At 50.2% G+C, this 104,489-nt stretch overlaps 1 protein-coding gene and 2 long non-coding RNA genes across 5 annotated transcripts; 1 reads left to right on the top strand and 2 right to left on the bottom strand.

Moving 5' to 3' along the window:
• Positions 1 to 10,758: 10,758 nt before the first annotated feature.
• LOC106150161 lies at positions 10,759 to 18,279 on the bottom strand. The gene is made up of 3 exons (XR_001236808.1): positions 17,857 to 18,279; positions 14,470 to 14,620; positions 10,759 to 11,532 (listed from the first exon to the last, which is right to left on the bottom strand). It is a non-coding gene; the product is annotated as an uncharacterized LOC106150161 (long non-coding RNA).
• A 17,200-nt stretch (positions 18,280 to 35,479) lies between these two features.
• Susd6 (sushi domain containing 6) lies at positions 35,480 to 88,576 on the top strand. Of its 3 annotated transcripts, none has more exons than XM_013521965.1 (6): positions 35,480 to 35,628; positions 40,662 to 40,853; positions 79,748 to 79,945; positions 80,899 to 81,037; positions 83,726 to 84,147; positions 85,889 to 88,576. In XM_013521965.1, exons 2-6 carry the CDS (start codon positions 40,733 to 40,735, stop codon positions 85,912 to 85,914), a joined length of 906 nt encoding a protein of 301 aa, XP_013377419.1. In that variant the 5' UTR covers positions 35,480 to 35,628; positions 40,662 to 40,732; the 3' UTR covers positions 85,915 to 88,576. The 3 variants fall into 3 exon arrangements, with proteins under 3 accessions (XP_013377419.1, XP_013377421.1, XP_013377420.1); XM_013521967.1 differs by lacking the exon at positions 35,480 to 35,628 and adding an exon at positions 40,282 to 40,389; XM_013521966.1 differs by lacking the exon at positions 35,480 to 35,628 and adding an exon at positions 40,455 to 40,540.
• Positions 60,111 to 65,304, bottom strand: LOC106150160. Its single transcript, XR_001236807.1, has 3 exons — positions 65,216 to 65,304; positions 64,173 to 64,255; positions 60,111 to 60,807 (listed from the first exon to the last, which is right to left on the bottom strand). It is a non-coding gene; the product is annotated as an uncharacterized LOC106150160 (long non-coding RNA).
• Positions 88,577 to 104,489: the final 15,913 nt, after the last annotated feature.

The following is a 104,489-nucleotide window of genomic DNA, read 5'->3' as shown; positions in this document are numbered from 1 at the left end:
AGCCGCTTCCTGTTTTTTCTTTTTCGCTTTTGCGTGTGCATATGGGCTCTGTACGCCCGGGTTTTAGCGACCCCGCGGAGGAGGGAGCGACTCTTCGCGTGCTGCGGCGCTGCAGCTACTGAAGTGCGAAGAGTGGCCTGTAACGGGATCGGGAGGGCAGGTGGCTTGGGGGCCGGGGGGACCCGGGGGAGGAGAAGCGTCAAAGCCCAGTCTTTGGCTGGCGGGAGGGAAGTTCTGATCTCCAGCACGGAGGCCTAGTGCTGTGGTTGCCGCAGAGCGTTCTCTCTGCAGGCGGTGTGCTGGGCTTCGTTGCTTTTGCAAATTGGGGTTGCGTGTGCCCTCCGCAAAGGTTCGGGAAGACGACCCAGTTCAGTTAAACTTAGGAGCTTACCGCCTTTTTAGATCCAGGGCATGGGGTGTCTTTCCACCCGACGCAGTAAATTCATTTCTTTCTGTTTAAATCTTCTTGGCTAAAAAAATACGTATGAATGGTGCGCGCATACACACACACACACACACACACACACATACACGTTTTCTGTTTTAGGAATTCCACACCCAAATTGTCACCATCTAGTGGAGGCTAGTAGAGACATGCCTTTGGCACAGACTTCTGAGTTTTCTGAGCTTTGCACTTTTAGGTAGCTGCAGTTCACCCAGAAACGAACATTTTCTCAGTTAGCGGAGGTATTTCTTCACTTCAGTAAAGCAGTAATTCGGTAAAGCAACGATAATACCACTAATGTGGAAGAGCTCTGGAGGACTGTGTCCTTCGTGTAGCGTTTTCCTTTTTGATACCACTTCGTAGCCCACAAACTTTTGGGGTAGATATTGCTATCCTCATTTTTCCAATTGAGTCCAGAGCTAGAGAAGTTAAATAACTTGTCCGAAGTCATGAAGGTATATTCTGGAATCTTTCTAGACCCTCCTCAAAGTACTTCTCAGTTTGTGAGTACCCCCTCCTTCTCTCTCCAGGACACACATTTAGGGTATGTTTGTAGAATGCTCACTTACTCATTCACTTTTTCATTGAGCTCACAAGTATTTCTGTGATACAGAATATATGCCTGACATTTGAGACACTGCAGTGGATGACAGAACCACGCTGTCTTTCCACGGAGCCCACAAAGTCAGTTTACTTTGGTTTATGTTGTTAGCTTTCGGTAGGGGCCTTTTGCTACTTAAGGAGCTTTGCCCAGTAAGTTCAGCAGGACAGTTTTGGTGTGAAGCCTGGAGATGGGATTCCTCTATCTTTTTAGACACCTCACAGAAATGGAATATGGAACAAGTCTTCACCTCCTCCTGCTCAGGACCAGGCTGTGAGTCTCAGTGCTCGAAACCCTGGGTGCAGACTCACGGTCCGATAGCGCAATTTGGCTTACGTGCTGAGGCTTGCCTTCTCCAAGCCCGGCACTTGGGCCCATTGAAAGGGGAAGACAGGTTGGAGGAGGTGTTAGAGGTGCAGGCTGGCAAGCCGGAGACCTCAGCGCTGCGCCTGTTTCCTGGCTGGTCTCCACAGTGTGGCGATTGAACTTGTGCTCTTATGTAATGGTGCCTCTCCTAGCAGGGGATTTCCTCCTCGGCTGTTGCTGGGGCAACAGTTCCTGCTGCTCTGCTTGCCCTCCACACACATGCAGCATGCCCCCTCCAAAGGTGGTAATTCATCTGGCTTGTAAGTCAGACCTCTTTCAGAGTGGATTGCTGTTAAGCATTGTTTCACTCCCTTGATGCCTGTCCATCCCCCAGATAAAAACGTGGCTTTTGTTTCAAACCCTCCCTTGTGCTGTCTTGCCTTATGCTTACCTCTGCTGACAACTCCTGGTTACTGCTGGTACTGTGTCTTCTGTGGGCTCGGAGAACTAGTGTCTTAAAGTTATGGTCCCCATTTCAGTACCAACTGGGAGAATGAAGCAGCGAGAGAAGGCCAGAGAGCACAGGTGCTTGCCTTTCCCCTCCGGTCCCGCATTTACCAGGGGACAGTTCACAAGAAGCAGTGGCAGGGCCGCAGAGCCAACTTGCAGGTCCATGGGGCTGGTTGCATAACTGCAGTGCACGGAGCATTTTATTGAGCTCCTGGGTTGACAGGCGGTTTCCTAGCTGATGCTGACAGGCGGAATTCATTTTCCTGCTTCTGTGTGACTGGATTCTAAGACATCCTTGTTTGGGGCACATTCCCGCAAGCAGTGGGAAGATGATAAGGAGCAGGTAAGGGGGAGGGCTCCGTGGGTTTGAAAGCAGACATTGCTCTGTCGCAGGCTGAGTGTTGAGCATTAGGACTTTGTGTAGCACTGAGGCAAGCGCATATGTGACAGGAGACTCCTGCTTTCTCCTCAGAGTGATCTCTGTGCAGGAGTCACTATCTTAATCGGTCCTTTTGTTGCCGTGACAAAGTGTCAGAAACAGGATAATTTATAAAGAAGAAACAGGGTAATTTAGTTTGTCTTAGTTTTGGAGGCTGTGATTTCTGAGAGGCTTGGTCCTGCATGCTGTGTCATACCATGGTACAGGGCATCACATGGTGAGGTGGTACCCAGGTCACCTTCCTCTTGTGAAGCCACTAGCGCTGTCAGGGCCTGTACCCTCATGAACTCATCTAGTCCTGTTTACGTACGTCCCTCCACCTGCTGGCCCCACCTCCAGAGAATATTAACATAGGAGTTGGAGGATTAGGTTTCCAACATATGAACGCTTAGGGGACATTTTCAACCCCTTGCACTTATAGATCCTATTACGGTGAGAAGTTTCATGTAGTGGGATGATGTTTTATTTATTGTTTGTTTGTTTGTTTGTTTTTTCGGTGCCGGGAATCGAACTCACGACCTCGCCCTTGCCAGGCAGGCGCTGTGCTGCTGAGCTAAATCCCCAGCCCCTGGGATGATGTTTTAAAAGTTCGTGTTTTGTTTTGTTTTGTTTTTCTTTTTTGTTTTTTTTCCGGTACCTGGAATCGAACTCACAACCTCGCGCTTGCCAGGCAGGCGCTGTGCTGCTGAGCTAAATCCCCAGCCCCCAAAAGATCGTGTTCTTCAGCTATGTTCCCACATCCCTATTTTAGTACCAAAAGTGACTTGGGAAGTAGAGCAGTGGGAAGCGCTATCTGTATTATGGGAAGGCTGTTTCTCTGCTGATGTTGGATGGAGAATGCTTTGGGGCTGGCGCTGGAGGCTTTGTGATGCGTGCTTGAAGCCCTTGAGATGCGTAGGAGACACAGGAAGCAGGCAGGCAGGCAGGAAAGCCTTGGGGTGCTTGTCCTTGAGCGGGAGATCTGCTCACTGCATTCTGGCTGAGATTCAAGGTTGTGGCCATTGTTTGCTGGGATGATTGTTAAGTTCCTGAGTGTTGCTGTAGAAAACCTATTCTGTGAGAAAGTAGTCTAGCAGGCACCTGTGTTCTTCGTCTTAGCGTGCTGGTGTCTGCTTGTGACATTGTCCTTTTTAGTGTTTGGGGCCTGGAAACCAGCAGGGCTCCTGCATTTGCTGTGTCATCCCTTGCTTCTCACCTGGGTATGGAAGCCTCCACTTTGCTGGTGGACCTAGCAGTGGCGCAGAGCTGGGTCACTGAAGCCCTGAGAGGCCAAGGGTGTTACTGTCAAGACCAGGGGACAGTGGAGTCTCTGTTAAGATACTGGGTCTGGTGACAGCAGGAAGTGCAGCAACTGTAATGGGAAACCCAGATTTCACAGACTGTGGTGTTGTCTGTGATGTCTTCTCCCTCCCTGCCTCTTACATCTCAATAAAGAAGCATAGCCACCCTGGAAACATCTGAAGGCTGAATGCCAAGAATTCATGCTGCACTCCCGAAACAGGATATTACTGAAGCGTTTTCTCAAGCAGAAACAGATGTAGTGCCCCGTTGCTGTGGCTGGTGTTAGTAGTACCTTAAAATCACCTTATAGCAGGGAACCTTCGTGTATCCCTTCCCACACACGGGAACAAAAGTATTTTTATGCAGAGCCATTGCTTGACTTGGGAAAGTCAGCCTGGGATTCCTGATGACAGGAAAGAGTCTCAGTGGGTTTGCAGACTACAGAGGTGGTGACTGACAGTTCTTTACTACTCAGACGAGGCTCTTCTTCGGTGAAAAATGAAATGATTCAAGATTCTTTGCTTCTGCATTTGGAGCTTAGAAACAAAACCTCAGAGAAGCAACATAAATATGGTTTCTTTCCTAGCCTCCTCTTTCTTACCATTCGTTCTTTAAGGGAGAGAAAACATGTGTCTAATCTTTCCAGATCCAGCCTACTGCCAGCGGTGACTTGCCTTTACCCACAGAAGTTTAGGATCCAAGTGTGGACTGCCCTTTGTGCAGACTGTCCTTGCTGAACTTTTCTTTGGCTAGACGAGACTTCGGCTTCTGACGAAGCCAGTAAAATGAAACTGGCTTCTGGGAATGGGATAGGAGGCTGTTTATCCAATTCTTCCTTCTTTGGATTGTTCTTGGTTGATCTCAGTAAACTAAGTGGGTGGAAGTTTGAGGAGGAGAACAAGATGGTTTTGCTTATTTTACATTTTAAATTGTAGTTGTATGAGCAAACCATGTGAAGGATTGATTTTTTAAAAAAATTTTTTGGTCTTTTTTTGAGATGGGGTCTTGCTATATATTGCAGGCTGGCTTTGAACTCCTGTTAGTCCTCCTGCTTCAGCCTCCTGAGTGTGGCTGTAAGGGGACTTTTTTCAAAGTTGCCAATCCAGTGGGATGAGATTATGGAAACCTTGAGAGATAAAAAAAAAAAAAAATTCCATGATTCTGTTGCCTATCAGAAACATCCTTTCTGTGTATTTTTTTCATTATTTAGTCATAATCCTTGTACATTCAATTTTTCCTTTTTTTCGCCTAGCATTATACCATATTTTCCTATGATATACTCTACATTTTTAATGGCTTTCCAGTATTCCATGGAATAGATGACCTATGATTTAAATCTTTCCTTCTGTATCTGCACTAAGAGTTTGCCCAAGGAGGACTTTTTTTTAAGAAATGGCTTTGTTGATGGCAATTTACATAGTAGTGTATTGACAGTTGAGTAACTTCTCCATAGTCAAAGTTTTTTTTTTTTTTTTGGAGACAGGGTCTCACTGTGCAGCCCAGGCTGGCCTTGAACTCACTATGCAGCCCAGGCTGGCCTAGAATACGCATCAGTCCTCCTGCCTCAGCCTCCCAAGTACTGGGATTGTAGGCATGTGCTACCAAGCCCAGCAGTCCAATTTTCAAATATCTTCATCGTCCCCAAAAGAAACCTATTGCCAATCACATTACCCAACCCTAGGTCGCTGCCAGTTTACTTTCTTTCTCCCCGTGTGTACTTGCCTGTTTGGAGCTTTCATGTTAATGGAATCGTATGATATGTGGTTGTTAGTGACTGGCTTTGTTTACTTAGCATAATGTTTATTTTGTAGCATGTATCTATATTTTATTTTTTATTGTTGAATAATATTGTTATATAGACAGAACTGTATTTTATTTATCAGCAAATAGACATTTTGGTTGTTGCATTTTTTAGAGTAGGAATGATACTGCCAAGAGCACCCTTGTGTAAGTTTTAGTGGACATGTTTTTATTTCTCATGGAGATATTTTAAAGGCTGAATTCATGTTTCTGCTTTGGAGTTAACATTCTTTTGGTTACGCAGCTTGAGGAAGAACAATGTTCTAGCAAAGTCTCTTGGTTCTTTGGTGTTGAGGCTATTGCCCTGAATCAAGAAAAGATTCTACCAAAACAAAACAAATGACCTCAAACTCAGCATTAGTTTCCCTAACTTGGTGCAGGATTTCACACTTCCATGAGAGTGGGCAGAGGCACTAGTGCTTGAATTTGGTGTACATGTATCCTGCTTCAAAAAAGAATTCTCATTGTGTAGTTGTAGTTCTGAATCCTGTCACTAGAGAGAACTTTACTGTGCAGCCCAGCGAGCCTTCCTTATCAAGTGTAACTTATGGTTCTTACAGCTTTCCTTGTGAAAACCTTCACGCCAGGGTTCTGTGCACCTGCTTCTGCGAGGCTGGGGACCAACCAGCAGGTAGCGGGGAGGGAGAGAGGCTCTGAGGACAGGGCAGGTACGGCTGTCCTTAGAACAGCCACACTTAGAACAGCTTTCCCAGGGCTTTCCCAGGTGGACTTTGAGTACACCCAGCGTTAAAAATACAGATCAGCTCTGACACCAGAAGGTGCAGATGGTGCTGCGGAGAGTGCCATTTCCGTTACAGGGTCTGCCCCTGGGTGGTTCTACCCGGAGCCAGCCACCTTACAGGAATAGTGCACCGGCCTGTCTGCTTCTGCCCTTGCCCTGATTGGAACTCCATTTGTGATCACCAGCTGACTTTGCTTTCTGTGCCCCTAGATCCCCATTAAAAGCTCTTGAAAGCACACATATACAGGTCCCCAACTCATTTTATCAGAGTCAGGATGACTGCATCTCAGAAACATGGGATAGGGCACATCCCTTGTACTATCTGAGTCCAACAAGATAGACAGAAATAAGGAAGTTGGGATTATCTTCCTGGAGATGTGCGTTCCTCTGTTAGGAATCAAGCCCAAGATTGGTCCTTCCAGAAAGTTCCCTCCTGTGTGTGTGAATGTGTATAAGTGTAGACACACACACACACACACACACACACACTTTGGCCTTTTTTCCTGCTAACATTCACTGCCAAGAATTTTGGGATTTGGAACTGGCCCTGCCTATTAATGCATATTCTGTTCCCAAGTCCTAGGAGTTTTAAAAGACAGTGAGGTGAGATAAGACACTTATTCTGAAGGTTCAGATTCTTGATGTAGGTATCTGGATGGTACCAAAGCTCCTTGTACAGCAAAGCAAGTATGTGAAGAGGGACTTGTAGGCTTATGAAATGTTAGAGTTGGATGGATGAGACTTTGGGAATCAGTTTTTTTTTCTGAGACAGGGTCTTGGTTGGTCTCAAACTTGGGACCTACCTTCAGTTTCCCAGGCGCTGGGATGACAGGCATGTGCCAGCATACCTTCTACCTCCTCGTTTTGCAGAAAAGAGAAATGAGAAATGGATGCTCAGCCCTCACTTGCCTGAGTGATGAAAAGCCTGGTGGAGTGTTTCTCTTCTTCCGGGCTGGTCTCAGGGAAGGGGACTGGGAGCCCAGCAGGGGCTCATGTGGTTCAGATTATTCTAAACGAACTCCTGTTTCTTCTGACTGGTTTTGAGTCAAATTGAGGTTACAAAGAGATGAGCTTTTAAGGTCAGTTTGTCTGAGGGAGAACTGTTCTTAAAGTATGTGTGTTCCTGTGTGGGCTGAGCCTTTTATCTCTGTGCTTTGCTTCCTTGCACTTTGAAAATGCCACCAGACCCCGGATGTGTTCTGTTATTTTTCCCTTTGGGTCTCCCTTGCCTAGGTGGCACAGTGGCAGCTGTCAGCCGCCTAGATTTAGATATGATAGGATTGCTTGAAGATTGAGAATCAACTGTCTGGGTGAGCCGATTCTGCCCCCGCCCCGACTCCCACTTCCGCCTCACCACACCCCACCCTATTAGCAGACCAGAGCCCTTCACCGCTGTGGGTCTGACTTCCTCAGGCCTGTTTTAGGTGGAGTCAGCCACTCACTCACATGCATACTGTACACACGCTTCTAAGTGTGTCTGCCCAGCCAGGAAGGAGACTGGGCCCATGTGCTGGCTCTCCTGGTCCTGGAGAGCCAGTGAGTGGAGACGTGTTGAGGGGCACGGTTGCTGTCTGCATGCTCAGGATGTTTGCAGAGCATTAGGAGCAGTATGTCTGCTGGTCACACCTTTATCAATCCTTGACTTCCCACCGCCTCCAGGTAGAAACTGCCGTGGGAAGGCAGCTACCTCCTTGTTTCAGCCTGGTGGGGAATTTTGCTTATTACACAGCAGGATATCGAGAAAAACAGGCTCTGGGTTTCACGAGAGTTCATTGGTCCATCCTTTCCCCCTTACGTGCACCTTCACGTCTTAATTTGTGAGCTGGTAATCTGGCTGGGCTGTGACAGCGGGCTGGTGGGAGGCAGATAGATGGCTTCTTCAGAAACCGGAAGGAAGTACAGTACATCTGGTCATCTGTTTGGCAGAATACCCGTGCTGGGTGCTGGGCACACAGTGTGACAACACGACGGGCACGGAACTTGTCCACGTGGAGTCAGCAGTGTGAGGGACTCCTGAGGGCCATTTGAGGCGGCACCGGAGGACTGTGTTGGGTCCAGGGGTCTCTTAGCCTGAGCCTCTGGCTTTTCAGTGACTTCTGTGTTCCAAGCCCGCAGTCATCCCAGCCGGGCAGGAGCTGAGCTGGAGGCTGGCGCGCTCCCCTGGCCTCGCTAACGGGAAAGCGACTTGTCTTTCTTTGTAGAGTGAGCTAGAGCTAGGAGTTTGGTCTGGTGTAAGTCCAGCTTTACTTAATGAATGAGCTGTTAATCTGGGGATGTGGGGCTGGGGATTTAGCTCAGCGGCAAAGCGCCTGCCTTGCAAGCGCAAGGTCGTGAGTTCGGTTCCCGGTACCGGAGAAAAACCAAAAAAAAAAAAATCTGGGGATGTTTTCAGATTCTGCAAAGTTCTGTTTTGTTTGTTTGTTTGTTTTGGTACCGGGAATTGAACTCAGGACCTTGTGCTTGCCAGGCAAGTGCTTGTGCCACTGAGCTATATCCCCGGCCCTCAGATTCTGAAATGTCTTTTTTTTATTTGTTTTTTTGAGACAGGGTCTCACTGTGTAGTTCAGGCTGGTCTTGAACTTGCAGTGATCCTCCTAGCTCAGCCTCTTTTCATTTTAACTAAGAAAAGTAGGTGAGTTTAACAGTAAAAATTGGGAGAAGGGAATAGAAAGAACAGGATAAGTTATGTAAATTCCTTAGGGAATCTTTTTCCCTTCTCCCATTTCCCCTAAGCCTCAGTTTTAGATAAAAATATTGTTTGGTGAGATCTTCTTTCTGGATACTGCTATCTGTGACCTTATAACCTCTGAGGCGGTGGAGGTCCTACATTCTGAAGAGACGTAAGTCCCTGTTTATTTAGCTGTATGACTAGCCGTCCGTATGCAGGCCCAGAGTCCAGGCTGACATCAGAATTTCCCCAAGGTCAGCGACTGTCTCATCCACTTCTGGGTACCCCCTTTTCAGTCACTTGATTGGTGGATAAGTGATTGGCCCGGTATAGAAGACTGTAAAATAAAAAGTGTGGGAGGGCAGGGTGGCTTTGAGGCCATGAACCCCCCCTGACAACAAGGAACGAAACTCTGAAAATGGAGACATTTGGAGTAAGGCCTGGTTTGAGTGAAAAGCTGTAAAAAGTTGTTAACGTTGACCAGGTTCAGTCCTGGCTGGAGGCAGAGAGTGAAGAAAGCTCAGGAGCCGTGGCGCTCAGGGCTGAGGATAGAGGGGCATTTGGAAGTGGTCCAGAATGTTTCGGCAGAGCGAGCCAGAAACAAACTAGTCTCTTAAGTGCTATGATTGAAGACTAGGAGGGCAGCCTTGCTAATTCTCAGGTGTGGGTCTTTGTTTCCAGCACTGTTTTATTGTAAAGCCTCGGGAAGCGTCAGCCATTCCCGACAGCTGACTTAGACACCTGCCTCTGCGGGGTGCAGAAATAGCTTGGGGTCCAGTGTGAGTCCAGGTGCAGGCCAGTAGTGGTTAACACAGGCTGACTCACTTTGCTCTTTCTTCTCCCGAACTGAGCACTTCTGGTAACAGTTTTTTGTTGCTTCTGGAATTACATGCTATTGGGGGTCGTTCAGGTGATAGCCTGTGTGTGCTTTTTTAAAAGCCCATCTTTGGAAGAAGGACTGCTCGTTACAATACCGATGCGCTTTTCTAGGATGGCACACGAGCAGCCTGAACCGGCTTCAGAGTCTTTGGTGGTGGTGTCATCTGTGAAGAGGGGGGAGTAGTGGAAGGTGATACTCAGGTGACAAGGTGAAGAGTTTTCAAGTAAAGCATTAGAGCTCATTTGGTGATTGAACAATGTTTGTGTGTGTGTTGTTTTGTGGTGCTAGGGATTGGACCCAGGGCCTTGTGCCTGTTAGGCCAGCACCGTATCGCAGAGCTGTATCTGCACCCAAATTGAACAAGTTACTTATTGGAGGCCCTTTCCCGTGTCGCTGTCTACCCACAGGGATTGTTTTGCACCACATAGTTAAACACTTAATTATGCATTTTAAACGTGGTTCTCCAGTGCTTTGGTTAGTCTTTTCTCCTCACAGATTTCAAAACCCTGGAGGATGGTGCAAAGTTTCTGTGTTTAATATGCGGGCTGGGTGTCCATGTTAATAGCAACAAAAGCTTTTTTCATTTTACGAAGTACTTTCATATAAAACATCTGATGTAAAACTGTTGGCCCTGTGGACCTTGGGTTCTGAATCCTTAGATTCAACCAGACTTGGGTTGAAAAGTTTTTTGGGAAAAATAGTGTCTAGACTAAACATGTGCAGACGTTTTCTCTTGCCCTTACTCCCTGAACAGTATAACAGCAGTTATTTGTGTAGCACTTAGACTTACATCGTATTAGGGCTTAGAAGTAATTAGAGATGATTGAGTGTGTGTGGGATGATGTGTGTAGGTTGTGTACAAATACTGTGTCATTTTATATAAGGGACTTGAACATCCAAGGATTTTATTATCCGTGGGAGTCCTGAACTGGTCCTGTGTATACCAAGGGGAGACTGCACAGTGAGGAAGGTTTTTATTTTACTTTTATTTTATTTTAGTCTTTTTGAGACAGGGTTTAGCTATCCAGTCCAGGCTGGCCTTGAACTCACAGCAATCCTCCTGCCTCAGCCTCCTGAATGCTGGGATTATAGGTGTGCGTCACCATGCCCAGTGGGGAAGATTTTTAGTTCCATTTTACAAGTAGGAAAGATGAGACCTTGGCAACCAGTAGGCATTTAGTAGCACCTGCTGTACTTGTAAATCAGGGACGCTAACTCAGCTGGGACTCCAACCCTACTTTGGTAACTCACGTTGGGAAGTGGGAGAATCACTGGGCGATTATGGACCTGATAACGTTTTTTACTGAGGAGTAGCAGTGTGGTTGCAGCAGCTCCTTTCCTGTGCCCTCACCCCCCACCTCAGCAGAGGTACCCCAAGGTAGTATGTTAGTGTGTTTCAGTCTGGATGGGACAAAAAGATACAAACGTGTTCACAGTTTGAAAGGATAGCCTTCAGTCCTAAGGAAGAGTGTTCTGTACAGAATAAGGGGCTTTAGTTTTTGGAGGAGGGAGAGGCAATGGGGACAAAACCCTGCTATCTTGAAATCTGGTAAAACAGTAAAACGCCAGAACTTCTGAGGCTGTGCCGTGGGGACGTGAGCCCTGCATCTCCCCTGAGGTGGGCGCTGTTGGGATCTTCGTCTCACCGTCCCGTGGGTGTGTTCTGACTGGAGCAGCAGTGCTGGGGGAGAGCCCACCTGAAATGCCGTTTCCACAGGAAACGGTCTTTACGGTCCTTACCCCAGAGTTTGTGGAGGCTCCCAGGGAAGCGTCCCTTCCCCCTGTTCTGTCACAGGGAGTGCAGCGTTTCCTGTAGGCCAGGCTTCTCTTCCCTGTTGTTTTCTCAGAGCTTAGGATGATCTGTGGGGGCAGGGAGAGGTTAGAAGTGGCGGTCCTGCCTTCTGCAGGGCTGCGTGGAGCTGAAGGGATAGCAGTGGTGCTGATGTGCGTGGCGCAGGCTGTGTTTGGATACTGGTTTTCCCACTTCCTCAGGAGGGCGGAGGGTGAGACTGGCTGTGGACCAGACGCGGTTTCCCCTTTGCGGTGTGCGGTGGAAGTGGGCCGTTTTCGGGCTGAATGGTTGCTGGGAGGCAGTGGAGAGTGGTAGGCTTTGGAGGCCGGGACCTGGCTTCAGTCTCAGCTCTGCCCCTCAGCAGCTCTGTGCTCGTAAGCAAGTTTACCACTCTGATCCTCAGTTTTACCGTTTGTGAATGGAAGTGTTAACTTTGCCTATCTCTAGAAGGGTAGTTGCCGAAGGATTAATGATTACCGGGTGAGAAGCTCTGAGAGCAAAGGAAAAGGGAACTGTAACTTCTTAAACCTTCTTTTTATGCCATTCAAATTGTTCACTGTTGGTGTGTGAACTTCAGTAATTTATTAAAATTATATTTAAGGGTGCCCCCTTATGGAATCATCATGAAAGCCAAACGATGGGATATTTAAAACAGGAGGCTCAATCCTGGCAACTAGAAGATACTGAGATAGCAGTTTGGGGGAGAAGTGCTGTTAAGTGGGGTGTGGTGGTGGACATCTGTTATCCCGGCTCTCTGGGACCCTGGGGCAGGAGGACTGCAAGTTTGAGCCCAGCCCTGGCAGTGTAGTGACTTTTTGAGGCCCTGTTTCAGAATAAAAAAATTAAAAGAAGGGTTGAGGCTGTAGCTCAGGTACAGAGCCCCTTGGTTCAATCCCCACTCTTGTCAGTTTGAGCTTTCCGTCTGGATGCAGGACAGAGCTAAGTCTGTGGGCCAAAGACTTAAAAGTGGGTGTCTCCAGCCCAAAGTGAGGGATCACAGTGTGTCTAGCACACCCAGTGAGTGCTGAGGATTAGATGAGGTGAGACACGTCATGCCCTTCACCTGGTACCTGGGACACAGTAAGTGCTTAGTAAATAAGCTGTTACCCTCAAGACTGTGCTTGAATTGAGGTGGGGTTGTATCTACTTTTACATTTAATGGACATGCTGCTATAAACAGTGGTATGCCTGTACTCTGTCATTGTAGTACAATGTCCACACAATTCATAATAGCTAAATCTTGGAAGCAGCCTAGATGTCCATCAACAGATGAATAGACAAAGAAAATGTATGTCTGATTCATTTCACTTAACATTAAGTTTTCAGCTGTATCCATTTTCCTACAAGGACTTAAATTTATCCTTCTTGATAGCAGCATAGTATTCATTATGTAAAAATACCATATGCTTTCTCTCACGTGAGAAATATAAAGTATGAATAAAGAGCAAAACAAATTATACAGAAAGAAACAAGGAGATAGATACACTACAGCTGGGCAGGGGACTGAGAGATGGAGGGGGGGAGAGGAGTGGGAGAAGGTGATGTGGAAAACAGTGAAGATGGGTGGCCTATACAGACTGGACACCCACCGTGAGAGCGGTCCTGTATCACAGGCATGGACTAGTAAGTAAATTTTAAAAAGGTCACTGACAGCAGGTGTGGTAGTCCCAGCACTCAGGAGGCTGAGGCAGGAGGATCGTTGTAAGTTCGAGGCCAGCCTGGGCTACAAAGTGAGCTCAAGGCCAGTCTGCACTGCATAGTGAGACCCTGTCGCAAAAAGACAAAAACCAAAACCAAAAAAAAAAAAAAAAAAAGTTGACTGACAGAGGCCCAGTGACTGGGTGGCTTTCCTACGGCCAGGTGTTGGGTTACAGCAGACGCTGTGTGGCCTCAGTCTGCACTGGCTCTGCCCAGTGGGCGGTGGCAAACCCGGACAAGCGGCAGGTGGGCACACAGGAGCGCCGGCCAGGCTGCAGACTTGCAGGGCGGCAGGGCACCGCTGCTCGGCGCAGCAGGGCTGCCGAGGGGCAGTGTGTCTGGTGCGGCCAAGGCCAGCCTTGAGCCTCATGCTTTCCCGTTTCCAGGCCAGGTGGACCACACCCCGAGGGACCGAGGGTGGGGCTTGCCCCTGCTCTCTGTCTTCTGTGTCCTCCTGGGGTGGGAGGTGGCAGCTCTGCGCTGCTGCCCTTGTGGCTCAGTTCTCAGCGCGTTCAAGTCTGGCCGGCTCTGTGACGCGGCTCCCCTTGGAGACCACCCTGACCAGCACGCTGTGTGGTTCTGTGTGCTCCTCCCGTACCGGGCGGGTCTGCGCAGCACCCGCACCTTCCCCGTGCACTTGGGCCACGATGTCCAGGCTGCTGCCATGTCTCTTTGTGTGTTTGGGAGACTGAAAGGTGGAGCTGAAGCCATTCTTAGTGGGAAGTAAGTTCTGAGCTTTGCTATAGGCTTCACTTCTTTCTATTCACATCTTGAGAGGAAAAAAGTCTTGAATAATTTCAGCCAGTTACTGCTTCCCGAAAGCAAGAGCTTCTTGTCCCCAGACTCAGTTCTCATGCCTGAGCTGATTAAGTCCTAAGTTTCCCACCTTGGGTGTTTTTTTTTTTTTTTTCCCCAAATTAAAAAAAAAATGGTTTGAGGCAGGGTCTTGCTATGCCGTGTTGTTTTTTTTTGTTTGTTTGTTTGTTTTCCCAAATAAAAAAAATATTGTTTGAGGCAGGGTCTTTCTATGCCGTCCAGGCTGGCCTTGAACTCACTGTGTAGCCCAGGCTGGCCTAGAACTCAAGGTAATCCTCCTGCCTCAGCCTCCTGAGGCTGGGATTACAGGTGTGAGCCAACACGCCTGGCCCACCTTTGGTTTTTACAGTATACTTCTCACCATTGCTCTTTACATTTTCTTACCACGCATTTCCACATTTGGCCCCTTTCCTGCCTTCTTCGTAGGGGTCGTGAAGTGCTTACCAATTGGGGACAGATGCAGGCAATGAAATGCTAAGAAGGTAACTCACCACAGTTTGTGTAGTGGTCTGAAAGAAAGTGCCTGCGTGTTTGTGTAGACTCTTGCACTTGATAGTTTTTGTAGTTCATTTCACTGTGGAGTTATTTCATCTCCTTGTGGTGGTGGGTACTAGGTTCCCAGTCAGTTATTCTCAGCAAGATCTGAAAGACACAAGAGGGTTACTTTTGAGGCACCCACTTTTTCATACTTTATACTAAGGAGGTGACCTGACCTCTCTAGAAAAGTGTGTTCTCAATCCTGATGGCTTGGCTCTTACGAGTATCTTAGCTCCTTCATAGACGGGATCTTCTTACTCTTAGCTAACTGCCAGGTGTGGTGGTGCATGCCTATAATCCCGGCACCCTGGGAAGGCTGAGGCAAGGATGATCACACATCTAAGCCCAGCCTGGGCAATTTAGAAACTTAGAGAGACCCCGTGTCAAAATATCAAAATAAAAAATTTTAAAAAGGGGCTTAGGATGTATTTTGGCGTGAAGGCTCTGAGTACTGAAAACAGACAAGTGGAAAAGCCATCCGCCTGGCCTGTTGGTGACAGTCCCTTTAAAACAGTTATTGAGGACCTTCACTACATTTCTCTAGTGTTCTTTAAGTTCTTGAAAATAGTCTTGCTTAAGTTGATTATGATTTTAAGGGGGGGGCGACTAAAAGTTTTAGTGAAAGTGCTCATAAGAGAAGCGAGTTTTAGTTCATTTCAGAGCTAATCATTAATTTACAGGAACAGCTTCAGGACACCAGGGAGAGAGAGGCATGGCACACGGCCTGGTAGCTGTCAGCAAGGACTCCCCCTTTGGGGAACCAGACTGGCCCTAGTCTATGTAAAGCTGAGCTTGGGCCTTATCAGAAACGAAGCAGATGGTATTTCTAGTAAAACTGGCAGATGTTCTTGGTGTCAGAATTAATTAAACATTTTTTACATGTAAATGTGGGACTCTGGGGTTTCTTGCTTCTGGTTGTGGGTGGAGGGGCTGCCCTTACCTGGCAGGGGCTTTGTCACTCTGAACTGTTTTATCATCCCTTCCGATTTCTTTCTGTGTCCAGGTGAGTCATTTGTAGGGGCAGGTGCACAATGACCATCACTAGTGTGAATTGGTGTCAGCTACAGTACATTTGATGAGGGCGGTCCTGGTTTGGGTCACTCCTTCGGGTTAAGATTTTGGGATTTAGCAGGTGTGACACCCAAAAGAGTGCTATGGCTGAGTAGAAGAAAGCTAAATCCCCTGGGGCATGGGACAGGGCGGGAAGTTATTCAGTGTGTGGTACTGTGCTAGGTGCTCCACTGAGGTGGGCTGGTCTTCACTTCGTAGAATGAGATACCAAGCTCTGTAACACTAAGTGCTGTAATTTACTGCGTTGGAGCTAGAACCAAAGTTGGACTGATTCCAGGGTCTGTTTCCTTCCTGGCAGACAGAACCTGCGGATTGGAAAGTTGGGGTGGGGCTGAGGGGGTGAGAGGGCGAGAGAACAGATGCCTGGAGGAGAAAGGAGAGAGGGGAGTGGGAGCTGCCGCCGAGGGTGTTGGGAATGGCAGGCCTGGGAAGGGTGTGGAAGGGAAGGGTCAGGAAGAACATGCTCAAGTGGGAGAGAAGAGGCCGCGGCGTCTCTGAGGAGCGCAGTGCTGGACGCTGGCACCTCTTCCCTGGGGGAAGCTTCCTAGGGTTTGCTTGGGGCCGAGAGGACCAGATAGCCTCTGTGTTTAGGCAGGTGGCAGTTGGGGCCCCACAGGAAGCCTTTTAATCCCTGGTATTTATAGACTGGCCTGTGCTCTGCTGAAAGGCAACGCACATTTCAGTTAGCAAGGCAGCATATCTGCCTTTGAAGTGCCGCATTTATGGCTCCCCACTTGGCCCAGCTGGAGGGCCTGGGAATGCCAGTGCATTACCCTGACTCCCTGTTGCCTCGGAGGTCGTGCGGGGACAGTTCAGACATTTCCCTCTACGTGACCTCTGGCCCGCTGGCTGTTCCCTTTCCTCAGGGGTGGGCTGGAATCAGGCCGGAAAAGGTGGCCCTCTTGTCTCTGTGCAAGTTGGCCACGAGTGTCCAGAAATTGTGATTATGGTTTGTTCCCCAGCCTTTCTGTCTTTTTTGGTACCAGGAATAGAACTCAGGACCTCACGATTGCCAGGCAGGCACTGCACACTGAGCTAAATCCCAGTCCCCAGCCTCTCACTCCGACGCTAGGGTTGCTCTGCTTAGAGCTTGACCAACCCTGCAGTCAGTCCAGTTGAACGAGCACTTCCTTGTTGAGCATCTGTTAGTGTGTATGTGTTGGGGTGGTGTGCGGAGACCACAGAGGCAGGTCTCTGACCTGCTGTGCGAGACTGTTAAGTAATGGCTCCTATGGTCCGGCTAGTTCCTTTTCATTAGAGCAAGAAATGTCCATAAACTTAGAATCGCTCTACTTAATGGTTATGGTGAGGCTTGAATGTAGTCATAATGAATTGAGACTGCTGCGAAAAGTATAAAGCTCTAGATTCAGATAAAATGTTCTTAAAAGATAAGCCTGACAATAAATGCTAATATGTGTGGAATACTTGCTGTGTCAGACACTGTTTAGTGTTTTGTATGCATTAATTTATTTAATTTTCACAGTAACTTTGAAGTAGGTTGCTTATTTGTACCCATTTTTCAGTTAGAAGAGGATTTAAAAGTTTGCCTAGGCTGGCACAGCTGGTGCGGTGCAGAGCCAGCCGGGCTGAACTCTTGGCTACGTGCTGGCCCTTGTAAGAACTTCCCGGAGGTCAGGTTATTCAGGTGGTCCCACCCCAGGGGGAGACAGCAGCCAAGGACTTACCCTCAGGGACCAGGAAGGAGCAGAGAAAGGTCAGGCTGTTGCCCGAGGAAGCGTCAGCATTTCTGCACAACTTAATTAAATTATTAAAATGACTTCCGAGCTTGGAGCCATCTTTCTTGGAGAATAATACAATTAAAATAATTTAAGCCAAAAAGGAAGGACAGAATTAGCGAGCTCACATATGTGAGTGGACACTTAGCGATGTTCATTAGAGCACGGAGAGGCACAACGGTAAAGTAAGTGTTCCTTACTCAGTTTATAAACAAGCGCAGAGAATATGCTTTGTGTTTGGACTCAGCTTATTAAAGCTGGGTGTGGTGGCACACGTCTGTAATGCCAGCTACTCAGGAGGCCACGGAGGTGGCTAGGAAGTGTGAGGGCACTGTGGGCAATGCGGTGGTACGCTGTCTCAGAAAATAAAGTAAAAAGGGCGGAGGGTGTAACTCTGATAAAGCACTTGTCCAGCATGCAAATGGGCCTGGAGTTTCAATCCTCAGCACCAAAAAACCCCCAAACATCAACAACAAAATAAAAAACTCAGCCCCCCAAAACAAAAACAAACAAAACAACACCAGTAGTACCCACCTTTTAATATGAGGTGAGGATCAAATCAAATATTAAATCAAAATGCTGGGGTCTGTGCCCATAGAGAAAGCACTGGAACGCCAGTTTATAATATTGGTGGTGTTACTCTCACCCCGAGGTTTCATGTTCTGGAGTGTGAGGGATCCTGCTCTGCGCCGTGGAGGCTGCTCATGGCTCTCAGTGTGGATGCTTGTGGGTTTCCTCTCTCCTCCCTCGCTAATCACAACTGGGAAGGCTCTGGCTAGAAGGGGAAATTGGTTGCGTAAGGAGAGCACTTCCCTCATTGCTTTCAAAACGTAGTGTTTCCTTCTCGTTTTCTCTTCCCAGAATAAGCGCTGCCAGTAAAATGGTAGCACAGGGCTCTTGAGATGTGTTTATCCTGGGGTGATGGACAGAGGAATTGTCAGCGCCTTTTCCCCTTATCTTCCCACGATCCCTCCACCACCTTGCAGATGGGAGTTACAGGAAATCACAGCTAGCATTAAGAACCACTGGCAGATGGGAAGGATGGAATGTGTAACTCCTATTCCCAGAAACAGGCAGTAGGGTTGAGCTTTTGGTTGAGCTTTCCAGCTCTTGAACTAAAGCCTTCCCTGAAGGTAATAGTACCACCTGGGACTAGAAATCTGAATGTTCGTCTCTGTTCAACATTCTTTCTGAGCCCTTACTGTCTAGTCAGTGACCAGCCTCTGCCACCTTCTGCAGGCTTCTGTCACCACCATCCTGCCTCAGCCTTGTCTTATATGGACTTCCAGCTACTTCAGTCTCCCTTTCATAAGGTGCTTGTGGTGGGTTAACTAATGGTCAGCTTTATACCACCCAGCCGAACTGAGTCGGTGCGGGGTGTGGAAGGCCTGCCTGAGGACTGTGGCCAGCAGCATGAAAGGAGATGGAGTGCTGTTGATCCTCCTGGAGAAGCTTGTCATGATGGTTTTCTTTTTCTTCTTCTTTTTTTTTTTTTTCCGGTACTGGGGATCGAACTCATGACCTTGCGCTTGCCAGGCATATGAACTTGGCTGTTCTCATCGTCAGAGGAGGAGCTCCGGTCCTTGCTGTCACTGAGGATGCCTGGGATTCTCTTTGGGGGAACTCTGATCCTTACTTTAAGCATCACTTCCTGGCTCCAGTGCAGATGCCCCAGCCTGCTGGCAGAAGTCCTTCATCCCGCTGGCACAGACTTTCTGGCTTCCACCGCTGACCTTTGGTCCTTCCCAGTGCAGATCCTTGGTACAGAACTTGCATGAGAGCTTGTCATGGGCTCTACGCCTCCAGCTAGACTTGTGAGGATATTGCCATGGAATCCAGGCCCTCAGCTGGATTCCTTGGGTCTCCAGTGCCTGGACCGATCTCCTATACTCTTCTGATTTGACTCTTTGGGTGAATATTGTAAAATAATCCTATAAATTATGTGTCCTGTATTAATTCTATTCCCTTGCAGACTCTGACTATAACAGTGCTTATCTCTGGGCGACTAGGCAAGAGAAGAAAGCTGTCTGTGCCAGGGACTAGGCAGGAGACGGCCGTTCCTTCTCACGATAGGGTCTCCTGGAGGGCCTTGAGTAAATGCTATGGGATTAGATCAGTTGGGTTTCCGGCTTAAGAACATTTTTAGGTCCCCACTAACTATTGACCTAAGGCTGAATTCTCTGACTGCTTTTCATGGCTGTACAAATTGGCCTTACCTTCAAGATTCAGTTGAATAGTTAATATTCTCTACACAACCAGACCCAGCTAGATGGCAGAAACCAGGGAAACTGATTGTAAGAACTGTCCCTTGCCCTGAATGATTTTAAACAGCATTTATTTTCTCTTCTTACCTGCTCCTTGGCCTCCCTCCACCCCCATTCTAGCATACATACTTCAGCATTCCTGCCCTAGAAGGAAAGTTCCCTCCTGTATATTCCCTTTTCCTTCCCTGTACTTTTCAGCCCTGCAGGTTTTTTTTTTTTTTTTTTTTTTTTTTTTTTGGTACCGGCAATAGAACTCAGGACCTTGCACTTGCCAGGCAAGTGCTTGTGCCACTGAGCTGTATGCCCAGTCCTCAGATCTCCCTTTCTGTTTTAAGGCCCTCTTTGATTATCTTGGCTCAGATCAATTTTTTTGATCTGTTTTTTCACTGCTTTGTAGCTTATGTTTCTGCATGACGATATTCACATAAAATACTGAAGTAAGTGCTCCTGTCTTATTGGGCAACTTGGTGGTTTGCTGTCTGGATGTGCACCCTCCCCAGCTCTACAAAAGGTTCCTGGTGGGCTGGGGACTGTGCCTTTGTGCAGTTTGCAAGGGTGTGTGTGTAGAAGACTGTTAGGAGATAGGGAAAGACAAGACTGACAAAGGCGAACCATCAGAGAGGAGAGGGACTGTGATTCCTAGCGGGATCGTAAGTGTCCGAGAGCAGATGAGGGGCTGGGGATGGGGCTGGGAGCTTTCCAGTAGTTTCAGGACTCTGGGAACAAACACCTGAGAGAAATTGAAAGGGCATACAGGCTCTGTTCTTTTTTGAGACAGGTTCTCACTGTGCAGCCCAGGCTGGCCTCAAACTTGTGGTGAACCCCCCTGTCTGAGCCTCCTGAGTGCAGTGTGTGCCTGCACCACCATGCCCTGCTGAAAGGGCAGACAGGGATAGATTTGTGCTTTGGAATTCATTCTGCTATGCATTGTCCTAGAAGTTGGCAGGTGTTCACTGAAACATGTATTCATCACTATATGGTGATTGAGTTCTTGGGGAATGGTGGTGAGGCGAATTGCTCCTGATCTGGAGTGTTGGCTCACTCCAGAAGAAGGCATGAAATGTGCCTGCCACAGGGAAGCTGATGGCTTAAGTGAATGGACAGTCGGGGCAGCAGTGAGCGGACCTGTCAGTTTGAGATTTGCTTTGTATGTATTGCTGACATTTGATTTTTTACAGCTGGGGATGTAGCTCAGTGGTACAGTCCTTGCCTTGTACGCACAAGGTCCTGGGTCGATCCCCAGCACCACCAAAGACATTTGATTTTTCTGGGGAACATAGGCTTTTTTTTTTTTTTTTTCTGAAACAAGATCTCACTATGTAGTTCTGGCTGGCCCTTGAACTTGAAGCAGTCCTCCTGCCTCAGCCTCCTGAGGACTGGAATTACAAGCATGCACCACCATGTGTGGCCGGAGTTGAGGATATGAATGTGTTCTCCAAATAGAAACATCTTTGCTTTGTCACCGATGGGGCTTAAAAGCTTATGTTGCATCTTTTTCTTTGAATAATAGAATCTTGAACAAAATTAAAGGCAGTGTCCTACACTTCTGACTGAGAGAAGAATTTTAAGTGTCATTGACGTTTCCTCATCCTCTTGATTTCTCAGATCCACGTAGGCCTGTGGATCATGCTGGTAACTTCTGTGGGCTGGGGCCACTTTCTGCCAGCTGCCATTCCTTGGCCTCTAGTTTAAATTTAGGGGTGCATCTAAGTTTATGGGAATTCTAGGTGGAAAGTGTGGCTGCAAAATCTATTTAATTGAAACTATAATTTGTATGAAAATAAAACCAATTGGAATTTTCTTCCCACAAACTCCAAGACACCTCTGTATCTTTTATTTTTGGACTTTGAGGTGGCTTCCCCACTCCTGTTGTATGAGAGAGAGATAAACCAGTGGGTAATTTCCCAGATTCCCTAGCCTTTGAAAAAGGCTGCTGCTTTTGCAAAGTAGTAAGTGTAGGCGCCTGGCCACCTGTCTCAGATTTCTACCATTCTGTTCGCATCTAGCAGGTATGGTGGCCTCAGTGTGCCTAAAAGATACTGACTTAAATTTGCCCAAATGTTGCAGCAGTTTACAAGGTTCAGTCCCTGATGGTGGTAGTGGTGATGGATACTCAGTAGCAGGTACACTACATTATAAGTGTGTTATTCCTAAGGATCTGAGGAAGAAGATTGCCATCTCGCTTTGTGTGTGAGGGTTTCAGTGTCATTGGGAAGGAAGCCACTCTGGAGTGGAGAGGAGTCATCTGCCCGATGCTGCACTGTAGAGAAGTACTTCGCTTGGAATTGTTTTGTGGGAAATAGAGTGTGTTGCTTCCTTTGAGAAGCCTTAGTAACAAGATAGTGGGTCCTCAGAAACGAATGGGTGGCCTCTTTTTCTACCCCTTAGCATGCCCTCCTGTATTTACAGTTGCTTTCCCGCTAGAGATCATCTCTTTCAAAAAGGAGAGTGAAAGGGGAAGGGAAAAAAGTAGTTCTCTGGAAACAAGGACTGCTTTTGCCTTTCAGGAGGGCAAGTTGTGAGGGGTGGCTGTTTGGGGAGGAAGAAGTGTGGACGTAGAGTCATCAGACCCACACCACCACGCAGAGGTTTCTTGGGTCTCAGGTTCTGCTTGTGACCCCTTTTACACAGCACTGAACACAGCTTTTCGGCTCGAGCGAAGGCAGTTATGCCAGCAGGCTGCTTTCTTGCCCTGAACACTCCCAGCTGGTGTCAGCCAGCTTTGCAAAAGGTCTTTCCCTTTAAACTTTTTGTAGTGTGGACGATTAAACCCAGGGCTTCTTGCATGCTAGGCAAATGGTCTACCACCGAGCCACACCCCCACCCTCACAGTCAGCCTTTGGGGTTGTGCTGAGTGTGCAGTCCCAGGCAGCATATGAGGGCTCTTCGGACAGCAAGGGTTTTTGACCAGTAGGATGTTCTCATCACACCCTTGCTTCAAGGTCTCAGAGCTGATGATGCCGAGACAGTAAGTGGTTGGTTAAATGGTTCTAGCACTGGTGCCCCTTAGCCTCTTTTTGGAGTTTTAATCAGCGGGCACTGTGTTAGGGGCAGAGGAGGAATTCTGCTTTGGCAGTTCAGTAACTGCACCTTCTATTTAGATTCTGTAGAGAGTTGCACTCAGAGAGCGAATGAATGCTCTCCTCCACTCTGCACACACTCTGATCCAGAGTGGGCGGCGGGCTGAGGGCTGGGGTGCACGGTAGAGCAAATGCTGCTGAAGGCAGGATCACGATGACAGCACAGGCCCCTAGGCCTTGACGTGCCAGAGTGTGGACCCTGGCAGGTGACCTGTCCTCAGAGGGCAGGCTGAGGGAGAGGCTAGCACCTTCTCTGAAGGGACTGCTTCTTACACCTAGGTTAGTGTGGTCAGGCAGAGGAGGGGGTGCTCCCGGGGAACCGGGTGGGGGATCTTAAGTAAGCCTGCCTGGGTTGGCACACCTCGGGTTTCTACACTGGCCAGTGATTTGCCTCCGCTCTCAGGAGGGCCCTTCATTTCCAAGGGGGTCTTATTTCCACTAATGCTGTAACATACACAGCCTACCGAGGTTCTGCCACATATGCCGTCTGCCTCTTTTCCAGAAGAGGGAGGTGGGCGCTCCTTCTGCCATGAGCCGCTTCTGCCACTGCTCTGGAGTTCCTAGAGGTCAATACTGCTGACTTCTTTATCTGGCAGGAGCCTGAGGGAGCCATTCCTTCGTCACTGAGAACAGACCTGGCTCATTAGTAGCAGTCGTGGGGCTGCCACTGTGTCCTAGACGGCTCGGTGAGCAGTCAGATTCTAACTGGGCGGTAAGTGAGGGGATGTGATTGAGTGGAGGAGAACGGGCTGCTGGCTTGGCCATTCACAAGCCCTGTGTTCCTGGGAATGTGATGAACCCTCGTAGGTCAGAGTTTCTCTCTTAGAATGGGTAGACTGGACTTTACAGGACGACCACCTGTTCCTTTGGGCGGTAAAGGTTAGGATCCCACGAAAAACAGGAGTCTGCTCCTGGTGAAGGTAACTGGATGCAGCAAAGGTCGGAACAGTTCTCAGCTCTCTTTAGCCCCTAGCTTTGCCATGTGCTGATTTTTCTTGTAATGATTCCCCTGTTCCTCATTTCTTACATCTTTCTTCTCTGCCAGGCTAACGCCTTCCTAAAGCCAGGGCCAGTTTAGGCTGCTGCAGCTTCCATGCTGGTGTGCGTGTCCCTCCTCGATGCCACTCTGTCTGCCTGTGTCCAGCACTTCCCCTCTCTTTTACCATCCGTTTCCTTCTTTGTCCTGACCTTACCATGGGCTTTCTGAGGGCAGATTGTCCACTGTCACCAGTTTCTGTAGTTGCTGGAACAGTGTCATAAGTGTTGAATGAGTGAATCTTTGCTGGGCCAGCACGCTGCAGTGCTCTCTGGGAGCTGGGTTGGGTCCTCCAGCCCCAGCTTCTCTCCCTACCCAGGCTTTCTGAATAATGCCAAGCATTGTTTTGAGCTGCACCTCACTGGGGCAAAGCAGTGGATGAAGTTCCCATCCCTACTTTCAGACTCTTGTCAGTGGCCGTGGGCCTGGACTCTGGCTGCTGCTCTCCATCTCCAGCCCTGAAGGAGCGGCCTGCGGTGCATTGTTGTTCTCTGCCAGCTGCCTGGGGCTGGGCCATCTGCTGCTTGTGATGTAAGACCTGAGCAGGGGAGGGAGTGTGGGTAAAGCAGCAGCCTCATCTCCATCAGGGCCCTGATTGCAGCCCCCTCCCGCTCAGCTGTCCCCTGCCCCAGTGCTGTATTGGGCTTCATGTTGGCCAGGTCTTGGTTTTGTTCTAGCTGCTGCCTCCCACCACTCTGCTAGGAGAACCCTGGCTGCATTTTTGTTTACCCTGTGTGTGTGCTTTGCCCTTTTGCCCGTGCCAGCAAGAACCCTTATGTAATAAAAGACCGTGACAGGAGTGGTGGGGGACCCTTTAGAAAAGAAACTTTGGACCTGTCTTGATCTCTGTTCAGATGCAAACAGTGAGCCTCTTCCTGTCAGAGTCAGAGTGTGTACCTTTGGGTTCACCAGAGCTGTTTTCCATCCCTCCTGGGGAAATCTTTGAACAGCAGGAGTGGGCTGAGCCACTCACTTGAAAAGAGCTGTAATTTAGTTTGTGCTTCTCGCTCATCTGTCTCTGGCATTGTGTAGATGTAGGAAAGATGCACAGGGGGAGAGTAACCTGCCTGCAAGACTTTCGGTAACTTTGGGTGTGGGGGTTCCATGCTTGTGTGTGTGTGCGTATGTGTATTGTATAAGTAGGTAGGATTAGGGGAGAGTGTGGACTTAATACTTGGTCAGAGAGATTGCCATAAGGAGGGTAGGTGACAGGTTAGTGTAGAGGACTTCATATTTTAAAGTGCAGGGCCTGGGCCTGCTGGTATCTGCAGAACCTGCTTCTCCCCTCACTGTCTTTCTTTGTCGTTATTGTTTGAGTCAGTCTTGTTGTACAGCCTACGCTGCCCTTGAACTTACAGCAGTCTTCCTGCCTCAGCCTCTTGAGTGCTGGGGTTAAAGGTATGCACCATCGTGCCTGGCTTCCTGGGTCCCTTTTAACCTGAGCTCTTGACTTTTCTTGGTTCAGATTAGTTTCCACAGTGTAAGAATTTCTGTCCTTCACAGTAGGGTGTGCATGCATACAAGACTGAATCCTTACCCCTACTCCGGTTCACTGTAAATAGATAGACCAAACCTAGCATTTGTAAAATAAGTTTAGACGTGGAAGAACTCTTACATTATCTTTCCTTTTATTTTATTTGGAGGAAATGGACTCAGAAAAGTTCTGTGGCATGTCCGGAATCATAGCCAGGGGCAGAGCTTTCATGCTTAAGCCCCTCTGTCCGAGAGAATGTGAGCGCAAGTTAGGATGATAAGGGGATCAGAATGTTGGTTTGGGGATCTGGTTGTAGGACTGAAGAGTTTCCAGTGGTGTGAAGGCATTTCAGAGTATGAGACTGATCTGACATCTCTGTTGCCCGGCCAGACATAGTCCAGGGTTCTCAGCTGCAGCACTGTTGATATTTTAGGCCAAGTAATTTATTGGGGAGCCTGTCTTGTGCATGATACAATTTTAGCACTATCCCTGGTCCTGCTCATGGGATACCAGCAGTGCTCCCATCACCCGTGCCCCTGTTACGACCGCCCAAATTACCTTCAGGCTTTCCATAAGGGGAAACCACACCAACATGCGTGGGACAGATGCATTGCCACCTTCATAGCATGGAGTGTTGTAGAATGCCAGGCTAGTTAGTTCTGAAGGGTATGGTACTGGGCTAGGGTATTCGATGAGGAGGGAATTTTGCTGTCTTGGGTTGGGTTGCATAGCTAAGAATTACTTAACTCTCACTTACATCTTAAGTTATTCTTACATGCTTCTGCTTGAAGAGCATTCTTCCATTCTGAAAAAAAATTGATCTGAATTTGCAGAGGGCAGTCAGGCACATCCGCCAGCATCAGCACTTGAAGGGCAAGGGGCCCACTCACACCATACACGGCGGTCTCCCGCATTCCTTGCTTTCCACTTTTCACTAGGTTTTATTCTGTGATGGAGTGAATCTTCCTAGACTTCTCCTGTCTCTTTTCCAGTGTGTTAAGCATTATTGCTCTAAGATTGCACATGGTTGCCCTCTGTAATGTTCTGTGGACATAGGTAAATACTTTGTCCATGTTCACCCTCCCGAGGATACTGTACTTGCAGATATTTTTAGGACTACTGAGTTCCCACTTCGTGTGCAGTGGTAACGTCTCCTTAAAAATATTTCAGGATACAGAAAGGGTGAGTGACCGAACAGCCTCCATCGACTCCTGGTTTGTGTTAGTTCTCACAGTAAGTCTGCTGTAATTCTTTCTCCCACTGTGTGCAGAATGGCCTTTTAACCCCCACAGCTGAGTTTCAGATTTTCTTTTTATCACTGGTTTTCAGTGTTCTGATGTCCCTTGTATATTGTTGTTGTTGTTGTTGTTTTGAGACAATCTCACAATATAGTTCAGGCTGGTGTTGAAGTCACTATGTAGCCCAAGCTGGCCTGAAATTCATGGTGGTCCCTTTCCCTCAGCCTCCCAAGTGCTAGGATTACAGGCGTGTGTCACCACACCCTGTTCTGTATGCTATGTTTTCATGTTCACTAGTTTTTTTCTTCTGCATTGTTTAATCTGCTATCTTGCATACTTTGCATTTCATGTATTTTTATTTTTCTTCCTAGAAGTTTAGCTTGAATTTTTGTCTCCTATTTATACTCGTGCCCTCTTCCTCTAATACAGATAGAGTATATTTGCAGCAGATTTTAATGTGTTCGTCTACTAGTTCTATCATCTATGGACTTTCTTGGACTGTTCCTATTGTTGGATTGATCTAATTGTGGGCATTGTTTCTCTTCCCATCCAATTATTAACCAGGCTGGACCCTGCTTAGCTTCTGAGATCAGTGGGCATTATTTCTCTGCATGCAACAAATTGTTAATTTTTGACTGGAAGCCAGACCTGGAGTTTTACCTTGCTACATGCTAAACATTTTGTTTCCTCTAAACATGTACTTTGTTCTTAGAAGCAGTTCATTTACTTGGAAACAGTTTGGTCTTTTCAAGGTTCACTGTTATGCTTGCTTGGGGGCCTGTCCAGGACAGTCTTTGGTCTAGAGCTAAGATGCTTTCGCTCTAAGGCAAAGAGTGTGCCACTTTGGGTGGTGGGAGCATGAGCTATTTTGGCTTTGAGTGAACTCTGGGACTGTGATACCCTAGCCTTGCTAGTTTCTTCATGGGCATCCACAGAGCAATACTCAGACCAAAACTCAAAGGGATCCTCTCTCTCTTTTTTTTTTTTTTTTTTTTTGAGAGAGGGTCTCTCTAGGTAGCTCTGGCTGAACTTGAACTCACTATGTAGCTCTGGCTGTCCTTGGACTCACAGAGATCCTCCTGCCTCAGCCTCCCAAGTGCTGGGAGTATTTCCAGCCATGAGTGCTGGAAATACAGGCATGCAGCACCATGCCTGGCGGTGGAGCCTTTTCTCTTTGAAACTCCAGCCTCTCTGGAGTTACTCTGCCCTGCTAAGATCTCAGTTACCTGGCCCTGTAAATTCTGGCCACCTTGGTCTCTCAGCTTCCCAGTCAACGCAAGAAGATTGCTGAATTCTCAGGTCTGTCCTCCCTATCCTGTGCCGTGGGAAGTTGAGTTTGAATTCTTACGAAATGCAGAACTCACTTTGTTTTCCCCATTTCTCAAGTATCATTGCCCTGCGTTGCCTGTTGTGCAGTGTCTGAAAACTATGATGCGTATGCTCTGCTTGGCTTTTTGATTGTTTAAGGAGGAAGAGTGAATGTAATCCCTGATTCTCCATCCTGACTGCAGGTCAGAGTGCCTCAGACTGTCACCTCAGGCCAATTTCTAACCCTGGATGGTGGTTTGCTCCTGTTTTCACTTGTTAAACATGGATCCATTTAGACAGATTTTGAGAATTCAGCCAGGTTCAGATGATGTCCATTAAGCAGTCATTGAACACTCGCTATGTCCAAAAGAACAGTATATCTCATGTTGTAGGTGTGGTATAATTTGTAATTTTCACCTGTGTCTGATGCTGTACATTCTAACCAAAGTACTGGGTGTGTGTGCTGTAGATATTATCCTGGCACGAGTCTGACACACGAGCCTTCTTGACGCCTTCTTCCTACCTGTACCTACTGATCGTGGTCCCATGAAACCCAGGCCATCAGCTGAACTAACTAGTCACAGTGGACGAGTGAACAGCAGGTGCTTGGCTGTCTGCCTGCCCATGAGTCAGGTCCAGTCAGCCCTTGGAGGGCGGGAGAGAGCACCGAGTCTGTGTGCGGTGGGCCCTTTGGTCTCACCTGCCCTTACTCTGTGTCAGTTACTGTATTAAACTTTTCAAAAATGTGAGCCCTTGACTGCGATCTTTTTCTGTTTCTGTTTCTGTTTCTGTTTCTTTTCTTTTCCTTTTTTTTTGAGACAGGGGCTCACTGTGTAGTTCAGGCTGGTCTTAAACTCACTATGTACTCCAGCCTGGCCTTGGACTCACAGTGATCTTCCTGCCTCAGCCTCCTGAGTGCTGGGATTATAGGCATGAGCCACAAGCCTGGCTGACTCTACAATACTGTGAAATAGATACAGTTACTCCAGGTTTACATGTGACAAAGCAGAGACTCAGTAAAGCAGTGAAGCCAGGGCCCGAAGAGAAATGGGTGGCAGTCAGTATCTGAACTCCTGTTTGATTCTGAAACCCACACACTCTCTATTAGACCACAGTGACTGACCCTGTAATTACCTGCTTCACTTCCCGCTCCCGGGTTCCAGTTTACCTTCCTGTTTTGTCTTGGACACATTGGCTGTCTGTCTGCCATGACTTTTTCTTGTCTGCTGCCTATTGTAGTTACTTGTGTGTGTTCCTTCTACACATACGCAGTATACAGAAGTCTGTTTGTTGACTCTAAGGGCATGTGCTTTTTCCTCCTGTACTGCTGATGGAATCTGATACTTGCAGGTACTCGGTATATATGTTGAATGGTCAGTGAGTTCTTAAGGCAGTGCTTCATGAGCTTGGTCTGGAGGGAAATACCAAATTCATTATTTTGTGATGTTTTCCTCCCTTGTTGGTTCTTGTTTAGCACAATCCCTCTTAACACCTTCCAGGATATTAGTGGACTTCATGAAGTTCTTCTTCGGTGCCTCTGCCTGAACCCTTGACAAACTTGAGATTCCCTTTGGAGTCCTTACTTGAAGATTTAAGAGTCTCCTTGATGTGAATCTGTGTAGTGAGATTCCTGCTCATTCCTCTATCAGGGCCTCATGCGGCGGCAGCGGGAGAGTGGGAGCTTCTGTGGGCTTCGGTGCAGAGGTCAGGGGTCACTGAAGTGCAGGGCCTGGGACTAACACCAGGAAGGAGTAGCTGGCGAGTTCCTCCTTGTTGCTTTTGCCTGGACTTCACAGTCCATCCTCAAGAGCTCACAAGAAGTTGGGTAACTTGCGAGGAAGAATACAGGAGAAACGATGGTTTGGTTGTAACTTGGAGGCTTACTGGGGCTCAGTCACACAGGAGCACATTTGAGCCAGAAGACGGTCTAGTTTGGTTTGGGGGTGTACCTGATTGGTGGGTGAGCTGAACCTTGATAGGTAGGAGGTAAGGAACATGTTTATAAACTCCTAAACCTGAATCTCAGGGTAAGTGCTCAGGTGACACTTGAATAGGAGCGCAGGGAGTGGTGCAAACTGGGGCCTGAGCTAGAATGTTGTATCTGACCGTGTGATACCCTGAACTGCCTTGGAGCCCTGTAGAGTCCCTGCCAGCAAGAACTCACCAGATGCGGCCACCCGGTCTTGAACTCCCGAGCCCTCCTAGAGTGATTTTTTCTTTCCGAGGCAGGGTCTCGTTCTGTAGGGCAGGCGGACCTTGGACTCACTATGTAGCCCAGATTGGCTGGACCTCCTGCAGGCATGCCGAGTGCTGGGATTGCAGGTATGCACCACCACGCCTGGTTCCCAGGGTGAATTTTATTAAACAGTTTTTTATCTGTTAAGTTGATCATATGCTTTTGCTTTGTTATTTCTATAGCGTTTTTGTAACATTTGCCACATCACACACAGTGAAATGAATGAATGAATGAAAGAAAAGTTTATTGTTTCATCTGAGTGTAATTATGGTTCAGTACCTCACCTTGGTAAAGCTGAATACTCCCGATTGCATTCTGACTTTTGGGAAGGGCATTTGATCTCTGGGCACATTAGCATTATATTAAGAAGACGCCTTTTAAAACAAAAACACTTGACAGGATTGGTTATTATTGGAAATGTGTGGGTTGCCACTGTACTGTGCTTTTAGGGCTGCCCTAAGGAGATGCTGGGAAAACCCTTTATATAGTTAAAGGTAAAGTGGGTGAAGCAAGGTTGTGCTCACCCAGGAAGATGTTTTTATTTTTCAGATTTCTATTAGTATGTGTTTGCAGTGTATGATTACATTCGTTGTGGGAAGTTGCTATATGTGTATGACACATCTAAATTCTTTTTACCCCTTTCCCCAAATTTCTTGGCCAGGAGAATATTGGCAGTTTGGTGTGCTGTGGATGAACTTGCTACACTGCTGTAGATTGAATACAAGGAATAGGCAAAATATTTTCACTGGAGAGAGTAGTTTGACCCATTTTTCTCACTGTGGATTTCCTCATCATATCCTGCTGTTTCTAACGTAAAGATTGAGGATACAAATATGTTTAAGTGTCATACTTTACTCAATTTGTCTTCCTTTTCTTATCCAGCTCCCTAAGAGAGAGAGAGAGAGAAACACAGAAACAGGGAGAGAAACAGAGAGAGAGGGAAAGACTGACCGACCGACTGACTAAGAGTCACAGGATTTGGAACCTGAAAGCTCCTTTGAGTAGATATCATTGGTCCCAACCTTGTGTTTTCAGTGGTGATGAAAATAATAATAATGGCTGTGATGACTGTAGTAATAAACTGCCATTTTTCATGACTCATTGTCCCCAGCATTATGCTAAGCGTTTGTGTACCCTTTCCCATGTAATACTTAAAAAAAAAAAAAACCCGTGAAATAGGTACTATTGGTGTCATTCTACAGTTACGGAAACTGAGTCCATAAAGGTTTGGGTAACTTCGTTGGGATTAAGAGTATGCTGAAGCAGCTGTTGTGTAGCGATAAGCATTTTGCTTGCTGAAGGTCAGTTTTTCTAGTGAGATGAGACAGAATCCAAGTCTCTTGACCTTGAACTCAGTTGCACACAAGGTTTTTGTTTTACCCTGAGGAATTTGTTCTTTGTGGTCATTTTTCTCATTTCTTGCTCTCTACCCCTTTTAATTTTAGTGAAATTGAAATAGAGAGAAGGGTGGTTTAAGGTTGGGGTTTTTGGTGAGTTTTTAAAGTTTATTTTTAAATAGGCAGCCATCCCAGACTGACTGGGAATGTAGCAGAAGGCCTGAGAACCAGGAAGTGACACAGACCTGTTTATACCATCCCACTTGGGGGCCTTTGGAAAGTGATTCTCAGAGATGGTAAGAAGTAAACACAACTGCAGCAGCCATGTCCCTTGGATTTGCTATTTTTGACCTGGAGGAGGTGCTTCCTACACAGCTCTAAGTATTCTAAAAGCCAGAACTTGGCTCCTAAACATCCCATTGGGCGACGGTAGACAGACAGATACTTATTTCTTGTCACCAGGAAGCAACACTTAGTGTCCTAGGCAGACAGAAGGACCACATGACCCCTCCACTGCCATCCTTTTAGGCAAATTGTTCTTCTCTATATCTGTCTTTGTCAGTAACTCTGCATGTAAAACACTTTCCTGGGAGCTCACGAATGTGTGTCTAAGTTTAGGGGGTGCAGTGCAGCTCAGAGCTTCCTCTTTCTCTTCTCCTTCGCCTCCTATCAGAAATGTTTGTTTCGTGTCTCAGTTGTGTTCTTATAGCACTTTTTAAAGTCCTTCTGGGACCTGGTACCAGTTTTGTTTATGGATAAACATGTAATTTCTCTCCAGTGCCTGTGAACTCCTTGAGCGTAAGGACTGTGCCCCACTGCATCTTTCTCATCGCCCAAACCTTGCATAGAAGACAGCCAGTAAATATTTGCTGAACTGTAGTACAGCCGTGGGCACACAGAGCCCTGAGAAGGCAGATAGCAAACTGGCTTCCCAGACTTCATTTGCAAAGTGGGTACTGAAGCCTGTTCTACTCCGCTCTGCTAGGAACCCAGCAGAGGGTGTGACGGCCTCATCAGATGCATCTCTGGGGCCTGGAGACCAATTACAGTGGCTTCTGCCAAGCCTCGGTTTTTGCTGCCTGCTTAGGATGGGAGGATTTATACCCTTTTACCTCTTGTTCCGCATCTGCTGCTGCTGTGCCATTTTGTGTTTTCTGCACAAATTACGTCTTCTGGATTTATCTTTTCTCCCTCTTAAGTATTTATGAAGCGCTGTGGGGCACAGAAACAGAGGTAGTGGCCTCTGCAGGCACTGGTCACCTGTGATAACCGCGGGGTGTGCGCGGGTGTGCTTGGGTGTCCCATCTGCGGCCCCAGGAGTGATGCTGTGGCTTCAGTTTCCCAGACTGGTGGGCTGAAGAGGTGAGTTTTCCCAGAAAAGATGGGGCTGAGCTTGACCTTTCATTTGGGAAGCAGATTTGCTGGAGACTCAGCAGGGAAGCTGGGGGAGGAAAGACTTCAGGATCCCTTCAGTGAAATGGGCCAGTAACACCTATCCGTTGAGGTGTAGTGAGTGTTGGTGTGTGGATGTATTCCGTTGTTCCCTCAGACACTAACACTGCTTTGTCATAGTCACAAAAAAGTGTTGAATTCTTGGTGTGAGGAGGGTAGTGGTAACTAAGTGTCTTACATATTTTTGACTGAGCCAGGTGTGGTGGTGCACCTCTGCGCTGAGGCAGGAGGATCGCTGTGACTTCAAGGCCAGCCTGGGCTACGAAGGCCACCCTGAACTACATAGTCATGTCTCAAAAAACAACACCACCAATCATGCAAAAAAAAAGGAGTTTGTTGGGATAGAAACTGGGAAGTTCGCTCTCTTCACTTGCGTGCTCTTTTGTGTAAACTGACCTTGTGTGTTGATCCTAGTCTCAGGGGTGTTGCCAAGCCACCTGCAGATGTGCCCTTTGGGAGTCTTAGTGGGGGCACGCCTGCCGCAGCCCCCTGGGAGGGGAACAGGCCTTTGCCAGCACTAACCAACTGCCCAGATCATCCTGTTGTGTGTTTTCTCTTTTTTACCTCACAGTAACCCAGTGACATGGGTATCGTGTATTCAGTTCACAAATGGGAACTGAAAATAACTTGCCCTGGACTACCCAACTACTACCTAGACAGACCAGAGACGCTGGCCCAGTCTGCCAGGCCTTTCCAAGGCCCCAGCCTCCCTGAGTGCTTTAGTGATACTGCGTCCTTTTACTGATGAGGAAACAGAGATGGGCTGTGAAATGTTTGTCATAGATCAGCCCAGCAGTCGGCGATGAGGATGGGCCTGGGAGGTGGGTTCTTGCCTGCAGGTCCGAAATTTATGGCGGGCTGAGTTCCTGCTCAGAGGCTCTGTGCCGCCTTGTTCCTTACTCCTGGCTTGAGTCTGCCTTGTTTTCTTTGCTGCTTTTGTTCTCTCTGCATCTTTTCTCTTTCTCCCTGGGCTTCTGCAGCTCTACAGAGACCCTTGTATGTGTGTGGAGGCTGGGTGTTTGTTAGACATTTGTTATTTTTGGACAGTACTTCAGGAACACTGTGTACGGATGGCCCATACAAATGTGCTGATGATTGATTAAGCTCCAAATGGCAAATGGACTCTCCTGGGTATGCTGCAATGCAGCAGGAGAGATGCTAGGGATTGCTATTGGAGGGTGAGGCGAACAGGGCTGCTCATGTAGAGCAAGAGGGTAGACTTACATTTCCCCCTCCCAGTCAGAACTTCGTCGGGCTCACCTTTTCTAAGGAAGTACTTTAGGGCCCATCCAATTCCTGAGACTGTTCCAGATTCCTGAGAACCGAAAGGGCATTTGGGGATCACCCAGGTCTACCCTAGGGCACCAGGAAAACTGGGTGACTCGCCTGAGGCCAAACCTACTGTTCAGTGGGGAGCAGGGTCCAAGTCTGTCTCGTGTGTTCGGGTCCTTATTCTACTGTCAGTTTTTAGAAGAGAGGTGTTGGGGAGTGGCAGAGAAGGCTTGAGGAGGACGTGGTAGTGTGTCTGCCGGTGTTCCTGCAGTCTGGGGATTGGGATGTAACGTTGGAGTGGGGTGATGGCCAGAGAGTGCTGTGAGCAATTCTGTGGGAGCAAGAAACAGTGTAGCAATTCAGGGAAACCTCTGGACCCCTGCAGTGGCTGCTTAGGTGGTTTAGGAGGAAAGCTAAGGTGTAAGGTTTATGATCTGGAGGAAGCAGAATGTCAGCAGTTGTTTGTATGAGTGCCTTTTGGACTAGGAGCTAGAGATTGAACAGCACTAAGTAATGTTCTGCCACAGCTGTCAGTTCCAGCAGAAGAAATTGTGACTTGAAGCTCTCAGGTGTCTGTGGCACAATGGAAATAGAAGTTAATAAGATCGGAGGGTTCCGTTCATCCACGGGGGGAGAAATAGAAGGCATCTGCAAAGTTAATTAATCTACTTTCTTAGCAGGGGATAGGACAGACTTTTGGTGTACAGCCTGATCATTTCAGGGTGAGCGGGAGTAAAGGGTGGGGAGTACTGAAGGAAAGGGAGCGAGCGGTGCTGGAGGGTCTGGGTAGCTCCCACCTCGGTGCCCACTTCTCTTAGGACCCCCCTCTGGGGAACTTTGGACTTGCCCTGCTGGAATGTCATTGACGTGAAGTTCTGGTCACACCTGGGAACTGGTCCTGGTGCTGTCCATCGCATGGGGCTTGGGGAAGCCAGTCGAGCGAAGGAGTAAATGTCTTGTTCTCAGCTCTCACCGTCTGCTTGCTGGACCAGTGTGAGGCAACGAAAGGACTTAAGTTGGTTTTCTTTTCCCAGTCCCTCTCCTAACTAATGGGAAATGAGCTGTGGTTTGGGAGATGACTTGTCCTAACACTGTGTGAACGGAGGCTCTCTTTACCTACCTCGCGCTGGGAAACCAAGCTCACCTGAGTTACTGCCTCTTGCCTTCACAGAGGGGAGCTCAGCGGGACACAGCCCGCACCTCCACTGGGGTTTCCTGTAGGAGTAGGCCCCAAGGCAGCCAGAAACATGGGCTTAGGAGATCTGGGCCTGGGCTGCCTAGCAACAGGGTTCTGGGCTGGCCCACCTCCAACTTCCTTCCCAGGCCAGGAGCCAGTTAAAGGTGACTCTGGGGCACCTTTAATCTTAACAGGCTCCTGGGGTAACCTGGAAACATCTACGGCAACAAGGGAGTAAACCATGTGAACCTGGCTTAACTTGCAGATTCTCCATCTTGGCTTGTGGCTGAGACTGTAAACAGAAGCCGGTGTCTTTCTAGTTTTCCTGAACATTTCCTTGTCTTTTGTCCCCTCTGCGCCTCACGAGAACCTAGTGAGGGTGTCAGAGCGAGCAACAACTCACTTTACAAAGGAGGAAGTAGGGGAGATGAGGTAAGTGGCTCCAGGGTTGGAGCCGTGGCTCAAAGGCAGTGACCATCAGGTGCAGCATCAAGCGCTGGGTGTTCTGGGGTCACAGGTGGTGCTGCCGGTCTAGTTGTGGAGTCGCTTGTATTACCCACTGTTAGGCACAGCGGTCATTCCCAAGGAAGAAAACCAAAAGGGTGAGTGCAGGTTTTCCTTTCTCTTCACCTCGTAGTTTGGAGGGGAAACGCCAGCTGTTTTAGGAAGGCATGGGTTACATGAAAGTGTGCAAGCTGCGGAGAACCCTGTGGATGTGATAGACTTTAGAGTCATTTTCAGAAATGAAAATAGAAACTAGAGAACCTTTATATGACCAGCCGGCTGGCTGGTGACAGAAGTGGGGCTCAGCCAGCCCCGGCCCTCCTGTCTGCTCACCTAGAAGTTAACATACATTCCTGTGAGGGCAGATGAATGCTAGCTTTGAAAATGAGGCTTAAATCCAGTTTTTAAAAAATCAGAGTGTGCGATCACTAACATACCAAAAGGATTCTTAAATGAAAGGGATGTTCCTTTCTGAACCAAGTTGGAACCTCATTATTTCTCTAGAGATAATGAATACTCAGTCTTAATTTGTTCTATTTGTTCTGAAATGTGTTTCTTTTTCCTTGATGTGCTAAAGCCATAATTGGAGGATTTTGCTTTTTTAAAAAATTTGATATTGAAAGCACATCACCTCTTAAAATGATAGAGTGTGACCCTTCTTCCACAGGAGCTGGTGTCTGCTATTCTGGCTGATACTCCGGGGCTTTGGGAGTTGGCTTTCCTCTGTGTTATTCTGAGGCCAACTTTGCACGTACTCTGTTGCCTGCCCTTTATTTCTCTCTCTCTTCGCAAAGCCCCGCTTTATCACCCCATCCGTTCTGTACTTGGCCAGGTTTTAGGCTCAGTGGAATTGGCTCAGGTGGCAGCTTCAGCAGTAAGAGAGGAGCCAGCTGTTTCTTTAAAAACAAAAACAAAGCAAAGCAAATCAGGAGCTTACATACATGTACATCATCTACTTTCGAGTTCCGTACTGGCTCCTCATCCTTGGCAAACATCTGTGGCCTGCCCGTCAGGTACCAGGGCCTGTGCTAGCTGTTAAGAGATTCCAATTCACAGTAGCTAAGAACTCTGTCCTGTAAGATGAGACACTTAAAAACAAAATAGGTTACTGTATCTATAGATATAGTAACCTATTTTTTTAAACTGTCTATAGATACAGTAACTTTTTTTTTTAAATAACCTGTTAAAGGTGCAGTCATTAGCAAAGGAGGAAGGGCGGGAGCATGCAGGAAATGTCAAGAAAAGACTCCTCCTCATGATGACCCTTGGGTAGAGCGCTTAAAGAGACTGCCTTCCTGGGAGAGGAAGCAATCAGGGTGTTTACTGAGTGTCAGTTTGTTGAGGGAGGGGATAGGCTGTCTATGGGAAAGACTTGCTACACTATCTTGATTTCATTATTTGTCTATATGAATAGCTAATGTGGGTACAAAGGACAATGTCCAAAGGGATTAAAAGGAAACACATGTTGTGGAAACTTTTTTCTCCTCTGTTAACCATTCATTTGCCCTCCTTGAAGGCAGTGGTTAGTTACCAGTTTCTTAAGCATCATTCCAGATGGATTTTCAGGTCATACAGGTGTCTTTGTGTGTGCACATCTGTGTGTGTGTGTGTGTGTTTGTGTGACCTTTAAAAACAAGCATGCAGTTAGGTGTGGTGACACACGCCTGCAATCCCCATTACTCTTAAGACAGTGCTGACAGACCTTCTAGAGCTTTGAGTGAAACAAACAGCCCACAGCAGCACACATACTCCGGGTTCGCCTCCACTGCTCTAGGCGGGTGAGGCCAGAGGATAGAGAGTTTGAGTTCAGGCCCAGCCTGGGCAACTTAGTGACTTAATGAGACCCTATCTCAGAATGAAAAATAAAAAAAGGATTGAGGCTGTAGCTCACTGTGAAGGCCCTGGGTTCCATTCTCAGTCTCCACCCCACAACTCCTCCAAGAAACCCAAGCATTCAAATGGTTTTCTTCCTGTACCAGTTTTAGCAGTTGTTCCATGCTGGCACAGATTGAAAAACCCTGTCTTTTTAAAAGCACTGCCTAATATTCTAAACCCCTGTTGGATTTACTTTAACTTGCTTATCCAGACTCCCTTTGATGAATGTTTTGCCTTTACAAACATTGTACTGAGTATCCTGCATATATCTCATGGCTTTGCATACAAGATTTTTTGTTTTTCGTCTGAAACAGTGTCTCATTATGCAGTTCAGGCTGGCCTTGAACTCATTTTATAGCCCAGGCTACAAACCTCAACAGTGATCCTCCTGCCTCAGCTTCCCAAGTGCTGGGATTACAGGCATACACCACCATGCCCTGCGGCTGCATATGTGATTTCTGAGGACAGATTCTAGACATTGAATAGATAGAACAGGTAATATGTACAACTTGGGGACAGAAATTATTGAGTTTTCCTCTAAAGAGATATACATTTATTAGATAATACGAAATTTAAGATTGTAGGGGCCGGGGATTTAGCTCAGCGGCACAGGCACCTGCCTGGCAAGCACAAGGTCTTGAGTTTGATTCCCAGTACCAAAAAAAAAAAAGATTCTTTATCATTTGGGCACCAGTTCCCTACCCCCACCAATTCACTACAACCCCTGCCTGAGTGATCTGCCTAATAAATTTGGTCTTGTAACTTCCCTGCTTATCCTCGTAAGTACAACCTGGTTTTCAGGATAGCTGTTTAACTCCCTGGCATAGCCTGTCCCCAGCCTCCTTCTATTTGATGCCACCTTTTTTCCCTTCCTTTTCTCTCTCCCTCCCTCCCTCCCTTCCCACTGTTTTTAGACCTGGATACATCCTACACATCCTTCAGGATTCAGTTTAGCATTGCTTCCTCTGACAGTCTCTCCTGACTACTTGCATGTGTGCATGGAAAGCCTAAGCATCATCTCATCCATTCACCGGTTAAATATGTGCTGGGCACGAGCTGTCATGTGGCACATGCAGATGGCATTCTTCATGATCCAGTGTTGCTGCCTTGAGGGTTACCTGGTGTGGCTGCATCTGAAACAACAGTACAGCAGGACCCACTTCAGTCTGTTGCTAGCCATCTGGAGCATGAGCACATCCTTTAATTTCTTTGAACTTCAGTTTTGGCATCTGTCAATAAGAGGGTGGAGCTTGATGAGCTTGGAGATTGCTGCTGCTTGGGTTTCATTGGTAATTAAAACAGCAGCAGCAGCCATGCATGGTGGCACACATCTGTAATCCCGTCACTCTGGGAAGCTGAGGCAGTAGGAGTGTAAATTCAAGCCCAGTCTGAGCAGTTCAGCAACTCAGTGAGACCCTGTCTCAAAATAATAAACAAACTCATTGCAAAGCCCTGTATTCAATCCCCAGTTCCACCAAAACCGAACACAAAGCAACAGGGGTTACTGAGGACCTAGAGAGGGCCAAGCACTTCGCTAAGCCCTCTGAACCTAAACGGCACGTCAGCCCTACGGACAGTATGATTACTAACCTTACAGCATAGGTGGGAAGCTGAGGCCGAGAGGTTCTGTGGCAAGGCCACAGTGGGGGAAACATTTAAATCCAGGCATTTGGGCTACCATGCTCGGCTATGTGAATGTATATGCATTACATACACACAATTTTATGTACTCTCTGAGTCACTCATAGACAACCCTAGACCTCTCCGCAAACCACCCTTTGAGCTCCAGGGGCTCAAGTTGGAGTCTCAGTTTGAGCTGGGGGCAGAATATGTTGCATCCACAGTAATTTGAGGGAAGGAGATGAGGACCAGTGGCTAGGTCCGTCCTTGCTCCTGGCTGATGATTTTTGAAGCCGCTCGTAGCTGCGTCTCTGGGCTGAGAGAACTCTCTTGTTGTTTGCAGTTGCCCTCCCTAGAAGGGACATGGGCCTGTGTCAGGAATTCAGATGCAGATTAAAATCGTGTCTGGTTAATGTCTGGCAGGGTCTCAGGGGCATCCTTTGTTAGACTTGAGGAAGGCAGGCTCTGTTATCTATGCACATAAAACTTTATTAATAGGGAAGGGAGGGTATGGAATTTTAAAAAAGGAAGTAATTTTATTTGGAGTACCTGTTATAAACTGTATGAACAACTGGCAAATGAAATCAGATACGTAGCTTAAATATAATAGATCCACATTGTAATGTGTCATCTACCCGGCTTCTTCCCGAAAGGCACATAGAAAATAATTCTTAAAGTCTTGATCTCTCATTGTTTTTAGTTTTTAAAGACGTTAGCTTCTACCCTTCGGAAATCTCTTTGAAGCTAGCTGGGTGGCAGGGCTCATTAGCAAGTGTAGCCTGTTCTCTGCCCCCGTCCGTGTCAGGGACGGCCCACAGAATGTGGTCGCTCTGGTCACAGGTGTGTCGGACAAGCCTGGATTAATCAGGCCATTTCTGAGATTCATTGCTGTGGAGTCAGATCCTTAGCTGCTCCTCCAGCCTCTGGCAAGTTAGCAGCTGGCTGGGGCCGCGGGGCTCCTCCTGCTGCATTCCTTCTCTAGGCGGTGTATTTCTGCCTCTAAGACACGTGCTCATATTCATATCCCTTCGCCCTGCCTTGGTTCCTTGTTCTGAGCTCAGGTGGTAAAGGCAGAGTCCGACTTGGGTATACAGCTCTGTGTCAGCGGCTGCCTCTCCGGTGGAGCCTCTGAGGCCGGGGTGGGGTAGAGCTGGGCGGTCTTTGAAAGCTCCGTCGTGCCCAGCTGATGTCCAGGTGCGCTTGAGTTGGCTCCTGGCTGCATCACAGGCGTCTGGCTCCTGGACAGGATGCTGACGGCAGCTAGCTGCTGGCCTTGGCCTTTCCCCAGAAGGAGCTGAAAAACCATTGCTGTGCTTGGCTCCTCCTGGCAGCAAGGATTTTGTTGGTAGAATTTTCAACTTTGTATGGGGTTGTGGCTTCTTTACCAAAATGCTTGCTTTTAATTAAGTTCTGGCCTAAGTTTTCACTTACTAAAGTCCTTTTTAAAATTTTTTTTTTTGTTTTAGGTGCTGGCTTTAAGATTCTTACCTCTGGATTTTAAATTTTGTCTTTTTAATAAAACTTGGACGGATAAAAGATGTGCCATGGCAGGATAGCACCAAAGAGCAACTCAGCATTGGTTGTGGCCTCCGTGGGACATGGAATGTTCCTTCCTCTGGTGATCCTTAGCACGCTGCTTGGAGACGGACTTGCTTCAGGTAAGTCCCAGCCTGCCTTCTGCATGTGGGGTGGAAAGGACTTCATACCGTTGTTTCCTCCTGAACCTGCGGTAGGGGACCCTTTCTGGAAGGTTGTTGCTGGGAGAGCAGGAGTGTGGGCTGGGGGCTCGTGCTGTAGTGTGTAGCAGCCTGTGGTATTTAACAGCCTCTCTCACAGCAGAGGGAGTGTTGGAACCTGCTGGTGACAGCATTATCTCCCTTTCCGAGCCAGCATCATCGCCAGGCAGGACAGGGAGTAGAATCAGGGAAGGAGGCAACTGTGGACTCGAACTGCCTCTGTCAGAGCTGAGTCCTGTGCTGGCTCTGTGACCTTGAGCCGGTTGCTATGTTGCTGTGAGCCCTAAGCCTCAGCTGCAGAGTGGGATAATCATGGCGCCCACCTCGTGGGGTGATTGTGAGGGTTGCCAAGGGAACACAGTAAGCACTCAGTGGCTTACTCTTTCTGTTGGGTCTCGTCTTTTCATTCTTCTTCTCACAGTATGTAGTTGGGGTATTGTGATAGACACCTGGTAACTATGGACACAATCTTGAACAAGCTACGTATCCGTTCTGTGGCACAGGTTCTCCTGCCTGTGAAGTGAAGGCATTCACCTGGATAATCTACAAGGCCACTTGTAGCTTCTTCAGTCTATACTTTCATGATTGTAAGGACTTTTTGTTTCCGGAGGTACTAGGGATTGAATGCAGGGTCTTCTCACTAAGCTACATCCCCAACCCTTTTTTATTTTTTATTTCGAGATAGAATCTCATTAAAATGCCACGTTGCCCGGGCTGGAATGTTCTGCCTCATCCTTTCAGAGTGTTGGGATTACCAGTGTGTGTCACCGCACTGAGTGAATGATTGTCACGACTTCTGGTTGAAGGTGATGAGCTGGAGGATCCCTAACTGGAAAGTAGCCATGAGCCATTTTGATTTTGTGTGGTCCTTGTTGCCTTCAGTAATGCTCTGGAGACCCCCCCTAGTTTCTCCTCCTGCCCTGGCATCCTGTTTAGGAAGGGCGTATTTGGATGTGTCCGTGGGCCTCTGGGTAATGTGCCAGAGCCTTCCTCTGTATCTCTTGAGTCCTCCTGTCACTGAGCCTGATAGTAGTGGTTCCCCTAGCAGGCTTCGTTAGGAAGATACATATGGCCGTTTCCTTGGCCAGTGCACACTCCCTAGGGAGGGATCTCAGTGCTAGATTGTGAAAGGGGCCTTTGGTGGTGCTGGTGTAAAGTCTCCACAGCTCAGTCCTGTCCTCTTACTGACTTCTATCAGCTTCTACCACCTGCTTACCAAGCATATACAAGCAAGAGTACAAGCTCATCTGATTTTATTTTTTTCTTCTGAATTATTGGGAGAAACAATTGATTTTTTTTATGTTGCTGTTCCATCATAGCCCTCCCCAATCATACACATACCTCTTCTTTTCTGCTGCTCTCCATCCACCCTGTTATGACACTAAACCCCAGCTTTTCCTCCCTAGCCCGGGGAACCCGGGCACAACTCCAGCGCCGTGGTGGTGGAGACCCCGCAGTAAAGGCATCTTGCTTATACTGAGGTTTCAAGAGACAAGAAAAGCAGATTCTACCAGTGTGTGACAAAATGAAGCAGGGCGCCCACTTTACTGGGTCACCCTAAGCCAGAGGAGACCTCCAGAGTTGGCAGTTACAAAGCCACGAGTACCGAGACTGTCTTGCTCACCACTGTCTTACCGCGGGGGCAGAAGGTGGCGAACTGTGTCCTGTGGGCTGAATCCTGCCTGCCATCTGCTTTTGTGTGGCCTGTGTGCTAAACATTTATATTTTTAGAAAATATCAGAGGAAACCATTCCATGACATGTAGAAGTTATATGAAATTCAAAGACAAAGTTTGATTGGAACGTAGCAGTGCGCATTCTGCTATCTGGCTCCTTTTGTGCTACAGTGCAGTGGCAAAGTTGAGTGGGTGTGGCAAAGACTGTGTGGCCTGCTAACCCTAAAATATTTGAGGTTTAAAATATTTAGCTTCGGAGGCTGGGGATTTAGCTCAGCAGCACAGTGCCTGCCTGGCAAACGCAAGGTCGTGAGTTCGATTCCCAGTACCGGGAAAAAGAAAAAAAAAAATTTAGCTTCTTATCCCCACTCCCACCCCACCTCCCATGCTCAGTAGGTGTGTGCAGGAATGGAGCAACTGTCCAAGCAGGACGGAAGGAAGAGCTTGTCAGAGCCAGGCCAGACTTCAAGTGTACTTCCTGTACGCTTGCCCAGGATCGTGCCGCTAGCAGCAGGGCCGGGACCAGAACCTGGCCTGCTTCTGGCACACCACTGTGACCTGCCTCTTGCGGGCTTCTCTGGGGAAGCTGCCCTGGCCTGTTACGCAGCAGCATTAGTGGCGGGCATCAGAAGTCTTTATCCTTGTTGGCTTCGTTAAGCCATGCTGTATCCCCCCACCCTCTTTTTTGTTGGCTCCGGGCTTCCCTCCTTCCATTCTCCACCCCATTTTCCATCTCCCACATCTTCCCAACTTTCCACCCAAGGTCTGAAATCAATTACGAGATTCCAGACTGGCTGGATAAAGGGATTATTATTCCCCAATATGGAAAAATGTGTCTGTTCGTAGTGTGGGCTCGGGCTGGGATGGGAAAGTTGGCTCTGTCGCATCTCCGCCTCCACTGCAAAGAATCCTCCTTCCCCTGCCATCCCAGGCCCTGAGCCCCCCGGCACCCAATAGAACATGCATCCTGGCAGGGAGCAGAGTGTGGGCAGGAAGAGGGCTTTCGCCGTGACTTGGATCCAGTGCCCCAAGTTACTGCTGATGTTTTCCCCCTCCCTGGAGTGGCTTCTGGGCGAGTGAGCAGGTGCCCACTGTGTGGCCTGAAACCCACAGCACACCTGTGTGGCTGTGCCCCCGTGAGCAGCACGCCAAGCCAGCTTGCCCGGAGACCTAGACTCAGATGCCCCACAGCCCAGTGGAGGTGGTTCTGCTCAGGAAAAGCCCCTTCCTCCCCTTCCTCCCCTTCCTCCCCTTCCTCCCCTTCCTCCCCTTCCTCCCCTTCCTGCATTTCTTTCTAGTTCTCGGAGTTGCTCTTTAACAGCCATTCTAGAGACTTGTTTTTTTGTTTTTTTTATCTTTAGAGACAGGGTGTCAATATGTAGTTCAGGCTGGTCTTGAACTTACTTTCTAGCCCAGGCTGGCTTGAACTCACAGTGATCTCTGTCTCAGCCTCCCAAGTGCTGGGATTACAGGTTTGTGGCACTGTGCCTGGCCACAGACATTTTTTAGGTAGGGTACTTGTAAAACACACAGCCTTGTTAGCCAGTGGGCTCTGGTAGATCCTAGACATGCTTGTATGTCATGTGCCTTTGTGACTGGGGATTCCCCTGGGCCATAGCTACACAGACATCTTCCAGGGGCAGTTTGTATGTATAGTCTATGGGAATAAATACCACAGTCCTGCTACAATCTCAGGTTGAGTAGGAAAAAAAATGTATGAAGAAGCGCTTGATAGTTCTGGGGTAGATTGACATTTGGGATACAGTTTTTATACTGGTTTCTCTTATCTACAGCTTAGTATTTGGAGTTGTAGCAGAGAAGGTATTAGGAAGGCACTGACCAAGGGTCCAGGTCCAGCTTTCCTATGGTCTTTCCTTCAAAGGGGGAGAATTATTGAAAAGAGTTCTTTTTAGGAGTGGCAAAAGGAAGCATATCTTATTCTTTACACCCTGTCACACCATGCAGTGGGAAGAACAGAATTAAAAATAAATGTCTGCACATACTACCCAATTTGCCTTTCTTGGATAGAGAGAGATTAGGATCCCGCTTGTGTGGCAGCCTCTCGTGGGTCTCAGCCTTGTCCTTCTGCCTAGATCTTAAGAAACCTGCTGTCTGACCTCAGGCAGATCGTTTGACCTTGTCATGTCCTGCATAAAACAGAACAATTATCCGTAAGAATGTTAGGTTGGTGGTGGTGTGTGGACTAACAAAAATGATTGGAGGGTGCTTGGCGTAGAAAACATGTGGTGTAATTTGCAGAAAACAACAGCAGAGTCGTGTGCGACCTGCTGTTGAGTCACTGCAGGGAGGCTTCACGCGGATGCCGTTCTTCACTGTAATGAAAGCAGAGCTGAGGACGCGTAGCCCCTGGCTGGGCTTGGGAGCGCTCAGAGGCGGCCTTTCTGTGGTGCGGTGTGGATGAGGGGTGCGCTGGCTGCTGTCCTCAATTTGACCAGGGGGAGGGCTGCTGACTTTAGGGGTCCCCTGTGCCTTCCAGAGTGCTCATGTTTGCACAGTGTCATGACTCCAACCCAGCTGGCTTGCTGACTCATATAAAAAGCATTTGCTTTGCATTTTCTCTTTCCTGAGCGTGTTTACTGAACAAAGTAGGTATTTTCTTTGTAATTTCTTCCCTTAAATGCTGTGGTGACACACTGGGCCATGGTAAACATCACTGCCACCTAATGCAATGTTAAAGTAGCAGGGAGAGCAGCCGCCTACATCTCTGCACAACAGAGCAAGAGAGCCAGGCGCTTAGCTTTCGTCTAAAGCTGGAAAATGCACCCAGGTTCCCTGGGTGATGACGTAGCTTTGGCCCTTACATTGCCATGGCGGAGAGATGTTGGCAGGCAGCCCTGGCTCACCTCACCATTTCTGAAGGGGCCTAGTGTCAGAGAACGTACGCCGAGCTGAGGGGAGAGGACAGCAAGCTGACACATGGGAAGCATCACTCATGTGTCACATGCTGCCCTGTTGCCCTGAATAAAGCTGTCATAACACACGGGCTAGCTGGTTGTAAACCATTTTATGAAAGAGAAACTGAGTCAGAGAGATGCTAGTTTACTTGGAGATGTGACTGTCAGTGGCGGAGCTGGCTGGGATTTGTGTCCAGTGTGTCTGACTCTGTAGCCCCTGGCCTTCGCTGAAACCACACTGCCCGTGTGGAGAAGCAGGCGTCTCACAGGGTCATTTCTTGTGTTTCCTGACGGCAGTGCTCAGATCCCTTCAGGGGATATTCTGACGGAAGTAAAAAGGGTGTTTGTGTTCTCGCCCCACAGACGAAAAGGACAAGGAGTCATCTCTGGGTTACCGTGTTTCCCCTGTGGTTATTTCTGTTACTACCCACCGTGGCACTTGGTTACTTGGTTCCAGTTTGGCCACAAGGCTTGCCAAGGCAGTTCTATTCTTAGGAAGGGACAATAGGGAGCATAGCAAAGTGTTTGTTAAACGAGGATGTAGTTCCCAAAAGATTGACAGAGCAGCTTCCTGTCAGCTGTGCAGCGTGCTTAGGAAAGTGATGTCATCCCTCCACGGGGTCATTACCTGTGACTGTAAGAGGAGCTGGGGTTGTGGTAGGAGGCTGCACAGGTCATTGTAGGTCTTGTTGAATCCTGCTGTCAGAGAAGGACATAAATCACCGTCTACAGACTAATTGCTGTGCTGTGTTTAGAACACTATAAGCACATGGTATTCTTCTTGCACTGTAACTTTTAAACAAAAGGGACTTAAAATTTACCAAGCTGCGTATTAGCTGGGTCGTGGTCGGGTTAAAACCCTCCTCAAACGCAAATTCCACCTGCCGAGCAGTGCTGTCCTGGTGTCCTGGCCTAACTTGGCTGCTTGGAGGCTCCTCTTCCCTGCTCAACTCTTTCAGCAAAAGGGAGTCACAGAGTGTTAATAAGGATGTCAGAGTTTTACTTAGGGTCTTCAATGAGTCTGACGAGGTTTCCAGATGAGCTTTGTGCATTGCCTCTTAGCCCTAGGCGACGGGACGCTCCTCTTCGGTGTCTCTCAGAAGTGGGAGCTGCGAGAGGGTATGAGCAGCCCTTGTGTTTCGGGCGGCTGTGCTGCTTTGGTTGGCTGCCAGAGCTGAGCCCAGGTCAGGAGGGACCTTGGTCTTCTTGTAGCTGTGGGGCAGCATTTAGAGACAGCCTTTCGTGGTGCGTGGTGAGCGAGCGATGCTGAGTTCATCAGCCTCGCCTTGACCCACCGTGGAAATCTGAATTCTGAATTCATTGAGTGATCAGGATGAGGGTAGAACTTTTCTTTTTCTCAGAAGGATTGTCCTTAGAATTTCTTCGCTGGATGTTTCTTGTTCAGCACAGTGAGAGGCAATTCATGTATTCCTTAAAACAGCAAATACTACCTGCCGCTCTCATGGAGCCGCCAGGATCGCCCGTGTGGCTTAGTATTATGTCTGGCTGTCACTGTGTTTTACCTCCGTCTTATTTTTGAGAGGAGCAACATATAGTGTGTTTAAGAGCATAAAGTCTAGAGCCGGTGGCTTGGGCTTGAGTACCGCCTCTGTTCTTTGCACCTTTACATTGTTACATTGGGTAATTTTCATGAACTCACGCTGTATTTCCCCTGAATGGTCCTCACTTTCTAAGATCATTATGAGAACTAAAATAGCATGTATAAGGCATTTGGAACATTGCCTGGCACACACAGAAGTGATTCCATGTTGCAAGATCAGATTCTAGCACCAGTTGAAACCATTCTGTACTTCTGGTTTTTGTGATGCCACAGCTGATTGGTTCAGGAAGAGGAAGGTAGGCTAGGGGATGCTCCTTTTTCCTTTTCTGTGTCTTAGAACTCAGTAGTTTGCCCCTGAAAATTCATGTAGTTTCCCAAAGTCTCCGAATTTTCAAAAATCACAGGGAGAAAAGAGTACCCCTTTGAGATGTTGCTGTGAGGGTGTCAGTGAGGTGATCTCACAGTAAGCCACTGTCCTCAGCAAGGCTGTCTCATTGACGTTTCAGAGCTGCTGTTAGCAACTTTGGGAGTCACTTTTGAAAGCCTTAAATACTAAATTTGAGAATGCCGAGGACCTCTTTTAAAAAAAAGACACTTTATTTCATCACCACAATGATATGATTGAAGGATTACATTTTAAAAGATTCCGAAACACATGTAGGAGAACTCAACATTGGAATTAAATTTTTAAAAAAATCTCTTACGTTCTCGCCTCTCCTTTGCTCTCATGACGCTGAGATTGCTGCCGAGCGTGTGGCGCTTGATGGGCTAAGAGCGGCCTGTCGGTGTCTCCTGAGCGCGGGACGAGGCACAGAGGAGCTTGGGGGCGGGTGGAGAAGAGTGGTGGGTCTTACAGTTAACCGCACTGCTCTGGAGGCTGGCTTACCAAGAACTCAGCCGGGACTTGAGCCAGCGTGCCCCTGCTAAGGCTCCTTGATGACCACGCACAGTTGCGCAGACTTGCTGATCTGTGGCCTGTGGAGTTACTGGAGACTTGAGGAGGCTGGGTGGCTCTTGTTACACCCCTCGCACGGGAGCCCTTTAGGTCTCTGAGCCTTGATGTCTTCAGTTCATGTATCTCCCAGCCGTAGTGCTCAGTTCCTGACCTTCACCCTTGGTTGTGTGTGTTTTCCCATAAGCTCATTGAAGGTACAGAAGGTGGAGAGCATTGCTCCTCGGTTGTAATCGGGCCTGTAATTAATTGTCCTAGGTGGACCCACAGGCATTCTTGGGAAAATGCGCCCCAGGAGGTGTTACTGCATGAAAGGATCATACAGAATTAGGCTTGTCCTCTATAAGAATACGCGGGACCAAGGCGGGCTCCCAAGAGCAGTATCTGTGTGTGGGGTCTCCCTTCTGATTTGTGGTTGTCGAAGCACACGTGAAAATGTCTTCAGGTGCAGTGATACAGGAGATGGGGCTTTTCTGCAGGGAAACGGAGGGTCCAGACAGGCTAGCAGAGCGCCTCTCAGAGTCTGAGAGAATCTTGGGACCCAGCGTGAGTCTCCTTGCTGGTAAGGAGAAGGAGAAGATAGGCCTGCATTGCTCCCAGGAGTGAAGATCGAGTGGAAGAGGGTGTAGGTCTGCACTGTGCGGGTGCTGAGCTTACCCGACGTTAGCGAGCGTCGGGGACCTGCAGCTGGGTGAGCCTGGCTTCCCTTCCTCACCTGCTGCCTTGGAGCCACAGCCTCCTTTTCAGAACTCTGATCCTTTGGCCTCGGTGTCTGAAGGTCAAGGTCACTAGGAGTCCTTATTTCCCCTTCCTTGAACATTCGCGCCTTTACGCCCATTCCCCTCCTGCCTGTCCTAGTCTTCCTGTTGCTAGAACCTGCCCTGGCACGCTCCCCACCCCCACCCAGTGCTTCTTTCTTTTTAGTCCGTAGTTGCCGCCTCTGTGAAGCGACACCTGTTCTTCACGACTACAGTTAATAGGGGCCAGGGAAGGAGGGGAGCCTTTGTATATGCTTGGTGAGTGGGATTAACAGGAACTCTTCTCTTTGAGAGGATGTTAGAGAAGTTTTCCTAGAAGCAGGATTCTAATGCCTGGGATCTCAACTCTTTGATTTGAAACAATTGTACAGCTTGCTAAGATTTCTAAGAATGCCAGTTTTGAGAAACCCGAGCCCTGTGTTCTGTGGCTGGTGACACGCATACCTGATAGGCTTGCTCCAAATCTTAATGACGCGAAGTTGCCAGGGCTGTTGTTAGTCATACTGGCTTTGGTATTTTCACAATCAGCATCACGTTCTTTAGCAAGAAAACGTTGACGTAAACTTTACGTCAAAAAGACAGCAGGAGGTGTGTAATGATACGAAGGATTTTGAGGGGATCCATTGCTTGACTGGCTCTTGATGGAAATATTTGCAGGTATTTGGTCCTCCGATCGGTCTGAGACCAGAGGGCAACAGCAGCCGTGAATAGCGCTGTGCCCTTGGGAGAGGACAGAGCTCCTGGATTAACACTTTTTGCTCCACAAGTACTTTGGGAGCTCCTGATGAGTGCCAGGGCCATGGCACTGCCGAACTATAGCAGTTCCACCTGCGATGCGCTGTGATCAGAGAAGTCCGTGCCCCGTGCTGGAGTGCACATAGGAGGAGCTCCTGACTGTGGTTGGGGTGGTCGTGGAAGGCTGTTCTCCTTTCCGTGAAGAAGGGAAGCTGCATGGAAACCTGAAAGCCTGCAGAACTTAGTGGGCAGAAGAGGCAAATGGCATAGGAAGGTTAGGGATGCAGTTTCTTGGGCTAGACTGGCAAATTCTGCCAAGAACACACTGAATAATTTTGGGGAACTTTCCCAAGCTCTGTGTCCCCCTCCTGTCTATCTGTACCCTTGGGACAGTAACACAACGCACAGCATTGCAGTGAAGCTCAAGTGTTACTGAGGTTGTCACCACGCTTACTTCACTGCATCCCACCGAGGCCGGGCGGGCACAGCTGGCATGGAGCGGGGGGTAGGCTGGTGCAGTTTCGGCTGTCACCTAGGCCCCTTCTTCCCTTCCGTGGAAACTGCGAATCCAGTGCACTGTACCCCTGAACTCACTTGCTCCTTGCCTCGGTGAGGATACATCGTCTCCTCCACTTCGGTGGAGTGTGTTTGGAAGCTGGGGTTTCCAGACAGCAACATGCAGCTTAGCTGAGCCCGAGAATGCAGGGGTGCAGGCTGAGGCTCACCAAGAGCAGAGTGTGGGGAGGCACCCAGAGAGGCAGGGTGCTGCTGGTGGAAGCAGCTTCCCTCTCAAGCAGAATTGTCCAGAGTTGAGGAGGAGGAGGACAAGCTCTGCTGGAGTGTCTGTGGGATCAAAGCGGACAAGAAAAAGCAAACACGAGTTAATGGGTCAGGGAGTTGAATAAATCTAAATAGGGGAGTCAGGAAGGTTGAAGGGGGGAGGATGTTAATTTTAAGTACAAGTTGTGGGAGAAGATTGAGGATGAGAAAAATGGCAAGCTCCTATTCGCTTGTGGGACAGGAAGAGGGGTCAGGTAAGCTGGGTCCATGGCTCGCACCCCGCCTGGTCCCTTGCTGCCTCAGCCCTGCCAGCCTGTGGGAGGCCTGTCTGACAGGAGCCGCTTACACCCGTGATGTCCTGTGCTGGTCCCGAGGGGCTTCGCTGCGGTCACAGACTCCGCGGGGTGTCTGGAGGGTGTGGAAGGTTCTGGACAGAGGAAGGGAGGAGAGTGAAGGAGCAGCTGGCAGTGGGGCCCCGAGGCTGGGTGCCAGGATCCATGGCCTTGAATTAGCTGGGGTGACTGGAGGAGCGGGGGTGAGGACTGTGATCTGGTGTGTTCTGGCTGGAGAGAACTGTGGGGACTTGCAGCGCAGATGGATCTCAGGTTTCCTTAGAGCGGCTTTTCAGCAAAGGACCCATTCTTTGCGTCATTGTTCTGTCTTGTTGTTAGAGAGTTTAGTCTTTGAAGTTCAGTCGGCCCCTCTCCCTGGCATTCAGGAAATCTGTTGCCAGTGGTGGCGCTCTGGCTTTGTGGGGAAATAGGCAATATTGTAACGGGATTAAATGCGACAGTGTATGAAAAGGTGCAGGTTAAACAATAAAATGTATTCCAAAGAAAGAGACTACTACAATGCTGTTTTTTTGTTTTCAGTCGGTAGCTCTTTTCTGAATTACTCAAAGCACTTAGCAGTAGTTGGCACTTAACGCTAAGGTTAATCTGCCAGCCATCCTTGGGTGGAAGGCTGGCATTTAGTAGCCCCTTCTGTATACAAAATTAAACCAAATTTCCTAACAGAGCCCAAGTCTTGGGCGACTCCGCAGCTCAAACCTCTGGAGTCTGTATCTACTGGTTGGTCTTGCAGGATGTGATGATTTCCAGTTTCTGGGAGTAAAGAAGGTAAGAGGAGAACAAAAAGATCACTGCAGTGAATTTGTTTTCATGGACAACCGGTCATGTCAGAGAAAGGTGTCCCAGTCAGAATGAGCAGGAAGTCCGACTTCCATGTCCCTTTGAGGAACCATAGAGTTCCCTTTGCAGTGAGACCCGCCAGAGGCTGGAGAAGCGGAAGGTGACAAGTCCCAGGGTGCAGAGAACAGGGAAGGCACTGAGACTTCTTGACTCTGGTGGGCTGTGCTTGGCAGTCCTTGAGAGGCCAGATCCGGGCCTTAGTGCCGCTCCCTGGCGCACACGGTGGAAACCCTCTGTCCCGCTGAGGTGCACCGGGAGGTGTCAGGAGCCTGCAGCAGCCTCCGTGGGGTTACTACAGAACCTCCTGAGTGTCTGGCCCACTTTTGCTGCAAAACAAGCATTTAGTTCTCTTTGGAGGTTGCGGTTTGGGCTGTTCACTTTCATGCCAACTTCTAGTCAGAGAATCTTAGGCCCAGCAGCCTGCCTGTGACCTCTCTGGAGCTTGGTCTCACCAGCCTGGAGCTGCTGTGGACAACCCCGTTTTGTTCTCATAACCGCATGTGGCTCCTATCTTGTAGGGTGGTGTGCAAGGACCAGACCAGCCAGGTCCTCAGGACATCAGAACATTTCTTCAAGGCCATCCTTTGTGTGCCTCTGCTCAAAGCTCAAAGGGCAGGCTGGGCGTGGTGGCTGAGGCAGGAGGATCACCGTGAGTTTGAGGCCAGATTGGGCTACATAATGAGTTCAAGGTCAGCCTGAACTCTATGTAGTGAGACCCTGTCTCAAAGGAAAAAAAAAAAAAAGGCTTAAATGGCACCCTTTAATCATCTTGTGTGTTCCTTTGAATGAAGACTTGAACCCTGGAAGCAGGAGCAGGATGTACTGAGTGAGGAAGCTGATCCTCCTTCAGGTGTGCCATCAAGAGGCCAGTTAATGAGGGAACCAACAGGTCGGGCCCTCTGGTATTCGCACCAGTGGGTCAGATTTGAGTGTGCATCGGAATCCCTCAGAGGGCTTGTTAAATACAGACTGCCATCCTTCTTCCCCATAGGTTCTGATGTAGTAGGTCTTGGATGAAGTTTGAAAGTTTACATTTCTATTTTTGCCAAGTTCCTCTGTCAGGAGCTTGGTAGGAATGCAACAGTAGCAGCTGCCGGTTTGGGAACCACACTTTCGAGAACCACCAATTTATAACCCACACAAACCTGTCCGATGCTTTTCAGAGCGCATTTTGGTAAGATGGGGACAGAGGGTAGGGAGATCCTGAATCGCTGGAGAGGGAGTTGGTTCAGAAATAGGGCGCTAGCCAGGTTGGTGGTGCACACCTGTGGTGCCAGCACTCTGGGGGTCGGGGGTAGGAGGAGTGCAAGTGTGAGCCCAACACGGGCAACTTCACAAATCCCTGACTGAAAATAGAAAGGATTGGGGAATAAAGCTTAGTGCAGGACCCCTGGGCTCGGTCCAGAGCTGAGCGGCGTGGGGCGAGGTGGGGAGCGAGAGGTGGGCCGACCAGGAAGAGGCTGAGTGATTAAGGCAGGTCCTGGCAAGTCTGTCCCTTATCTTGAGGCTGGTCTGGTCCTTGCAGACTGTCCCACAGAGAGAGTAGTGAGCGCCTGGTGTGGTCCCCTTGGGCATCTCCTTTCACTGTTCCGCTTTCCTAGGTAGCAAGGAGCTGTGAAAGTGTGCCGTAGGGGTCTGTCTTCATCTTGAGTTCTGCAGTGTGAAGAGCAGGAGTGTAAGCTGGGGTCCTGGGCATCAGCCCAGTGAACTCCTCATTCTTCTAACCATGGGTTCATTAAAGCTAAGGCCACTTCCTTGCCCAGGGGCAGGAACTTCTGCTTGCTTGTTACTTGCTTTAAATTTTTTGTATGAAAACTTCTCTTGATCAGCAGTACTGAATCCGAATCCCATCCAAAGACTTGCCAAAAATGAAGACTAGTTGTGCTGCTTCTCTAACACCTACTGCAGCACGTGCTTGTCATGTCCCGTTCCTGTACTTGAGACCGTCACCCTCCACTTGCAGTCAGGCTGTCTGACCGGCCCTGATTTCCAGCATGCCCAGGCTTGGTATTTGTCATTCTCCACTGCTTGGCGTAATACTTGGTTCATGGTAGGCCTGGGTAATGCATTGGTACAGTAGGAGGCTGTATCCAAGCACCTCCTTTCCTGCAGTTTCTCCCTAACTTGGTGCAGTTGCCTTCCTTGGCCCTCTATCTTTCTCTGTATTTAATTTCACGAATCTGGCCAAATTGGCCATGTGTACAATGTGTTAGGGGCTGGGGCACACACACAGAGTGGTCGCCAGAGATACTGCGGAAGCCACCTGTGTGAGGGGGTCCCCCTCCAGGGTCTCAGACTGCTTACCCCCTTCTGTCTTCTTAATCCAAGGTAGCTCTGAGTTACAGAGTGTTGTGTCGTAGAGTTTACTGTTCTGCAGGTTGAGTTTGAGCCCGTTTTCTGCCCTTATTTCTCACTGGAGCCTGACAGTGTTTGTATTAGGGAGTTAAGGGACTCTTGGCTTGGGAGAAGTAGCACAGTCTGCTCAGAACCATTGTCTTTCCAGCCTGTGTCTGAAGGACAAAAGGGAGACTCGTCTTTGGTTACTTGTCGCTTCCTGGCCTCTCTGACTTAGACGGGGCACTTTCAGGCAGCTCCGTCACTGACTGGCCCAAGGTCTCTGTTGAAACAGGGAAAGGCTGAAGTTGATTTAATTCATTTTTCCTAAAATCACCAGCCTTTTGATGATTTCATTAATTTCCTCCCTTCTGAACACTCCTGTTAGTAATAATTGGAAATCCCTTCTGTTTTTAATTTCCTCCACCATGCCGCTTTAATCTGAGACAGCTGGGTACTGTTCTCTGCCCTTTCATTTACTGGAAGAATGGTTTCAACTTGATTTTAATGACTGGCTTTGGCAGTGTTGCCAGAGGCTGAGACTGCTGCTGTGCTTGAATTCACACCTACCTGGAGCCTCTTGCTCACTTTGCTCCTGCAGTTCTTGGTGGTGAATCCCCTGAGGATGCTGTCTTGTTCCAGGCAGTATTATCTGCAAACTTTCCACGGCTCATTTTCCTCGCTCAGTACTGGTGGTCTCCTGGCCTGTACTTGGGACCTCCTCCTGACCTGGGTAGTACGGAGGCTTGAGCGGGTGAGACTGCAGTAGAGAGATGGCTACAAAGAGGCCTTGAGACCTGTAGTCGCCAGGCACGTTTTCTGTGTGTTTTCATGGTTGCAAGTCCTGTGATTTGCCTTTCTTCACTCTGAACAGGAATGAAAAATAACCACGTTTAAAGGCCAGAGAAATAACATGAGACTTAGCTATCCACTGTTGACAGTTGAAGATACATAACTCATTTTATTGTATATTTCATTATATTGTTGTCCTCACAATATACCAATCACAGTCCCCAAAAGACAAAGCTGAGATTTGAACCCAGGTCTTCCTCTTGCAAATCAAATGCTGCCTTACGCCATTTTCTTTAATATTCACCCACTTAGATGTTACAGCCCCTTACATGTGCACTGGGTCCCCTGCCAGGAAGGAGGGCTTTACAGGCTAATTGGAGGACATAAATGACAAAGTGCATCTTAGTTCCCCTGCAGTGGTTCGGATACTATATAACTTCATCTAGGAAGCTTCCAGAAGGAACTAGGACTTAACTGGGCCTTGATGGGAAGGCAGGATCCAAACTAAGGAAGAGCTGGGAATAAGAGTTTTGAGTAGTATTTGACATCTGGAGACTCTGGAATACAGAAAAGGTGCTGAGGTTCTGTTCCTTCATCAGAATTATGAAATCCACCTCCTCTGAGCCGATGCCATGCTCCAGTCCTGTGAAGAAACATTCAGCAGATCTGGAGTGGAGCCAGCAACCTTTCTTTAATAGTTAGCAATGTGAAATAATCTCCTAGCCCCTTATTTCTCTAAGGGTACAAATGGCCTATATTCCTGTCAGACAGAGAAGCTATGTGGTCAGCTGCCCCCGTCACGCTGCGGCAGGTGGTGAGGGTGGCCTGTACCGAGAAACTGTACCTCGGAGGCATGCTCGTGCCTTGAGTGTCGTAGGAAGCCCGTGGGACCTAAAGTCTGTGTTTTGACGTTGACATCCAGTCCTGAGGCCTAGCCAGGTGTAGGAGGGAGCTGAGGAGGATCAGTGGGAGTGGGTAAGGAGGGTGTGTGTTGACCTGAACGACAGCAGCGGGCTGGGTCTGGCTGCCAGCTTGACTTCAAGGCAGGTGGTGGCTCACTGAGACCAAGTGCCTTCAAACAAAGCTCTGGCCTGCTCAGAGCGCTCAGGTTACTCTGTTAAGAAAACAGTTTTTACAGGTCCTGTTGGGTGATGTAGGTTTCAGATGGGTGCAGTTTAGGGTGGATACAGGAACTCTTGGTGGATGTTCTCTCATAGGGTTTGGCACGGTCCGTGAATCTTGCTGTTGCCGTCTGTACTTTGGGATCAAGTGGGTCCTAGGATGGTTGTGAACATTAGGTGACAGTACCAAGTTATCAAATGCCTGGTCAAGAAATGATAGGCCTTAGTTTTGGGGTACTGTAAAATACTGTAGATGAAAAGAACATTTAAGTGGATATTATGTTCCAGGTAATTGCCGCTTGAAATCTGTTACCTCATTTTCAGCTTTTCAAAGAAAATTTATAAACATTTAAAAAGTACAGAGACTGTAGCCAGATGCAGTGGTATGTGGCTATGGCTGAGGTACAGGGATCGCTTGAGCCCAGGAGTTGAAATCCAGCATGGCAAGACCCTGGCTCAAAACAACAAAACAGAGAGACTAACATATGATACCTGGGCACCTGCCCACCCAGATTTAATATTTTGGCATATTTGCTTCAGGTCTTTTGCCCCATAGATAAATAGGATCCTAAGTTGGCGTGTGACTTCCGATGTATTTATGTTTTCATATACTTACATATTTCTAAGCAATGCAGTAATACTTTAGTTCACAAATACTTCTGTTTGGGAACAGTTTGTTTTGTGAACAGAAGTGTTTGGCAAAATCTTGCTTCCATTCAAGAACTCCACGTCAGGCGATGAACACAGCGGCGGCCGTCTTCCCCCTCCGACGTGTGGTCGTGGCTCCCTCTGGTTGGGATCGCGGTCGCAGACAGACCTGTGCGTGCGTGCTGTGAAGCTTTTTTGTGTGCTGTTCAGCGCATACCGTACTGTACAGTACTGCTCAATCCACGATGGCTCCGAAGAAAGTGCACAGCGAGCATGGTGGTAAAAAGAAAGTGCAGAGCGGGTAATAAAGGTGACAAGAACGTGCAGAGCGAGAGCGGTGAGGAGGTTTTGAAGAAAATAAGCGTTGAATTAAAGAAGAAAGTGGTAGAAAAGCACGAGTGTGGTATTTGCGACTGGCCTGGCCGTGGAGTATAAGATGGTGAAGCTGACAACCTACTATATGGAAGAATAAAGACGGCGTCAGAGGAGCTGATGTGGCAGAGGAGTAACGGTGTTAACGAAGCTGAGGACGCTGCTGGAAGAGGTGGGAAACTTCTGTTAGGGTGGGCGGATGAGAAACAGCTGGCAGGTGGTAGTGTCAGTGAAGCTGTGATCTGTGAAAAAGCTGGGACATTGTGCAGTGATGTACTGCAAGGGCACCCCTCTGCAAGTGCAGCAAATGATGAATTTAAAGTCAGTAGAGGGTGGTTTGACAACAAACCACCACAAGAAAAATGGCCTCCACAGTGTGATAAGACGTGAGACTTTCAGTTCTGACAAAGCTGCTGCAGAAATCTATAAGAAAGAGTCCACAGAACTCACGAAAGTAGAAAGGTGTGTTGCTTTTAAGTACTCAGTTGTGACAAAACAGGGCTCTTCTGGAAGAAGATGCTGAACAGAACCCATGTCATGTAGGAGAAAAAGGCACTGCCAGGCCGCAAGCCCTGAAGGACAGGTGAACTGTTTCGCTGTGTGCAAACACAAGCTCCGATCTGAAGATTAAGCCACTGCTGGCGTACCGCTGCCAGACCCTCGTGCGTGCAAGGAGCAGGATGCCAACAAGGCCATTCTGCCTGTCACGTGGAGGGACAGTGCGAAAGCTTGGGTGACAAGACATTCGTCATGAGGTGCATGAGGTGTTTGTGCCCACTGTTAAGGATTATCTTTGTCGCAGCCAGCTGCCTGAAAGGTGCCTTGTGCTGGTGGACATTGCCCCGGCACACCCTCCAGCCTTGGTGGATGATACGGACTCTTGAGTATGACTTTACGGAGGTCAGGTTGCTCCCCACCAGCATGATACCTCTTCTGCAGCCCAGGGGCCAGCAAGCGTTCTGCAGTTTCAAGGAGCTGCACAAGGGCCAGAGATACAGCTCAGGGGTGCAAGTGCCTACCTGGCAAGCCCAATGTCCTGAGTTCGATTCCTGGTACAAAAAAAAAAAAAAGGCGCTGTACACAAAGACATTCTTCACCAGGTGTTTTAATGTCATCGAAGAGATATGCTTGACTGTGAAAGAGTTCTGGAAGAAACATTTCAGCGTCCTCCACTGCATCAGCCTCATTGAGAAGGCCTGGGAAGGTGTCACCTGAAACTCAGCTGGAGGAAACTGTGGCCAGAATGTGTCACTGAATGTGTCTTTGAAGGGTCTGATGCTCAAGGAGTGGAGGAGATAGTGTCCATGGGCGAGAGTATGGGTGTGGACATCTATGGTGCAGGCAGAGGAGCTTGTTGAGGACCGTAGGAGGAGGTGATTGTGGAAGAGTGAGCAGCAGAAACAGAAGACGCTTGGTAAGAAACATTCCGCTGAAGAAGAGGAAGACAGGGAGGAGGTGATGAGCAGTTATGTGATGAAATGCACTGTGGAAAAATGGGATAAAGATTTCATCGAGAAGCACCACCCCCACATGACTGTCAGGAATAGAGTGTTGACTCTGATAAATAATAACATGGTCTCTCATTTGCAGAGGGTTGTGCAGTGTCAGCAAAACGAGTGACATTAGACAGATTTTTGGTCAAAATTGACCCTGCAGATAAGAGACAAAGAAGGGAGGAAACCCTGCAGGAACACTCCCCATGTCCTTATGGAGGGGGACACTCGCTCCTCCCCACACACCTTTCTGTCCTCGGTGCAAGAAGTTCCTTCAGGCAAGGTTAGTGTCTTTTCTCTCATCCTGTACTGTATGTTGCTTCATAGTCTTGTGGGCACAAAAATACATGGTTCAGAATGGATCAATCTTATTTATGTTGAACCTTATGGCGAAATTTGATTCGGTTCATGACCATTTTGGTTTGCAACCAGAATCATGGAATGAATTCAGTTTGTGAACTGAGATACCACCATATAGGATAGTGTGTGTGTGTGTGTGTGTGTGTGTGTGTGTGTGTGTGTGTGTATGTTCGAGACAGGGCCTTGCTATGCAGTCCAGCCTGGCCTTGAACTCACTATGTAGCCTAGGCTGGACTCATACTTGCAGCAATCCTCTTGCCTCAGCCTCCTGAGTGCTGGGATTACAGGCGCATGCCACCACACCGGCCATTTTGTGTGTTTTAAAATGTAGTAAACATTCATAGTGTCCTTTATTTACTCAATAATTGTTTTTGGTATTTAGCCATGTTAATATGTTTAGTTTACAGTGTAGCATTCTGGAACACTAATATATAACTCATATTATACTGTAATTAATAGCTAAGTTATCATGTCCAATTATAATTAATTACAGTTGTATAAATAATAAAATAAATGGGTAGACATTCTTTCTTTGGTGGGTCTTTAGGCAACTCCACAATTTCACCATTACAAACACTTCAGGAACATCTTGTACATGCTTCATAAGGATGTGTGCAGGACTTCCCTGGCCTATCCCTACCAGCACATACTTGGAGACGCACAAGTCCAACTTTCCGCATATTGCCAAATAATTCTCCAAAGTAGTTGTGCCATTTTAGGCTATTACTAATATATAAGAAAAGTCTTAATTTTACACATGCTTTATAACAGCTAGCGTTGTTAGATATTGATTTTTACCAATCTGATGGACATGAAATATAATCTCCATGGGACTTCAGTTTTGAATTTCCTTGGTTATCGTCTCCCATTTTGTAGATTGTTTTAGCTTTTTGTGTGGCAGTTTTTCTCATTGGTTCTTGAGATCCTATCAGGATTGATGGGGTTGGAACTGTTTTCATGTTAACAGTAATCTTTCCTGAGTGTGTAGTTTAATATGCAGAAGCTGCCTGGTGGTGGTTATGGTCTCGCCAACGTTAATAGTAATGAGTTTGTTATTTTTCAAGTGAATTTATAAATATTTAAAACTTTCAGCTTTATTTTCAAATGTGATTCTATTGATAGATGTAACACACAGACAGAGTTCTTCGGAGGTCTTTAATAATTTGTTTTTAAGAGTTGTGGGCTGTGTTAGCTCCTGGGCTCCAGTGATTTTCTTGTATCAGTCTCCAGAGTAACTAGGACTGTGGGTCCTCTCCACTGTAGCTGGCTTTAGATGTGTGTGTGTGTGTGTGTGTGTGTCAGTATGTGTATATACACACGCATGCGCACACACACACGCTTCGGCTCTTTCGGGAATTTTAATAGTTCTTCTTCATGCAGAAGGACCTGTGAACAATGAGTTTGAAAACCACTGCTGCTTTGTAGTGCTAATTTTATATTTTTTCCTTTCTAGAATGTTTCTTTTATGTTGTTTAAAATGCTTTTTCCAAAAAAAAAAAAAAAACAATTAAAATGCCTTTTCCTCTCGAAATTTCATAAAGATAGGCTGTTACATTTTCTTCTAGAAGTTTTGGAATGTATGTTTATGATTGTCACCTGCCATTTTCCAGGTCCTTCAGCCAGTAGGAATGGCATTTGTTTTGTCCCATTTTGTTTTGCTTTTATTGTGCTGGTGATGGAGCCTGGGGCCTTGTAAAGGCTAGGCAAAGGCTCCACCACTGAGCTAATCCCGCAATTCGTTTTTAAATGTTACGCCTTTTAAAAAACCACTTATGTGGCCTAAATGGAACATTTGTCCTATAGCCTCAAAATAACTTCCGGTGGGGGTGGGGGAAGGGTCAGCAAGACCCCCTCTGTTCAGGACAGTCTCCTGGTGCTTTCAGGTCGTTGGTTTGGTGTCTTGTCCAGAGGCGCAGAGCTCAGCAGCGACAGGGATCGTGGGTGTAAACCGCCTCACCAAAGCCCCGTTCTTCACACGCTTGAGCAGAGAACCAGCTGGTTAACTGCAGCCAAGGGCATAAGTGGCAGCCCCCTCAGACAGAGCCGCTGCTCGCAGCCGCAGCCTTCATTTCTGTCCTGATGCTCCTGTGTCCAGTCTCCACTCTTCTTTTTCTCTCCACAAGTCTGTCTTCTCCCATACTGCCGGTGTAACTCGGATGGTGCGCACCTGTGACCCCAGCACTCGGGAAGCTGAGGCAGGGGGAGCACAAGTTTGAAGCCACCCTAGGCAAGGGATGTGGCTCAGTGTGAAGGCTCTGGGTTCCATCCCCAGAGGTATAACACTGAAGAGGGCGCAGGGAAGGAGGGAGGAAGGCAGAGACAGGCACTCAGGCGCGCAAACACACCTCACTGTCAGACTTAGGTAATGTCCTCCTCTGTACTGCTTCCCTGTCCTAGCCTTTGTCGAGGAATTGGTCCAGGCATCGAGTTTGCTGTCTTTGTGCACTGTGCCCCGTGCTCCCAGATCGTTACTCACGCTGTTCCCTCCAGTGCACACGTTTCTCCCCACCCCGCTGCTGTGGAGCCGCTTTTGTCAGTCAGACCCCATGACACTCAACAAGTCTGGATTTTGAGAGGATGGTTTCCTTAGTCTCCCCCCTGACTCAGCGCTTCCCATTAACACAAAACCTCCCAGTGAATTTCTGTGGGTCTTAGTTTCACTTGTGGCTTTGTTAGAGGAAGAAAACTGGTACGTCTCCACCCCTTCCCTCCAGATTCCTTCCCCACAAATTCCGTTCACAGGGCTGTCCTCTGTCTCTTGTAGCCGTTTCTTTAGTTAGCTGCAACAGAAGGGGATTTCTGTTTTGTGGTTAAGAAACTGGTGTAGACACCCTAATAAAGAGGCTCCCAGGGTATCTTCCCTCCAGGCAGAGAGTGCGCTGAACAGGCCCAGGGAAACGCCTAGTCCCTCCCCCTCCCCCATCAGTTTACTTTTGGTCATTTTGAAAAGTAATAAATTGGCATCTGGCATTTAAAAAAAGTGGTTCATGAGTTGCATATACGTGTTAATGCAGCGTACAGAAAAGCCTTGCTCAGGGGAAGAATTCTGGGTGGTGCTGTGTGTGCCCTCTAGCCTTCGCCAGCCTCCTGTCTCCCCAGCATCTGCCTAAAGAGTAAACTTATATATAAACCCTGGAAATCCGTTAGACATGCAAAGTAGGCAGATTAATTTTATTTTCTGAAAGAGCTTTGTAACAGGAATCCACATTGATCCAGAGAAAGGCGGCCCCTGCTTGAATGATCACAGGCTGAGTGGCTTAGTAGGGCGCCTGGTGGGTGGGCTGGGAAGTGGGGAGGACTGTGCAGGGGACTAGTGGGAGACTCTAACCCCCATCACACCATTGTTGCACCTGGAGAGTTGGCTTGCTTTGGTAGTTTGTTTATGGCTTGTTCATTAGTTTTGAGAATGTGCCTTTAGATGGGGAGAGTAAGGCAGTAAGAGGTGTTGCAGGGGGTGGCTCATGTTACTGTGATCAGGGAAGAGCTAGGATTTGATTTGTTGCTTGCTACCTTCTGCTCCATGCAAGCAGGCTAGGTGAATTCCGAAGTTCAGAAGGGTTTAATGTCAAAGAACCCTCACAAGTGCTGCATTGCTATATTCAAATTTGTTAAATGTGAATCATGGTTTGCCGTGCAGAGGATTGAAACCAGGGCCTTGAGGTGTTAATGTTACTGAAACATTAGGTCTCCCTGTGGACATGGAGCTTAGAAAAGCTTCCTTTATGGGTGATGCTTTTCCTTGCTTTAAGAGTACTGCCTGCGTAGCTGTAGTGTTTTGACTAGCAGTGAGAAATTATAAGGAATTACGAGATGGTCCTTGCACATCAAACAGAATGGCAGGGATTTTCTCCTTTACACTATTTTGCAGGTGTCCTCTCCTGAACCCCACACGGTAGAGAAAATAATCCTTACAATCAAACCAAGTGTATGAAATACAACATTAAATCTTCCCCCGCTTTTTTTTAATGAGAGTGTGGCCATTGTAAAAGGGTTTTATGACTCACCAGAGGGATCTCCATGCAATTCTTTTTAAATAGCAAGTGCCCCAGAGTATCTAAAATATGATTGTATTTATACCCAAACTTTGGGATTACAGCTATTGTTTAAGGCATATAAAAGAAAAAGAGGAAGTGGGGGGCTAGACTGTAGGAGCATCTTGGATAGTGCTGGATGCCGCCGTTAGTGGGGCCCCAGAGTCTGGAAACTGTGCTGAGTCCCGTATCGGGCCCCAAGGAGCTGCCGCAGCCCTTTCTGCTGCGGTCTGTGCTGTTCCTGCACTGCGGGCTTTGCGGAGGGTGAAGGGCGAGCGGCCTGAAGTCAGTTCCTTTATCCCTGCCCTGGCAAGAAAGCTGTCAGTTTGTTTTCCAGGAAGCCTTTTTTTTTGCACTTGGGGAATTTTTTCTTTCCTCTTATGGGAAGTTGCTTCATCATTTCCCCAAAGTGTGTTCTACCTCCTGTTTAAACAGAGTGCCCTTGAAGAGCTCGGGAGCCTGGAGCAGGGGTGGAGGTGTTGTGAAATCCTTTGTTTGATACTTTGATGCAAGCTGAAATGGGAATTGTCTGCAGGCGGAAATCTTGGGGTTTGCCAGGACTTGGTCAGGAGCCCGGTGTGGGGACGGGAGACTCTCTGGGAAACAAGAGCTGGGGTCTTTTAAAGCATTTTGCTTGTCCATGTTTTGAGAGATACCAGTCCTTCTGGACATAGTCTCCCATCAGGTACTGGTCCTGCTTCATACATGTGCCCAGGACCATGAGGGTAGACACTCTGCCCTTTTGAAGAGCTTGTGTTACCAAGGAGAAGCAGGACCCAGTCATCTTTAGGAAGGGTGGAAATACTGGTATGTTAACTGTTTGCTAGATTGTGTAGACCTGGATGCTTTAGTTCAGAGAGGAAAAAAATTCCTGTGGAAGAGGGCACTTAAGGTTAGCCTGGTGTCTGGGCTGGGGTTGAGTTAGTGAAGGCTATTGAAGGAGAGAGCTGAGATGACCCAGAGTACTGTGTCAAGGCCATGATCACAGAGGAATAAGGAGAGCAGGGGGAGAAGTAGAGCAAGCCGAGGTGTGAGAGACTTGACGTTCAGCACAAGCACTGGGACACATAGAGGTTGACAGCTGTTAGTAGATTCCAGAAGAAAGCAGCGTGTGGGAAGATGTGCTGTGGGGAAGGTTAGCCGGTGAGGCTGCACTGGAGCATGCACCTAGTGGGCAGCAGCGGGAGCCCCGACTCCGTCTGTAGTGTGAAGGAAGGCATGCAGTTAGCTCCGGGAAGGAGAAATGGCCTGGTGGGAGGCCGCCGATTTTATCTTTTGTCTTTTGTCTTGGACGAGTGTGGTTCCACAGTGCTGGTGCCAGCTTTTATGGCTGGACCCAGCAGCTGAGGCCCTAGGTTGTTGCTGGCTGAGTGGGACCAGCTGGTGGGTACCACTGTGAGTAAAGCTTTGACCATTTCTGCCCTAAGTAGAGATACGTCCTTTGGTGGACCTGGTGGAGTCCAGTATCCTTTCAAAATGAGATTGCGCAGGGCTTACTGCCCAAGTCAGGGTGACGCTACTTACCCCTCGCTTAATCAGCAGTAGAAGAGTAGTGTTTGCTCAAACCCCTGCCGGTATTGGGTGGTATTCCCATGTGCTGTGTACTCCTAAAATTTTTAAATAAGAAATTTGAATGTCTTTCATTTGTAAGTTCAGATAGAGAAAGACCAGTCAAGAAGTAGTCTCCTTAATAGACTATCTTGCAGTAAGTAGAAATGGGGAGAGTATATATCCCAGGGCCTTTGCACTGAGCTGCATCCCCAGCCCCACCCCCACCCCCCTTAATTTTGAGGCAAGATTTTGCTACGTTTCCCAGGCTGGGCTTGAACTTTCATCCTCCTGCCTCAGCCTTCCAGAGTGCTGGGATTTCAGGGATGTACCACCATTCCTAGCTGGGAATATAAATTTTTTTTCAAAGAAGCACAATGTGTTATACTTATCCTAAGATCTATTCGTTTCCTATAGAAATGGGGAGCTAAAGCACTGTCCACAGTTAGAAAATGGCAGTTTCCTTTACAGCTGCTGGAACTGGGGCAGGCCACTGGGTTGCCCTGGGAAATGAGTGGCTCTTCTTTGGGGATCAGCCAGGCCAGTTGCCTGGTGCAGGCCAGGCCGAGGCCCTGCTGCCGGGCTTGGCACTGTGCCAGGGGACTGGGGCTCTTACAGCAGAAGAGGTGCTAAGGAGCCTCTAGCCTTCGCGGCAGCCAGGACCTTCAAAGACCAAGGCCGCCTTCCCCCTCTTAGAAGCCACTGCCTTGGGTTGCTGCTAAGCAGACTGTTCTGAGGTCTTGACTTCAGTGCTTCTCCTGCTCACATTGCAGAAATCCCAGTATAACTTCTCAAGTTTTTCTCTGTCCTGAGATGGGAAAGTTGACAATATTTGGGGAAGGGTTGAGAGGGAAAGCAGCAGGCCCAGCGTGCAGTGCCTGTGCGTTTTGGAAGTGGGTGGGTTTGTTAGGGCTTGCGAGGGAAGTGTAGCGAGTATAGATAGACCAGCCCTAGCAGACAGTGTCACTTGCGTGCTGCATGTGAGGCATGCCGAGTCTGTTTATGGGCAGATTACTCACCGCTGGAAGGAATTATTGTGCTAATGGTATTCCACTGCGAGACCTGGCCGGAGGCATCTGCAGACTTCAGAGCTCCGATTGCGTGTGTGACAGGTCTGTTCCATCAGCAAGGCGTGGAGGCTGGGGAAACCCAGGGTGAGCTGTCGTCCCGAATTGTGGGCTCACGCAGGTGCGGACTGGCTGTCTTCCCTCGGTGCAGTGCTGCAGAGCTCAGGACTCTCCGACATGCAGGTGCGAGTGCTGCGTGCCCGTGACCCTCATTCTCGCACACGTTCCTCATTTGCATGTGGGCCTACATAGGAACATGTCTTCTCTAGGCTCACTTAGTTGATTCTGCGCCTTTGGGACCAAAGGCGTGGGGGGGCCAGGAAATTAAATTTGATAATCTGTGGGAGATTGTGTGTGTGTGTGTGTGTGTGTGTGTGTGTGTGTGTGTGTGTGTGTGTGTTGGGGGCCACTTTATCCAGCAGTCTACTTCTAAACGTTTGTCTTAGGAATAACCTGTTCTCTGGTACATTGTAAAGTGACACCCAGTCGCCTTTGTGTAATGAATTTGAACTTTTGTGCAGCAGCTGAGAAAGAACTGCTTGAGTGGCTGTGAGGTGTGGCTGCCTGCCAGCCAGCCACACACGGAGTGGCGTCACCCGTGCATCTGTGCGGCCATGTATGCTGCAACAGGAACTTGAGTTATTTCACCTTCAGCTTTTGGAAGGTTGAGTTGCAAATGGAAGAATGAAATAGCTGATGATAGAAGAAAGATGGGAGAGTGTTTGGAATTGAGTTGAGGGTGCTAGAGGTGGGGTGTAGCGTGTATGGAGTATAAGTGACTAAGTCAGCAGCTTTGCTTAGCTACAAAAAAAAAAAAAAAAAAAAAAAGCCCCACAGCTAAGGAATGATGTCTAAAATGCCCAGAGACGTTGCCCGAGGTTGTGTCTTATAGGCAGAGTGCTATTAGGCATTTCATCATCTTTTGGGGCTTTCTGAAAATACAACCTTCTTTTAATAGTATGTAAACCTACTGTTTGACTTTGAAGGCCCTTTTCAGGGAAGTAGGGGGACTACCTTGAACAGGTTCTGCTGTGACTAAGAGTCATATAAAAACAAAATCCTCCTTGTAAGTGTAAAAGGCCCTTCTAGAACTGTGAGTCTGTTCCATTGAATACATTACATATTGACCTAGTCACTCTGTGTATTAATGTCCCCCATTGTACTCATTTATATGCTAATTTCTGTCATCTTCTTTGTGCTTGGCTATATTTAACCTTTGATTTTTAAGCTGCAAGATGAGCTTTTATTTAAAAGGCCCGCCTGCTCAAACAGTGCTAGTGTTCTCTAACTGGGAGAGTGCTGCATTTGGAGTTAAGAATAAAACAACCACCAGAAAATAAATCAGCTCCTGGACTGTGAACTTTTTCTTCTTTTCTAGTCTCATCCCTAACTTTATGGATATAGAGTTGATATGCACATTCTCTAAACAACAAAGTTTTTAGGAAAAACGAACCAGCATCCCGCACTGGAGTACCATTGCAAGAGAAAAAAGAGAAGTCTTTCTAACTGTAGCAGTATTCCAGGCCGCTTGTGTGCCTGGCTGGCCACCGCACGGAGTTGATAAGCACACAGTGTCTTTCATACTTGCCGTTACAACATGTTAATTAAGAGAATTCAGCTGTGGCACCAGCTGGGGATGTCTGGCTTTGTGGAAGATGGCAATTAGATGCTTTATTTTCTATTTTCTTTTTCCCCTTTAAACTTTGGTGGAATGCCTCTGAGTAGGGGCTTTTAGTCTCAGCTGTATAAATACTTTAATGTGCCTAATTATGTAATCATACAGCTATACTCCTCTGTGTACACACACGTCATTTTATGGATTTTTATCTCTTTTTCTAATACATGCAACATCTAGCCTGCTTTTTGGTTGGAGCCAGACTCCTGTGTGCATTAGGCAGGAGGAAGAGGAGAACCAGAGGCATTTAGTGACTTTCACCTGATAAATATCTACCCTTCTGTCTCTCCCCATCCCGTGGATGGGCATGTCCTTTAACTCTCCAATAATCAGCATCTCAGTAGTTTCCTAGCAGAGTCAAGGTAATTTATAAGATTGGGTTTTATACTCCTCTGTTGATTTGCAAGTGCAGTCTTCCAGCTTGTGTAGTGTTACCTTCCCAGGCTTCTACTCCAGGCAGGCGTAGGGCATGAGCCTGGCCCGAGGGCCTTGCATCAGTCACAGTGGGGCCTGTTGACTTCTGGCCTTCAGCGTGTACGCGGAGGACCTGTGACCCCAGCTGTTGGTTAAACCAGGACCTGGGAGCAGCCGCTTTCCGGGGCCCGGTTCTCCAGGGACAGACCATCTGCTGCCATGCGAGAGAACCCTGGGAGTGGAGCTGACCAGAAGACAGTCTTGTGCTCTGTTTTGGGGTGCCAGCCCCTTCATTCTTTCCTCTCCCCTCTCCCCTAGGCAAGCCTAAAAGATGAATCTGTCCTGGAAAGTTCACATGACTTTCTCTGCTCTCCCCTTTCCCTCTTTCACCCCTGCAGCACTTCTGTCTCCAGGGGAAAACACTAGTTTCCAGGGTGGGCAGGCAAACTTATGAATATAGCTTTTTTCTTCAGCAGAATTAATACTATTGGGCAAGCTTTAATTTTATCAGGAAGAGCATGGCTTTGCATTTTAGGGCCAGAAGTGTCCTTAAAAATCTGATCCCATGGAAGAGGAACCCGAGTTTACATTCTTCCCTTTTGCTTTTACAGCCTGCTGTGGCGCCAGCTTGATCTTTCAGAACCTCTGCCTATCTCCTGCTACTTCTCACGCACACACCACTTGTTCTTTCTCTGCCTTTGTTTGTGCCCTTACCTTTCTCCAGTGTGTTCTCCCCACTCTCTTTGTCCTGGTCACAAGCCTTTGTCCTGTGGTCGCAGTCCTACTTCCTGTCAGGTTGGAGCTCGAGTACTATTTCTTCTGTCCTCCAGTGTCTCCCCCATTGGATGATTCCTCCTTCGGGTACCTGCTGTGGCCTGTGCTGATTTCTGTCGTGGTCCCAGGGAGCAGGGCCAGTGTCGTCATCTCTCCACCTGCCTGCTTCCATTGCCTGCTGCGGAGCTGTAGTAGTTACTAAGATCTTGTCGGGAGAGTAGATGGAGAAGTGTAGTCCTTATGTGAACTCTGAGGTAGCGTAGGTCTTACTGTTATTGTGACATGATTAGAGCTCCTTATCTTTACCAAGAGAGTGCTGTTTCTTCAAGGATGGGCCCTCTGTTATTTCCTCTTATATTTCTAGTACCACGCTGGCACATAGTGGGTACTAATAGATGCATGCTAAATTAATGAAGGAATTTCTATTAAGAAAGTGAAATCCTGAGACAATAAGGTTAACACCTGTAAACATTTTTTATTGTCTTCTTGGGGGCAAAATATCGAAGGGTATTTCTCTTCACTAAGGTGACATTTGAGCATAGTTGCCTACAGAATGCTGAGTCTGTAGAGGCTGTGTCAGGTACTGTCCTTTGACCAGCACCGTGGCTTGCCAGAAGCCAGGCGAAATGGCATACATCCATAATCCCAGCTACTCAGCAGGCTGAGTCAGGAGAATCATGAGTTTGAGTCCAGCTGGGCAACACAGTGAGAGCCTATCTAAACAAAGAGGCTTGCCACGCTCCAGGGTCAGAAGACAAGAGAGGCCACAGTGGGTAACAGAGCATAGTCCTCAGCCTGATAAATAAAAACGTATTTGAGACTCCATCTAGGCCCAAGGCTCACAAGTCTTTATTTTGGGAGTTGTTTTACGTAGCAGTCACAGAGCCGAGACAGTATGCCACAGACAAATTGATAAATACAAGCTAACTTTATAGGCAAGTCCTAAACCTTAATGGATTCCTGTCTCTTCAGCAGACCCTTAAAGAGGCCCTGTGTGACTTTCTCAGGGAAAAAGCAAAGGAAGCTTCATAGGAAAGCATGGGGGAGGAGCAGAAGCATCTGTGGGGAGCGCTGTGTGCTCAGCAGCCCTGCTCTACCTCCACAGCTTCAGCTAGGCTGATGGAAGGGAAGGAAAAACCCACCTGGGGAACCCTGCCCCTTCTGGAGGGTACAAAGCAAATCCTGACAGACTGCTTTAGGGCGTTTAGAGAACCCCGTCCCTCGTAAGATGGAGAAGGGAAAAGGGAGAGGGTTTTGTCACTTTTTTTTTGTTTGTTTTTCTCCGGTACCGGGAACCGAACTCACGACCTTGCGCTTGCCAGGCAGGCGCTTTTGCCGCTGAGCTAAATCCCCAGCCCCGGTTTTGTCACTTTTGACCCCCTCACCGTACAGCTTGATCACAGCCTCCTCATGCTGGTTGGTCAGAGTGATAAAGAACAGACTTGTAGGGCTGGCAGCCTGAGCCACCCCTGCTCATCAGAACAGCCAGAGCCTTTGTTGTCCCTTTTATCTTCCATGGTCCCCGTCTCGCGGTATAGTCAGGTCTAGCACAGGCCCTGCAGGTTGTGCAGGGCTCATTTTATGGCACGTCCTCACCCAGGATGGTGAACCTTATAGAGCTTCCAATGGTAACGAACAGCTAGCTGCAGCGTGCGTGCCGTAGGTTCTCCACCACTGCCTAGACTCAGTCCCCTCCCTGTCTTCAGGAAAGACCACCCAGACCTCTACCCTTCAGCCATGGTGCGTGCTTTTCAAAGCCCTCTGTGGTGTAGGCCACTGCCCCAGTGGATCTCTGCAACCGCCCATACAGAGCTCGAGTTTACCCAGCGCTGGTCATTCTTTGCAGTTGTCCAGGCCTCTGTGAGTAGCAGTGGCCTTGTAAAGTCCTGGGAGAAGCAAACACTGCCTGGCTCATGGGTAATGCCTGCAAGGGCTGCTCCTCAGGGGCTCTGGCAGAGGTGGTCCAGTAGCCTTGTGTGTTTTGGGTGACTGGCAGACAGACAACCTTGTAATTTCAGGCCACATCCCCACTGTGCATTTGGTGGCCACCTTCCTTTCACATATCACTCTTGGAAGACCTGTGTTCTCACCTGAAATGCCCCCGTCTTTTCTGATTGCAGCTTTGATGTCTGATCTGTAAATAGCTCCGTTCTTTGCAGTGCACAGAGATTAGTGAAGAAACTGGCCTTTTCTCTCCGCTTCTCTGAGAAGATGTGGCCCACTGAGATACGAGCCTCTGTATAAGCAAACTGCTCAGTTCGTGTTCTTGCCCTGCAGGAGTTAGAGCAGCTTTTGTCTGTGTCCTCTGCCCCCACATTTGACTTTGCAAGTCTTGGAGTAAGAGTTTCCGGTGGTGTCCGTAGTCGGGCCGCTTTCCTATCAGGCAGCAGGGAGGAGGGCAGACCAGAGTTGGAGTCGGTGTAGTTGTGACCTCAGGCCATTACTGAATTCATCAGAGCTGGTTTCTTCATCCGAATGACCTACGTAGTATACTGCCTTCCGTTTACAGTGGGAGAATTTTGAGATCTCAGTGTAACACCTGCTGATAAATGTTAATTTTCGTCCTCATTTCCAGCCTGGTGGAAAACAGAGACCATATGTTTAAGTTGGAATGTGTGCTCCTTAAAGCCCTGCTGTGTTTGTTTGGAACTGGATTTGACATTAGGAATTACTGGTAGAATTGGAAATGAAAGGAAAACTTGGACCTTTGTGCCCAGGAACCTGCTGCTTTGAACTCTAAACCCTCAGTTAATTATCACAAGCTCATAGTTGCCCCAGAGGTTGGACTGCGCTGCAGCAGTTGACTTAGCCCTTAGCCCTCCTTGGACAGAGGACCAACCTGTCTTCTGCAGGTGGGGAGTTGGGCCGGAGCTAGGCGACTCAGGTAGATGATAGAGTGAAGCAGATGAGACCGGTAACCGTTGCTGATGAGAGAAACAGAATTCTTCTGCTTTCTCCCAGCCCTTCTCTTCCACTCGCAAGTCAGACGTGGTAGCATTTATCAGCACAGCGGATCGCCTGGCTGCCTAGCTCTGCAGTGCCCCGCCCGTCCTGCAGCTGGAAGGGGATAGGGCCAGTCTGCTCTGTAGGGGCTGTGCTGCGGGATGGGCAGTGGCGTAGGCCCTGGCTGCCGTGGGCGTGGACCTAGAGGATGAAGGAGAATGGCCCCCTGCCTGCCTCTTCTCTCAGCAGTCATCACAGCTCCGGGCAGGGGCCCAGCCCCGGCAGGCAGCCTGTTGCCCCGGTCCTTGGGCTGTGAGGTCAGGGCAAGCTGAGGGTAACAGGCCGCAGAGAGGCCATCTGTCAGCCGAGAGCTGCCAGGCTGTGCCGTGAAGAAGGGAAGTGGGAAATGGGACTGGCTTCTTGGTGAGCTGAGGCAAGGAGAAGGGGGAAAAGGACCTCTCAGGAGTGCTCCTGCTGCCCTCTCTTCAGACATCCAGAAATTCTGAAACAGTCCTTTTCCTGTGTGCTTAGAGCCTTTGCCCTGCCCCATCCAAAAAAATCTGAGATAAGCTTTTAATTTGCTGTATGAAATTTATTAGTGCCCGTTATGTGCCAGACGTGATACAAGACACTTTCACATATGCAGCTTTATGAGTCAGTTCAAAAACCCCATGGGCTGGGTATTGCTGCTGGGGAGTAAGGCCCAGACAGACAGGATCGTTGACGGCTGCAGAGAGGTCTCCGGGTCAAAGCCAGATGCATCTGTCTGGTCCCACTGGCCTGAGCTTGTTAGGTGGGAAGTGTGTTTTCCTGGGGAGATACCAGTGTAGGGAATGTGAGATGCACCCTGGAGAGGGATTCTCTTTGCTCTTTTATTGACTCATCACAGATCAGAAGCCACTGGGGCCCACTGTAATTAAAAATGAGAGCGCGGCAGTTTTCTGCTAAACGGCTACTCTCTGCTAGCTCCTAGGTCAAGTGCGGAGGCTACAAAAATGAGGAGAATGCCCTGCCCTATAGTGAGGGGGTGTGTGCATGGGAGAAGGGCTTGTGAGGCAGTGACGGCAGGGACAGCAGCGTGGTGGCAGTTCATGGAGGGGAGTAACAACGTTCTGGGTACAGAGGAAGAATATAAAGCTGCTGCTTACCACACACCGTGTGCAGGTGGTGCTTGTCCTGTTCAGTAACCCTGACGAATCTGCACAGCAGCCAAGTGAAGCGCATGGCTTTTGTGTCCTCCTACAAGTGAAGCAGCTGAGCACCAGGCCTGCCCGAGACTGTAGCATGCTGCTCTCTGGCCAGCCTGGGCCGGTGTCCTGGAGCAGTGGCCTCTGAACTTGGGGCGAGGAAGGGTGGGGCACCAGCTGAGGCCCAGGAGAAGAACAGCATTTTTTTCTGAATGACTAAGGGCTTTTTTTTGGTCTTTCTGAGACTGGGTCTCACATGCAGTTCAGGCTGGCCTTGAGCTCACTTTGCAGCCCAAGCTGGTCTCGAACTTGCAGCAACCCTCCTGCCTCAGCCTCCCGAATGCTGGGATTATAGGCATGTACCACCACACCTGGCTGACTAAAGGCTTTTGTGACTCTTTCCAAGTGACAACAGTGTACATGTTTGGGGGAGTAAAGAACATTGTCTTCTGCTTGTGGTGATCCACGCCTCGAATCTTAGGATTTATGGAGGCTGAGGCAGGAGAATTACAAGTTCAAGTTCCATACTGACACTTTATCTAGGTCCTGTCTTAAAATTTAAAAACCAAACACAATACTGAAAAGGACTGGGGATGAAGATGCCTGGCAGAGCATCCCTCCTGGATCTCCTGTATGAGGTGGGGGTGGGGCGAGACAGGCTTCTCTTTTTGGCTCTGACCCAGCTGGCAGTGAGATGGAGGGTTAGGGTCCTAAAACAAGTTGGCTGGCCTTTAGGATACCAGCAGGGGGGGCGGGGTTTAACCACCAGGGAGGGAAGGGCAGGGGAGGGTGTGTTTCTTCCTGTGTTCTCCAGCCCACACCAGTTCCTCACCCTGGAAAGGCCTGAGGGAAGGCAGGCTGACCCTCCCCCAGTGTGTGGGAATTCTCCAAGGGATCCTGGCTGGACAATGGGCTTCCTGTCTGGCTGCTGGGAAGGTTTGTCTCTCAGGAGGAGAAGGTTGCAAAAGACTTGAGAAAGCATCTGTCTTCCCTCTCACTGCTCCTCGTCTTAGGTTTTTGACTGTGTGACTTGGGGGTCAGGAAGGCAGAAGGCAGAGCCGTTGTCAGAAGGAGCCCTGGGTGTGTATCTCTTTTGTAACTGGAATCCTGCCCACTTTCCTGCTCCCACAGGTCCTGCAGCAAGAATCTGCTCCCAGGAGGGAGCCTGCGCATGGCTGGAGGTCTCTCCAGCCCTCCTGTCCTGTGCTGTTTGAAACCACATGGCTTCAGGGCATTTACAGATGACCCGAGGTGACCAGGCTAGCCGACTGCAGGCAGATTTGTGAAAAGGGTCTGGGTCGCTGCCTTCTGTATTGAAACTGAGGCCCAGGAAAACCAGTGTCCCCAGACAGTACTCAGGATTGTCCTTGTCACTGGACTCTGCCACTGAGGCTCCCGTGGGAGGAGAAACTGGTTTCTGAGACACTGGTGTGTCCAGTGTTGTGGAGTGGTGAAGGCGGCCTTCCTGGGTTCGAGTCCTGAGTGTGGCACCTTACTTCTGTGGGGTCACCCAGAGTGCCTGTCTTAACCTCTCTGCTCTGTTAGCTCTTTTGTATAATGTAAGTGCGTATTTCTTACAGTTTTTTCCCTTTTCAGTTTTTTGAGGAAAGGTCTTGTTATGTAGCCCATGCTGGCCTCAAACCCAAGATCTTCCTACCTCAGCCTCCTGAGTACTGCGATTACAGGCATGAGCCACCATGCCCAGATTCTTACATACCCAAAGGGATGTGTGTGTGTGTGTGTGTGTGTGTGAGAGAGAGAGAGAGAGAGAGAGAAGTTTAAAGAAATTATACCTGTAAAGTGCTTGTAACAGAACCCGACATACGGCTAGTTATGCATCAGCTGTTGTTACTGAGCTTCTGAAAGGAAGCCTCAGGAGAAATCTTCTCACCATAATCCAGTGGTCAGTTGTTCTCCCTCTCTGTGTTGTCAGGAATGCTCTGGGAGAGTCCCTTCCCTGGGAAGGAGACAGTACTGGAGTATGACTCTACTTTCACGTGAAAATAGCTAAATGTTTCCCAGGCCGTGTCAGGGGTGAACCACAGAAAAACCTGTTAGGTTTTCCTGGAGTCTTGTTCTCCTCTGTAGGTCCAGCCTAACCTAATGCCCAGACCCGCAGCTGAGGAGCCAGGGTGCCCTTTGAATCCACCTCTGCCGTTAGACTTGTGTCCTGGGTCAAATTACGCAACCCTGTGTGCCTCGCTGTTCTCATCTGTAAGGAGGAGAAGATAGAACGCCTGCTTCCTGTAGAGAACTCAGAAGAGACCTTGGCACAGGTGCTGTGCTCTGTTTACCGAAGCAGCTGTCTTCCTAGTCTTACGCTGAAAGCAACACATAATATTCCTGCATGTCCATACACTGTGTAATGTCTGAATCGGGGTAAACAGATCCATCTCCTTAAGCATTTATCATTTCTTTGTAATAAAGACATTCAAAATCCCTTCTTAAAGCTTTTTTGAAATGTACAGTACGTCATTATCTCTAGTCATACTACTGTACATTGAACATCCGAACTTGTCTAACTGTAAATTAGTATCCATTTATCGTGGGGCTCAGGTCCACCTCCTAGCTGTTCAGAAGCCAATACTTGAGACCCAAGAATTGGTGGGAAGCAAGTCGGTTTTAGTCAAGGGCTGGCATCTTTGGACAGGGGTGAAGGGACTGTTGTTCCCCAAAAGGCCATCTTGGGAGGTTCAGATACCTGAAGGGGATCTTATAGGGAGGCAGAGAGGCTTAGGGAGCAGTGGACAAGAAGATGGCCCACCGGGCGACATGCTGGGCAGGTGTCATGGCGGCCTGTCTCCCTCGCTCTTCCCCTCTTCTCTTGGTCCCTGTCCCCGCTGCGTCTGTCTCTTTCTCCGTCTCTGTCCTGCCTGGAGTACTGCCGGGGACTTGGACTTCCTGGGGCTAAGTCCGCTCGTTCTTTAGATGGACCTGTTGCTTTCCTGTAAGTGAACCCTCAGGGCGGTGTGCGTGCTTTCTGTTAGGTAACACACAGAAGTAATGAGGAGGGGCCTTGCATATTCCGATGTAATCTGAAGACCACCAGGTGTTCTGGGTTTATACATCTACAGAAAGGTCTTTTATCAGTTAATGACCTAATCGTTCAGGTGCTGCCTCCCTCTGGAATTTAGAATGGTGGGCAGAAGGGTAACGAGACTTGCAAAGGGACGGCTCAAAGGAGTAGCGCTGTTGCTTCACCAAGCTCTCTGCCTCCCACTCTCCCAGCCTGTAGTAACCACTGTTCTGCTCCCAACTTCAGTGAGATCAACTTCTGTAGATTCTAAGTGTGAGTGGTCCCATGTGGTGTTTGCCGTTCAGTGCTTGGCTTATTTCACTTCACACAGTACCGTTCATGTCCATACCCATGTCATTGCAGATTAGAGAGTTTCGTCATTTTTATGGCTGAGTAGTATTCCATTGTGCATATGTACCACATTATCCGTAATCATTTATCAAGGTGGTGGACACTTAGATCATTTCCATTTCTTGGCTACTGTAAATGGTATTGCAGTAAACATGGGAGTTCCAGTGTCTCTGACACAATGACTTTCTTTTGTCTGTGTCTAGTAAGATCACCGGATCATACGGCATCCCATTTTTAATTTTTAGAGAAACCGCCATACTTTCCCCCATGACTTAATATTTTCAATTTACAGCAGATTTATTGGACTGTAACCCTATATTGGGTTAAATAAAATCTGTTATCAAAATTAACTTTGCCCACTTCTTTTTACTTTTTTAAAGGACAGTTTAAAATTACGTCTGTGGTCACATTACATTCCTGTGGGCAGTGCTGTACAAGTCTGTGATTCCCCTCCATCGTGTCTACCTTCTCCCCTTAGTTTTTCTTCCTGATTTTCTTCTTTGCTGCATGCTCTCACTGGGCTGGTTGCCAGATGAATGAGACTGTCCCTGTTCAGGGCACCCCAGGCTAATAGAAGAAAGCTTGCTTTGAGCAGCTTGTGTGATCGATCTCCGTGATGGACTTTAGAGCTGGCAGTGTGCGTCAGCCTCTCCTCTTGGTCAGAAGCTCTTTGAGGGTGTGGTTCTGTCACGGTGACCCTTAGCCCTCCTGGGGGCTGTGAGTGGAGAGGGCCTGCCCTGTTTTCTGGAGCTGGCCCCGTGGGTCATTTACAGCAGCCCCTCAGCTCCGGTGCTACAGTTGCGCTGATGCGGTGGTTGGATTTCCAGGAACTTCTCTTGGCCGTCTTTTCTTTCAGCCCCGTCCTGAAGCACCCATCTCCCCGTGCTCCCTGGGGTCCCAGGTGCTGACACATCTTAGTGTAAAGCTCTGTTACTTCAAACCCGAGCTTCTCCAGCCCTCCGTTTCTGCGATTGGAAAGGTGGTGTTTGGAGAGCTCTTCTGTCGTCTTCTGAAAATGCACTAGGTACTTACGTGTCTTCTGCCTCTGCTCACCTCTCCCGCTCAGAGGCTCCAGGCGCGGGGCCCCGGACTCCCCACACTTTATTTTAAAAGGGCTGGAATATTTGTTTCTTTGTTAAACCCAGCACTCTGACCCAGAGGCCTTTCCTGGAGCTTGTTTTACTGTACCCGTTACGGAATGTTACAGAAGTCGGTTTCGTTTCAGTCTTTTTCCCCTGAAAGGCTGTACCCTACAACAGAACAGCAAGGCATAAGTAGGAGAGAGCCAGGAAGGGCTCTGGTTGGTCTCTGAGGGGTGTGCTGGGCGTGGTGCTGGAGGTGGGGTCCTGCCAGGGCCATCTGCACCCTCACGGCTGGCTGGCTGGACTTCTCCTTGGTGCCGCCCACCCCCAGGATTCCGCCCCCTCCTGTGCTCACTGCAGGCCTGAGTGCTTGTGGGAGTGGGAGACAGTGGAATGCCAAGAGGAGTTACAATGTTTTCTTTTCCCTATAAAGTTAACTGCCTGATCTTTCTCTTCTAAAAATTATGGACCATTGTCAAGTCACATGTTTCTTTATCTTCCTGGGGCTGAGATCAGAGCTTGAGATTCTCTCTGGGGACTTGGAGTTGTCGGAGAAAGAGCTTGCTGTGCACGTTGTCAGCCTCCTGCCCAGGACAGTGGCTTCTGGAAGCTCCCGGGTGATGTATTCGCTCCATGGTTTTGCTCATCCTTTCTGTTCCGAGGCGGCGCTGAGCAGGCCCAGCTCCCGTCAGCCTTCAGCCTCACTTCCCGTGCCGCTCTGTGGGAAGAGAGTCTGGAAATGATCGTATTTCCTTTCCTTACTTTGTGATCCTTTCTGCTAGGCACTTTATTTCCCTCCTTGGGTCTGGGGAGGCATCTTCTGATACTGAACCTGACATACTTGGAACCTGACGTATTTATTTCCTTTGTGTGACCTTCTTGAATAAACAGAAGAATTTTTGCCTTGAGCGTATTCTACCATACTAGGGTTGCCACACCGCTGACCTAGTCTACAGGGTCGCTCCTCCTCGGGTCCCTCCAACCTCACACTCGGCTCCGCGTGTAGTGCTGACCTTCTCAAGAGCCTTCTCCTCCCTTTGGCTCCGCTTTCCCTTGGAATGTCGAATGAACAGCTCTTGTTGCAGTCAGTGCACTCTATAAGGTGCTTCATGACTGTCCACGTTTTTAATTTGGGGGGGGCAAATTGTCCTTATTAATGATCTCACCTGCACGGGAGTGCCTGACAGTCTGGGCTCTACCTACACTTTCTTGCTTCAGTGCCCCGGCCTCCCGCTGCCGCTCCCTTCTGATGAAGCAAAGCTGCGGTGTCGTTTCCTGCCCGCCGCCCGCGTGCCCCCGCAAGATGTGCTGTCTCCGCTCGCGGCCTCCTCTGCGCCGCGTGAATTGTGTCCTTTGATGCGTACTGGAATAAATCTGCACGCAGGCCTTTGTGGAAGGGTGTGGAAGAAGCCAGGGCAGGGCCTGTGGACCGTGCGGCTGGGTGATTAAAACATCGGAGGGAGGGGCTGGGGATTTAGCTCAGCGGCAAAGCGCCTGCCTGGCAAGTGCAAGGTCGTGAGTTCGGTTCCCGGTACCAGAGAAAAACCAAAAAAAAAAAAAAAAACGTCGGAGGGAGGCTTGCTTTTCACTCGGCATCCTTCTGGAATTTTTTAACGACATATATGCATTTCCCATGAGGTTTTTCTGGTAAAAGTATTTAAATAAGAAAAACCCAGTCTGTAAAACATTACAAGAAAATGTATAGAGTGTGCTTATGACTTCCAAGGAGGGAAAGTGTCCCAAAACGAAACCAAACACCCAGACACCGTAAAGAAAACGGTTTTTTAAATGTGTGTGCTTGTCCTACCCCTGTTGGGCTACAAGTACCTGAAGTGCTTATTTTTATCCTTCAGAGCTCTGACACCATGACCCCATCAGAGTAATCAGTAAATAACTGTTAAAGCAAAACTAAATTGAATTGTAAGTCCTTTCTTTGTAGACTTCACTTGCTTCACTTCTACATTGAATGCTAGGTGACCTCCAGGGTCTTAGTCTAAGGTTCTGTGGATTTGTGAGATCTACAGGCAGAAATACGCAGCAGAGCAGAAGTGGGCTTAGAATCAGCAGCCCTGCCTTCCGGAGAGCCTTTTCCCCAGCTCGCCGGCCCACAGCCGCTCCGACCTGCCCCCGGGAGCTGCCCTGGTCTGCTTGGCCTGTGTCGTGCCCGGGAAGTGAGCCCTTGGACACGGGCAGTTGGAGGGGAGTTGGAGAGGTCTGTGGCGGGCTTGGCGCCCTGAACAAAAGCGGGAAGGTGGAAGTGTGAAGCATTTTGTCGAGCAGCTCTATGAACGGGTATCTGCCCCCACTTGTCTCCAGTGTGGGACCCTGAGCCAGGTGGCCAGGTCAGAGCCTTGTCCTTCGGGAGGATGCAGCTCACGATGGGGAGAGACAAGTGCCGGCACTGTGGGTCAGAGAGTGCACAGTGCCTGGGGACGTGGGGAGCCTCCCAGGAAACCCCCTCTGAGGCCGAAAACACACGTTTTTATTACACTGTGGAATTCCTCCTGGCATTGATGTCAGAAGCAAGCCTTATATTTGCCCTTCACTGTTCTGCAGGATTTTACCTCCTCTCACTCTCTGTGTCAGGAGGTTTTATTAGAATCATGTCTCAGGCCGGGCGTGGTGGCGCACACCTGTAATCCCAGCACTCGGGAGGCTGAGGCAGGAGGATCGTTTTTTGAGTTCAAGACCAGCCTGGGTTACAAAATGAGCTCAAGGCCAGCTTGAACTGCGTAGCGAGACCCTGCCTCAGATTAAAAAAAAAAAAAAGAAAATAAGAGTGATGTCTCAGTTGCAGTAGGTTGAAAATGTTGTCCGAGTCTCCTGTGTAGCATGGGGGCCGCTCTCCGAAGGTGTGGAAGGGAGGGGAGATGGTGCGAGTGGCCAGACTTCCCTCGCTGCCAGCGATGGCCTAAACTGCAGGCTTTGTCTGGGCCGCAGCCTTTCCAAGAGTTGGCTCCTTGCCGTTCATGTGTTCCTGTCAGGTGAAACGGAGAGCCTGCAAGTTTCACCATGGTACCACCACCCTCTCTGTCTTTGCAGTGTGTCCCCTGCCCCCGGGGCCAGAAAATGGTGGCTACATCTGCCACCCCAAGCCCTGCAGAGACCCCCTGGCCGCAGGCAGCGTCGTGGAGTACCTGTGTGCGGAAGGCTACATGCTAAAGGGGGACTACAAGTACCTGACGTGTAAGGATGGCGAGTGGAAGCCGGCCATGGAGATCAGCTGCCGTCTCAACGAGGGTCAGTCTGAACCTGGGGGGCTTGCCCTGGGCTTCTGCTCTCTGTCACCCCCGGGAAGTGGTGCTGCAAAGCGCCCTGAGCTGTGCTGTGCGGAGCCGTGTTTGCCCTGCAGCCTTCCTTTGGGAGTTGGTGTCTGTGGAAGACATTGGGGTTACTGGTGCGTGTCCCATTGTGTTCCCCTGAGTCGCAGAGCTCAGAGTCTGGCTCCCAGAGCTTCACGGAGGCGTCTGACCTTCGGGATCTCGCTGGCCTAGCTCGGAGCTGGTGACCTTTGGCCGTCCTGCGGCTGGCACAGTGAGCGTAATGCTGGCACCTTCTGTAGTGGCTCTTTCCTCTCACTTTTCCTCGAGTGGAAATGGACTGTTTTGTTACGGAGCTACAGTCCAGCTGGACAGGAGCCCCCTCTTCCCTCCTGCCTGCTCCTGTCTTGCACGACTGGAAAATCCAGCTGCCTCAAGGGAAGCATGTGTCATGTGGTCATTTTTGTACTGCATACTTTGGCTTCAAGACCTGAGCATGTTTAACCAGTGACACCCCAGAGAAGAGTAGGAACCAGTCTGAGATCCACAGCCACGGCTGCAGGACTTCAGGGTTGTCCCTTCACGGACTCAGACGGTGGAAAGATGTTCCTGTCCACGGTTGATGTTTGCCAGCCTCCTACTGAGGGTGGGACCCGAGTGGTTTATAGAGACAAGATACCCTGGGTTAGTGAGTTGGCTATCAGATGGACCTCAGGGGCTGGCGGCGAGGGGAATATTTTATTTAAGAAACAGGAAGGGGAAGTGGTCCCTTTCCTGGAGCACCGTGTGTACACTGGCCGCTCCACGCCGCTTTCCTGAAGAGGCCCTGCCGCAGGGTGACTCTCTGGGTGGCACCAGGCAAGGGCATTTGACTGCGTCAGTTGTGGGGCCTGTGTCTGGGTATCGAGTTCTGATGAAAGCTTGTGTCCATAGACAAAGAAACCCACACGTCACTTGGAGTCCCCACGCTGTCCATAGTGGCTTCCACTGCCAGCTCCGTGGCACTCATTCTCCTCCTCGTGGTGCTGTTCGTGCTGCTGCAGCCAAAGCTGAAGTCTTTCCATCACAGCAGGTAAGCCAGGAGCCGCGCTGGTGTGGGGCAGGCAGCAGGCACTACTGTGGGGCTCGCCTTTGCCCGGCTGGGAGAAGCCGGTAGCCTACGGCTTCTTCTGTCTGTGTGTCCCAGGGAACGGGCAGGGGCGAGCCCTGCTGTGTGGTAAACCTGCGGGTGTGCCTGGTTGCTTTGCACACATTAGCAGAGCTGACGTTTGAACCCAGATCTTTTCAACTGCAAAGCCATGTCATTTCCGTCATCGGTGCTTCTCGGATTATGGTTCCAGGAGCATGAACATCCCTGGGAATTGTTAGGCACGCACATTTCCAGCCCTCGCTTCTGACCCCTGAAGCTCTGGGGCTAGGGCTCAGTAGTGGGGGTCCCACGTACCTTCATGTGATGCCAGTGCGCGCACACCAATGCGTGGAAGGTCAAAAAAGCCCCAGATTCTGTAAAATGCCCCAGGTTTGGAACTTACGGGCAAGGAGCAGCCTAAATTTAATCTCTCTATACTAGTTTTATTTCCCCTCAAGGTAACTGGTAAGTTCATTTCTATTTGTTTAATTTTTTTTACTAGTAAGTTTATTAAAAGTAACTACCTGATTCTCGGTTGCCTGACTTAGGTAGAAGGGAGATCGATTTTCACTATGGATGCCACTTACATTTTGCACCATGTGTTTGTATTACTTTTTAAACAACAACATAAGATTTATTTTGAATAACAGAAAGTACGCACACGCCAGTGTAGGCGCTGCTTTCTCTGCTACCTTGTCAGGGTTTCCCTCCTTCCCGAAACCTCCACACACTTCCTGAGGCACCGCTCTTCCATCCTCACAGTGTGTACATTATTTGTATTAGGTGGCGCAGGTTTTTACCTCCAAGTATAGGTAAGGAAAGGAGAGTTCTGTTTTTTGAGACAGGGTCTTGCTGTGTTATCCAGGCTGGCCTTGAACTCACTGATCCTCCTGCCTCAGCCTCCTGAGTGCTGAGATTACAGGCACGCACCACCATGCCCAGCAAGAGCTCTTAACAGTAGTTGAACCACAGTAGTATGTTCTGACAGTAGACTGGTCTGTGCCCTGATGTAACGAGCTGAAAGGGTACCATCACTTGTAGCATTCTTGGCAAAAATTGACCTGAATCCAATCCTGAGGAAACAGTCACACATCCAGATTGTGGGTCATCCCACAGCGGGCCTGGAATCTTTTTAAAATGCCAGTGTCATAAAAGAAAAATGAGAGCAGGCTGTTTCAGATGAACAGAGATGAAAGGGATCAGACAGCTAAATGCACTGCATGATCCTTTACTGGATTCCGGGTGAAAACAAAGACTGCAGATGAAATGTGTACTGTATTTGGATGGTCTTGGAAACTTGTATGATCATAGTGTTACATTCCTGCGATGTAATGAGGCTGGGGTTAGTAGGAGTGGAAGTGCTGAGGAGGGACATCTATGTAATATCTTAACCCTGCTTTCCTATGGCTCATGAAGAAAGAAGTGTGTGTGTAGCAGAAATGATCCCCCAAAAGGGGTCTGTGGGAATAAACCTTCCAAAATGGGTAAAATAAGCAGAAACATTCGCTCTGTCTGCATACACATTCATTGTGAATCTCATTCATACGTGTAGATCAGAACTGTGCAGGACACCGTGGCATTACGGGGTTCATATTTAGGTGGTAAAACTGTCAGAATACAATGCAGAAGTAGTGGTTTCCATGCAGTCAGCACAGTGGTCCCCTGTAGGGAGGAGCAGGAGTGACGGGACAGGTGCAAGGAGGTATCAGCGTGTAGCAGGGTGAGATTCCTGGCCCGGGTAGGAGTCTTACACCAGTGTCACCCTTGGAGCAAACCAGCGAGCTCTGTCCATTTGTCTATGCATTCCTGACTGTATTTATATAATAATTCACAGAGGTTTTTTTTTTTTTAAGTTTATGAAGTTTTAAGCAAAGTGGCTGAGTTCAGAACAAAGTTCTTCTGACCTCCCTTCCAGACTCCTGTTTCAGGACCATAGTGTGCCTGCTCCTTTATCTGCCTAAGTCTGTGGAGATACAATTCATCCACCGCGGAGTTCCCCGGGAAGGTGCACAGTGAGGTGGTTGTAGCATACTCTCCGTGTGCCTCTGCCGCTCTTGCTCTCGTCCTCGCTGAGCTGCATGGATGGCTCCGTTGCTAGTCTCTAGGCCTCTCGCTTTTGCACAGAAGCCCAGAGCCTGTGTACCCACAAGTTAAGGGCGTCTCCCTGGCAGCAGCTGGACCTGGGTTCACGTCCTACGTCCATCCCTCACCAGCTCTGTGACAGTGGCGAGTTCCTGAACTTCTGGGCCTCATCTGCAGGCCTCATGCGTCCCTGTCTGAAGGGGTCAGGTGAGGGGTCAGTGTGGCCAGGTGTTCTCAGCACTGAGCGCTGGGCCCGGCACGTAGGTCAGTGCTCAGAAACGATGACTTAGCGGGGCGTGCTGGCGCATGCCTCTAATCCCAGCACCCCAGAAGGCCTAGGCAGGAGGATCACAAGTTTGAGCCCAGTCTGGGCAATTTAGCAGTTTAGACCTTTCTCAAAATAAAAAAATAAAAGGGGGCTGGGGATGTCCCAGTGTCCTGGGTTCAACTTCAGTCATAAAGGTGGAAAAGAAAAGGTGGCTTTTGTTGGTATAATGGTATTTATTTATCTGTGTTCCTTCTGATTGTTTGTCTTTTCCTCCCATCCAGGCGTGACCAAGGGGTGTCTGGGGACCAGGTCTCCATCATGGTGGATGGGGTGCAGGTTGCACTGCCTTCATACGAGGAGGCTGTGTACGGCAGTTCCGGTCACTGCATGCCGCCCGCAGACCCCAGAGTGCCCATCGTGCTGTCAGAAGGGGCTGGGCCCAGTGGCAGGGGCCTGCCAAGGGAGCAGCAGGGCCAGGCGGCCTGCTCTTCTGCGGGTGGGGAGGAAGAGGCCCCGGGCCAGTCGGGACTGTGTGAAGCCTGGGGCTCCCAGGGCTCAGAGACTGTGATGGTGCATCAAGCCACCACCTCTTCCTGGGTGGCTGGCTCAGGGGGCAGCCGGCCGGCACACAGAGAAGCCACAGATTCGGAGAACAGCGACATACAAAGCCTTTTGTCCCTCACATCAGAGGAGTACACAGATGGTAGGTGGTCTGTGATGAACAGGAATTATTAGCCGTTTGGAGCCTTTGCTGGGAGTGAGGAAGGATGGTGGGCCTTTCTGGTAATTGGTGTGCTTTTGGCAAAGAAAGATAATCCCCGGGATATTAGCCTATGAAACAGGCTTTCACCTTTAGAGCACCAGGTAGGCCCTTGGGCTCGCAGTAGTGACTTTTCACTGTTGGTGAATGTTGATGGTTTGGAGTCTTGGAGACTATACATGGCCACAGGGCAGTGCTAAGTAAAAGATGGACTGTTGAGTAGGGTTGGGCAGTCCTATACTTACAGTTTTTATGTCCCTGGAAGGTCGGGAATGACAAGGAGACCTGGCTATATCAGAGAGAGAGCAGGAGCTGTCTCCTTCAGAGCGGACAGCTGCGTCACTCCAAGCAGGGCTGTGCCGGGTACTGCACTCATTAGTTTCCGTGTGCCGCTCAGTTCACCCTCACAGCGATCCTGAATGTAGCTGTTTATTACTGTCCCCATGCGGGGAAACTGAGGCCCAAAGCGGGGGAGTCACTTGCCCGCTGGTGATTGAGCTGGGGTTTGAAGTGACGACTTCTGCGCTGCCTCCCGGGTGACTCCAACTCGTGTGGTGAACTGGCCATAGAGTGACATTTCTGCCCCCTGACACTGCTGCCTTTGCTGCAGCCTGCAGAGTTTAATCTCGGGTATGGCTCTGTCACTTTAAAAAATTTGTTTAAGTGAAATCCCGGTGTAGTTCAGGATAGAGGCTAAACCCAGAAGCTTCCCTTCCCACAGTGATGCCTTCTGCACTCAGCCTCCCTGAAGAGTCTCAGAAGGACGTCCTGCCTCCTGTTGTGCTGGGCACCAGGGTGAAAGTTCACGAATGCAGAGCATGCTTTGCCACCTTTTTTCTCCGTTGGTACAGCGATGGCAAGGGAGCTGAATAGTTGCCCCAGGTTTGGGTGTGGAAACCAGTGGCCCGTGGGCCGTTAGTGCTGTGTTATAAGACATGTCTGGGGGCAGATAGCAGCCCTCGCCCCCGGGAAGGAGCCGGGGATGCACGCTGCTCTGATGAACAAGCGTCTCAGAGCCCAGCCTGTGCTGCAGCTGAAGTAGGCTTCAGGAGTGACACAAAGAAGTAGGGAAGGTGTTCTCTGCTGCGTGGGCTGTCAGCTGGAAAGGACGGGCCCACGGTGTAGGAACTGTGTAACGGAAGCAGGAATTGTGGAGCTCGTTAAAGTAAGGGGCTCACAAAGCAGTGCATGTGAGCTGGGTGTGTGGCAGGCCAGGCCAGAGCTGACCAGGACTGTGAGCGGAGGCCAGAGTGTGGCCTGTGTCTAAACCCTCTGCCCCCACTGACCCCAAGACCGAAACCCAGAGAGCAGACGTGATTTGTGCGGTGTCACACAGACGTGATTTGGCAGATAGCTGGCTTTGAGGAGAAGGTGAGCTTCAGCAGGGCTTCGTGGCCTCATAGGGCAGGGTCAGGAGAGAAACGGAAGTGGCGCGGCCAGCAGAGTGAAGAGAGCGGGCGTGTGCTGGCCGGCCAGAAGAGGTATGAGTACCAGGCTGAGTGCTCAGACCTTAGCACAAAGATGGGGAGAGATGAGCTAGAGGCCTAAAGCAGCAGGGAACTTCCGACTCCCGGAACGTGTGCAAGTGGGGCGTGTGTCTGCGTGCTGGGGCCTGCGGTGCGGTCTGGAGTGTCGTGGGGAGCCCCTCTGTAACCGCTGTGCTTGCCCTCCTGTCCTCCCGCAGATATCCCGCTGTTGAAAGAAGCGTGAGGGCTGCGGCCAGCCTCTCTCCTCTCTGAAGGTCTTCTCCACCCTTCCTCGCGCTCCCCGTGGGTTTGAGCACCCTGCACTCCAGCCACCCCACCCGGATACCTGAGCTGCCACCTGTTTATCGGTGTGTCTCTGAGGGCCTGCAGGCCACCTCACTGGAAACTCAAGGAAGATTCTCGCCATCTGCTTGGACAGCTGGAGCAGCTGGCTCTTTGCCTGGCCCAGTCTTCCCGTCTTTTGGGATGTATTTGAATGTGCTGGATCGAACCCTTCCTTTCCCTGAGCCTCTGAGCCCCTTCCAGCCCGCACCGTGGTGGCAGCCCCGCAGCCCGCGTGGGGCTGGGCGCCACCGTGCTCACTTGTGCCTTCCCCAGCCCCGCCTCGTCTCCCTGCCGCGCAGGCCTGCCGCTGTCCACAGCCTTCGTGGCTGCTGCCCCTGCCCTCACAGGAGCTGAGCTAAGAGTGAGAGAGCCTCTGAGGCACGAGAGGCTTTCACTGGGGCAGATGTGGGGCCCTGGGTTGACATGGTGGCACGTTTCCTTGGCTGAGAATAGAGAATTTGGAAAATCATGCCAAAGCCATCCCAGCACCTGTCCAGCTCAGGTGCAGGCTGCTGGCCCTGTGCAGAGTTTCCAAGAAGCATCCCGAAGATGCTGAGGGAGGGAAAGAAGATGACTGGTGATGACTGTCTTCCTAATATGCAAGTTCTCACTCCGTACTTCCAGCGTTGCACCTTGGCCTTGGTCTTTTCGTTCCCTGGATGCGGGGAGTTGCATGCCGCCTCCTGGGCTTCATCCCAGGCAGCTCTGGCTGCTTTGCTGCCCACAGGGCCTGAGGCACATCATCCCAGGAGTTCTGAGATGCCATCCAACACTCACCTGGTCACTGGCAGTCTGGGCAAGGTGCCGCTTTCTGGGTTTGTGGTGACGGAGGGGAGGCCGAGAGGCACAGTTCCCAGGCAGCTGCAGGCAGCTCCAGCCTGGCCCTGAGGGTCCTCCTCACCGCGGTCATGTGCCTTAGTAACTGTGCCCAGGAAGTGGCCTGCTGCCTGCTGCACCTCTGCTTTTCCTGCTTCTGCTCTTCCCGGTGCCCTGCACACGTCGTGGCTGACAAGCCGTTCCTGTCTTCCCTGCCCTCTGGGGGAGGAGCTGAGAAAGGGTCCACAGCACCCCTTGCCTTACTGACCGAGGTGGGCAAACGGGTGCCCCCAGCCTGGCTCCCGGGTCCCTCTAGATGGAAGCCGGGGGTGTGGATGCTGGAGGGAAGCCACAGCAATGGGGCGCTCTGGGCGTCTCCCCCGCGCCCCCTCGGCGCTGCGGTGAGTGTGGGAAGGCTGGGCAGACGAGCTCCACTGGGCTGCTACCTTCTGGCGACAGACGTGGCATTAAGGAATGTTTGCTTTTGCTTTTTTTTTTCCCCCTGATACACTGGGGCTGGGAAACCTCGCCGCTCACTCTGCTGCACCTCTGCTCCTCCCGAGCAGCTCTGGTGTGGTAAAAATAATACAAAGCCCGGTTCAGGACCTGACCTAACAGGGTTAGCTCCAGGCACGGGTGGCCTGAAGCTGGGGGAAGGGGCTTCTCCCCCCGCCCCCCGCCACCCCTCTGCCTCGTTCTCACAACGCACTTTACTCCCTGGTCATGCCTGGCCTCCTGCTGCCCCTCATCTTCTTTCCTCTCAGGGTAAGGGCAGTGCCCGTTGTGCCTGCTGGCCGCTCCCACACGTCCCAGTCACCCCGCAGCCCCTCTGTTGTGCTCAGAATCAGGCAGGCGAAGTCAGGTAGGGAACGGGTTGGAGAAGGTGCCAGAGTGGAAGGCTGAGCCTGAGGGAGGAGAGACCTGTCTCAGCAGTTGCTGGCATGGACCCCGCAGAGGGGTCCGAAGGCCTGGCTGCCTTCCCACGCGGACCCTCCTTGAGGCGCACCTGTACCCTTGCCCCCTCTAGGACAGGGCCCGTGAGAAGTGGGAAGGCGAGGCTGGAGTCTCAGAGCTGAGCCTTTGCTTTTATCTTCCACCCTTCCGAAACCTGAATTCTGTTCTAGCACATTTGGTAAATAGAAGAGCCTGCCCTTTTCTGGGTAGTTGCTCTGGGGTCTTGTCCACTCAGAGGTTGCACTTTTATTTCAGGTTTTCTCCGCTGATGGCTCCTTCCTTCTCACCCCGAGTCCACGCTGCCGGGGTCCACAACCCAGGCCTGCCCACCGGCTAGGAGAGTGGGAGGGGAGCACTGCGGGCTTGTGCTCCCGGCTCGGAGGGGGCCCCTGGGCGGCTTAGAGCAGGCCCTGCAGCGGCCCCTGGCGAGCAGGCGCTTGCGGCTGCCTCTTCCGCAGCTCTTTCCCTGAGACAGCCTCTTCCTCCTCAGCCACGTGCTGCTGTTGTGGGGCTTCTGAGCTTTGTTCCTTGCAGAGGGACCGGGGACCCCTCAGCCGCTTCGGTGTGGGGCTTAGCTAGAGACAGGGCGGGTGGCAGGCGGCAGGCTGCAAGCAGGCAGGCCACCCGGGGCCCAGAGCCCACAGCGCTGAGCCCGGAGCCGGTGGCCCTGCTTGCCCGGGCCCACCTCCCATGGTGCCTGCAGTGCAAAGTCCCGTCCACAAGGGGTCGGCACCAAAGGACTTTTAGAAAGGATTCTTTGCCGTTTTCTTTTTCTTTCTTCCTTTTGCTTTTTTCTGCTCTTGAGCTGGCTCAGTGCAGGTTTTTTTGTTTTTGTTTTTTGTTTTTAAATCCTGGTGACATTCTTGCAACTTGGAAGGGCCAGCATCTGGTGAAAGTCACTCACTGTGTCCGTCTCTCTCATGCCTTAGCCTGGCAGGTGGGCTCTGTCTTAGCCATTTCTGGGTTTTATGTGCTGCATTTCACTGGGTGTGAACTGTGAAGTGGCTGAGTCCTGGCCACTGTGAGTTTGTTCGGCTTCGTAAGACATTTCAGCGCACATTCTACAAGCACTCCACTTGCAAAAAGAACTTAGGGTTAGTATCTTCCCCGTTCATCTTGCCCTCCTCCTCCCACCCCCAGCTTTAACGTTCTGTGGAGAAGCCAGGTAGCAAGACAGACAAAGGTATGCTCTTCCTGCTTCGTGTGCAGCGGCACAAGGACAGACGGCTCCCAGCCCCTCCCTCCCAGACCGCTGGCTTGCTGAGGGCCTCTGTTGGCCTCGTGTGTGGGAACGGCCCTTGCAGAGGAACGTACTGCAGACGTGTCTTGATCCTTGCTTCCCTCCCGCTTTCCCTTCCCTCCTCGGAGAGCAGCAAGGGGCTAGAGAGGAGGTGGCGCACAGCCCTCCCGGCTTACAGTAAGTCCAGATGTGCTTGCCAAGGTTGCCGAGCTGGGGGCTCTCTCCCGAGGCCGCTGGGTCTCCTGCAGGCTTGGGGAATGTTTGGCTTGGCAGATGTTTGGACTGAATCTTGCAGTAGCTGGCTCCCTGGAGAGAGAAGGTGGCAGGCACAGCTCTGCTGGGAAGTGTCTCTCAATTTCCTTGAAACTCTAGTAGAATTTGAACAAAACCCTCAGTGTTGAGCCGTCTGCCAAGCAGCCCGGCTAGTGGGGAGCGCGGGGGCAAAGCGCTTGGATTGGATTGCCCGGCGGGAGGAGGGATGGTCTGGGGTCACGGGGCAGCGCCCACACCTGCCCTGGCTTCTTAAAGTTGTCACACCACTCTGGGGTCTTCTGCAGAATGGTACTCGCGTCATGGTTTGTAACAACACGCGCGTAATTGACTCTGCAGGATGTCATTCATCAGTTTGGGTTTGCTTTATTTTATATATATATTTTTTGGTATCCTGTACATTGCAGCGGGTGTGAAGATAGTATTTTAATATTTGTACAAAGTTTAATTTAATTTTAATTGTTCTATGTATATAACTGCATTTCTAAATAATAATAATAAAAAATTCTTATGAAGGTAGTTGTGAGAGATGTGATCCTTTCAGAAAGGTTTTGCAGAAACCCTGGATCAAAAAGAGCATCTGTGGCCGGACATGGTGGCGCCCGCCCGTAATCCCAGCACTCGGGAGGCTGAGACAGGAGGATTGCTGTGAGTTTGAGGCCAGTCTGGGCTACAAAGTGAGCTCAAGGCCGGTCTGAACTGCACAGCCAGACCCTGTCTCAAACAGACAAGAAAAAGCAAAATGTCGTCAGTGGAAATCTTTGCCTCTTTGTCGGTCAGGAGCTCACAGAGTGCCAGCACTGTGAGGTGGGCATTGTGATTTGGCCTGGAGGGAGTGTCCAAGGTGCAGGGAGGGTAGACCAGTGTGGAGGCACAGTGACTGATCCAGTCCTGACTGGGTAAGGTACGGGGGCAGGCAGAGCATGCCTCTGGGATGAAGTGGCTTTGAAGCTGTAGTGTGAGGGCCAGGAAGCGCGGTCAGTGGCAGGACACCATCCCTGTGTAGGTGCAGAGGGAGCAGACAGCACACTGAGTTTAAGAAGCCAGGAGCGGGGTGTGGAAGCACAGTGCGTGCCTGTTCTCCCAGCTCTCTGGGAGGCCAAGGCAGGAGGATCGAAAGTTTGAGCCCAGCCTGGGCAGTTGAATGATTCAGCAAGGCCCTCTTTTTTTTGGTACCAGAAGTTGAACTCAGGACCTTGCTCTCGCCAGGCAGGCAAGCTCAGCTGTACTGCTGAGCTATATGCCCGGCCCAAGGCCCTCTCTCAAAATAATTAAAAAAAAAAAAAAAATGGAAGAAAGGCCTTAGCGCAGTGTGAAGCGCCTGGGCTCAGTCCCCAGTGCTGAAGGTAGACGCTCAGCAGGCCGAGGGGAGGGCGCGGAGCGAGCCGGGGCAGAGGCTCCCTCTCCTCCCAGCCGCGGGCGCTGTGACTAGAAAACCACACCAACACTGTTTCAATTAACTTTGTTTTTGTTTCTCTTGAAGTTTTAAAAAAATGTTTGGTTATTCTTCATCAGAAAAGCATCTTGAGGATGGTGAAGAAGTCCAGGTTTGAGATGGAAAGCGAGAAGAGTGATTTTCCTTCCTAGTTCAGAGTATTCACACGCACGCACACGCACACCACAGCGGACTGCTAGCTCTTCGCAGTGGCTTCAGGGACCTGTGTGTCTGCAAAACCCGCAAGCTTCCAAGGATCAGGAAGGATCCTGTCACCCCGCGGCCTTGAGACGGCTTCTGATCACTAACAGCCTTCCCGGCAGATCGTCATTTCTGCCCCGTGAAGGGAAAGCGTGTTTCGGACTTGCGTGTTAAGAAACTGGGAAAATTTCTTGGGAAAATTAGCTGAGGTTGGGGTTGGGCTTTAGAAAATAAGGGGGTGTCGCCAAAGCATAACGGGCTGGGTGGGTGGGGGGTTGCTTGGTTGAGGGCGGGAACAAGAAAGGGAGCCGAAGCGGGCGGATGCCACTCGGGTGTCCGTGCCGGTGGAGCGTCTGGGTGATGCTCCGGGGGAGAGCAGGACCTGCGCGAGACGGGGAGAGGTAAGCGCTGCGGTGACGGCTCCCAGGGCACGAAGGGCTTGCGGAAGAAAGCGGTGAAGCCGCGCAGGTGAAGTGAGGACGGTTCTGTAGCAGCAGCGGGTGCCGCAGGGCATTCAGTGGACGGGGGAGGCTGGCGAGCCTGATCTCGGCGAGACGCGCTGCGGATGCTTTCGGGGAAGCCAGAAGCAAGGCAGTTGGCGGGGCCGCGCGTGCTGAGCCCTAGGGACCGGGCCGCTCGCAGGCCGCTGGCCTGTGGCAGCTCCTCCAGTCTCGCAGATGAAACAACAGGCTCGAAAGCCATTACCGCAGCTGCGGCACGAGGTCACGTGGCTCTGGGATGGCGGGGAGTGGGATGCCGCCGTGACTCGTAGGCCGGTGTCTCCGCGGCTGCTTCAGAGAGCACGGCCCACACCATGCGGACTTCCTCAGGATGCAAGAGCAGAAGCCGGCTGGCAGGACCACAGCACCCCGCTGAAGACCAGCGCTCTCCGGTGGCTGCCAGGACTTGGTTTTCTTCCTCGGAACCCACCTGCGTCTCACTGGGGCGTTCAGAGCAGGAGAGACAGTCAGCCACAAGCCCTCGGTTACCATTCCAGAGTGCGCCCTCTGACAGAACACCGATGCGCCGGGCTAATCAGAGCTGGGCTGAAACGTCCACGGTCCGGGCTGGGTGTGTGTCCCACGTGTCAGCAGGTCTGCTCAGCACTGGGCTCTCCACCCGCTCCTCCGACCCTCCCTCTGGGTCCCGAGGGCCTGCTGTGCTGCCCGTTGTCCCCCGGGAGGGTGGAGGGGCGGAAGGACACGCGAGCATGACTCCTTGGGCAAGTTCCAAGAGGCGCTCTTAGCAGAGACCAGATGACCCCTGGTGCTCGGGGACGCTTCACTCGCTGGTGGCTGCTTCGGACAAGGGCCCAGGCGGCGGCAAGCAGCGCCCTGGCATGGGGAGAAGGCCTCCCAGGGGCCAACAGCTGGGCGGTACTTTGATTTTGACGCTTCCCCTTCCCCAGGTAGCGCTCTGGCAGGGAGCTGGGGCCGTCTGCAGCCTGTGCGATGCAGGGAAGGGCCTGGGTGGAGGGAGCCTCGGGGTGGGGGCGGGGGCGCAGGCTGCCGCTCTCCCTTGTGCTGCAGATTCTGCTGCTCCAGAGGGAGGAGAGGAGGGAACGGAGGCTCTGGTAGCCAGAGGCAGGCCCGGAGACCCTGCCCTCCAGGTGTGCCCACTAGCTAGAAGCAAATGCCCTGTTTCCGCTTGCCTTGGACTGAGAAGAAGGGCCCCCGCGGAGATTCTGGGCGGCCCAGCCCATAGCAGGAAGGCCTGGGAAGAGGGTGTCGGCCCTGCTCACACGGCCAGGACACCCGGCTGCCCGAGTCAGCTCTGCCTTCAGGATGAGAGGCAGCTCCGAGGGCAGCTGTACCCCAAGAGGGACAGTGATTGAGGAGGATAGTGTGAGCCGTCACAGGGCATTTGACATGCTCCTCTCCTCCCTGATACATGCTGGGCACCCAGGCGGCTGGGCGAGGTGCCGTAAAGGTAGTATTTTATTCTGTCAACTCGGCCATTCTTGTGTTGCTGTCGTTGTCTTTGACACAGGGTCTCGCTATGCAGTTCAGGCTGGCCTTCAATTCACTGTGTAGCCCAGACTGGCCTCGAACTCAGTGATCCTCCTGCCTCAGCCTCCCGAGTGAACTCAGCCATTCTGAAAGACAAATGTCGTCCCCCACAATGCTGCATTTTGCAGGTGAAGAAAGCTCAGAGAGGTTCCAGTGTAGCCCAAGACCACGCAGGTGGAGGACAGTCACCCAAGCCGGGCTGTGAATCCTATGCCGTCCTGAACTCCCAGCCCTCCCTGCTCTCCAGTTCACTTCTGTATGCCCCACTTTCCTTCCCTAGCTTTCTGGGTCCTACTGCCGGAAGTATCTTCCCGAGCACCTGACCCTGTCCTACCTGCTGTCCTGCCCAGTAATCCCCCCCAGTGCCAAAGACAGGATGCCAACCCACGGAGAGCACCTCCCTAGTCTTGGGTGCCTAGCTGTGCCCCAGCTAGGGATGGGTTCTGGGCCTGGCAAGTTCAGAGCAACCGAGATGCAGGCAGCTGCTGTGCTCCTTTGGGCTTCACTTGGAACAGGGGTTGTTGTGTTCCGAGCTTCTCCCGCCTCCCCTCAGGGTCTCCAGCTGGAGGACTTGCCAGGCTTTCCGCTGTCAGTCACTACACCGTTTCATCAGACGGTGAACCTGGGGTGAGCCGTGGCACCTTCCCAAGCTGGGCCTGGGCCCCTCCTTCAAGCTGTCTGTGACGGAGGAGCATTACAGGGAACCCCCCATCCCACACGCAAGACTGTGGACTTACTGCCTGACATTTTGGACTTCGCCTGGTACCCCAGTGTCCCCAGAAGAGGAAATCGCACAACATAGACCTGTCCTGAGCCGCCTGCCTGGGTAGCCTAGACTTGGTATTTCCAGGCCTGCGGGTGATTCTGTGGTTCTCAGTTCTGCTGGTCTCAGGGAGGGTTTGGCAAGCATGGACATCCCCACAGTGACACTGCCCTGGGGGAGCAAGAGCCGGCCTCCCGCAAAAGCAGCCGTTTGCAGATGAGCCTTTAGCCGGGCGGAGCACCTGGAGGGATCTGGAGCGTGGAGGAGGAGCTCTAACTGCACAGGCACACCAAGCACGGGGCAGCTGAGCTCCAAAGGCCTTGTGGGATTTTTGATGCTCTCTCCTCTCCAGGATGGCCGTTCCCCACTCCTGCTTCCATCCTTTCCTTTTTCAGCCGCTCATTTATTTGTCAGTTCACTTCTGGCAAACCATCTGAGATCACACTAAGCACAAAACCTGGTGCTACACTTCAGTCGGTCTTCAAAGCATCTACAGTCTAATAGGGAAGAAAGATAAACAGTAACCTGAAACTTCTGCAGAGCTTTAAAAAAAAAATAAGCTGTAGTGACAGCCAAGTACCTGGGGAGTGAAAAAAGGAGTTAATTTCTTTCGGGAGTGAACAAAGAGCCCTTAGGGAACGTGCCGTTTGCTTTGGGTCTTAAAAGGCTGAATTGTGGGCTTCAGTATCACTAATAAAGTGAACCAGGGCCTGTGGGGTGAAGTAGGAAAAAGAGGACTTTTCTGGGTACAGAAACCCACATCTAAAACTAGGGGCCCCCAGAAATTGCCACTTCTGCAAGTTTTTGTTTTAAAGGCCAATTAGGGGCAATTGCAACATAATTAAGATCTGCTCAAACTAGGGATGCCTTTCCTTGGGTCGGACTATACTCAGTTTTAATCCTGAGAAAGAAACTTCAGGATTGTCAAGTGCAAAGAGTCTTCCTGTTGGGGGTGTGCTCTCCACTGAAACAGCACTGAGTATAGCTCTTCCTGGTCGCAGCCGGCCGGTGCTTGCCTCCTGACTGCAGAGAACGGCGGGGCTCTTAGGACGTGCTCGGGTCTCCAGTGCAGGCCAAGTCCCTTGCTCTTCGGCGCAGATGACAGAAGGGAACCACTACTTGTGACCAAGTTCCCGCGAGCAGCGGGCAGGCGAGCGGCTGTCCCACCGTCGAGAACTGACCCTTTTCACGAGGAAGGGCGATTACAGCCAATGGCAGCGTTCTTTCCCTGTCAGGTGTCTCTGGTGTTTACAGAGGTGTCCAGGCTGTCTTACAGTTACAGACATTGAAGCATCAGAAATAATATTTTCCATCTATCAGATTGGCAAAAGAAAAGGCTTAAAAACCAGCGGAAGTGTAATTGGGACGTCTCTATGGAGAGCAGCTCGGTGATCGTCAAAGTCACACGGCAGTTTGTCCCCCTCTTCATGTTACTGAGCAGTTCGCCCCCAAGGTGACATTAGACGGGGCAGAGAGCAGACTTACAGACTCAGAAAGGGGAAGAAACCCAAATCAAACCCACCCAGAACAAACAGTGAACCCTGCCGTGTCAGGAATCAGGGTGAGGGGGTGACCCATGGGTTTCAATATAGATAAACCGATACAGAATAAATACAGAAGCACACACGCACATACACATGCACACGGTCCCAAGCTCCTCCCAGAGGGCTTGGAAGCGCAGGATCCAAGAGCAGCAAGTACCCTGCCTTTAAACACCGTCGTCCGCTAAACCAAACCAGCTCCTTGGAGAGATGACATTCTAGAACTGAGGTAGGGAGCCCAGGAAATGTGCCTGGGATATCTTACATCAGAAAACCAGAAAGTGCTCATGGGATGATGGCCACATGTCCAAAGAACTCCTGCTCAGAAGGGCTTCTGCCGGCCACATCAGGAACAACGTGGTCATCAGAATAATGCTGACAGTGGTAAAAATCCACTGAAGGGTACAGGGAACTGCGTGTCCAGGTAGACCACTTCATGGTGGAGAGGGCGGCAGACATCCTACATTGAGGGGACAAATCGGAGCTGCGTGCCACCTAGTAGGACGGCTGAGAACACAGCACTGTTTTCATGGTACTCCTGTGGAAATGCAGCCGAGTTCTACTCACAAGATGAGCAAACCCAAGCAGCGATATTTTACAGAAAAACTGGCTTGTAATCTCCAAAAGGTCAAGGTCGTGAAAATCAAAACAAGACTGAGGAACTGCTCCATACTAAAGGAGTCCAAAGATATAAAGAGAAACAGAACCCGCGATTGTGGACCAGATCTCTTTGCCATAAAAGATATTTGTTACTGGGGCAAAGCCGGAATGGGGTATAAAAGTGAGATGGATGTCGTGTATCAGATGTCTTGATAGCTGTATTGTGGTTATGTAAGAGAATGTCTGCATGTTTGGATACACATTAAAATATTTAGAGTGGATTGGGCAAAATATTCTCAAAGGGCCAGGAAGCTTTGTGTAAGGTATAAGTTTATTGTTTCTAAATAAAGTGATTTCCTTCAATTAAAAAATTACAGTATATTCTTGACCTGGAAATTCTATGTCTCAGTCACTCCTGCTGCTGTAACACAGCGTCTTGGGCAGGGTAATTTACCAACAACAGCAATGCACTGCTCACAGTCAAGGCCGGCAGGTCCAGGAGCGAGGCCCTGGCGCACCAGTGTCTGATGAAGTCCTGGACTCTGCCCCTCTCGTGTGGCAGCGTGGTGGAAGCTGCGGAGACAAACACCATCTCCTCACGGGCAGGAGAGAGAAGGTCCTCGAGGGGCCTTGCCTTTGCAGGGCCTGACTCCTACAGATGAGGGTGTGTAGGCCCCGACCGTCAGATACCATCACCCTAGGGGAGAAGTTCCCTGTAGAGAGTCCTTCCTGGTCCTCTCATGGCCCAGGAAGTTTTTTTTGTTTGTTTCTTTTTCATGTACCAGGAATCAAACTAACGATGTTGCGCTTGCCAGGCAGGTGCCGGGCCGCTGAGCTAAATCCCCAGCCCCGAAAGTTTATATTTGTAATCCCATGAAAAGTTACTGGAATCCTAGCGAGTTAATTCCAGTCTACCACTTCCAGTGTAGCCCACGGCGAGAATAAAGACACTCAGGCATATTTGTAGTTGCGGGGAGCCAAGGGGTCCTAAGTCCAGCCACGATGATGGCCATCCAGAACAAAGGCCTCGACCCACGGCCGAACCCAGGTTTTATTCATTCATGAAAAAGGGATTGGCTTGGGCTGGGGATGTGGCTCAGTGGTAGAGCTCTTGCCTTGCATGCACAAGGCCTTGGGTTCGATCCCCAGCACCTCATATATACCCCCCCCAAAATAATAATAATAAAAAAATTTTTTAAAAAGGGAGTGGCTTGAAGATGAATGACTGTGAGAACCATGGGAAGTAGGTGAGTGCCATGAGCTGGGTCAGTAGGAGGCCTGAAATCACCTCTGCCATACGCAGAGAGAAGGATCTGCAGAAAGAGTACTCTGCATAACACAACTGAGGTAGTATGTAATGTTTTGGGGTCAGTGCTTCCGCTCTGATGTGTAATCTTTGAAGCCCCAGGAAGTCGTAGCCTCTATCCTGAGGCTCGATCCCAGCCCACAGCGTGGAGCATTGGCTCACACATCCCGCCTCATCCTGCCTCACACACGGGAACAACAAGGGTCCAGGGAAACATGCCTGCCATCCCCAAAGACTACCATCAACACCTCGGCTAGACTGATGTGCGTTGCTTAAAGCCAAGTGAAGGGATAAGGAAAAGTCCTGGCCAGCTGTGCACACATCAGTACACGGAAACAGGGCCAGGCTCAGCCCACATGGAGGCAGTTGCTCCTCCTTCAAGGCATCGCCTAGGGGGCCCTCCACAGTTCCCCATAGGAATTCTGGAGGGACGCACACATTCAAATCATAGCATTCTACTTGGAGGAAATTTTCCTACAGTTTTATTCATTATAATTAATAAAGAAAACGAATCTTTACTCATAAATTATTCCTTATAATGGTTTAATAAAGCAAAAGGTAACTGAAATCATCAAGAGGGGCAGGTTAAATACACAGGATACATCTAGACATAAAATGGACATGGGAAAAAAGAAAAAGGATAAAATAGCTGGGACCAGTCTGTGGGATACACTGTTTTTTGGTTTTGTTTTGTTTTGTTTTTCTGGTACCACGAATCGAACTCACGACCTCACGCTTGCCAAGCAGGCGCTGTGCCGCTGAGCTAAATCCCCAGTCCAACACTGTTGTATGGGTGAAGCCACGTACTGAACAGGCCGTGCAGAATGCTGTCGGCATCCCTCAGGAGGGAAGGAAGGGAGCACGTGTCTCCGCACCCTTTTCCGCACCCCAGGACCTCTGTGACACGCCCCAGACGCTGGCAGCATGGCAGCCTCTGGGGAGGGGTGCTGGAGCTAGAGAACCCAACCTGGGAGGGAGAATCATCTTCTAGACCCTTTTACACTTTGGAATTTTGAAGCAAGTGAATGTGACCTGTTCAATAAACTAATTCAATTAAAATTATATGTATAAAAAAGGCAGAAGTGTACCCTACCTAGACACGGAAGGAATATTCATAATGAATATGGAAAATGTGTCTGATCCTTTGTTAAGAGGGAGGGGACACACAGCTCCCTGAGATCAATAAATAGTACCTGTTCTTTCCATCTGCCTTGCTTGGGAAAAGAAAAATAATTTGTTGAGCTCTTTGTTATAGACTGGATTCTGTGTGAATGTGTTCTCTGGCCCAAATCCATGTGTCAGAGTACTATATTCAGCCCTCAGACTGTGACCAGAGATACTGTTACGTTTTAGATCTAAAACGTCCCCGAGAGCTGCATGTGTGCAAAGGGGGGTTTTGGAGGGTGACGGGGTCATGGGGCACTGTGCTTACCAGTGGATGAATCCGTCGGTGAGTTCAAGGCCGGATGTGCTGTTAGGAAGTGTGGAACCTGGCTGGAGGAAGAGGGGCCCACGGGGGTGTGACCTGGAACACGGGGGCGGGGTCTTGTCTCTGCTCCTCCCTTTTCTGTCTGCTTCCTGACCGCAGTGGCCAGCAGCTGTCTTTTCCTTTTTTACTTTTTTTTTTCTTTTGAGATGGGGCCTCTCTCTGTAGCCCAGGCTGACCTTGAACTCATTTATGTAGGCCAGGTTGGCCTCGAACTCACAGCAATCCTCCTGCTTCAGCCTCCTGAGTGCTGGGATTACAGGCGCGCATCACTTCTTCCGGCGAGCAGCTTCTGTGCGTCTTTCCACGGTGCTGTTCTGCCTTGGAGCCAGCAGCTGCGTGCGTGGTCGGAACCTCTGAAACTGAGCCCAAATAAGCCTGTCCTCCTTTAAACTGTAGGTGTCTGGTATTTCGCCCCAGCAAGGGGGAAGTGACTAATACACAGACAAAAAGGCCGGAATGACTGCCTGGAAGGAGGAGCGCGGAGAAGCGCGTGGAGGGCTGGGAAGGGAGCGCCTAGGAGCCTGCGGAGGCTCGGGGTGCAGGCCTGGGGGCCGAGAGCGGACCCGGGCAAGGGCTCATCGCACTGTTCCGGGAGGACCGAAGCGTGGTCTTGGTGAAGTGACGTGGTGGCCTTGCACTGGAGGATGCTGGGAAGTTGGGGGGCTGGAGGGCGGCACACCTGGGAGGGCAGAACCAGAGAGGCGATGCCCACGACAGAAGCGCCCCCACTTCTCCCCATGGCCAGATCTGCCAGGTCTGGGATAGAGTCACAGTATTCTTGGAAACACACTTAAGCCCCACGCGTCTGTTCTGACGCACAGCAGTTAGCAAGCGTGTGATTAACACTATCGGGCGCTCGCGTGCCACGGTCTGCACGAGGGCCACCGCAGGGAGCAGGACCGCCGCGGCCCCCGCCTGAGAACGGGGCGCAGCTGGTCCTGACAGGAAGCGGTGGCACAGACAGCATCCAGACAGGGGGCGCAGTGTCCGGACCCCCTGGGTAGGAGGGACACGGACAGCGGAGGGAGCAGGGCAGAGCGGCGCTTGGGGGTGGGGGGCGGGCCCTGGGGACAGTCACGCGCTGGAGTCGTGCAGGGAGTTTGTCAGAGGCAGGCTGCAGCCGGGCGCGGTGGCGCACACCTTCAAGCCCAGCACTCAGGAGGCTGAGGCAGGAGGATCCTTGCGAGTTCGAGATCAGCCTGGGCTACAAAGTGAGCTCAAGGCCAGCCTGAACAGCATAGCGAGACCCTGTCTGAAAAAGAAAAAAAAAGCAAGCTGCAGCTGCCTCTCGACTTTCTCCACCCGGTCGTTCTCACCCGGCCTGAGCCGGGTCTGGCAGGGCCTGAGAGTCCGCGATTCCGACAGCCCCCCAGCGTGGCCAGTGTGCTTTGGCCCCCAGACTGGAGGAGCGCAGCCAGGAAGAGGATCAGAGCCCCGCCTGGCCCGGCCCCAGTGCCCCCTCTGCAGGCCCCGGAGCCCAGCGTCTGTGGTGCGGCCCGCGGCTTTCTCCCCGCCTGGGCAGCCGCCAGCTCCTGCAGGAGGCCCGAGGGGAGTGCCCAGGACAGCGACTGCCCGGGCTGTGAAGGGGAGCCAGGGGGCCATCGCTTCCCTCTCTGCCAGGACAAAAGCCACGTCTCCGGGGAGAATGGAGAGAAGCTGAATAAATGTGATCTTGGATTTGGGGTCCCAGCTGGTGGGTGACTCACACCAGGCATCCCCTTAGCTAGACCAGCACCCACGAAGCTGGGCTGGCTCAGCCCGCCTGCGCCACCTAGTGTCAGCAAGGGGAGGCTCAGGTCGGGGGAGAACGACCGCATGGAGAAAGTCGAGGTGCAGCGGCAGGATTCCGGGGAGCAGGGAACTGGGCGTGGGGGCTGGGACGTAGGATCTAGGAGACGTGGATTCCTGTTTGGCCGCCGCTCATTTGCCAGAGCTGCTGTAATCAATCACCACTAATTGGATTGCTTAATGCAGTAGACATTTACCTCTCACAGTTCTGGAGGCCGGCGGTCCCAACCGAGGGGTCCACAAGCCGCCGCCCCAAGGATCTGGGGAGGGTTGCTCCTCGCCCCAGCCCTGGTTTGCTTCGTGCTCCGCCCCGCTTGGTCTCGGTCATCACCACCTTCTTCCCAGTGGGTCTCTTGGCCCAAATTTCTTCCTCCAAGAAATGCAGTCGTTGGATTAGGCTGCGCCCCACCCAGTGTGACCTCGTCTCGATCTATGATTGCGTTTGCAAGAGCCCCGTTTCCAAGTAAGGCCTCATCCACGGGGCGGGGGGTAGGACTTCAACATACATGGGGACAGGGACCCAGTTCAACCGACCACAGCCTCCACTGGTTCAGCAGATGTTCCCTAGACACCTGCACGGTGCCGGGCTGGGCTGGGCGCTGGCACATGTGCGCCCGAGGGCCCCACTGGCGGCTCTCATCGCAGGGCTAACAGGGTGGGGACCTCGCTGGGGGAAGCGGGGCGCAAGGGCGTCGGGTGGGGCTGGGAAGGAGGGTGCCAAGGGCCTGAAATGTCCTCGTAGGGGGCACGGTAGGCGGTCACAAAACCTGCTCTCAGGTGGAGCCGGCCGCAGGCAGGGGTTTGTAACACAGAGCCCCGCCTCCCAGCTGAAAGGCGTGAGGACATCCAGAGCTTCGGCCGCGGGGGCCGCGGGGGGCGCACCTGGAGAGGACACGGGCGCTTGAGTCCTTCCCCGTGCCCCTGCCCCAGGCGCCGCTTCCTCTGCGCCCTCGGTGGTGTCCGCTGCGGTAACCAGCCGTGCACGAGGACGCGCCCAGCCTGTCCGTGGGAGGCGCGCAGCCCGTGTGCTCGGTGAAGGCGGCTCGGATGAAGAGACTCGCCTTTTGTCCTGGTAGAGAGGGAAGCGATGGCCCCCTGGCTCCCCTTCACAGCCCGGCTCTTGTTGAACAAGAATCAGAAAATCATCATCACATGACTTCACGTGAGAAATGATATGCGCTGAACAAAAGCAGCAATTTTCGGGCCAGGGGCCCGCAGATGTGCAGGGGACCCAGCCGGGCACAGTCAAAAGTAGGAAAACAACTCAGCAAACCTATAAATATTACGGAAACAACACGCGTCGAGCCCTGCTAGTGTGAGCGTTAAAATAGCCTGGGGTAAACTGGCTCCCACGCGCTGGCGCCACTAAGCCAGAATGAAACCACGGAGGCTTTGCACACTGAACCCCCGGCAGCTTAGCACGAGGCGACCTCCGTCACAAGCCCCGCGCATCCTCCGGACCGAGCGCTGCCATCTCTCCCCGGGGAACAAAGACCCACAAGATCCATCTGCGGGCCTGCCGGTGTGCGGGCGTCAGCTCAGTTAAGGGCTTCTTTTAGTTCCTGGTGTGCTGAGCGTTGCTAATCATGAATCGGGGTTTCCTTTTTTAGCAAATGTCTTTTCTGCACCCAGGAAGATGGCACGATGGCGGCAGTCAGGAGGAGAGCGGGTGGTGACCCACGCCCGGCGGAGGGCAGGGACTGCTGGGCTGCACGGCTTCAGCTCCCGCAGACGGAAAGGAGTGGTCAGGTCAGTCTTTTTCCTAAGATCCTTCAGAACCCGGAATCCCTCGCCGGGCGCCAGAGAGCTGAGGCGGCCTGACCTCAAGGCGCTGGCCTGTGAGTGACACTCCGGTGGAGAAACGTGTCAAAGGTGTGGCCGTGTGCGCGAGTAGGGTGGCGCGGTGAATTGCCAACTTTTAAGCGGCTGGGCCAATGTCAGGTTGGTGGAGTAGCAAGAGATGAGCCTGGGTCTTGCTATGCAGTTCAGGTTGGTTTTGAACTCACTGTATTACCCAGGCTGGCCTCATGCTTGAAGGAATCCTCCTGCCTCAGCCTTCAGAGCGCTGGGATTACAGGTGTGCGGTGCCACACTTGATTTAAAGAGTGGTCTTGAGCAAATTGTTGAACAAGAATCAGAAAATCATCATCACATGAGTTCACGTGAGAAATGATATAGGCTGAACAAAAGCAGCAATTTGCGGGGTGGAGATTAGCAGGACATCAAACATCCAGGATGTGGAATGTGCACTTAGCAGTCGTTTGTTTAAAGGCCCTTGTTACATCGGAGGGGCTGAGATTGGTACAGGAAGTGTGGATGTGGGATCTTGAGCGGGAGAGGGGGTGGAGTCTCCCGGCAGAGGAACCGGGCCCGCGGTAGACGAGAAGGCGCGGCGCGCTCCTCCGGAAGTGCACCCGGACCGCCGCCACCGTGGCTCCTTCCGCTTCCGGGTCGCGCCTTGCCGTGCGGTGAGCGCCTGCGCACAGAGCGGTCTCTTACAGGCTGGGGCCCCGGCGCGGCGGCGCTGCGGGCGCCTTATAAATACTGAATGATGAGCGCGCGGAATTTGAACGCCATCTCCTGGAGACCGGAGCGGAGTTCCGAGAGTCCGCGGCCGCGGTCCGGAGCGGTCCGGAGAGGCTCGGGCAGGGCCGGCGGCGAGCGCGGGGCTGTGACTCGTGGCGTGGGGGCGAGCGCGGCTGGTGCGCGGAGGGGCGGTTGAGTCTGGAACGGATGGGAGCCGTCGGGGTGTTTCGCGCCCGGCTGTGCAGAGCCGCGGAGGACGTGCCACGCGAAGCCCAGGCCCGATCTTCCCCGGCAAGGATTGCTTTTTTTTGGTCTTTTTGAGACAGGGTCTCGCTATGCAGTTCAGGCTGGCCTTGAGCTCACTTTGTAGCCCAGACTGGTCTCGAACTCGCAGCGATCGATCTTCCTGCCTCAGCCTCCCGAGTGCTGGGATTACAGGCAGGCGCCACCGCACCCGGCTGTCCCCGGCAAAGAATTCGAAGGACCTTGAGAAGATGTATCTGGAGAGAAGCTGGCGCCCTTGGAAACGCGGGCAGGGTGCTGCCACCGAGGGCTCTGTAACCCCGGCTCTGCTAACGGCTGAGGAAAGAGGGTAGAAGGTTACAGGCCAGCGACTTGGGCAACAGGGCAATTTAACAGGACCTCATAATGTTAAAAAAAAAAAAAAAATTGCACAAGGGAGCTGGGGATTTAGCTCACCGGCACAGCGCCTGCCTGGCAAGCGCGACGTCGTGAGTTCCATTCCCAGTACCGGAAAAAAAAAAAAATTGCACAAGAGCTGGGGAGTAGCTCCGCGGTGGAGCGCTTGCCCTGCGGTTCAGTCCTTGGTACCTATTTTTGTTTAAAAGTTGGAAGTAGAGAAAAGAGCAAGAACCGTCAGGAGGGGTGTTGTATTAGAGCCTCAGCACTGAGTTCTAGACAGGAGGTTCCCAGACTGAGTGTGTAAAAGCCCTGACCCAGGAACTGTTCACAGAGAAGTATCTGAAGTGATGTATTTACAGGAGTATTCATTGAGTATTGTTTACAGTAGTATTAAATGTAATGAGAAGAAGCACATGCCTGCGTCCGAATGATGATGTTAAAAAGAATTAGGAGGCAGGCAGGTAGTGTGTGCCTGTAATCTCAGCTCTCTGGGAGGCTGAGGCAGGAGGATCACAAGTTTGATGCCAGCCTGGGGTACTGAGTGATTTGGCCAAAATTCTCTGACGATATAAAGTTTAAAAAGGACTGGGAATGTAGCTAAATGTGAAGGGGTTGGGTTTATTCCCCAGTACTGGGGGGAAAAAAAGAATTGGGCAGTAATACATGTGCTGTCCAGTGACTTTTTCTAAGAAAAATTAAGGGCAAAAAACCCATTTCTGGAAGGATATACAAGAAATTTCTAAACGGTAGGAGGAGACCTGGTTAGATGGGTCAGGACGGGATATATATATATATGGGTTGTATGCTGTTTTAATGAGAATTTCATGCCATGTGGTTGTTAAAATTTAAATAACTGTGGTGGGGAGATTTGGGGAGTGTTTTTTTTTTTTTTTT

Source organism: Chinchilla lanigera, unplaced genomic scaffold (genome assembly GCF_000276665.1).
Source record: "Chinchilla lanigera isolate Chin_1 unplaced genomic scaffold, ChiLan1.0 scaffold00065, whole genome shotgun sequence".
NCBI classification, from domain to species: Eukaryota; Metazoa; Chordata; class Mammalia; order Rodentia; family Chinchillidae; genus Chinchilla; species Chinchilla lanigera.
Note: the sequence above shows the minus strand (reverse complement) of the source record. Positions and strands in the feature narration are given on the sequence as shown.

Coding starts and splice junctions, on each gene's coding strand:
- Susd6 (XM_013521965.1), top strand. CDS start 40,733: ATGTGCCATGGCAGGATAGCACCAAAGAGCAACTCAGCATTGGTTGTG. Junction 81,038..83,725: donor AAGTCTTTCCATCACAGCAG/GTAAGCCAGGAG, acceptor CCTCCCATCCAG/GCGTGACCAAGGGGTGTCTG. Junction 84,148..85,888: donor ATCAGAGGAGTACACAGATG/GTAGGTGGTCTG, acceptor GTCCTCCCGCAG/ATATCCCGCTGTTGAAAGAA.